The sequence below is a fragment of the Lissotriton vulgaris genome, chromosome 5 (assembly GCF_964263255.1).
Source record: "Lissotriton vulgaris chromosome 5, aLisVul1.2, whole genome shotgun sequence".
Classification (NCBI taxonomy): Eukaryota; Metazoa; Chordata; class Amphibia; order Caudata; family Salamandridae; genus Lissotriton; species Lissotriton vulgaris.
The window spans coordinates 14,520,998-14,665,176 of record NC_141693.1 but is presented as its reverse complement, the minus strand read 5'-3'; the positions used below and the strand labels follow the sequence as shown (position 1 = coordinate 14,665,176).

General features: G+C 44.8%; 2 protein-coding genes across 2 annotated transcripts; both read left to right on the top strand.

Annotated features, from left to right (window-relative positions):
* The first annotated feature begins 3,842 nt into the window (after window positions 1-3,842).
* On the top strand, window positions 3,843-4,988 carry LOC147709999 (lamina-associated polypeptide 2, isoforms alpha/zeta-like). Its single transcript, XM_086919918.1, has one exon. The coding sequence runs from the start codon at window positions 3,843-3,845 to the stop codon at window positions 4,986-4,988; it is 1,146 nt and encodes a 381-aa protein (XP_086776044.1).
* A 31,368-nt stretch (window positions 4,989-36,356) lies between these two features.
* Window positions 36,357-103,510, top strand: LOC147709998 (uncharacterized). The gene is made up of 5 exons (XM_086919303.1): window positions 36,357-36,477; window positions 40,953-41,063; window positions 81,406-81,768; window positions 102,861-103,009; window positions 103,436-103,510. Exons 1-5 carry the CDS (start codon window positions 36,357-36,359, stop codon window positions 103,508-103,510), a joined length of 819 nt encoding a protein of 272 aa, XP_086775429.1.
* Window positions 103,511-144,179: the final 40,669 nt, after the last annotated feature.

Sequence of the window (144,179 nt, the reverse complement as noted above, 5' to 3'; positions counted from 1 at the left end):
CCATCTCCTTTCCACTGTAAAGTGACAGAAGTCTGGACGCACAAAGTACGAGATCGCTTCTCTGCTGCGACGCTTATCAGGTGTGACTTTATCTGAGATGGCTTGTCGAAGTGAGAAGTTCCCGAAATAGACTAGGAGCGCTCGTGGGTATTTCCCTGTTATTGCTGTGGTTTTTAATGTTAATGGAACTCTGTGGGCCCGCTGTACCTCATAGTTCCAATCAGTTGGACTTAAGTAGAGGCTCTGAGGGACGCAGGTGCCAGTGTCACCGTGGTGGCAGCCAGATTGGTTTGCTCCAGGCCACATGAACCTTGGAGTCAGTTACCAAGTTTCCAATGCTGATAATGAGACTAAGGTTCATCCAATAGCTTTAGTGATCTTGGAGTGGGGAGGAGTTACTGCCCAAAGAAGGTGGTGGTGTCTCCAGCCATACCAGTAGGGGGTCTGTTAGAGAACGATCTGGATACTTCTGCACGGGCAGAAGAAGAAAAGAGGGCTGATGCGGAAATGCTGGGTCTCCCTGAGTGAGTGTGCGTGAGACAACTGGGGCAGAGGCTGCACAGCAGGGGAGGCAAGAGGACTTGGAGCCTGAAACTATGGCCCAGGAGTCTAAAGAGCAAGAGCTGCTCAGAGGTCACAGGGTCAGGCGCCCTTGCGAGCCCCGTGGGGGAAACAACCTTTACAACGCAACTTTTACAACGCACTACCATTACAACAAAACGTTTACAACGCACTACCATTACAACGCATGCATTTACAACGCAAATATTACAACGCATGACACAACAACGCACACCACTACAACGCATGTCATTACAACTCAGTCATTACAACGCATACCATTACAACGCATAACATTACCATCCAACACTTACCCGACTGTTGCACCCCCTGGAGTTAGAATAGTAAATATCCAATACTTACTAAACATGCAATGTAATGTTGTGCGTTGTAATTGTATGCATTGTAAAGGTATTATGCGTTGTAATGGAATGCGTTGTAAATGTAGGTTTTAAAATGTTGTTGTAATGGCATGCGTTGTAATGGAATGCGTTGTAATGGATGTTGCGTTGTAAAAAATGTGTTGCAAAGGTATGCGTTGTAAAAGTGTGCGTTGTAATGTCATACATTCCTGGTGGGGTTTCTAGCCATGCCCCAGCAGGTAAATGCACACTGTTGTTTTGTCAACTGCTTTACATACAAAACCCTGCATATACAAGTGCAGATACACACCGCACCACACCGCACACCACACAAACACACACTGCACACCAGTTTATCTGACCACCCCTTGCTTCTCTCGCCCCTTCCTCGTCTACTCTTCTTTTCGAACTAACACTACACATCTTTACATGTACTCTACTTTATAATTAGTACTTTAAATACTGACTTAATTCTTACTTAATTACTAATTTCCTAGTTTACCAAACCGCCAAACCGCCATGCAGTATATTACTTTACAACATATTTCTAATTTGTTTCAGTGTTTAAGCGTTTAGACTAATTGTCTATTTCATTCTTTTTTTCCCACAACACTACTTTGCAAACTTTAACTAAAGGAAGTCCAATCATACTCTAAAATGTGTTGTGTGCCCAAACTAAGAGATATTTTTTTTATCCTATCTACCTGTAAGGCTTAGCTTTAACATACACCCTCTCTAGAAGCCAAGCCTATCGGCATTGCCAGTGACTGCTTATTTTAAAGGGGGACCCTCACCAAATCAACTGAAGCAGGGGACGATTCCATGACGTCATTTCCTGGCTCAGGCGGGCAGAGCACCCTAGCGCCTTCAGTGCCTTTCTGACCGCACTTCCGGTCCAAGACCACTGACAGGCAGGGCTCACAGCGCGAGGACTCCGTGCCTGGTCGAGGTGCGAAGGCTGAAGATGCAATGTCTGTGGGTGCTGGCTGCGCTCAGCCTGTTGCCAGGTGGGTCTCTAACTACTTATGGAGGAGGTTTGTGGGGGTTGACCCCACTCCCTCCTTCTTGTTTCTTCTTTCAATTCTCAGTTTGTTGTGTGTTCTTTCCTTCGTATACAATCTTGCCTCTTTATTGGTGCCTTGTACTGGTGTCTTGATGTGGTTACTACTGAGTCATTCTAGACTAGAACACGCATAGGACTGTGGTGTACTTTTATTGACACATTTATATAATGCTCATAACCCTGTGAATACAAAGAGAAACTCAGAAACCATACATTTTTCAAGAGTTGCGGCGAGCCTCCTCATTAAAACCAGCCTTCCGTGTTCCTTCGAAAGTTGTTTCGCGGTCGTCGCACGCCTGGACCTGTGGTGCGCTGCTGTCTGCCTTGTGCAGCCGCCCTGCCTGCTCCATGCGCGGGGTGAGGGCCAAGCCTTCTCTCAAGACGGTCGCCGCGGACTATGTCGAGTATGTAAATGCCAGTTCTGTGATTGGTTGTTGATTGTCTGTTGTAGTGTCCTGAGCAGTCGTGTGAATGCCCCAGAATCAACGGGGTCCTGTGTGCACGCTGCACGTGTCCAACTTTCTTTGTTTTTAACGTTTGTGTCTCTGCTGTGCCTAATTCGTCACGTTTTGAAATAAATGTGTCTAGCACCGTTTCAGGTTTATGTAGAGGTGTGTAATGATCTTGAAATAACTTTCTAAAAATCTGAAATGTTTTTTTGAATGAGGAGAGTCACATTACCTCCTCGTCAGCCCTCCCGTCCCAGTCCTAACTACATGAGCATAGCTCCTCCCACCAGAAACTCCCAAGCAACTTGAAACCCATCCCTTCCCTCCAGGCCACACCCATACCCTGAGGCATATAACCCTGTGACCTGCCAATCAACAACCTGTTTGTTTTTTCTGCGGAATCACTTCCGAGCAGTCTTCGTCGAGGGGGGCACTGGAATTGGCCTCCTATCTGGTAAGTGTGGAACGGGATGCTAAGCGCCCGTTTTTAACCCCTATTGTGCCTGTTTTTCTTTTACCTTGGAGGCATTTGCTTTGAGTCCCTGCTGTAGCGGGACCGTGGGGTGGGGGTCCGGACTGCCTGCTGTGGGGTGGTGACTCCCTGCTGCAGCCTCCCCTCTTCCGGGTTCGTTCCCTGCTGTAGCCGGTACACCCGGGGAGGGAGGGGGGGTGTGTGGCTGGCTTTTTCAGCGCGCCGAGGGCGTGCCGGATTGGCTTCTCTGTCTGTACATACTCTCGGGGCTCGTTTCTTCGAGCCCGTGTTTTTCCCCTTTTTCTTTATGCTTCCTACAATCCTTGGTGGAGTCTGGGGTTGCGGGGAGGGGGGGGGGACTGCCTTTGTTTGGTCCGTGGGGGCCCGATATTTAGGTTCAGTCCGACTTTGATGATTGTTTCCTGGGTTAGTGTTCTCTTCCCCGCGTTTCTGTTGTTGGAGCTCCCTCTACTGGCGGTCCAATTTTGCTTTATTGCCGTTTTTTACTGGAGGGATTTGCATGGGGCTTGATTTCGTGTCTTGGCCTCTTGCTGCTCTGCTGTGGAGGGGCCCTAGGGTGTTTTTCCCTGTCCTTGGCCTGTTTCTGTTGTCTGTGAGGGTCATGTGGGGTTTGGTGGCTCTGCTCTCCTGCAGTTCTGCTGGGGCGTTGGGGTGTTCTTACTTCTGGGTTCACTGGTTCCTGGGACGGGGTCTTCTGGGTTTCTTCGTGTCCTTACAGTTGGGCCCTGTTCAGTCTTTTCCATTTGTAGTTTGGTAGTCTTCTCTGATAGGGCGGTTTGAAGGCCGGCCTTCGGTCCTGTGTAGGGATTGGCTCCAGGTCTAGGTGGCTTTCCCTGGTTGGCCCTTGGGGATTTTTTGCTTTGATTGGTCTGGGTATATCTTGGGGTCTGGATTTCTGTTCTCCTGTTTACAACATGGAGGGTAGAGGTGCAGACGTGCGTGAGCTCGGCTGTGAGGATGGGGAGGTGGTCGCTGGTTCTTCCACTGCTCCTTCCATGGCGAATATTCAAAAAATGATTGAGGCTGCTGTGGCGGCGGCCTTTGTGGCTCATGATCCCAAGGGGCCTAAGAGACAGAAATTGGATGCCTCGGCTGAGGTAGATCCGGACGTTGACTCTGATGAGGAAGTGAAGGGTCGTTTTGTCCAAGGGGCTGACCTTCGCTGTGTTATGCAGCATGTTCGAGACAATCTGGGATTCCCTGATCCAGTGGAGGGTGGAGAGTCTGAAGACTTCTTCGCCAATTACCTGAAGAAAGATCCGGAAAGCCTCCCCATTCATACGTCTGTGAGGAAGGTGCTGGAGGGGGAGTGGAAGGATGTTGACAGGCATGCCTTTCCCCGGTTTCTGGCTAAGAGGTATCCCTTGCAGGGCTTCGCGGAGGAGTTTCCGGCTGTGGTGAAAGTGGATTCTCTGCTGGCTGGTATGGCGTCTCAAAGCCTGGTGGTGTCTGAAGATGCGGTGCCTTCTGATCCTGGGGACAAGCGTGTCGAGGGGGCCTTGAAGCGGTCCTTTGCAGCCTCCAATCTGGCTGTTCGGTCTGCTGCTTACACCAGCTATCTTGTTCAGTCGCTTCTTAAGGACTGTCAGGGTATTTCTGCGCAGCTCATGCAGGAAGAGGATCCCTCTGAGTCTTTGTCCATGTTGGAACAGCAGTTGCGTTTCATGGCTGACTTGTCCTTCGACTCCCTTAGTGCTGCGGCGGCGGCTGCTGGGGCCTCGGTTGCTGCTAGGAGGCAGTTGTGGCTTAAGTCTTGGAAGGCGGAAGCTGCTCAGAAGGCGGCCGTGATGAAGATTCCCTTCACGGGCTCTAAGCTGTTTCGGGAGCCGTTGGAAGCTTTGATTAAAAAGACAGCTGAGGACAAAAAATTGTTGGCTCCGGTCCGCTCTTCTCAGAAAGGGAAGTTTGCGGGTTATAAGCGGGCTTTTGGGCAGGCGTTTCAATCTAAGATGGCTGCTCAGCCCTTTCGTGGTAGGGGACGTGGCCGGGGTGTCCCTTCCTTCCACAAGTCCCGGGGTCAACAAGGTGCTTCCTCTTCTGCAGGTCCCTCCAAGTCGTGACTATGTGATGGATTCCTTGGAGGTGCCGGTTGGGGGTCGCCTCACCTCTTTTTTACCTGTCTGGGAGGGGTTCGTTCGGGATCTGTGGGTTCTACAGGTGGTACGGCTGGGCTACAGAATAGAATTTGGGACTCCTCCGGTGGATGTGTTCAAAGCTACCCCTGTTCCCAGGTCTCTGGCAAGATGTCGGGCTCTATTGGACGGAGTTCGGGACTTGGTGTCAAAGGGTGCTGTGGTGAGGGTGCCTGTGAGTCAACAGGGTCGGGGGGTTTACTCAATCCTGTTTTTGATCCAAAAGCCAAATGGGGACTTCCGTCCGGTCCTGGATCTGAAGGCGGTGAACTTGTGTATCCCTCATCGGTCCTTCAAAATGGTGACTCTGCAGTTGATTCTTCCCTTCCTGTCGGTGGGAGATTTCCTGGCTTCTCTCGATCTACGGGACGCCTATTTTCATGTGCCAGTGCACGCAGATTCCCAGGGGTTCCTGCGTTTCTGTGTAGGGGTGGTTCACTACCAGTTTCAGGTATTGCCCTTTGGCCTGTCTGCCTCTCCGAGGGTGTTTACTAAAGTGTTGGCGCCCTTGGTGGGTTTGTTGCATGCTAAGGGTATACAGGTTTTCCCTTACTTGGACGATTGGCTGATTTCTTCCTCTTCTTTCCTTCAGGCTCAGTCACATTCCCGGGAGGTTTGCAGTCTCCTTCAACGGTTCGGGTGGATTCTGAACTTGGAAAAATCCCATCTTCACCCAGCTCAGGAACTGTTGTTCATTGGGGGGGTGTTCAACACCAGGTTGGGGAAGGTCTTCCTGTCGGAGCCCCGCAGACTGACTCTTGTGCACGAACTGAAGAAGGTGTTGGGGGCTCGGTCTTCCACGGCTCGCCAGTGGTTGCGTGTTCAGGGGCTGATGTCAGCAACTGTGATGATTGTTCCTTGGGCCCGCTTACACTTATACCCCCTTGTGAATCATCTTCTGGAGCATTGGGATCCGGCCTCTCTGAATTACGAGCTGTTGGTTCCGGGGAGTGTGTCCATCGCCCGGGAGTTGTCCTGGTGGCTGGTGGATCGGAACCTCTTACAGGGCTCGCCCTTTGTGTCCCAAGTGAGGTTGGTCCTGACGACCGACGCCAGCGAACTGGGTTGGGGTGCGGTCTTGGGTCAGGAGTCTGTGCAGGGTCTTTGTTCTGTGCCGGAGGCGGAGATGTCCTCAAATTGGCGGGAATTGAAGGCAGTTCATTTGGCGTTGTCTCATTTTCTGCCTTGGGTCCTCCAGAGGGATGTGATGGTGCGGTCGGACAACACGGTGGTGGTGTGTTATGTCAACCGCCAGGGGAGCGCGAGGGTGGCTTCCCTCAATTTGTTGGCTCAGAGGATAGGCCTGTGGGCGGAGTCTCACTTGTTGTCTCTGAGGGCTTTACATCTGCCTGGGATTTTGAACTCGGAGGCGGATCGCCTGAGCAGGGTGTTTCCCTCCCTGTCGGACATGTGCCTGTCTCAGGAAGTCTTTCGTTGCCTGATGGCCCGGTTCGGGGTCCCGGTGGTGGACCTGTTTGCGGCCCCGGGGAATGCCTTGAGGGAGACGTTTTGTTCTCTGGTTCGCTCTGCCGAGGTTTGGAGGGTGGATGCCCTGTCCTTCCGGTGGGAGGGGGGCCTGATGTATGCCTTTCCCTCTATTGCCCTGCTGCCGCGTGTTCTGCTGAAGGTCAAATTGGATCGGGCTTCGGTGATCCTGGTGGCTCCGGATTGGTCCAGGCGGCCTTGGTTCCCTCTGTTGTTGAAGTTGGCAGTGGGGCCTTGCTGGAGGTTGCCGGTGGTCCCTTGTCCCTTGTCATTTCCCCCTCTGTCTCTGGAGTGTCTGGTCCGCCTGAGACTGGCGGGTTGGCTGTTGAGATGATGAACCTTGTGGCGTTGGGGTGTTCTCCTTCTGCGGCGGAATTTATTCAGAGGTCCAGGCGCCCTTCGACTCTCAAATCCTATGCCCGGCATTGGGTTTCTTTTCAGTCTTGGTGTACGGCGCGTGGGTGGTCTGCATTGGAGGTGGATCCGGTACTGGTCTTGGACTTTTTGAAGGATGGCTTTGACTTGGGTCTGGCTGTGTCCTCCCTGAGGGCTCAGTGGGCTGCTGTTCGGGCCTTTCGGGGTTCGGTCTGTGACCCGGTGGTTCCCCTGGTGTCCCGTTTGTTGCGGAGTTGCTTCCTTCAGAAGCCTGTCATTCGGTCCTTTGCTCCTAGTTGGGATCTGCCTCTGGTTTTGGGGGCTTTGCAGGGGGCTCCCTTTGAGCCTCTACTGAAGGTGTCTTTGAGGTTTCTGACGATCAAGGTGCTGTTCCTGGTGGCTATTACGTCGGCTAGGCGGATTGGGGAGTTGGGCTCCTTGCTTCGTTCGGCCCCTTTTTTACGTTTCTTTCCTGATCGGGTGGTACTGCGGCCTGATCCTTCCTTTGTTCCCAAGGTCCCTTCCTCTTTTCACTGCTCTGCGGATCTGGTTTTGCCTGTTTTATGTCCTGATCCTCTTTCGGAGGTTGAGGTGCGGCTGCACTGTTTGGATGTTCGGAGGGCTCTTGAGATCTATTTGTTGCGTACTGGGCCGTTTCGTAAGGTGGAATCCCTTTTTGTGACCTTTGGCCTGGCTGGTCAGGGTCTTAAGCCTTCTGGGGCTACCCTCAGTCGTTGGCTACGATGGGCTGTGGGTGCTGCGTATGAGGCCTGTGGTGTGTTGGCTCCAGGGTCTGTTCAGGGAAGGTCGACTCGGGGGGTGGCGGCTTCCTGGGCTTGTTTTCAGGGGGCTTCCATGGCTGAAATCTGCAGGGCTGCTACCTGGAGTTCTCCGCACACCTTTATGTCCCATTATCGTTTGGTGGTTGGAGGGACTGATTCTGCTGGGTTTGGGGACGCTGTGTTGCGTTCTACTCCGGTGGTGTGACTTTCTGTGCTTTAATAAAGTCTGTTTTTTGCTACTGAGTGAAGCCGATTATTGCTTTGGTATCTGCTCATGTAGTTAGGACTGGGACGGGGAGGGCTGACGAGGAGGTAATGACCGGTTACTCACCGGTAATATTCATTACTCCGAGTCGTAGCCCTACCCGTCCCAGTCCAGGTTCCCATCCCTCCCTCCCTGTTTCGGCTTCTTGTGCTTGTTGGGTACAGGTTGTTGATTGGCAGGTCACAGGGTTATATGCCTCAGGGTATGGGTGTGGCCTGGAGGGAAGGGATGGGTTTCAAGTTGCTTGGGAGTTTCTGGTGGGAGGAGCTATGCTCATGTAGTTAGGACTGGGACGGGGAGGGCTACGACTCGGAGTAATGAATATTACCGGTGAGTAACCGGTCATTAACCACGGACCCGCTGTAACTCTTGACAGGTGTATGGTGTAGGGAAGGTTCTGTGTAGGGTTTCTGAGAGTGCGGGAAGGATGGCTGGGCTGGTAGCGGTGGATGTTGAGTGAAGAACAGTTATAGTACATAGGTGCTACAGGTCAGAGGAGACCCTAAGACCTCTGCAAGGAGAGACAAGGGCCCACTCAGTGAATAAAGCAAGAGCCCTGTGCACACGTTAAGTAGAGGATATGAACATGTCATAATAGTAGGCATTCAAAACATATAGAAAAATAAAACAAGGTGGATGCATCCGAGTAATTTCTTTTAAATGAAATATAATTAGCCTTCCTTTCAGGAAGGGGGATATCAAAGAACACGACCAGCCGACACGTGTTTCGTCATGCGGGCACTGGACCCGTGACTCTTCAGGGCTGTTGAAAGTCACTAGTTCTGGGAGACCGGTCATGCCTCGTTTCACTCCAGCGAATGAAACGAGGGCAGCATTACCGGTCTCGATCGCTTGGCGCTACTGCCCAGTGTAGTGTCCTGTCAATCACTCAGACAGACACTACAGATGATATATAGGGTGGTGCTTTATTATTCATGTCTTGCTCCTTCAGGGTCCCTACTCTAACTGCCCTCATCCTGTCCTGACTCCTCCTCTTCCCCTCAGCCCACCTAGCTCCGCCCCCTCAGCTACTAGAATGTCAACTATATTACATCTCCCCCTTTCTTAACAAAATGAGCTTAATGTCTTCAGTGTTCGCAACTCTTCAATCCACCACACGGGTCGGCGGACAGCCTGTTCTTCAAGCCTCAGTAGTGTCGAATCAGTGGTGAGCTTGGGTTTTGTCAATCTTTCCGTTGTCTTAATCAGGGCATTATTGACCACGTTGCGTGTGAACTGTTTACTCTCACACTCCGCAGTCATCATGTTTCCTTCCTGTGGTGTAACTGCTGTTGGTTCAGATGCGCGGTCTCTTTCATTAGTGGATAATGTTCTGGTCCTCTTCTGAGCACCCGCATCTACTTTTACTTCCTTTTGTCTTGTCCGGTCGAGGGCAACACTGTCCTCCAATTCAGGGTCATGTATACCAGACAGTACGGTACTATCTGACAAGACTGTCTTGGTTTGGTTCGATAATTCATTCGCGGCCTCAGGTTGTCTGGCGAACTCGTGGGCTATCTGTGCATAGGCAGGTCTCTCTCTCATCCGATGATGATCTCTCTCTACTGAAACGTCCAGTTTTCCTTGCGGAGTGACTGGCTGGTCCCTTCCCATCCGGTGACTAAGGTATGCTGTCTCAGTTTTCCTTCTGTAGGTCCTTTGAGTCAGCCTCTCGGACCCCTTCAGGGGTGACGGTGTCTGATCTATGTCCGGATATACTTGTGACTGACATGACAGGTTGTCTTGTGGCGTGACTGAGTATTCAGAGACCTTAGTGTGTGACATGTTGCTTTTGATGGGAAGGATGTCCTTTGGTTCCATGGTGCGTTCGGGTGGTTGACGCCATGGCTGTTGTCGGGACCATGACTCGGTCGACTCACGGGATTGAACAGACGTGCTCTCTGGGTCAGAGAAGTCTCTTGTCGACTTCCAGGATCGGACAGACGCGCTCTCTGAACCAGAGGAGTTCCTGGCCATAGACGTGCTTTCTGGGTCAGAGAAGTCTTTGGTCGGCTTCCAGGATCGGACGGACGCGCTCTCTGAATCAGAGGAGTTCCTGGCCATACTTCTTTTAAAGCGTTCCTTTGAGAGTGTATCGAGTAATGGATGTCTGAAATGAGTAGGCCGTGACACGTTGTTCTTTGACTCAGGGTTATCTTTAAGACGCTTCTCCGGGCGCCTTCGTCGACTTGTCTTTGGCATTGTTTCTTTTGAGAAGTTGTTCAACAACCACGTGCTTGTTCTTTGTGTTTGATCTTGAGGTTTTCCATCTTTGCCCTTCTCACATGTCAACGACTTCTTCTCAGTTTCTTCATTGCCCCAGGTGCCATTGATGTGTTGGTCTTTTCCTGTTCGTTGTTGGGGAGGGTCCGTTTGTCTTATGCGACCTATTTCTTCTTCCCACTTATTTGGTGCTCGGACACCCATGGTATGGGTGTGATGTGTTCTCCTGCTGGATGTTCCTTCAGACTCATCTTCACAACTTGGTGAAGAATGTTCCTGCGCCGACTTCCAGTTTTGACCATTGTGATTTCTTCTTCTATAGTTTGTCTTCCTTACTCTCTTGTTGTGCAGGTTGCCTTCTTGTCCAGGAGTGCGATCTGTCCCACTTGACGCTCCCTCCTCGTCAGACTTTGAATGACACCTTGAGGGTGAAGAACTCCTTGAGGTTGTCCTTTGACTGATTGGTCTACCTTCCCTCTCTCTCCTTTTTGTTTTGTGCCTTACTCTCTTGTTGTGCAGGTTGCCTTCTTGTCCAGGAGTGCGATCTGTCCCACTTGACGCTCCCTCCTCGTCAGACTTTGAATGACACCTTGAGAGTGTAGAACTCCTTGAGGTTGTCCTTTGACTGATTGACTCGGAGTGCTCCTTGTCACTTTGTCTCTCCCGTTGTCTTTTCACTGGTCTGCCTTCCCTCTCTCTCCTTTTTGTTTTGTGTATTTTCCGAGTTTCATCCGTCCCGGCATCTTGATATTTTGCCTCCAGAGGCAAGTCCTTTGATCTGTCTCTTGCCTTGACGTGTATTCCAACTTCAGCCTTCCTAATGATTTCTTCTAATGACCAATTTCCTCGCAGGATCTTGAGCTTTGTGTCGGGGTTTGCGCAGCCTTCAATTATCCGGAGTCGAACTGCGTCCTCATTCGTAAAGGTGTTAAAATGGCAGCCTTGTACCAGATTTTGCAACCGAATGATGAAAGTTGGCAATGGTTCGCCTGGTTCCTGCCGAGCTGTGTTGAAAGCGATGCGATCATGATCCACTTCCGCTTGTGCGGAGAGGCGGGCACATAGCTTCTCTTGGAGTCTTTCATAGATTTCTGTGTCTTCTTTGGAAAATGTTTTGATTGGGCATCGGCCCTCAGGACCCACCAAATGGAGGAGCAGCATTAGACATTTCCTCTCTCTTTGTTCACCATTGGCGTCCAGGAAGCCACCCAATGTTGCCAGCCATTGATTCCGTTTGAGACACAGATTCCAGGTATCCGTCTGCACCCCTGGGGGTGGTACTTCAATGCAGGGATTGAACCGTTGTGCTACTTCTTCCCCCGCCATAAGAGGAGGATTCTGATAGATTATATTTGCAGGGCACGGGCTGTTCAATCGTCTTCTTAGCTGATCCTCTTTAGTCGAAACCTTCGGTCTGGTCATGTGCTGGGACGTTGATAATCTTTGCAATCATCACAGTATGTGCCAGTGAATCACTTAGATTTCGTGCGTTCCGAAGTGTCCACCACCCAGCTGGACACAAGGTTCCTTATCTTTCAAGTCGCAAGCTAGTGGCAGGTGATTACCAACTCTTCCGCGGTGATGCTGGGCACATTTGACATCTTTGTTCGTTCGGGCGTTCTCTGTGTACTGGCGCAAATCCTCCAGTCACTTCAGTGAGTGTTGTGCTTGTTTCTGGGACTGTCTTTCGCAGTCTTACCCTCTTCTGAACCTCGTGCGGTTTTGTCCAGCAGCTCCTCTCTTTTACGCTCTTCGGTGTGTGTTCACCATCACCTTTACCCGTTGCTTGCATTTGCTTGTGTTTTGTTTTCTTATTATACTCCTTGCATTTGTTCGCGATTATTGATGTCCACTCGTCGTTTTTACCTGGCTCTTGCATGCGTCTGTGCTCGTTTCTTTTCCTCACTTGAGTTGGCCAATGTTTGTTGCATCACCTTTGTAGGTGCTCGTGCTGGTTTGCTGTTTCTCGCGAATGTTTGTTTATTCGCTTTTCCAGTGCTTGTTTGTTTCTTTTCGCCACGGCTTGTTGGTTTCTACTCGCCACTGCTGTTTGGTTTCTACTCGCCAGTGCTTGTTTGTTGGCTCTTGACAGGGCTTGTTTCTTTCTATTAGCCAGTGCTTGTTTGTTCTTCGCCAATGCTTGTTTGGCCTCCACCAATGCTTGTTTGGTCTTCGCCAATGCTTGTTTGGTCTTCGCCAATGCTTGTTTGGTCTTCGCCAGTGCTTGTTTGGTCTTCGCCAATGCTTGTTTGGTCTTCGCCAATGCTTGTTTCTATTATGTTCGCCAATGCTTGTTGTTAAACTCAACTCGCCTGACCTCAAAATGGCCGCCTACAGTTTTCACAGGGAAGGTGTCTCAGAAGTTGCCTGACTCAAAGATGGCCGCCGTGGTTATCTGCCGGTACTACTTTCTCTCTCTTCATTCAACCCCGTTTCTTCACACAGGACTCACCGGCAGCTGTGTTCAGGAGCAGCACCCTCCAGATTCGGCTCCCTCTGGTTGCTGCTACAGTCAGGTGAGGTTGGGGTGGGCTCCCGCCTTACTTTGCAGGGTCCATCGGCGGTGGCGTGTCAAAACCCACGCATCCGGAGTGAGGTTTTCCGACGTCGGAGCTCACTGGGGCTGCAATTTCACAGCGCTCAGCAGCACTTGGCAGGAGACCTTCTTGGGGGCAGTAAACCTTCGTGGGGGCAATGTCCTTCACCCTGAGGCACTTTCCTTCCACTTTTGGGGCTTGGCAGAGTCGGAGTGGGCTCCCGACTTCTGTTTCGTTGGGGCATGCCAAATCACACGCATCGGGTGTGAGGTTTTTTTCCGATCACGGGCATTCGAGCCCCGGTTTTCAGGCGCTCAGTCGCGCTCCTCAGCCGGTCCTTCAGGGACAGATTATCCCCCCACTGGGCACTTTTTCCAGTTCTCTGCAGCACGGCAGGGTCGGGGTTGGGCTCCCGATCCCTCGCTCAGTCCGTTTCAGCCCTCACCTCACTCGGGCACTTTCAGTTTCTTTTGGCGCGAACAGCGCTCGGTTCAAAATTTGCTCCGACACCCTGGCAGCAATTACCTCAGCTGCACCAGGGGAACTCCACACAATTTACTGATCGTGGAGCACACATTTCGATCGCTGATCTTCTGACGGCGATCATGCTGGGGCTCACGTGTCGCTTCAGCAACCTCTTCAACGCCACGCCCAGGGACCAGACAATGTTCCTTTCTGGGTTTCAGGATAGCAGGCTGCTGATCCCATCCTCGTCGCCAGTTGTAGTGTCCTGTCAATCACTCAGACAGACACTACAGATGATATATAGGGTGGTGCTTTATTATTCATGTCTTGCTCCTTCAGGGTCCCTACTCTAACTGCCCTCATCCCGTCCTGACTCCTCCTCTTCCCCTCAGCCCACCTAGCTCCGCCCCCTCAGCTACTAGAATGTCAACTATATTACACCCAGATAGCTGCGAAGACGGCGGTACCCGCCCGTCTCTTTTAAACTTTACACCTTGAGTTTGGCTTCAACCAGATACTTTCCCTTCACCCGTTCACGCCGGGTCGGATCGATCACCGGCCACGCGAACCCCGAACTAGTGACTTTTTCTTTGATATCCCCCTCCCTGAAAGGAAGGCTAATTATATTTCATTTGAAAGAAATTACTCGGATGTGTCCACCTTGTTTTATTTTTCTATATGTTTTGAATGACTAACATTATGACATGTTCATATACTCTACTTAACGTGTGCACAGGGCTCTTGCTTTAAATGTAGGGTGTAGGGTTGGTCTCTTAATATTAACAGTTGTGTGTGGAGCCCGACCTCAGTCCCGTAACAGGATCCCTCCCCGTTGTGGCCCCATAAAGAGCCCGTGGCTGCATGCGCAGCGTGCTGCACCGTGTGGGGTGTGCTGTTTGAACCTTGGTTGTCTTTGATAGGATCTCATGTGGGAGGTGTTTCCATGTCGTGTGTGAAGATCACCGAAGTGCAGTTATGATGTTATGAGCTGTGGCGCTCAGCAGTGTGCAGGATGAAAGCGTGTGAGGGATAGGCGCATAGTTCATGGTTTTCAGTGGGCTCACAGCCTTTCCCTGTTCTGCGGGTCCCTTTGTGGTATTATAATCACGGTCCACGCACCGGGCTGTCCATTCCGAGAGTGGGCTTCTGAGCAGGAGGGTGGAGGGAGAGATGGGGAGATCTGCTCAGGGCGGCCTTAGGCATGTGCAAGCTGTGCACCTGCACAGGGCCACCAAACCCCAGGGGCCACCACGCCAATATATATACTTAATATAATAATCCTCTGAGGATGGATACATATTTGTGTGGCGGCCCCTGGCAGGGATTTGGCGGCTTCCGGCTCTGTTCCACTTCCAAACACCCTGACCACCCCCTCTTCACTGGCCTCCGTGCTCCGGCGCACCCGGACCCCCTCTTCCAGGGCCCCCTACCTACGCTCCCTGCCCAGGGCCGCCATGAGCCTAGAGCCGCCCCTGATCTGCTGGACAGACTTTGATACAACCATCCATCAGACGACTGTCTAGAGATGTCCAGGGGCTTGTTGGGACCTGCCCTACTGGAGTAAATTAGGACCCCCGCTGGCAGCGTGTGTGGCCCATCCCTTCATTTAGTCCGCTTGGTGATGGGTGGTTGGTTGCTGTGGACCGGCACAGTGCGGGGTGGAGGTGCGACTTGCAGTGGTTCTGTCTTACGAGTCGCGGTTCTGTTTTCCTCGCACAAGTAAAATGAAGCAGCAAAAGAAAAATAAGAAAGCAAACTAATCCGGCTGTGAAGCCAACCACATTTGAATGGCTTTCCTAAACTTGAGGAGGTCAGACATCGGCCTCAAATCCATCGAGGGGAATCTTGGAACTGGAGCAGGAGGCGGATGGAGTTTTGTTTACAAGTCACATGGATTTGAGCAGCATAAGGGAATTATTCTGCAACCTGTGTAAACTGCAGTTGGCTGCACGACTGCTGAATGTTAAAGCATTAGCATTAGTGAGTAACGAGAGGATGATGTATGAATTTATATAACTAAAAAATTTCCAGACTAGAAACAGGTTAGGCCTTCATAACTTACCTGCACTTAGAAGGGTGTGCCTGTCGGGCTGTTCCCAGTATAATGAGAGGATGCGGCTATCTATGAAATAGCAGCGTGATCACCTCTCTTCTAAACTGGTAATGCTCCTGAATGCTTCAAGCCTTGGTTGATAGAGACTTCCTGAGCCTGGTGGCTTGTACTGAGGAGGTGAACGACCAACATATTGTCGAAAAAATATCATGAAAGAAGAATATTGTGTCAAAAAATTGTCACCTCAAAAATAACGAGAGATAGAATATAGAAGGTAAAAATATATATTTTTAGGCATATAATATAATTAAAAGAAATGTTGCATAATATATCATTTACTTCAATATAGTTGTATTAAATATTGTTTAAAAAAAAGTAAGTTAATATATTATTTCAAGGTGTTAGTATAATAAGAAGAACTTTTATTTGTTTAGTATAGGGTGTAATTTTCATTGTGTAGTTACAAATGCTGTACATTTAGTTAGGAAGTTTTAATTTAGTAGCAAGTTTTTGGGTTTTTGGTGAATTAAGGTGGGAGGTAACTTAAAATCAACCTAATTAATTGTTTATGTTAATTAAATAATTAATAGGAACATGAATATAGAATGTTTTTAACTGGTTAACATTTATTTTAGTATAATTTATAGGGCCTCATTTATGAAAAGTGATGCATCTTTGTGTGAAAACAGCGATGCGTCACTTTTCATTGCGCCCTCCTTGCGACACCAATGATGCGTCATATTTAATGTATGACGCATAATGTCGGAAGGAGTTCCAGATACGTCAGTATTTCAGACGTATCTGTAAGCGCAAAAGTGATGCATTGCTGGAGTGTGTCACAAAAGTGACGCAACTCCCGCAATGCGTTCTTTCACATGGGGCAAGCCCCATGTGAAAGGGCCTGCGTCAGTCTTACGCCTGCTGTGAGGCCGGCGCAAGATTTTGACGCAACAGCGTCCTAAAGGAGACACAGTGAAATCTCATAGATTTCACTGCGTCACTTCTACGAGGCTTACTTGTGTCAGAACACCCCCCTTGCATACATTATACCTGGCGCAGGTATAATGTGGCGCAGGGGTTTACAAAGTGACGCATCTACCTAGCGTCACTTTGTAAATATGGCGCAACAAGGCGCATTTTTTACGCAACTGGTGCATCACAAAAAGTGACGTACCGGCGGCGTAAAAGTGACGCAAGGGCTCATAAATGAGGCCCATAATGTTTGTGTAATTAAAACTGTTAAAAATGTAATGAGTTATTTTTAATTTAGTAGAGGGTTGATACGTTTGGAGGGCATTAGGATGGGAAGATATTTAACACATGAATTATTGTTTGATATTTTGAAAATTGTTTTATTGTAAATTATATTTCTAATAGGTAATTACCAATGTAACTTAGTTAATTTTTATTTTATTTTAACAATTTTACTATAGTTTGCAATTTTCATGTAAAATAATGTTTAAAACGTAATTACTATATTTACATTTATTAGTGAGTTGTTGGATGAGAAGTTAGTTCATGTTTATGTTAAATAAAATATTATTTGTACATTTCTTGATAGGCAGAATAGCACTTTACAATGATACAGCAACCCATTTTACAAATGCCCCAATTAAATAACCAACACTGTGCTATTCAGGCATCTGATCCAAATTTACAGTCTCATAACTGTGCAATATATGTACGGGTTTAGCTCCCTCATGCCTGGAGATAAAAATAGCTGATTAATGTTGTCAGTGTTAATTGCTGTATCATTGTTAACTGCTATTGTGCCTGATTGTGCACAGTTACAAAATGGCTGCAATGTTTTCATGCAAAAAAGACCCAGCAAACTGCTATAGAGTCTGTTTTCACGATTCACTTGCCATGTTTTTTAAGCACTTTGGGTGAATGCAGTCAGCGACCCGTGAGCAAGGAGATACGCTCTCCAAAACGCATCAGGGTTTGTAAGTCCCTTTAAATAAAGACTTGCTGGCAGCATAAGAGTGGGACTACAACTTGTTTCTTTAATAGTCCCCTGGACCGGGTTGGTTATAAAGTGATCAGAGCACGTTATATGTATCTACACATCTATATATATGTGTTCGTCAATTTACATTTTTAGTTATTCAGAATTTTATTTTATGTTTTTAATTCACAAACATTTTGTTTTATTTAAAATTTCCATTAAATGTTTTTCAAATTGTTCAGTTATTATACATGATATATATATGTAAACTCAACATTTTTGTTGATGATATTCTTGTGTCACAATCATTTTGTTCCTGCTATTTTGTCATACAAGCACCTCCAAAGCAGTTCCTACTACGGAATTCCTATAGTAAAGAGGTATAATGATCCCTGGTGCAAACCTGAAGCTCAGTGTCTTGTTTTATTTGCCTGGAGGCTCTTTGGACGATGCAAAATGCCTAGGAAATTGCAGCCTCAGCTACAATCATTCAGTGGAATGCTTCCAAGATTGCTTCATGCGTTCCCTGGGATGAAGGCAGAGAAGGAGACTTGGGGCAGGGTTGTGGATGAGTTGAATTTTGCTCATAATGAAACTGGGGATGCCGAGGTATAGGATGGTGGCATAATCTAGTTTGGAGATTACTAGTGTAAGGACAGATTCTCTCTTTTGCTGATATCCAATCAATCACAATTTTTAAAGCATGGCTAATCACACACTAGATTATCCAGGCGCTAGCAGGTCAGAGGCACATTTGAACAGCTAGATCTTGAGGGCCCTTCTGAATTCCAAAAGTGAGGTGCTGGTCCGGAGGTGCCTGGGGAGGCTGTTCTTGGTCTTTTTCGTGATGTTGGAGATGGAGTGACCTCCACTTCTGCACAGGTAGATGCAGGGAGTATGGGCGAGTGAAAGGGAGGTGGAACATAGTCTTCTCAATGGTTGGAGGAAATTCAGGCAGTGGTTAATGTAGTTGGGTCCTTGATTGTGTAGCGCCTTGTGTGCATGGGTCACCAGCTTGAATTGGCTCCTCTTCTGTACGGGAAGCTAGTGGAGTTGTCTGAGGAGCGGTGTCATGTGGGTTCGTTGGAGAAGGTAGAGGGTGAGTCTCACTGTGGCATTCTGTATGGTCTGGAGCCTCTGTAGGAGGTGTGGTGATTCCTATGGTGGGCATGTGGCTGTAGTCCAGTCTGCTAGTGATTAGGGCCTCTTTCACTGTCAAATGGCTATTCAGGGGCAGCCACATGAATATCTTATGTAGCATGTGTAGAAAGGAATCAGGCGGAGGAGACAGCTTTGATCTCCGATTTCATGGTGTGCTGGTTTTCACATTTGATTAAGAGGTTTCTGGCATAGTCGGAGGGAGTGGGTGTGGGTCCTATGTATGATGGCCAAGAGTCGTTCCATGTGTTGCTGTTGTTGCTGAACATCAGTACTTCCATCTTGTCTGTGTTCAGTTGCAATCAGTTATTCTTCATTAAGTCGGTGACGCTTATCCTGCATCTGTGAAAGTTGGCTCTTGTAGCCATGGGGTCGTCGGTGAGTGAGAGGATGAGTTTTGTGTTATCTGCGTTAAGACCATGGGATCTGATGATGATGGCCAGTGGGATCATGTATGCGTTGAGGAGTGTAGGGCTGAGGGAAGAGCCCGGGGGGACACTGCAGGTAATATCCTTGAGTTTGGAGATGAAAGGAGAGAAGTGGATCATCTGGGTTATTCCGGTGAAGATGGAGGTGATCCATCTGTGCCCATCCTTTTGAATGCTGATGTGGTGGAGTCTTTCGATTAGTGTGCAGTGGGATACAGTGTTGAGGCTGCCGAGAGGTCGGGGAGGATCAAAGCTGCTTTTTCTCCTTGGCCGAGGTTGGTTCGGATGTTGTCGGTGGGTGTGATCAAGGTGTTTTGGTGCTGTGATTTCTGCGATAGCCGGATTGGGAGCGTTGAGTAGCTGGTTCAGTTCCAGGTGTGTCGTGAGTTTCACATAGTCCCACATATCGAGCAGCCCACTTTTGACACATTTCTAACATTAAAAAATTTCAGCACAATTAACATATTAGGCAATAAAAAATACTAATTAATCAATAATAATTTGTTAATTAATTATTACTTACATAACTTCTCACCCCCCCATAACCACAACAACCCACTCCTAAAATATAACGTAAAAAATATATTACCTAAACAATTTACACTTTTATTTTCAATAAAAAAAAGAATAATTCATTGTTAATCAATTATCACTTAATTAACTTCCCACCTATTCCCTTACAAGCCCAAAAACCCGCACCTAAAGTATAACTTAAAAAATAATAACTACACAATATACATAATTAATCATCAATTATATAATTAATAATAATCGATAATTACTTATAAAAAAATATTCAATTCCCACCCTGTACCCCTAAAACCAACCACCCGCACCTAAACATAACTTTAAAAAATAACAATAAATGCCCAATTCACATAATTATATAACAATTCATTAATATTCAATCAACAATTAATAAGTAAGGATGTATTATTTTATTAACTTCCCACCCTATACCCCTACAAACTCAACAACCTGCACCTAAAACAGAACTTAAAAATTATTAGTTACACAATTTAACCAATTAAATAGCAAATACATAATTGGTAATAATTTAAAAATAAATATGTATTAACTATACTTAATTCACTTTCTACCCGGTCCACCTACAAACCTCACAAACTGCTGCAACATTATACGTTATTATTTTACAATTACATTATAATATAAATAACTTTAAATTTCAAACTATATTAAAAAAAATCAACAAAAATTATACAAACAATATACAACATATACCATAAAATATTTAAAACACAAAGAGATTTAAAAAACAATCTTTCTTACTGTAAAAAAATCTATATTTTTGTCAACGATATTTTTGCACATGATATTTCTGTATCACAATATTAAAAACTCGATATTTGTGTATCTCAACATTTTTAACTCTGTATTTTGTACAAATACCAAGCCGTATCAAATGGAGAGAGCCCTAAGGGTTGATGCACAAGAGTTTTTAGCAGTTGCAAACGGAAAATTGGGCCATTTGTGACTGCTAAAAAGGGTTTTACTATCTACAAACCCTATTTTGCGAGTCCGTAACCAATTATCAACTCGCAAATAGGGTTTACGAGTAGTTATTAGGAAACAGTGTGGCAAGGGCGTCCTTTCCTAACAGCAAAACAATCACATTTACCACCTACTTCAAGTACGTGGTAAGCCAGTCGCAAACAGAAAGGGGTCCCCAGGGGGGCCCCTTCTCCTTTGTGACTGGCAGTGAAAACGTTTTTTATAAGCAGGCAGTGGTGCCACAGACTACTGCCTACTCCTAAAAAATGAAACAGTAACTTTTCATTTTTCTTTTTTTAAATGCATCCCATTTTCCTTTAAGGAAAACGTGCTGTATTAAAAAGAAACCTGCTTTATTCAAAAAGAAGTCACAGAAATGTTGGGCTGCTGAACCCATTCCCAATGGGGCGCAAATTGCGACCTGCCTCATGAATATTGATAAGGTGGGTCATTTGCAACGCCATTGGGAATCATTAGATGTGTATAAGATACATTAGTACATTCCGTTTTGCAACTCGCAAATTGCCTGTCACAAAACATTGCAAATTGTGGCCTGCAAAATAGAATGGTCATACATCTGGTCCCTGGAGCAGTAAGTTAACACCAGGGTTGTGTCACATTATGTGAGCACCGGGAGCGCTAAGTTAAATCATGTGGCCATTTCACATAGAGTGAGCACAGAGAGCACTGAGTTAACACATATCACATAAAGCGAGCATAGAGAGTGCTGAGTTAACACATATCATATAAAGCGAGCATAGAGAGTGCTGAGTTAACACATATCACATAAAGCGAGCATAGAGAGCACCGAGTTAACACATATCACATAAAGCGAGCATAGAGAGTGCTGAGTTAACACATATCACATAAAGCGAGCATAGAGAGTGCTGAGGTAACACATATCACATAAAGCGAGCATAGAGAGTGCTGAGTTAACACATATCACATAAAGCAAGCATAGAGAGTGCTGAGTTAACACATATCACATAAAGCGAGCATAGAGAGTGCTGAGTTAACACATATCATATAAAGCGAGCATAGAGAGTGCTGAGTTAACACATATCACATAAAGCGAGCATAGAGAGCACCGAGTTAACACATATCACATAAAGCGAGCATAGAGAGTGCTGAGGTAACACATATCATATAAAGCGAGCATAGAGAGTGCTGAGTTAACACATATCATATAAAGCGAGCATAGAGAGTGCTGAGTTAACACATATCACATAAAGCGAGCATAGACAGTGCTGAGTTAACACATATCACATAAAGCGAGCATAGAGAGTGCTGAGTTAACACATATCACATAAAGCGAGCATAGAGAGTGCTGAGTACCAGGAGCACTTAGTTAAGACACGGGGCATCCAGAGTTCTAAGCTAAGAAAACGTCTTGGATTGACTGGTGCTTAGTTAGTTGAAGAGATGGTGCAGCACGAATTTACCTCCTTATAGAGCAGTACATGGCTGCTTGTCAAGGTAACAACAAAGGCATGCGTTGCTTTTGGCTGAAATTGTAGAAGCTTTTGTTGATGTATCTTGCAAAACAACAGAACATGACACACCTACATGCATAAACTAAGATAATAATAAAAACATAACAGGGCATATCATTACAAAATACTGAAAACACAATGTAACACACTAAACAACACAGCAGCATCCATTGCAATAATGCAACACAACATACTGCTGCAGAAAAAAACAACACAACATACCACCACCACAACAAAACAACACACAACAAATGTGGAGAAACATTCTAATCACACGTTGCTACCTCCAGAACTTTCTCACATTATGGTTGTAAAATCTGTTAAGAGCAAGCATTGCCTCAACTTACCACCAAGAATATGAAACAGCACTAGTGGAAAATATGTTTGTGATCTGTCCCACAATGTTGTATACGGTTAGGTGGAATGTTGAAACGTGAACTAGTAAAGTGGTCCCCCATATCTTGAAGCATGGCAGTGGTCTAGTAAGTAAACTATGAAGTGATTTAGGGTCGTCTTCAAAGTTTTAACCTCAATTCACTGAGTCCCCTTCATCTTTGGCAAAATGAGGTTCTTGAATTAGTTTCTGTGTGTGTACAAATGCATCCCCTGTATACACAGAGTACAACAGACACACACAGTTCCGAGGTGTAATATAGGGTTACTGAGCCTGAATGTCTAACCCAGCAAACAATTTACTAAGGCACTGATTACAAGTATAAGTGGTATTTATTGCACATGATAAAATGACACTTTAATTAAACAAGTTTGTAGTAATCCTTAAAATGTTCTCTTCTGATGTATTTTGTTTGAAAGTTTCCTACAGATGACATTGTGGCTCCTGATTAGATGGAAATAATGGCATTAAGAGAAGTAACACATACACACTTCTAATGGGAAGATTATTATACACTGTGCTAAGATATAATGTATTTTATTGCAGTGTGTACAGAAAAACTCATTTGTGGTTGGCAGTAAAAAATGATGCAACTACTCACAAATCACTTCAAAATACGGCTTTCCTACATATTTAAAAAGTAAATGAAACACAAAATCTCCACAGTTTGTAGTGTTGATTGTTTTGTGTATGGGCTGCAGGTTCTCTGTTTATTCTGACCCTTACACTCTAAGCATAGTCCCCGCAGGGTTGTGCAGCTGCTTGTAAGACCAGGACTGGATGAAGCTGTGACACTAAAAAGGACAGCACCTTTGTCACAAGTGCTTCATCAGTGTTGCTTCCTAAGGTGGGGTGTGATGTGGTTCCTTCTAGGGAGGTCGAAGATGAGTCTTGGCACTGTGTTTTGTATTGTCTGAAGTATCTTCAGGAGGCGTGCAGTGATTGCTGTGTAAAGAGTGTTTCGTTAGTCCAGTCTGCTGGTGACTAGTGACTGTGTGACGGTCCTTCTGGTGTTGACTGGGAACCAACTGAAGCTTGCGGAGGGTGTGGAAACAGGCGTATGAGACTGCGTTGACCAGCTTTGTCATCAATAGCTTGCTGTTCAGGATGATGCAGAGTTTGCTGGAGTGGTCTGTTGGGCTAGGGTGGGCTGAGTTGTTGTTCCAGGGTAAGATATTGTTCCTGTAGATGAGGACTTCCGTCTTGTCCATGCTGAGTATGAGATAGTTGTCTTTCATCCATTCAGCGACTTTCAACATGCAAAGGTGGAAGTTGGCTCTGATGAGGGTGGGCTGTTTGGTCAGCGAGATGATAAGTTGGGTGTTGTTGGTGTAGAAGATGAAGTTGAGTCCTTGTGATCTGACACTGTGTGCCAGGGGAGTCACGTTGGTGTTAAAGAGGGTGTGGCTGAGAGACGATCCTTGGAGAACTCCGCAAATAATGTTCTTTTTTTAAGCTTCAATGTGAATGGTGGGAGATGGATCCTCTGGGTTCTTCAGGAGCAGAACCAATAAATAAATAAAGTGATTTGTAAAGCGCAACTACTCACCCATAAGGGTCTCAAGGCACAGAATGGGGGAGATCCTCGTCCGTCGAAGGCATTGTGGTTTAGTCGAAGAGCCAGGTCTTTAGGGCCTTCCTGAATTGCTTGCTTGACGTGAAGAGGCAGGCTGTTCCAGGTCTTTGCTTTGTGGTACGAGAAGGATCTTTCTCCTGCTGTGATCTTGTGGTTATGTGGGGTGGTAGCCAGGGCCAGTCGGGCAGAGCAGATGTCTCTGGTGGGTGCGTGGAATGTGAGACGGTTGTTGAGGTACCCAGGTTCCGCACCATGTAGGGCTTTTTAGGTATGCTTGAAGGTGATTCTTTTGTTGACTGGGACCCAATGGAGGTCTCTCAGGTGGCTGGTGATGTGGCTGTAGCAGGGGATGTTGAGGATGAGTCTGGTGGAGGCGGTCTGAATGTTCTTCAGTTTCTTTAGGAGTTTCTGGGTGATGCCGACATGGAGTGCATTGCTGTAGTCAATTCTGCTACTGACAAGTGTGTGGGTGACTATCTTGCTGGACTCGGTGGGGATCCACATGAATATCTTTTGGAGCAGGCACAGTGCATGGAAGCAGGATGATGAGAAGGCGTTGATCTGGCGGTCGATGGTGGGCGAGTCATCCATGATGATCTTAATGTTCCTTGCGTGGTCTGTGGGTGAGTTCCAAGTGCTGTGGTCAAACAGGAGTCATCCCAGGCGGAAGGGGTGAAGCCAATGATGAGGACTTTGGTCTTGTCTGAATTGAGCTTGAGGCTCCTGTTCTTTATCCAGGTGGTGACAGCTTTCATCCTGTCATGATAGCTGTTTTTTGCGACTATGGGTTGGTTGGCGAGGGAGAGAATCAGCTTGGTGTCGTCAGCGTAGGAGACGATGTTGAGTCCGTTGTTCTTGATGACAGCTGCAAGCATGCCCATGTAGATGATGAATAGAGTGGGGTCAGGGAGGAGCCAAGAGGTACTCTGCACCTGATCTCTATGTGTTCCGCCGGTGAGGAAGAAGCAGATCCATTTCAGGGCTTTGTCATGGATGCCGGCATCGTGGAGTCTGGTGCATAGGGTGCGTTGAGAGACGATATCGAAGGCGGCCAAGTGGTCCAGGAGGATGAGAGCTGTAGTTTTGCCTTGGTCAAGAAGGGAATGGACGCCAGCTGTGGTGGCGAGAAGGGTGGTCTTGGTGCTGTTGTTGCTTTGGAATCTCTTGCAAAGAATATTTCCCTTTCGCCCCTTGTCCATTCGGAAAACCTTGATCCAGCCACCAGTACTAATTCGATTAGACTACTGCAATGCGTTGCTGATCTCTGCCACTGAAGCATCTTTTGAACAAATTGCAAGTGGTCCAAAACACTGCTGCCCGACTGGTCTTCAATGCTCCTGCTCTTACCCCTTGCCTCCCCCTCTTGCAGAGACTGCATTGGCTGCTAGTGCGGAAACAAATCCACTTTAAGATCTGCTGCATTGTGCATAAAGCTCTAAATGGCAAAGGCCCCAGTTGTCTGGCAGAGAAATTAAAAAAATATCAGCCTCTTAGGACACTACCCTTGTTGTATTTCTATCTAGGACCCTAATTCGATATTCCCGATTCATGCCCTTATGTGGTTATAACAAATAATATCCTTAGAAAGGCATAGGAATCATATACATATTTAGTAATAGCCGATGCAGTCCAAAACACGGCAAGGCTACTCCCATAGACTCCTAGAAAGCAAACGCGTTCTTTAAACAAACCAAGCCTCCAGCAGCCCGGGAATTCCCCCTGCTTTTGTTTTGATTTGCACAAGAACTCGTGGAGTCCAGAAAGAACTGTTAGTTCTTAGTGACGTCTTATGTCCAACCTTACGTCGAACCCGGCACCTTTCAGGTATAAATATACCAACGTTGCCTTAAGCAAACACACGGTGGTGGGGAGCAGAGCGCCGTTCTACTTGCCCGGGAGCCCAGCTGTTGCTAGAGCCAAAGAAAAACGCCCCTCCCTTTGACGCACTGTGAGAGACGCTGTCTTTTTCTCCAGCCGAGGAAATCCAGCTCCTGTGTTCCCAAGTCACCCTTGCGGGTTGCTGGGAGATCGAGTCCTGAGAAGAGAGATCCAAGACCTCCTTCATTCTATAACCAAGATACGGAGCTGATTAAAACCTTAGAGAGAATTCTTGATTCCGATTCTTGGCAAAAACCTAACTTAACTTAAAACTGCAACTTACTTACTCCTTCCCACGTATTAGGCTTAGGTCAGGTACACCGGGGTAGGCGTATCTTAGAATCACCAGTTGAGTTCGTTAGTCAATGTTTTTATGTCTGTATATATTTTATCCATTTTAAAGTATCATATGGCGAAGAAACCATATCAATGCTTTTACAGTATTATTTCATAATACTACTTTTACTGTACGCACTTTACTTTATAATAAGTATTGCAATTGTGGCAATTCATTTCTCTTGCATGAGAAAGAAGACTGCTCAACACCTTTTATTGAAAACGCCCGTCTCTCTATTTCTCTGCACTCTGGTGAAATTAAGCATGCACGATTGACTGAGTGAAATAGCTGTCTATTGTTTTCACACGACTCTAGAGATACACTCTTTATTCTGAGGGAGCAAAGTTGTCATGTTTATGCGGTTGTCAGAAACTAATCCCTTCTTGTCTAAATCAGGACGGTTAACCCTTTCCTGAACATTCGAGAAAGTTTCTAGGGACCTCTGAGCTAGCTGGCAAAACTAATTAAGTCTAACATAGTCAGTAGAGACCTAGATGACCTCAGTCCTACGTCTACAATGCTGTTTATGTTATTACAATGTGCAGAGCCTATTGGGAATATAGGAACTACACTACACCCTCAGGGACCTAATCCCTACTTCTGGTCCCATGCTGCAAAAAACATAGACTAGGCGGAAATACCTTCTTCCACTTAGCCCCTACCTTCTAGAACCAACTTCCTATACATTTGTGGGAATGCTCTGATCAACTGCAGTTCCGTAGGTTTATGAAGACTACATTGTTTTAACCCTTACCCCTGTTGTTGACCGACTGAGATGTTTGCAAGCACGGAGATACCCCTTGGGGGGTGATTAGGCGCTATATTATTCTCAAATTTCTCTTAAATCCCTGCCAGCCTTTCTGTGGACCCATCAGAACCAACACATCTCCCCAGCTGTGCAGCACAAACCCAAGAAGAACCGATGCATCTCCTTAGCGGTGAGGGTTCTCCAGATGCAAAGGATCCACATCGGTCCTACAGCCATATATAAAAAACTGCTGCCCGTCTGTAGCTTTTTTGACACAGGCCCTATCATTTCTCGTCTATGGCATCCTTGACAACAACACAATCAATCAATCAATCAATCAAGGCATTTATATAGCGCACTACTCACCCAGAGGGTCTCAAGGCGCTAGGGGAGGGGGGTCCGCTACTGCTCGAACAGCCAGGTCTTGAGTTGTTTCCTGAAGGCAAGGTGGTCCTGGGTCTGGCGGAGGTGGGTCGGGAGGGAGTTCCATGTCTTGGCGGCGAGGTAGGAGAAGGACCGTCCCCCTGTGGTGGCTCTTCGGATGCGGGGGACGGGGGCGAGGGCGTGGCCGGTCGATCGAAGCTGGCGTTTGGGAGCGTAGAAGTTGAGGCGGCTGTTGAGGTATCCTGGCCCTTGGTTGTGTAGGGCTTTGTGTGCGTGGGTGAGGAGATGGAAGGTGATTCTATTGTTGACCGGGAGCCAGTGCAGGTCTCTCAGGTGTCCGGAGATGTGGCTGCGACATGGGATGTCCAGGATGAGTCGTGCTGAGGCGTTCTGGATCCGCTGGAGTCTCTTCTGGAGTTTGGCAGTGGTTCCGGCATAGAGGGAGTTGCCGTAGTCCAGCCGGCTGGTGACGAGGGCCTGGGTGACCGTCTTCCTGGTCTTGGTGGGGATCCACCGGAAGATCTTACGTAGCATGCGCAGGATGTTGAAGCACGACGAGGAGATGGCGTTGACTTGTCTGGTCATGGAGAGGGAGGAGTCCAGGATGAAACACAGGTTCCTGCATTGCAGCCTCACTGCTCCTCGGAACCTTGGTGCTGGACTATGCATTACAACAAGTCCTCGTCAACAAGATCTTTGACGATAAGGCATGACTTTGCCCCACAGCACATTGGAACTGATGCTTCACCTTGGCTGTACAACACATCCTCTGCATGGAACCTTGCACCGCTCTGCAACCAGGGCCTAGAGTACTTTGTTCAGCAGGCCTGACTGGGTGCCTTTACCCAGCCCGAGCTCCATCATGGTCTGCCTGAAATTGTAAGTTTGTCCTGGTCCGGCATGACCAGATATCCAGAGTTGGTGCGTTTGCTCTATTTTCACTCAAATCTTTAAAAAGTCATAACTCCAGTTCGACTAATTGGACTTTTGTTGTTTTGGTGTCAGTTAATTTATTAAAAAGTACTCAATTTTCTAAATTGGTTTATGATTTTTTTTCTGTTATATTTTTATTTTATTACTGTTTGTTTGCTTCATAAATACTTTACACATTGCCTCTAAGTTAAGCCTGACTGCTTTTTGTGCCAGGCTACCCATAGTTAATTAAGCACAGCATAATTTAGTGACTTTTTGTGGTTCATCCGCAAGAGATTGTGGCTGTTGCTTGACCAGGGCTCACTCCTCAGTCAACCAACAACCCAATGTCTCACACTCCTTTTGAAGGTAGGAAGGAAACACAGATAAATCGGTATTGAACCACACAAATGGGTCCCGCAAATCCCAGTACTGCATGTTATCCGCCATTCCAGTTGGGAAACTCTAGAATTGCTTATTCAGTGGTGGGGGAATTATATCTCCCGACCCATGTTGTTTTTTGTTACGGGCCAGAAGATTTAATGTCTATTTAGTCCGATGGACAAGTAGACAATAAAGTACATAAGTAATACAAGCCCAGAGTACCCACAGCCAACCAGAAAGGCTGGAAGAGAGTTAGAGACCCGTTAGAGGCCTCTGATTGGCTAGCAGCCCATGACTGGGCTTAAGCCTAGCCAGTGATTGGCTTGGGGGGTGAAACGTCAGTCTCACTAAGCTACTGTTAGTTTGTAGCCGGCCGCTGCGAGGCTTACATTTATATTAAAAATAAGCACTGCCATAATTACCGCCAAGAAGGTGTATCGTCTTGCAACCAACTCGCTCTAAACATTATTAGAAACTCACTGCCTGCTGTCACTGAAAGCGTCTAGTGAGGCGTCCTTGTGGCTGCAGGAAGGGCGGGCTCATATTGACATAATTGCTGCTGTTAGAGCAGTGCCATAGCCATGCTGACTGCACCTGTAAGCTGGTCGGCACAGAGCAGATTCAAACACCCCTTTCACGCCAGGCGTGCTACAACAATCTATAGTATTCATGTCCACACACGGTAGATGAAGTTAAAGATGTTTATTAGAAAATATGTAGATACGGTGGAACAGCCCCAACAGGAGCATCCAGCATGATGCCCAGGCCAATGACAACTGAAAGCCTCGGCCCACAGAATCCCAACATTCTCATGCGCATCACAGCTGCAGCATTCTACAGACTGGGCTAGTGGCGGAGAAAGCATGTATATAATATAAACAAGGTGCAGGGATACTACACAATGCTAACAGAACGAAGGCTGAGAGGCTGCCTTTGAGCAGGTCCGTGTGCAGTGCTTCTCCCGGTTTCATGGCGACGACGGCAGCAAATAGGAGCAGTGGAGGAGACCGGCAGTGTGTGTGTGCTACATCACTGCCTGTGAGTGCTGGGTAGGGAGACAAAATATCTAAATTTAAATATCGATATACAATAATATCGATGTTTTAATTTCGATGGTATAGAATATCGATGTTCAAAATATCGACAGACAGAATATCGTTTTTTTGGTATGTATGTTACAAATATCAAAATTTACTAATATCGAAATTATGTTTAGTGTTATGTATATTATTATGTTGTTTATATGTTTGTTAAATATGTTATTAAATGTATGTTTGAAAATTAGTAATTTAGTTTACATTTTGCGTTTTATTATCAGAGCGGGTTGTGGGTTTATAAGGCAAGAGGGTGGGAAGTAATTTAATAATAATTAATTAATTGATATATTTATTTAAATATTTGTAAATAATAATTAATTGGTAATTAATTATTATTAATTAGTTAATTGAATTAATTAGAGTTAATGTGCTAATATATAACAACATTGTTATTGTTAATTAATAATTAATTGGTAATTAATTAATATTAATTAGTTAATTACAAAAATTAGAGTTAATGTGCTAATATAAGTATTTTTTTGTTATTGTTAATTAATATTTAATTAGTAATAAATTAATAGTAATTATTTAATTAAATAATTAGAGTTGATGTACTAATATATTTAATTTTTTGTTATTGTTAATTAAGAATTAATTGGCAATTAATAATTATTAAGTGATTAAATGATATGAATTTTTTATGTGTAGTGGGTTGTGTGTTTATAGGGTAATAGGGTGTCATATAATTAAATGTTATTAATTAAAGAGATAGTATTTCTTTATTGGTATTTATTGTTAATTCATTGGTAATTAATATGTGTTAATTAGTTCAATTAAAATTACATCAATTTAATCATATCAATTGTTATTAATTGATTAATTGATATTTATATTAATTGTGTTTTTTTGTATGTGTTCTGTGTTGTGTGTTAAAGGGAGAGTAGTGTGTGAAGTAATTTTTACCCCCATGCTATCCTATGCTTTCCCTACTGTTGCACCCTCTGGAGTGGGAATAGTAATTTAAACCCCTACGCTATCCAACGCTTTCCCTACTGTTGCACCCTTTGGAGTGGGAATAGTAATTTAAACCCCTACGCTATCCAACGCTTTCCCTACTGTTGCACCCTTTGGAGTGGGAATAGTAATTTAAACTCCTACGCTATCCAACGCTTTCCCTACAGTTACACCCTCTGGAGTGGGAATAGTAATTAAAACCCCTATGCTATCCAACGCTTTCCCTACTGTTGCACCCTCTGGAGTGGGAATAGTAATTTTAACCATTACGCTATCCAACGCTTTCCCTACTCTTGCACCCTCTGGAGTGGGAATAGTAATTTTAACCCCTACGCTATCCAATGTTTTCCCTACTGTTGCACCCTCTGGAGTGGGAATAGTAATTTTTACCCCTACGCTATCCAACGCTTTCCCTACTGTTGCACCCTCTAGAGTGGGAATACTAATTTTAACCCCTAAGCTATCCAACGCTTTCCCTACTGTTGCACCCTCTGGAGTGGGAATAGAAATTTTAACCCCTACGCTATCCAACGTTTTCCCTACTGTTGCACCCTCCGGAGTGGGAATAGTAAATTTTACCCCTACGCTATCCAACGCTTTCCCTACTGTTGCACCCTCTGGAGTGGGAATAGTAATTTAAACCCCTACGCTATCCAACGCTTTCCCTACTGTTGCACCCTTTGGAGTGGGAATAGTAATTTAAACCCCTACGCTATCCGGCGCGTTCCCTACTGTTGCACCCTCTGGAGTGGGAATAGTAATTTTAACCCCTACGCTATCCAACGCTTTTCCTACTGTTGCAATATGTGGAGTAAGTCTATATATTAATTTATATGTAGACTTTTTTATTTATTTTAAATGTATATGTATAACTTATTATTGTTTAAATATGTTTTAATGTTTTTATTTAATATTTGTTAAATTATATGTCTTTTAAAATTATTTTTCCATTATTATTAATACATTTAAAAAACGATATTTTTAATTTCGATATTTTAGTACTACAATATTATTTTTCCGATATTTTTGTACTTACCTTTATAAAGATACAACTCCGATATTTTTGATTTCGATATTTTGTGTCGATATTTTTGTGTGTAGATATTTTGTCTGTCGTTATTTTGTCAGACATTCGAGTGCTGGTGTGCAGACTACAAGCATCAGCAGCCCGTGGCCAGCACCTCAGTGCAGTATCTCCTCAGCCATGGGATGGCCTGCCTGTGTGACATGTCATCAGTGCTTTGCAGAGCCGAACTTAAACTTAAGGTACACGATTATGAGACTTTTATGTTGAATATGGGCCGGGCGGGCAGGGGGTATCTCCCTCGAAGTATCTGCACTTGCCACTCCCCTGCCCCCACACTTTACTAAGAGGACTGCCACGCCACCCCCCTTCTCCACCCCTCTCCTCTGTAATGGATGAAACGAGAAGCTGTCAGTAGTGACCTGTCACCCCGTGACCTGAAGACCTGAAAAGCAGTTAAACTGACATCACGCACAGCAGGGGTGATTAGCAACACAGCGGCATGTCCGAGGCTAATTACTGCATAGCCCCCAAAGCCAGTGGTGGCAGAATGCGAAGCCCCCAAATGGACACCAACGCCTCGCCGATCGACTCCCGCACACACTTTAGTGGCTAAAACCAGCATAGGATTGAGGGGGCAGTGCTCTCTGATACGGGACTGTAGACGTTATACACAAATCATAAAAATTCAACACAATGCCAGACTCTATTGCTGCTTTGCAGCTGAAACCATCTGGTATGTAAATTGTTTCCTGGAACTGCACGGTGTGCTTCAAAGCGCTACACCAAAAACAAAGAATTCTGAAATACTGAAATGATATTGTTGTCAAGGGGTGAACATTACCCAGTGAGTCGACTCCACCACAGTGTTATCTCTACTATTTCCCACCAGAGGTCAAGGCCGTGCTGCCTGGAGGCCTCAGTCACTGCTCACTGTGTGGCTGTGTTGATATGTGTGCATGCATCGGTGATTCCTTTGGGTGTGTGTCTGCACAGATAAGGTCATGGTTTCACGGGAGCATCGACTTGCCACTGTGAGCATTCGCACTGCTCCTCCCTTGCTCACCTTGTAAGGTCTTAAGGGAGTGTAATGTACTGCCAGATATCATATTACTCGCTTGTGTGCTAAATTCCGAGGCAGAAATATGTATGTGGCCCGCAAGTCATGAGAGTGTTTGTAGATGTTCCAACTTATCTACACAAAAAGAACAGACTTCAGCAGCCAGTTGCTGTGATGTGAAAATATGGGTATTTGTGATAAATCAAATAAAGTTGATGTGAAAATATGGGTATTTGTGGCAATAATATTCTTTTACTTTCTGCTGCCTTTATAAGGATTCCCCTTCCCCAGTAGTCGAGGTCCTCAAGTAAACAGGCCAGTTTGGTGTGCGTGGCCTGTTCATCTGGTACAAGTGCTGAAGGCTCAATCAATGGAAATGTTGTGCCGCCGTGGAGGTGCAGGGGTGTTGCTATTCTTGTTCTGAGCCACATCCTCTGACTTTTTCTAAGACGAAATTCCTAGTAAGCAAGAGGGTTTCCAGCTGGGTGGATTCATTTGAAGAAAGGGCAGGTAGAAGCACTCCCATACCCGAAAAAAGCCAGACCCCTCAGATGAAGGAGCTCCCAGCTAGCCTTGCTTTAAATGACCCGCAGAATCCAGGGAGGGGAAGGCCTAGAGGAGTTATGGTAACGTGGGGATCAATAAAACGTGATCTTGCGTCAGGTTATCTCACTGAGCAGAAGTCGTTATCATGGATACAAAGATTTAACTTCTGCAACAACTGTGTTCACTTCTTGCCTGTCAAGATCCTTAGAATTATGCACCAGCATTCCTGCGTCTCCCACCTATAGATCGATTAGTCAATCAGAAGGCTGGCCACAGACCTCAGTGTAGGGTGTCCTGCCCAACCAACATCAGTAGAAGTCACACCTTTCACACTTTTGCTGTAGACAACTGAAGAGAGGGTTTTAGAGAATAGGAAGACCAGGCGCTCTGCATATGTGCGTTTCATGTGTCAGACTAAACTAGTGGGTATGGTGCTAACCAGGGAGGCGAGACGCTTACAACCCCTCAATGTGTGTAGGGAAAACCCCACAGCAATACAGTCTGGCTAAATCCTGAACACACATACAAGGTAAAACAAGTAAATTCAAGTGTTGACGTAAGCAATATGTACAGAATTCTTGAGTGTGGTGAAAGTTCTTTATTGTGCTGAAAAACTCAACCAGCCGACACGTGTTTCGTCAGGGAAAAGTGGTCCCTTGACTCTTCAGGGTTGTAGGGAGTTGCATAAAAACGGTAACGTCCCAAGGCAGGCGATCATTCCAACCCGGCAGGGCAGACTGTAAAGCAAAGTAGGAATGTCAAAGTACTACACTTGGAGCGTCTGTCATAATCTAGGTGATGCCTCGTATGCAGAAAACTGGTGATAATACCAACCCGGCAATCCTGATGCATAATCCAGGGGCCTCATTTATGAGGCTGTGCGTCACTTTTACGCCGCCGGTGCGTCACTTTTTTTGACGCACCAGTGGCATAAAAAATGCGCCTTGTTGCGCCATATTTAGAAAGTGACGCATCTAGGTAGATGCATCACTTTGTAAACCCCTGCGCCACATTATAACTGCGCCAGGTATAATGTATGCAAGGGGGGCGTATTGACGCAAGGAAGGGTCGTAGAAGTGACGCAGTGAAATCTATGAGATTTCACTGCGTCACTTTTAGGACGCCGTTGCGTCAAAATCTTGCGGCTGCCTCACAGCAGGCGTAAGACTGACGCAGGCCCTTTCATATGGGGCTTGCCCCATGTGAAAGGACGCATTGCTGGAGTTGCGTCACTTTTGTGACACATTCCAGCAATGCGTCACTTTTGCACTTACAGATACGTCAGAAATACTGACGTAACTGTAACTCCTTGCGACATGATGCGTCATACATTAAATATGACGCATCAAAAATGTCGCAAGGAGTGGGCACTGAGAAGTGACGCATCGCTGCTTTCACGCAGCGATGCGTCATTTCTCATAAATGATGCCCCTGGTGTTTTGCGAGTAGAATGAGGTGATCTTAGTTTTCAAAATCAACAAAATATAGGTGCTGCAGGTAGGGGAACCGTCGAGTTTAAGTCCACACTCCTCCGATGATACCGGTGCCACATGGACGCACTTTTATTCCTTCATAACAAGTACTTTGGCAGCACACACCGGTGTTATACCTTGACTACACCGTCATTATGATACAGGGTCCAACAGTTTGAACATAGTACTCCTAATACTGATAATCAGTTTGGAATGGGTATTACCGAGATCAATACCTCTAGCATGGAAGGCCTGGTGTGCTCTGATCGAGTTGTACACCCGAACCATTAGCGGGTCCCGGGTCCAAACAGGGACTGTGCCTGCACACGCAATCGGTTGGCAAGAAGTCGCCCACACCTATCTCCCCCCACATAGAAGGCATGTTTCAGGCAAAGGGTTGAGTAATTAGCCCAGTCAACACCCAGCCCTGCTAGCTGCGCTCTAGCTGCCTTAAGCTGTTTCCAGACTCCAGGCGCCCCTGTCCGCTGGTGGATGCGTTCTAGTTCAGTTACTTCCCTGAACGAGCACTTCCTTTTCTCTCTCCTGTCCTAATTGTCTGCTGCCGCTATTCCCAGGAATTCCCCTTTAACCACCGCTTTCAGTGCCTCCCAAAGGGTCGTTTTGGAGATGAAGGGGGAATCATTGATGTCTAGATAGTTACTTATGCATTGTTGGATTTGCTGTACCACTGAGGGGCATTGCAACATGGTCTCCCGCATGTGCCAGAACCGCCGGGAGGGCCGGCTTTGATGCAAGGATAGAGAAATCCACACCGCTGAATGATGTGATAGTGGGCTGGGAAGGATTTCAACATATTGTGTCTGTTGAGTCAAGGTATCAGAGGTGAGCACATAATCAATTCTGGCATATGTCTTGTGGGGTTGGGAGTAGAAGGTGTATTCCCTGGGTGGCGCAGCCACCAAATGTCTGTGAGCCCAACCTCTGCAAAAAAGTTGTCTCCTGTCCCCAGAAAGAGCACCGGTCTGCCCCCACCACTGCCCCAACCGGTCCATCGAGCCATCTCCCCCTATGAGCACAGTTCTGACAGGGAGGCCTGTGAACTCATGTACTATGTCTCAGATGAATGCCTCTTGGATACTGTTGGGAACATATACAGTCGCTACTGTGAGAGTGCGTGTGCCCAGGGTGAAGGTATGTGCCAGAAACCTGCCTCTGATCTCGGCTTGTTTGCAACCAATAAGACCCGGGTACCAAGCTGAGACCAGGATCGCCCCCTCCTCGGTTTTGGAGGAATGAGAAGAGAACAATTGAAAGGGAAAGGCCCTGGACCTCAGCCTCTGCGAGAAGGTGTATTTCTTGGAGCAGGCAGATGTGGGTTTCAGAGTTTTTGAGGAAGGACAAGACTGCTCGCGGTTTGGTGGGGTTGTTGAGCCCCTTAACATTAAGGGACAGGATATTAATATCAGTCGACATAAGATGAAACTCTGGAGTAAGCTACTAACAGTTGCCCCTGGACCTGTTGAGGCGGGCATGAGGGACCAATTGCAGAGACCATCAACCCATATTTGCTAGGAGGAGAAGGAATGTACCCCGAAACCCATAACAAAGAAGTCACAATAGAAAACAAACATGGCTCGTGAGGTCCACAAATGTCCCTGGCGAGTAACCCTGTGGAGAGACGTGAGATGAGAGAAGGAGCTCCCGCCGCCCCAACCCCGCACAGTGCCTAGCCAGCCAGATCAAGATAGATCCCAGAGAATTAGAACAAGCGTTACCCAGGTCGGTGTGGGTCAGTCTGCAGCGTTCGAGTCATCTGAAAAAGATTGCAGCACAGCCATGCGCTCCATGGCGATAATCCTCGGGCCGGACAGCTATGAGATCAGGATGAAACTCAGTAAGATAATGGAGGACATCCCCGTTACCAATGCGTTTCAGTCTGCGGCGTTCAAATCTTCTGACAAGGATTGTAAGACGGCTGAGCGTTCCTTAGCTATGGTCTCTGAGTCCGGGCAAAACCCCCGAGGGGAGTTCCCAACACTTTGCCACTGCTTGGGATCAGCTCTGTGCCCCATGGGGGAAGCCCGTTCTGGGGTAGCGCGGTCGTCTTCCGGGAGATGTAGGAGCGATGAGGCTTCCCTGAAAGAGCGGACCTGGCGGAGCCTGACCTCCCATTTAAAAATAAGTCTAAAAGGGTGGCCCTAGGAATAAGAAATGTCCTTTGAGCGTAAAAATGCTGTGACAGGGCAGAACGCCCGCCGTTTCTGCAAAGTGGATGAGGCTTGGTCCTGAAAGAGAAGGGGTCTGCAAGAGCGGAAATGAATAGGGTGTTAGGCCCTTGCCTCTTGCAGGATGCGCTCTTTAAGCTTAAAGTCATGGACACGTTAGGATATCGGGAGGGGGGGCCAGTCGCTGGTATTCTGAGCCCCACGTGGTGTGTCCGAGTCAATCGGATCTCTTGATCTGGAGGGCCGCCCAGAATATGGCTAAACAAGTCCACGAGGAAGGTCTCAATGTCCTGTTCTTCCGTCCCCTGAGGCACCGCCCGGATCCTGATATTGTTGCGACTGGAGCGGATCTCCAGATTATGTGCATGAGCTTGGAGATCCAGTTGCTGGTTCCGGAGTCTCAGGACCGCCTGCTGAAGCTGGGACACTTCTAAATCTTGGGCGGTCGTTTGGTTCTCCAACTCCTCGACCCTCTCCCCCACCGAGTCCATATCTCTGCGCATCTCACGGATCTCTGTAGTCAGGTCCTTTTCATGGCATAGAATTCTCTTGTGAGATCCGTGAAGAGAGATTCAAGGATACTGCGTGTGACTTGCCCCTCCGGGTCATCCGAGCTGCGTCTTGCCATTGCGTCGCTCTGTGCTGGCATAGCTTCAGAACCCCCAGCTCCAGGCTTGTGTGGAAGATCCTTGACAGATCTGTCTTCCCTAGATTAGATTAGTGGGGTGCACAGTCCCGGTCCCACAGGGCATCACCTCCCAGCATCTCCGAATGGGTGCCTCAGCAGGAATGACTACTAACCTCAAGTTCCCCTTGATGTGGCCGCAGGTGGGGGTGTGCTGGATCATGCATGCAGCATGCGGCTCTTCCAGCCCCACACCGTCTTCCAAGGCACAAGGGCCTCGCTTGACTTTGCCCCGCTTAACAGGGCACTGATGGTAGAACCTCCACTTGGGGAGGAACAACAGCTGGAGAGTCGGGCGCAGGGCTGGTAATCCGCAGCCCCCACCGGGGAGCCCCTAGGTCCAGGCGCAATGCAAGCAGTGTGCTCGTCTCACCTCAGTGTTGGGGGCTCAGCTACATTGATGCTCCCCGGGGCCGATCGCTGCTGCTGAGCGGCTCACCTGTTCAAACTGACAGCGCTGCTCTGCTGCCGAACTCAGGCCTGTGTCGCCCTTCTGCCACCACAGCCGAGAGTGCACACCACCGCCCTAGGATCTTGCTGATAGCGGGGCACTGGGTCCACTCAACCCCGTCTCAGAAGTCAGCACTCAGGGGTAGGACTCCGACAAGCGTCCCACGAAGGTACGGCCGCTCTCATGCTCCTCACTGCGCGGCCACGAGGCAGGCCGCAGATCGAGCCCGGCACGGCGCGGAGCAAATCTCGGAGTCTGGGTGCCGAGAGCGTGCCGTTTTCAGGACAGCAGCTCCGCAGCGGGTCCCGGGTCCAAAGGGGGACTGTGCCTGCGAGTGGGGATCAGCTATACTTCGCTATGCAGGTAGGGCCCGGGCCAAGGGGTCGGGGCGGCGGTTGGCACGTCCTACACTTGCGCCATCTTGGCCATGCCCCGACAAGTAGATTTTACAGGACATGTAAATCTCAGTGGCATTTTCTCCCTTGGCCAAGTAGATTATTTTTAAAATTCCACACCCCTGTAATAATAATCTTTATTCAGCAGTAATCCCAGCCATAAATGAGACAAGGATAAAAACAATAAAAAAAATCATTTAAAACAACTTGTCACAATGCGTGCAAAATCACAAAAGTCCCTATATCCATCAGTCGCTTCTAGAATTTCTTGATCTTAGTGCTGCTCTTAGGAAATTCATAACAACAAAAAGCGTGCAAACATTACGCAGGAGTTGCAAAAATCAATAGATATACTCAGACATTCCTAAATCTCAATTCTTTTAAAAAAGGTTTTCGAAACAATCGCCAATAATAGGTGAAATGTTTACATAAAAAACAAAATGTAGGGTATCCTGTGGCAACCTATTGTCTCAGCAGCAGAGATCTCTATCTCCTACATGTAAAACAAAGCCAGCAAGGGATGGTGAAGCAGACTTAGTCTAAAACGGGTGATGAAAAATCTGTCATAGGCACTAGTTGGAATAGACATAAATCTCCATGCCCTGTACAGATTTAACTAAGACATGCCTTCTTACCATAGGTTTATAAGCTCCTTACCCTCACAAAATGCAGTAGCATTTTTAAAAAACAATTTATTAACCAATTTTCTGTCCTGAGACTTCACTGTATCATGTCTCAGAAAAATGTCGGCTCATCCTAGGACTGTTAGGGTCTCGTTGACATACCTTAACCATGGGATTTTAAATGCTTGGCCAAGTGAGAGGCAGTCCAAGATTAGTTACCGGTTAACAGCTGCTTCCTCACTAGACCAAATCTTCATCCAACACAACAGAGGCTTACCAGCCACCAGGTTAGTTATGTAGTTGATCCCTGATTCTTCGTGTATGGGATATAAAGGGGTACCCTAAATATCAGTCTTAAATATTTATCTTGTGCAGTCTGTAGATTGTTGACTGCCATGTACCCCCTAAACCTCACTACCATACAAGACCTTGGAGATACAGAAAGACTGGTATAATTTTGAAATCACCCCCGGTGACCATGTTCCTAATTGGTGGGTGTAATTTGCAATGACTCCTATTGAATTTTTCATGCCCAATAGCTTTCCCTCTTGCATGTATTGCCAATTTAATTTGGCATCAAATAAGATTCTAAGGTGTGAGAAAGCCGGGACCTCGACTAAGCTGTGCGTTCCTGCCTTGTAGGTCTTAGTTCTGGTCACCCAATTACCTCATTCCATGACATGCGATGTTTTAAATTAGGAGACAGGTCCAGCCCAGTCACAAAAGAAAAAAAAAACATCTGTTAAGTCCAGCAGGCCCATAGATGGACACACTATCAGAACTGCATCGTCAGCATACAACAGGACAGGCACTGGTCTCCTGTCTACTTTGGGAGTGTCAGCCTTTACTGATATTGGGGTGGATTCTAAACCGTTAGTATATAACGTGAATAAAAAAGGGGCAAGAATACACTTTTGACAAACCCCTCTAGGTAATTTAAAAGAATCAGTAAGACCCCTTTCTTGTGTGTGTCTAACTGCAACAGGAGTATGAGCATTAATACATTTATAATCGCCGGCTCGACCCCTAGGTCATCGAGTAAAATCCACAATTTATTCCATTCACCCAGTCAAATGCTGAGGTAAGGTCCATAAAACCCAAGCAGAGGGATCCAGATTTGGCGATCGTATATTTAGAGATTAAAAGATAGAGATGTAGGCGCTAATCTCTTGCTGACTTGTCTGTGAGAGGAATTTAAGCGAGCTATTGCCCAGAGTCACAGGATGCTGAGCTGAGCTGAGCTGCTGCCGGCAATCGAGCTGTGAACCCGGGGCTGTGGAGTCAGCCGCTTCGCGTGGTGCACCGCACCCTCTTACTATGTGTGTACGAATGAACCAACATCACGGAGGCTGCAATGTTGCCCTAAGTCTCACATGAAGGGCGACAAAAAGGAGAAATCAAATGGTTTCCATCTGATCATCTCTGTAAACAATTAAAAGTAGGGAAACATCACTCTTCAATTTAACATCAAAGGACCATGGGACAGCTGCCAGGCAATGGTGGATTGTCCTTCTTATATATAGGGCAGCGAATCGAACCCCTCCATGATTCGGGAATAACAGGGATACTGTATACGAACACTGTGGGGAGCATCGTGTTCAGTGTGCGCGCCTCTAGAATACCGAAATAGGATATTGGAGGACACTGATATCATAGGCAAGATATTGGGGGACAAATTATCCAAAGGTAGGTATGTATAGATTTTCTATGCCTCACTTCACAGCTAGGTACATTGAAGCTTTATATAGCAAGGTAGGTAGCTGCAGAGTTAAGAAAAATGAATCTACAGTTCCCTGTGTGCACTTACCTGTTGATATTTTGTGCCTCAAATGTTTGTTCACGATGTTAGTGTGCCACAATCTTCTAGTTCAGTGCTTCCTAGGGCTGTGGAAGCGTGGGAGGAAAATGTTAGCTGACAGAAACCTTATTTACTGGTCAGACATCTGGTCGTTTGTGCAAGAGCTGAACATGCAGAGCACCCACTGCCCTCTCATCCAGAAACTGTTGAGCACTCTGAACCACAGCTGTATGACTAAGTTGGTGATGCTTTGTCTCGTTTAAGATGCACGCGCTCTTGAGGTTGGTCACCGAAGCCCAGGCAAGCAACACCCCATTGCCGCAAAGCGTCAGCGTTGGATGCCCAAATTGCCGAATATGAATCCAGAGCCGGTTGGTAAGTATGGATCACGGGTGAGGACCTTCAGGTTCTGGTATGGGAGTGTGTGAAGTAGGAGTCATTGGTTATCAGAGGAGCTAGATGCAGCATTCAAGGGCTTGGTGACTTTTGAAAACAGGAAACAGAACCTTGGTTAACCATCAGACCAGTAGCACTGACATTCAGAGGCAAACCAGGGCTAACAACACGCTGCCAGTGAGGTTTGTAGTAAAACAGATGATGTGGACTAGAAAACCTGCTGCAAAAGTATTCCAAAGGATAAATGATGAAGTTTCTGCAGTCAGGTTTTATAAAGCATGTTGGGAGTATGGCTCTAAATATGCACAACCCTAGCAAGCAGGACGTAGCACTTGCTCTGCATGATTGAGATGGCACTGGCCTACAGAAAGATGGATGACAGTAGAGTCAAACAATTTAAAGATTGCAGAGGGCTGATAAAATGGGTGCCAATAATCCAAAATGGAGCCCTTTGGTAAACTTACATATTAACACTTTGAGCCCATGGTTGACGTTGTTATTCACATATAGACTAGGAGAAGGAAGAATTTGTGGGGACAGTATCATGTTATGGTATGTGTATTGATAAAGCGTACCATCATGCATGAGGGTATCCTTGCACTGGGCAGGTGTGTGTGCTTAGCCCTGCCTACGGTAGGTTGGTTGATTGCAAAGCCAATGCTTCATCTTTTTGCAGAATTCAAGAAGAAAGGAGGAGGGGGTGATGTGGAACGGTAGGCCATTCCATACCTGTGAAGCAGTATAAAAACACGCCCGTCCATCTGTGTATATGTCAGAAATATATGAGTAGGAGTCCTGCTGAGCAGAGCTATCTATTTAGTTGATGTAGGAGATGCGACTATTCAGGTGGGTGAGGTGTAGTGACTTGAATGTGTATGTGAGGCATTTGAACTGAATGTGTTTCTGGAGCTCCCTGAGGTGTGGTATGATGTGAGTTCTGTGTGAGAAGTTGAGGATGAATCTGGCTGTGGCACTCTCGATGGATTGTAGCAGGCTAGTGTGCTTGGGAGCCATGTGAAGATCTTCCTCAGCATCTTCAGGGTGTGGAATCAGGCTGCAGTGATGGCGGTCACCTGTGGGGTCCTGTACAGTTTGCTATTGATGATTATTCCCAGGTTCCTTGCGTGGGTGCTGAATGTGGGTGTCAGTCCCAGTTTGGCCTGCCCCCACTTGGAGTCCAATGTTGAGGTGTTCTTACCAAAGACTACTACTTCCGTCTTTTCAGTATTGAGCTTGAAGCAGTTGTCTTTTATCCAGTTAGCGACTTTGGACATGGAGGCAGTGGATTTGTTTCTTGTACTGAGGGTCTTATCCAAGAAGGAGAGTACAGCTTGCGTGTCATCGGCATAGGAGAGGATGTTGATGTTGTGTGTGAAGATGACGTTGACCAGAGGGATCAAATGCATTAAAGAAGAAGAAAGTGTGGCTGAGTGATGAACCTAGTGGCATTCCACAGATGAGTTTGCAGACTTCTGAGGAGTAAGGTGCCAGGCTGACAACTTCTCTCTATCCCTTATGACTGAGCAGATCCTGCAGAGAGCAGCTCCCTGGATGCCAATCTCCTGCAGGCCCCTGATGAGGATGGCTTGTGAGACCATGTAAAATGCTGCATATAGGTCCAGGAGGATGAGGGCTGTCATGTGTCCTCAGTTAAGGATCAAGCAGATGTTGTCTGTGGTGACAATGAGTGCTGTTTGTGTACTGCAGTTAGGCCTGAATCCAGACTGCATAGCATCAAGTAACTGATGATAGCTAAGGTAGTCAGTGAGGCATCCGTCTTTCATCTTCCAATAGGTACAATATTCTTGAATAATGGAGAAAGGAGTTTTTGAAAAAATATTGATATATATCATTGCATCTCTTATGATTCTGGTTTAGCTTAGTTCATTCCCTCAAATGGGTTTTCAAAATAAACTCTCAGAGCAGGTTCACTATCGCATATTTCATCATAGAGTCCATCATCCAGTCTGGCAATGCAACTGGATGGGCTCACCTTGAGTGAGGGAGCTCTTGAAATGGGCCTTATGTAAAAAGGTATTACAATCACTGAGTCAGATGTCCCATACTAAGCCTTTATTGGCTAATGGTGGGTTACCCTAGTAAGATTAACAATGTATTAACAAATATGAGTTGACACTTGGGAGATAATTTGTGCTCTAGTATCAAGCTCTTGGGTCGGTAGGTAAAGAGAACAAATACATTTTATAATGTTCACATAACATATTGTGAGTGCTCCTTCAAGCTCTTCATGCCATTGAAACATTTGGATATTGCAAACTATACCCAGTAATAAAATCAAAACAAACCACACTTGGTGCAGTGCGCAAGGTACCACAAAAGACAATACCGTAGAAAACAACTGCCATAAAAAGCAGATAGGTCTAGTTTGCTGAAGAGTTTCACCCATGGATGGACTTAATTACAAGGACAAGCCTTCCTCCTGGACACTCTAGAGAAGAAATATTCACTTAGTGCACTCTTATGAAGACAGCCTCATTTGTGAGAGTCATTAGGGAAGCAGCAGAGACTCTTATGAAAGAGGCGGGTGAACAAAAGGGATCTAACCCAAACTTTACTTGTTAACTTACTTCATCAAAGAAAGCAGCTGGATTCAACTACCCCGGTCTGCGCCCATGAATGCTGGTGGGTGAGAGAAGAGATGTTGAATTTAAAGACCACTTGGAGTAGCTCACTCATAGTTTTTTGTACCACCCTAACTCTTGATACATAGCAGTGGAAGACCCAGACATATATCTATACACACATAAAACATTTAAAAATGAAGTAATGAAATCATTAAAAAATATTTACAAAAAATATCATACAAATATATTATAGACATATACACAAATAACACAAAATTAAAAAAATTAAAAATGAATATTAAGTGTATTTAAATCATAATAAAAACATTAAACAATGTAAAAAATAGACATACTATTTCCACACCAGTGTGTGCAAAAATAGGGAAGGCGTTGGACTACGAAGCAGTTACTATTCCCACTCATTCTGTGCAACAGTAAGAAAAGTGTGGAACTTAATTAACTTCACACTTTATACCCTTATAAACACAACACACACCTAAAACATAACATAAATAAATAATAATTGCACAATTTACATAACTAATTAGCAATTAAATACAAAAAGACTAAATTACTAATAATTAATTATTAGTCAATTAACTTCACACCCGATACTCCTGAAAAAGTAGCAACAGACACACAAAAACCCCACTAAAAATACATAATAATTACACAATTTCAATTAGTATCATTTAACAAATTAATATTACATTATTAATTTTTCAATTACTCAATTAACCTCCTTCCGTAAATCCCTACAAACAAAACAACCCACACCTAAATTATTAATTAAAAAATATAGCACAATCTACATAATTAATCATGAATGAATTATTAATATTTATACCAATTAACTTCCCACCCTATACCCCGCAATCAAAACAACCCACACCTAAAATAGTTCTTAAAAATATAATTACATAATTTACATAATTAATTGTCATTGAAATAATGAAGTTCAATTAAATCATAATTATAAATTAACTATACTTAATTAACTTCCCAACCTTTACCCCTGCAAATCTCACAACCTGCTATGACACTATAAATTACTCTTAACAATCACATTTAAAATTATAAATCCTATATTATATTTAAAAATAATAACAATTATAATGTGCACAATATAGAACGTATACACTTAAAATATGAATTAAACACATAAGAATAACTATGAAAAGATATTGCTTACACCAAAATGTTATTGCAAGTGATATTAAAAAAAGCCATATTCGTGTAAACAATATTACTCAAAATTCTTAATTTATGTCAACAATATTTTTGCATCACAATATGAATGTGGCTAAATTAGAAAAGGAGCAGGTCCTGGCCAAATTAGAAAAAGAGCAATGTCTGGCTGAAAAGAGACTAGCCATGGAAGCAAAAAAGATGGCTCAAGAGATTAGCCTCAGAGAGTTGGCCCTTAGAGCCCTACACATAGGGTCCTACAACAGTAATGGTGGCAGCCCCCCCTGCAGTCCTTAACAGTGAGAGTAGAGGTTGAACCCCAAAGCATATGATATAGCATTACCAGGTGGGAGATGACATTGAATGATGGTTGGTGGTCTATGAAGGGGCTTTAAAGGTACACAGGTTCCCCAAAAAGGACAGGGGAGGTAGTTTATGGAGGTATGTGCCACAGGTGCGAGGGAAACCCTACTTACACTGGACGTGGGGGACTAGACTATCTACACTGCCATGAAGACTGTGATGATCAATAAGTTTGGACTGACCCAGGAGAAATTCTGCTAGAGGTTTAGAGCCAGCCTCAAACTGACCACACAAAACTAGGTAGACTTCTGAGAATGCCCGGGTAAGGCACTGATGGGTCGGGTGTTGGGCGGTAAGGTCAATGATTATGAGGAATTGTACATCTTATTCTTGGGGGAGCACATCCTCAAGACTGTGTCACTGACCTGTGCTAACACCGGGTAGACAGGAAGAAGGTTGATTGCAGGAAGTTTGCTGAGGAAGTCGACCTCTGGGCCAGCACCAGAGTGTCCAAAAAGATAACTGGGGGGACACCCCAAAGGGGGACCAGGGTCCCCACCAAAAGTAGCAGCGGATGACAAAAAGAAGGAGCCTTCGGTCATCCCTCAAAAACATTCCCCCGGAAAAGGGTCTGGTCCAAATCCCCAATCCGGTCCCCCGCAGGAAACTTACCCGCTGCCAAAGATCCCTAAGTGCCAAGAGTGTTACATGTACGGATACTACAAAGGAGATCCCAAGTGTCAAATGTGACTACCCCTGCTCCAGAGAGGGCTAGCATAGTAATGAGGTAGGAGGTGGTCCCAGTTAATGGGGGGCAGTTTAGTGGCATTACCCTAGAGTGCCTGGGTGACAGTGTGATGGTTGCCAGGTTCAAGTGCCTGATAATTCAGCATAGTATAGGCAAAGGGTCACAATCAATGGGCAGGGGGTAGAGGCTCTTTGAGATACAGGGCCCAGCATGACTATGGTAAGGAGTCAGCTGGTCTTCCCAGAGATGGTAATTACCCAAGCCACCCACAAGGTGGTGGTGTCTGACAACAGAGATGCTTTTTTTGCGGTGGCTCAGGTGTCAGTTGTACAGGGCGTTTCGGGCCTGTTAAAGGTTGCCATGAGTCCTGCCATGCCAGTGGCTTGTCTCTTGGGTAATGACCGGGAGCACACTATCTGAAAGGAACTGGAGCTTCAGGCTCATTTGGAGATGTTGGGTTTTACCCGAACAGATCTGTGGTTCCACACAGTCCATGGCTACCCAAGAATAGAGTTAGAAGGGGCTGAAGTTTTGAACAATGGCCTAGCCCTCTTCTATGAAGGGTTGGGGACCAGTATGGGGGAAACCCGCCTTAGACTGTACCTCTGGTGAGTTGAATATGAAAGTGGTCGAGGCAACTCCAGAGCCCAATGAAGAGGACATTACTCCTCCTGATGCTCTGCCCAAGCTTGCCAGTTGGCAATTGGAGTAGACCTCACCAGGGGGGAGTTCTGTAGCACAAAGAGAGAGTGCCCCACACTTGAGGGCCTGAAGCAGCAAGGTGAGGCCCACACAGCCAGTGATTAATCCAGGATCCATCACCTTTACTGGAAGGACAACGCTCTGTACAGTGAGTCTAAGGCTCCTGGCCAGGTGACCTGTAGGGCCCTGGTGGTCCCCCAGTGTTATCAGGCCTTCCTATTGGAATTGACCCATGACACGACTTGGTCCTCACTTTTATTGACCCAGACTCAAGGTGGCCTTAGATACATTCTGCAAGACCTGTATGACCTGCCAGTTCAGTGGCATGGCAGGACAGAAACTTAAAGCTCCCCTTAACTCCTTGCTTGTCATTGACACCCCCTGTAAGAGGGTGGGCATCGACATAGTAGGGCCAGTGGATCCTCAGACGTCCGCATGGCACAGGTTCATCCTGGTTCTGGTGGATCATGGCACTTGGTACCCAGAGGCGATCCCTCTGAGGACCACGACTACACCGGCAGTGGCAAAGGCCCTGATGGGGATTTTTACCCAAGTGACATTCCCCAAGGAGGTGCTGTCTGACAGGGGCACAAACATCATGTCTGTATACATGCAAGCTATATGAAAGGAGTGTGCAGTGGCATATAAGTTCCCCACTCCCCACCATCTCCAAATTAATGGACTTGGTGAAAATTTAACAAGATCCTGAAAGGCTTGATCAAAGGCCCTGAGAAAAAAGTGGGATGACCTTTTACCATGCCTGTTGTTTGCCTACTGGGAGGACCCTGAGACGGGAGTGGGTTTTAGCCCCTTCAAAGTTCTATTCAGGCACTCTGTCAGGGGACCTCTGAGTTTGGTCAAGGAGGGCTGAGAGCTGTCTCCCAAGAGAACTCCAAGGGATGTAGTAAGCTAGATGCTGGCCTTGCGGAGCCAAATGGCCAGGATGCAGAAGCAAGCCTCCCACAACTTAGAAGTCAGCCAGGATGTCATGAAGGGGTGTTACAACAGGAATGCCACTCCTATGGAGTTGACACCTGGAAAGAAAGTGATGGTAGTGGAGGTACTAGAGCCAGGGGCCCACCAGGACCAATGGACTGGGCCCTAGCAGGTAATTGAAAGGAAGGGGGAGACCACCTACCTGGAGGATCTCAAGACTCAAAGGCAGACTCTCCTGGTACTGAACATCTAACGCCTCAAACCACACTTTGAGAAGTCTAAGGTCACCATGCTAATGGTGATGGATGGGGAGGTGGAAGAGGAGAGTGAACCTCTCCCTGACCTCCTGGACTCTAAGTAGATGGATGGGTCGGTGGACGGAGTAATCCTGTCCAACACCCTAACTCCTGACAAGCAGAGACTCTGTCATCAAGTGTTGGGGCAGATTCCCTCTCTGTTCTATCTTATCGCAGGGCTACCCACCTGTGCACCTATGATTTGGACACAGGAGACACCCTCCCTGTCAAGAGCAAATCTTACAGGTTATCAGATAAGGTGAGGTCCATCATCAAGCAGATGTGTCTAAGATGCTAGAATTAGAGTTCATAGAGCCCCCTAGCAGCCCCTGGTCCAGTCTGGGCATACTGGTGTGAAAAGATAGACCCTTCCATATTAGATAATATGAGACCCATTCCTCTCCTTTCATTTAGGGCAAAAATACTGGAGAAGCATGTCAATAACTGCCTGACTAGCTTCATAGAATCCATTGAGCTGCTAGAACTTACTTAATTGGGGTTTAGAGCAACATTCTTCTCTGAATCGGCCCTTCTCTTATTGGAAGAAATATTGAAAAGGGATGCCGACAAGGTTCAGTCCTCGGCTCTGATATTACTTGACCTGAGTGCAGCCTTTGGCACAGTATCACACGATATATTAAACCACAGGCTTCAGGAGGCCAGAATTAGAGGCAAAGCCCTAACATGGTTTATCTCTTTCTTACAGGACAGATCCTTTCAAGTTAAACTTAAATCCCTTGTGTTGGTTCAGTTCTACTCTACCAAAGGGGTCCTTCAGGGCTCTATTCTGAGCTCAACCCTATATAATATATACATGAAACCCCTGGCTGACATCCTGGCTCAAGTGGTGTCAAATACAGGCAACACCCAACTAATAGTTAATCACGGCCGATAGGTTTAAGGTCTGCTTATCTGAGGTTGCAGTTTGGATGACCGACAATTGTGAGGAAATATAAATTTTATGGTCAAGAAATGTTCCCTAACGTGTACCCCACCGTCTCCATGTACTAGCTTGAAGTGCATGTAACTTCCCTCCTGTGCCAGCTATGACGACGCAAATACATTTGCGTCCAACGTTAACCTGTCCTCTTTCAGATCCGCCATGAACGGGTTGAATATTCCGTTTCTAAATATGCCATGCCAACGTCTTTTTGTGGCATACTTTACACGTTTTCCAGCCCAGGCGAAGTAGGCCCTGAATTCTGCCATCGAGCCTTTTCCTGCCTTCTGACTCTGAATGCCTCAGCCTGGTCTGCCTCTGTACCCGTGACCTCTGCCTTACTCCCTACGCGGCTCACGGCGCTTAGCTCGGCCTACTGCCTGCCAAGACTGTATTCAACCTTCGAATTATCTGCTCCGCTCCTCGAAAATACATTCCTGTCTCGTAGTTCAGGTAAACATCCTTCCAGCTGCAGAGCAAAGGGCCCGGCCTTACTGTCTCCGTGCAAGTAATTCATAGCTCCTGTTGCCATGGTAGGCCCATGCCCCCTCGCATCTCATGCAGACACGTAGACGCTTATACACGCACTCACAACCAGTATAGAATAGCCTCCGTCCGAGAGACCTTTTCCCTTCCAGATAATACAGTTCCTTAAACATGAGATATTAGATACGATTTGGGATTAGGTTGATCTGACATCCCAGACTTATGTCTCCACTTGTAGGGCTAAATGTCAAGTCCCCTTCACCCTCCAGTTACACGTCAATCACACGTCATGCTGCTGCGCGCGCATCTCTGCCATGTATTTCTGCTGACACTGCAGGATTCTCTTATGGATCCACCCACTTGTGACATCATGTTAAATGACGTTTCTAGTACACGCCTTCATGCACGCCTATTGTAACGCCTTTTCTGTTACGTATGAACATTTTTATCTCTCTTCTCAGCTGTTACGCCTTCTGCATATGCTTACTGTAATGCATTGACTATATATATGAATAACTGTCAATAAAGTATTGTCTGTCAGTCCCTTCCCGAACCTATGTGGTGACGGAATGGTGTGCCACCTTGGCTCGAGCCAAATACCCAATTCCTTTTTAAGGAATAAAACCCTTTTTGAGAAACCTCAAATATCACGGATTTTGCCTCTTAATTTTCTGAGTTATTCTTATTGAACTTTACCGCATAAATTAAGCATGGGTAATTAGAATTTACCACATAATTGGCGCCCGAATAGGGACCCTCCCCCATCTCACGCGCCGGAGGTGCGTTGCAGGCCTGGCCCCCTGCCACAGCCGGACGGACAACTACGCGTACCCGCAGGATTTCCTGTATCTCCCTCAGGCCAACGGAGGTGACTGAGGCTGCGATCAACACCCAGACGAGGCGGTGAGGAGTGCGGAGGATCCCGACCAGAGCCTAGCTGAGAGAGCAAGATCCGAGGTATACGGAGGCCCACCAGGTTCCGAAGTTCCGAAGTATCTGCGTCACGAGTCGAGTCCGAATCCAGTCCGGTCCAGTCCAGTCCAGAGTTTCCGAGGCCTTCTGTTTCCGTGCTTCCCGGTGAGTACCGTTGCTGGGGACGCATCTAGACGTGCGCATTAGTCTGTGCCGGTCAAGACGGGTTTGGGTACACAGACCTGGTCTGCACTGTTTAGCGGTGTATCTGTACTGTTTAGCAGTATATCCTGTCTGCACTGTTTACGGTGTATCTGTACTGTTTAGCAGTACATATAGTATCACGCAGTTAGTAGGTTTTATTCGTTTTGAAATGTTTTAATGTGTTATCTAAATGTCGTGGTATGAGTGATTGTTCGATCTTCATTATTGTGATTATTGTGTTCATTGTGTTCTATCTGAGTAAGAACCAAGTAGCCAGATTTTAAGATGCCGTTATTCTCCAAATTAAGACAAATAAAAACTAGAAAAGGGATATTAGAAGAAGCTGTTCCCATCCCACCTAGGGACACTCCAGGGTATTTTATGTACCACAAGCACGGCCTAGATGCCGTTTTATATCTCGATTTATGGGTGGATTACACTAAAGATCTAGCAGAGAACCAGAGATGGCCCGCTGCTGGGACATGGGATGCAGATTGCATCATGAGAGTAGAAGAAGCATTATGGAAAAAGAAAGCCAGACAGTCACAGAAAGATGCCATTGAACTATGGCGTAAAGAATCGCATAGGCGTACAGAAAAAGCACACAGAAAAGAAGAGAAAAGTAGAGAGGAGTCTGAAAAGGCCCGAGAAAACGTATTAGTTGAGGAAGGTATCCGAGTAAAAATAGAACAAGTAGATAGACAACGAAACACCCTTATGAATGGTATGTATCCTCTTTTGGCTGAGGGTTTGCCTAAGGCCACCCCGGAAGTACCGAAAAATCTACCACCCCCATTGCTCCCGACTAAAATGCATCAGAAAACAGCAAAGGACATTTTCCTTTCTTCCTATCTAGACGATGTAGCCCCCGAATATGTTAATACCGCACCGCCACGCACACCTCCTCCTGGCGGCCAAGATGGTCAGCCCCCACCTCTGCGACAAGCTACTCCTCCTCCCGTTCCTCCTGGTCTTCCAGCCATTCTTCCACCTCTTCCTGGACCTAATCCCCCTGCTTTACACCCAACGAATCCCTTCGGAGCCGGCGCCTCAGGAGGCGCGTCCGGAGGAGCGACAGGTTTTCAAACCCCGCCACCCACACATCGGTGGACTTATAGAGACCTAGCACAACAACGTACACCTCGAACAGCCGATATTACAATATATGGAGATCGTCTTGCAGACTGTAGATATGATCCAGTACCTGGTAAAAAGAATGACGAAAGAATGTTGCTTGCATCAGTACGATTGCGACGAGTCACAAACTTTTTATTAACACTACCTGGAATGGTAGATCACCTAGATAAAATATACCAGTTTGTCCAAACAGGGGTAGGGCCTGAAAGTATTAAGGAGGCATTGGCCTACCAGAAAGTGGATACTCAAGGCAAGATATTACGGTTTCTTATAAACTGTCTAATAAGAGAAGTGGATAGGCCGGGTATGAACCCGGATGACGTAAAAGCACTCCATAGGTGGGGTCAGAATATAGCAGATGGGAATCATGATAAACAGGCCTGTATAGATAATATGTACCGAAGAATCAGAAATGCAATAACCAAGATGCATGAAAGAAGCCAGCCACCACCAGAAATAGATTCAGACAAACTTGAATCCTCAGAGGAGGAGAACGAACAAGAAGAGACAGCAGAACAAACACAGTTACCAGTTAGAGAAATGATAGCTTATGTAGGTAAAGGAAGACCTTATAATAATTCAATGCGTCCAGTACGTCCAGAAAGTAAAAGAATTTTTCAGGAAGCTATGTGTAACCCGAGAACTCCTGAACACTTATTCCAAGCCACTGACAACAAGCTTCGAGAACGAATGGGGTACCATGTACTCGATTCTATGGACGAACAAGAATTAGCCAGGTCAGCAGTGCAATGGGCTGACAATTCCGAGAAATATGGTGATGATGCGTTAGCACACACGTTTTTGAACATGACACCGAGTGAACAGCGTTTAGCTGGTACATACATGATACAACACCTACTCCTATTGTATAGAAGCCAACATTCCGATCCAGGTCCCCTGCCCGATATATTAGCAGAACTGCTCATGAATAAATGGAGAGGTCTAGGTACCGATCTAATTAAAGTGATTCTAGAACATCGACACAGATATAGTGCCTTCTTGTGTCCACAGACCGATTCAGCACATGCCATGGAAAGAAAAATGTATTACATAGACAGACAGAATCCGTTGCGAGAAGTGCACCCAGTTCAGAATGCAGACAACACGCTTAGACGCGTGTTTGTGTACACACCCATAACAAAAATAGAATTATTGGAAATGAAAAAATTAGTACCTAGCCATGACAAAGATCCCGCAGGTTTTCACCGTGAAATAAAAGACATGTTACTAATGGGCGATTACACCTATCCAGACCTTATGAAAATATTGAAAGTATTACTGCCTCCTGGTATTTACGAGAAACTCAAAGAAAAAGAATGGGAGGTGGGAGATGCAAAGATTGATTGGGCTGCATTAGAAAATGAAGAAAATACTCTAGTTGCAGGCCTAGGGCTAGGAGACAAAGTTAAGGCGTTACCAGGATTGTTAGTACAAGTATTGCCACGTTTATTAAGTACGAAAAAGGAAGATTGGGGTGCAATCTCAGCCTGCAAACAGAAAACCGATGAAGACACTAGTGATTTCTATACCCGATTTGAGAAATGTTTTGGTATCAATAGCGGCCTGAAAGCAAGTAGCGAGTCATATCCACATCTTTTTGTAACGAAATTAGTCGAGAATTCCCTGCCCCAGGTTAAGAACAGAGTACTGAAAGTCGAAAGCACTTGGCAAGCTAATACTCCTTCACAAATGTTACAAATGTTACAGTACCATCAGAATAGAATTAGAGAAGAACAAGAACACGAACAAAGACGTATGAAAGACACAAAAATGAAAATGTTAGTTGCCCAGTCAGTTCCTGCTGACGGTCATAAAAAGGGTGCGACCCAGCCCAGTAATTCGACGGCTCCTGTTAAGGGAGTATGTAACTATTGTAAACAGCCAGGTCATTATATAAACGATTGTGCAGTTCTGAAACACAATATCTCCACGGGTAAGACCAAGGAGAGACCGCGTCCACCTAGACAAGATCAGGCCCAACAACAAGTACCCCAGAATATACAACATATTCCGCCTATGCCAGCTTCATCACAGACCGTAGCAGTACCCCAGCAACAGCCTATTACCGCAACACAAAACACGACACAACAGATGTACCAGTATGCACAAAATGATTACCCCGATTACCAGCGATACACATGAAACAGCCTAGAGAGGGAGTTTGGCTTGCCTCTTATTGAGGTTCCTGTAGATCAAGAGGGTCCTTATGTACACAGTCAAGTATTAGGGAAAGATAGAAAGTTTCTCATTGATACAGGGGCAACCAGAACCACGATAAGCCACAATGAGGTTCCAGGGGCACCCCTCTCAGGCTCACAGAATGTGTCCCTTGGATTTTCAGGAAAACCCATTATTAATGAAGTATCACAACCCCTTCCTCTTGCAGTTGGTCCTTTGACACGGACTACAGATTTATTGCTTACGAAATCATGCCCAGAAAACTTGCTAGGTATAAAGACATTGAAAGCTCTAGGAGCTATTATATGCTGTTCTCCGGAAGGAGTACGATTATTCTTGCGAGATTTTAAAGGCCACTATGTATTGAGAGACATGAATCACCGGTTACAGAATGTCCCTGCACATTTGTGGGCACAAAGCCCCACTGATGTAGGTTGTATGCACATTACACCATATCGAGTCACACTCAAAGCAGGAGTGGTATTACCACGGATTCGACAATACGAGTTACCCCCAGATGCTGTAGTGGCTTTACTGAGAATCATTGACGAGCTCATTGCACAAGGAGTGGTTGTGGAGACCGACTCCAATGTATGTAATTCTCCTATCATTCCAGTTCTTAAACGTACTGATCCAAATGCACCACCTGTTTATCGATTAGTTATTGATCTGCGCGAATTGAATAAATGCATTATACCACAGTACCCCGTGGTCCCAGATATCTCTTCATTACTGACAGCCATTGATTCAGAAGCGACGTTCTTTACTGTAATTGACCTCAAGAACGCCTTCTTTAGCGTCCCAATCGATCCGGAAAGCCAATACTTGTTCGGATTCAGTTTAAATGGACGAAGTTTCAAATTTGCACGCGCACCTCAAGGATTCACAGAAAGCCCCAGCATCTATAGCCAAGCATTGAAAAGACAACTCGACAGTATCCACATGCCAGTTAACACTGCCCTACTTCAGTATGTCGATGATCTGTTGATCACCGCTCGAAGTGAACCCGAATGTGAAAAAGCATCACTGACAGTTTTAAATTTCCTGGCTGACAAGGGGCACAAGGTATCCCCTTCGAAGCTGCAATTCTGTGTTCAGCAAGTTGTGTACCTGGGTCACTTGCTGTCCAAAGTGGGGAGACAGCTCACTCCTGACCGCATTCAGTTAATTGTAAACATGTCACCACCTAAGACACAGAAGGAGGTGCGGGCTTTCATAGGCCTCACTTCGTACTGCAGACAATGGATTCCCCAATATGCATTTCTAGCAAAACCACTCATTCAGTTGACAACTCAGGAGGCAGCGACATCGACTGTCCTCCCTTGGACTCAGGAACATACACAAGCTTTTGAAGACTTAAAGAAAGCCTTATGTCAAGCACCTGTTTTAGCAACACCATGTTACAGTAAACCTTTTACACTTTTTGTCACAGAACGTGAAGGTACTGCTTTGTCAGTACTTACTCAGGAACAAGCAGGTTCACACAAACCGTGTGCTTACTTTTCTAGCACATTAGATCCAGTAGCCCAGGCCCTCCCTGCGTGCTTGAAATCAGTTGCAGCGACAGCTTTAGCAATCAGACAGAGCGATTCCATAGTGTTAGGACATCAATTGACAGTACAAGTTCCACATTCCGTGGAAGTCCTTTTAAATCGAACACAGACCCTACACCTGACCATAGCAAGACTGACAGGTTATGAATTGACATTGTTTCAACCACACATAGAAATCAAACGCTGTAGCACATTAAATCCTGCCACGCTTTTGCCATTAAATGGAGTAGATCCATTGGCACATGATTGTATTGAAGTCATTACTATTTCAACAAAACCCAGACAAGACTTGACAGATGTTCCATTATCAGATCCAGACCTGACATTTTATGTGGACGGTTCATGTATGCGAACAAGTACAGGAGAATTAGTGGCAGCCTACGCAGTCACGACAGACACCGAAGGTATTGAAACCAATTGTATCGACACCCTGTCAGCCCAAGCAGCAGAGCTCATCGCTCTGACACAAGCATGTATTCAAGCCAAGAATAAGAAAGTTAACATATACACTGATTCACGTTACGCATTCGGAGTCGTTCACGACTTTGGAGTCCTCTGGCGAGAGAGAGGTTACTTAACTTCTCACGGTGCCAACATTCAACACGGTCCCCTCATTCAAGCTCTGTTAGACGCAATACATCTGCCTACTGCAATCTCTATCATGAAATGTAAGGCACATACAAAAGTCACCGATACGATCTCCCAGGGTAACGATCTGGCAGACCGAACAGCTAAGCAAACTCATGTAACTGACTTGACAAAGACAGTAGTACCGACACCGACACACTGTATGACAGTCAGGGATCCCGCACATGATGTAATTGACATACAGACACATGCCACACCAGACGAAATCAAGAAGTGGACTGAACTAGGAGGGATCCAAACAGATCAGGGATGGATGACGAAGGGAAAATCGACATGGTTTCTCCCCGACTCTATGGTTCAAGTCATCATTAACACAATACATAGTCCAGCGCACCTAGGAGAAAAAGCCATGCTAGACAGTATTCAACACATATGGTCCAATAAAAACTTACGAGCAGCAGCCAAACAAAAAGTGCGTACTTGCATGATTTGTTGTCAGTTTAATCCAGGTAAAAGCATCCCCGTAGAGCAAGGTGGATTTCAGCCTCCCGATCACCCTTTTGAAGTCCTCCAGATGGATTATATCCAGATGGAACGTTGCCGAGGTTTCAAATATGTCCTCGTAGTCGTATGTGCACTTTCCCGATGGACAGAAGCATATCCAGTCCCAGATTACACTGCTCCGACCACTGCCAAGCAGCTGGTTCGCGAATTCTTCCCACGGTATGGTTTGCCCCGTATCGTGTACTCAGATAATGGTCAGCCATTCTCATCCGAGCTTGTGAAACATATTACACTCCTGTTAGGCTATCAGTGGAAATTCCACTGTGTCCGGCATCCCGAGGCAGCAGGTCTCGTGGAGCGCCATAATCAGACTCTAAAAATCCGACTTTCAAAAATCTGTAGAGAGAAAGGCGTTGACTGGATAGTCGCTTTGCCAGTTGCCCTTTTCTATATGAGGATGGTGGCGCATTCTCGAACCGGGCTATCCCCGTATGAAGTGGTCTTTGGTAGGCCACCGAATATGTGGGGGACGCCTATACCTCGCAAAATCACAGATGTTGACTGTATTATGCTGACAGATTACCTTGCCTCCTTGATGTCTGCACTACAATCTTGTCGTTCACAGGTAGCTGCAGCTTTTCCTGACAACACCGAGGTGAAGCCCCACGAAGTGGTCCCTGGGGATTTTGTCTTCGTGCGCAACTTCGACCGGAGAAGTCCGTTGGAGCCCCGCTGGCAAACCCCGAAGTTGGTTCTTCTAACGACGAGGACAGCTATTAAGGTTGAGGGCAGGAAAGGGTGGCTGCATTCGAGCCACGTCAAGAAGTTTCACGGACTCCCTTCGGACTTGGACTATAAGCCCTGCCCTCCTACACAGACTGATTCAAAACTCCCTTTGGTTGAGAAAACCGCCTCCGAAGAATACAGACTAAAGTTACGATCTAGCAAGTCAGACAGTTTAATTGTTTAAGTCCTCCCCTAGGTGAATCGGTTAAATTAGTTTCTGACATGTACCCCCTAGATCGAGATAGAGAGAGAGATAGACAGAGACAACTCAAGAAACGTGCATATCGTAAATCACTTCGTAGTCACTGTATAGTGACGTTATTGATTATGTTTTTCCTAAGTCTTCTGATTATTGCTGCTAGTATCTTACTGCATATATACTACCCTATTTTCAAGCGTGCACAATCTGCTTATAACGTCACTGCTGAACATTCTTTTAGTGAATTACCTCCACATGAACTGTCTTACAGACTTGCGCTGCGCAACAACACATTCATTAGTATGTTACATCACTCCCATCAGACTAATAACGCTACCAATTGTTGGATATGTGGCCGACTCCCTCCCTACCAGAAATACAAGGGAGTTCTGCCCCTCTTTCCGTACCCGTTCACTCACAATGGCTCATGCGGCGCATGGTTTAGATTGATTAATTCCCTAGATTCTGATATTGCTGTATATGAAGGAGGCTGGGTTTGGGGAAACCTGAACTTAGTCCTGCTTAAAGTCTGCTACCCTAACAAGAAGGGATTTCCCATTAGGACAGGAACTGATCTAGAAAATGAAGTATATGGATTAGGTAATTATACCATTAACCTCATGATTCTAACTGTTGAATCTGAAGCTGCACCAGTCCTACCTGCTATGTCAGTATTACCAGTTACAGGTGAATTATGTGTTCGAAAGAATGGTTCAGTACATTTAGGTCATAGTAAATGCACTACTGTGGTCGAATTCAGTGATCAAGGCAAGTCTACATTCAGAGCTACACGTCATTCCTACTTCGTTTGCGGCCATACCGCATACATACGCTTACCTCCAGATTGGGATGGTACCTGTTACATTGCATTCCTTTTGCCACCTGTTTTCCTAGCCCCTCCTGATTATCACAGAAATACCAATCTAGTAAACAATAGACTCTGAAGGGATCTCCCGATTGTCGATTACACTGAAACGGCATGGGAGCAATACACAGACTTCAATAAAGGCTTCTTTCCCTACTTAGGTGCTGTCTTCAATAGTAAACTGATACGTAAATTAACTAGAACACTCGAAGCAGTAGTGAATGAGACTACTTCCGCTCTAGGCAACTTAACAGAGGAACAGTCTGCGATGCGGGTTGTTGTTCTTCAAAATCGTCTTGTTATTGACGTCATCTTGGCAGATAGAGGCGGAGCTTGTAAGGTCATCGGGTCAAGTTGCTGTGTTTTCATTCCAGAAAACGCGCCAACTGTATATAAAGCTATCACACGTCTTCATAAAATTGCAAGTTTGATACACCAGAATCCAGGCACCTGGACTTGGTCCGGTTGGTTCTGGACAACGTTGACCGCTTGGGGATGGAAGATCCTATCCTTCCTAGGCATTGCCCTTCTCATAGTATTCAGTTGCTGCCTGTGTCTACAATGTGGGCCGGCGATTTGCGGCCTGTGCGCCACATCATGCATTCTGCATTCAAATTCCCATTCAAAACGCGAAAAGAAGAAAGAAGAGCAAATGATGTTACGTGAACAGATTGATCGATTCATGAGGATCGATGTATCATGAAGGGTCCGTAGGGAACAAGGAGGGAATGAGGAAATATAAATTTTATGGTCAAGAAATGTTCCCTAACGTGTACCCCACCGTCTCCATGTACTAGCTCGAAGTGCATGTAACTTCCCTCCTGTTCCAGCTATGAAGACGCAAATACATTTGCGTCCAACGTTAACCTGTCCTCTTTCAGATCCGCCATGAACGGGTTGAATATTCCGTTTCTAAATATGCCATGCCAACGTCTTTTTGTGGCATACTTTACACGTTTTCCAGCCCAGGCGAAGTAGGCCCTGAATTCTGCCATCGAGCCTTTTCCTGCCTTCTGACTCTGAATGCCTCAGCCTGGTCTGCCTCTGTACCCGTGACCTCTGCCTTACTCCCTACGCGGCTCACGGCGCTTAGCTCGGCCTACTGCCTGCCAAGACTGTATTCAACCTTCGAATTATCTGCTCCGCTCCTCGAAAATACATTCCTGTCTCGTAGTTCAGGTAAACATCCTTCCAGCTGCAGAGCAAAGGGCCCGGCCTTACTGTCTCTGTGCAAGTAATTCATAGCTCCTGTTGCCATGGTAGGCCCATGCCCCCTCGCATCTCATGCAGACACGTAGACGCTTATACACGCACTCACAACCAGTATAGAATAGCCTCCGTCCGAGAGACCTTTTCCCTTCCAGATAATACAGTTCCTTAAACATGAGATATTAGATACGATTTGGGATTAGGTTGATCTGACATCCCAGACTTATGTCTCCACTTGTAGGGCTAAATGTCAAGTCCCCTTCACCCTCCAGTTACACGTCAATCACACGTCATGCTGCTGCGCGCGCATCTCTGCCATGTATTTCTGCTGACACTGCAGGATTCTCTTATGGATCCACCCACTTGTGACATCATGTTAAATGACTTTTCTAGTACACGCCTTCATGCACGCCTATTGTAACGCCTTTTCTGTTACGTATGAACTTTTTTATCTCTCTTCTCAGCTGTTACGCCTTCTGCATATGCTTACTGTAATGCATTGACTATATATATGAATAACTGTCAATAAAGTATTGTCTGTCAGTCCCTTCCCGAACCTATGTGGTGACGGAATGGTGTGCCACCTTGGCTCGAGCCAAATACCCAATTCCTTTTTAAGGAATAAAACCCTTTTTGAGAAACCTCAAATATCACGGATTTTGCCTCTTAATTTTCTGAGTTATTCTTATTGAACTTTACCGCATAAATTAAGCATGGGTAATTAGAATTTACCACAATTGCCTAAAGTTGAATGCCAACAAAATGGAGATCTTATTAGTCAGAAGAACAAAAACAGCAGGGACATGTTTTGGCACCCTTAAGATTCTAAGAAAAATCCCACCAGATTTCTGAAAACCATCTTTCATGCAATTATCACTTCACAGCTGGATTATGGAAATGTACTTCATCTACATGCCCCCAAAGGGATTCTCAGACTGTTGCAACAAGTTCAGAATGCAGCCGATTACGATGTCGTTCTGAAAGCATTCCGACTGACTCATTCTCAGAATGGTTTCCAACCGAATATTATTGTGAGAGTCTGACCGACCGATTACGATGTGTCTGAAGGCTTCCGAACACCGTTCGGTTGGACTCCCATTGACTTCAATGGGAGCCTGTGTTCCCACCGACAACACAGCCTCCCACTGAAAAAAAGGGTGGCTTTAAAATACCATGCACCCTGTGGCAGGCTCCCCTGGGTGCCAGGTTAGAAAGAGGGGTCCCATGGGTACCCCAATGGGCCCCAACCGGAGGCATCCTGAATAGTGGCTGGTCTGGGCTGACAACCTGCTGCTTTGTGGTACCCTGAAGAGTGTTCTCCAAGGGCTAATAGGCTTGTCCCCTGTTTTCTTGTAGAGGTCTAAGGGACATTAAAAGACCTCCTGTAATAGGCTCACTCCATCTACTGTGACACCTGGAGAGCAGTGCCGTCTTAAGTGTCCACATCGTCTGCTGAATCCAAACTGGTAGCGCTGCATGAGCATGGAACTAAGAATTGTGCTTGGAGACCAGATTGCCTTCGGCAGAGCCCCACAATTAGTACCCACATCTAAGGAGTGAGGCCCCTGCATTGTGGGGACCTCAACACTCATAAGAGTCTTGTTGGTGGTGATCGGATTTACCAGTTGCGGGATCCAGGATGGCCTGCTTTGTTAATGGTACCACATCTCTCTTGTGCGACATGCCAACTTGATGCTTATTTCACGAGGTGTCCGATTCACAGTTTGTGACCCTCGAAGGTGGGGGCATACCCGTAGTAGTGCCTTATTCTACCTCGTGTGCCCCTGTCTGTCCGACCGGAATTGCTTAGTGAGATCAGTGCGATCAGTATCAATGCACACCAGGCATTGTACCTCATTTCCAGGGAGGTACGCACTTTGCAACTCATCGTTATGTGTGACCTGTGTTCTCTGGTACGACCCTCATCAATGCGCACAGGATGGTATGCCTCATTTCCAGGGAGGTACAGAATTTGCAACTCTTCGTTGTGTGTGACCACAACTGTCTGGTGCAACTCAGAGCAAGGTGCACCATATGTTGTGCCTCATTTCCAGGTAGGTACTGAGAGTGTGACTCTTCATTGTAGGAGACCAGAATTGTCTCATGCGACTCGTATCATCACGCACAAGACATTGTGCACGAATTGCCTGGGTGGGACTCTGATTGACGTGTGCTTGAAGGGGTGCCTCTTTCCTCCGAGAGGCTCCCCTGCGTCTTTTCCCATTCATCGATTGTTCCTTTTGGGCCCTCCGTGCAGCAGACCAACTGCCCTCTCCTCACTTGGCCCTCGATGACATTGTGTTGCAGGTAGTATTTTCCGGATTGGCCCTGGGTAGTGAGAGTGATTGACTGGGCTGAAGGAACGGAGTTGAAAACGATGAAAAGAGGGTAGAGATACTGCTTGACCCTCCCAGTGCTTCGCAGAGCTGGGCTGGTGTCAGAAGGCACATTGTAAAACCCTTTTGAGTGACCGACTGTTGCCTGTTCGCCCACTTCCCATCCGCATACTGTGGGTGAACTTCCAGTGTGATGGCCAAACCCCATTTTATAACTGCCTTCTAATTAGTCGTGCTACCTATCTCCACCTTCTTCCCTAGGACCCTGACTAAGTGTGACTTTGGCCACAATTGTCCTAGGGTCCGGGGGAGGGCTGTTTATCCCCAACTCGTGGTTTTATGGTTGTCAGGGTGAGTTGGACGGTGGAGGAAGACTTGGGCCACAGGGTCTGTAGATGCTATCAATTGACCTGCTGGATATCATTATGTGGCTACGTGCATATATGTGTTATTGCATTCCATATGGACCTGCCTGATATTCATTGCTCTGCGTATCGGTGCTGAGCGTGTATGTGTGGGAGTGACTGTCTGCGGACCCTTTGTGATTTATTGCATTGTTTGGCGTGTTGCTTTACATGTTGATTGCTTGCCAAAAGAATACTACATTTGCAATTGGTTATGCCCTTGCGGCCTTGGTCCACGGTGCTTCTTAAAAGTGTTGTAGTTCTTTTATGTACATATTCTTTTTTTATATCATTGTGATCTGGGGTGCAACTTAGAATTGTGTGGTATTAAATTAAGTTAACTGCCAGGTTGGGTCTTGTTTCGGCAGCATTTTACACCGCGTAAGGGTGCTTGGGGGTAAAGTAAGCTGTTTCCCAAGTGCGCATACTACTGACGCCATTTGAAATCAATTGGGCCTAGTACTGATAGTTATATTGCCAAGAGTGATTTATGCACAGAAATACATGATGTTCATTTTGTGTTTATTAATATGTGTTGAATACAAACTTCATTACATCCAGAAGAGCAAGGTACGGTCAGGGCTCTAGGAATCTGCACCGTTCAATCTAATATAGCGGCAATTGAATTAAGGAGGGAGTGCAGTGAGCCCGGGGCGTGACCCTCCCACGCCCCCAACGATGGGGTAGAACCCCAAAACCATGAAAAACGAAAAGTGGCTCTGCACTCAAATGCTGTAACAGACTAATTATTAATGGAGATTTGTATCTAGCAATTAAAACTAAAACTTATTAGTAATTTGTAATATTAAATGTCAAAAACGTAATACAGCTATCTGTTCTGCGCTGCTTTTACTGAGAAAACTTGAATAAAAGAATACAGAATAACACTTTTTCAGTACCTTGACTGGCAATGTGATTTCTCTGGAGACACAATGTTCATGTTATTTGTAATAAGTTGTTAAAGATCTGGTGGTCTTATAGGCGACTTTATCCGCCTGGCATGACTCTGGACTGTACAAATGCTGTGCAAACATGTTCAGAGATCTGTCATGGATGATTTTTATAGATGTGAAACCTGACCATGAGCAAGGCCTCCTCCACTGTGTGATCGAAGTCCCAAAGTCATACCACAGGCTTACATCAACAGCATTAACGCTGGCCAGGCGGAGATTAGCTGTGAGATGCGTTACAGGACCCGCACAGAAACAACTGGGGCCCTTATTTAAGAGGCCTTGCTCTGCCGTTGCATTGCTTTTTTGCATAGACAATGCACCACACTGCCCCCTATTTACAGGCAGATGCATCACGTTGTAAAGCCCTGTGCTACATTATACCTGCATCAGGAATAATATATGCAGGGTGGGATAAGTGGCGCTGTGAAATCTATGAGATTTCACTACATCCCAATCCTCACGCCTGCTTCAAGCAGGTTAAGGACTGGTGCAGTGGCTTTTACATGGGAGTCGCCCCGTGTGTAATGACACATTGCTGGAGTTGCGTTAGTTTACCGACACACTCCAGGAGTGCGTCATTACTGCACCACCAGATACGCCAGATTATCTGCTGCATCTGTGGAATACTGGAGCGCAGTAGTGTAAAGATGGCGCTTCCTTGCTGATGTAAGCGTGGCGCAGAGTGTTGCATCGCTGATTTTCCCTGAGTGGCTTAAAGATTGGGGGCCTCATTTATGGCACTTTTGCGCCACTTGAAAGTCACTTTTTTGACGCTCCGTTGGCACAGTGTGCCACAGTATATTTACAAGGCCATGTAAAGCCACTTTACATGGGTTTCATGGCCTTGTAAATATATGCCCATTTCAAGCAGAACACAGCAGGAAAGGGGCGTTCAATGGGTGTTGCTGTGGGTGTTCCCACGCGACACCAATGGAATCCGAAGCATTCCCAGATTTACAATACATCGTAAACCTGGGAATACGTCAGAAGCTAACGCCACTCCAGGGGTGACATTAGGGAGCCACAACAAGGACAGATGTTTTCATTTATCCTAGTTTTTTCCTTTTTCTATGTGTGCTGCATCCTACAGTACACTTAGAAATAGGAAATCGCTTGAAATTATTGATTTTGTGCAGAAAAGTGACTCTTACTGCACGAATCAATCAGCCCTGCATCGCAGGCACCCTTGCACCATGCTGCAAGGATGCCTGTCTTGGCTTATGGAAGCCTATTGTGTGCCAGCGCAGGGGAAAGGGACAGTAATACACACCATCTCATCGATACGGTGCATTCCTACCCTTTTGTTTTGAGGCAGGGCAGTGCAGCACGATTCCTTGAGGCACTGCCCTTCGTCTAAACCTCTTAAATGAGGCCCTTGAGATTGTTATATTGATAATAGCAAACTGTGCAATAAATTGCAACCTATCACTTCGAGACCCAGGAAGCTCCAGGATCCTTTGCAGGGGTACTTGGCTATCAGAGAAGGATCGCCCTAAACAGAATAGACTATACCTAAAATCTTTAGCAAACTTGAACATCGAGTTATATAAAATGCTGCTTCCAGTCCCGCCTCTCTGTGGTGTGGTACCCACATGCTGAGAGAGGGACTCCGCCACAAAAGTAATAACCAATAGAAGACCATTGACAGAAAACCTTGCAAGATGGTGCCAGAGACACAAAACAACTACAAGCCTTTCTGAAGGACGAGCCGGCGATGGGCCAAAGGAGTTGGGGACAAGTTGAGTGATGCCAATATTGGGAAATGTGTTTGAGCAGCATCAAATTAAAGCTACACATGGAGACCTCAGACCCTCCTCATTGTACAGCACAGTGTCAGAAGGCCCCGGTTCACCCTTCATCCACTCTGATCACCCTGGGCAACGCAGGGTCTGAGTTCGGATTGGTGGTATGTACCATCCATCAGGGTGGCAGAGGACATTACACTTACCACCCCGATGGACTGAGGACTGCCATGTTTAGAGATCTCTACTGACCCACCCTTGAGCGCTGTACTTTCAGAGCAACTGCAGCCAAGTCAGTTCCCCTGAAGATTACACAAGTTTTGTGACGGAGCGCCCTGTCCACCAAACTCAAAGTCTTAAAAGTCTTTATTTGAAGTCTGAACAAAACCCCATGTCAGAGGCACTGAATATAAAGAACAAGGAAACACATGATGGCATAAACCCCTTGTTTCAGCGCTGAATGAGCCACAACAGTGAGAGGCAGAGACCCACCAATCAGTCATTTCTTTCACTTTGACTAGGGTAGGGGTTCACATTAGCAGGGAATAGCTAGTAAGTGTCTTTGCTACAGTTAATTACCTTAAGGTGCCAGGGTTATGGCGGGTGAACCATGAAAGTCAAAGAAGATGATTGTTGCTGGCGGGTGCAGTTCACCCACCTTAGGTGACTCAAGTTGCTGCTGTGGGGTGGTTGAGCCTCCTGGAAGGGGTGTGGTCTCTTCCTGACGCGCTGAAAAGCACCTGTGCAAACCTACGGCCTTGACGCCTGAAGCTTCTTCTGTGGGCTGGTTGAGTCAGCTGGACCCTCACCACACAAGGCGATTCCTTCCCCCAATGTGAAAAGCGCCAGGAGAGGTACTTGTAGTGTCTAATGTGAGGGGGATGTGGTCTCTTCCTAAAGTGCTAAAAATTGCCTGTGCAAACCTGCAGCGCGGGACGTGTGTGGGCCGCGCCCGCGCCTAGGATAGGCCAGTCCATCTCCCGTCAGTGCCAGGAAGAGGCAGGGCTGGGCCAACCTTCTAACATCCTTCACCAGAGGTACTGTCAGTTGCACTTTGTGCACGAAAACCTGCAAGGGTAGTTTTTATAGGTTAATTGACTTTAGGGATTTAGGCCAGAGCTTAATCAATGTATTCACTTTTGTGTATACCTCGCAAAACCTAGGTTGTAAGTGCTATTTGTATTCGGTTGTTAGCAAAACTGTTTTATTTACTGTGCTATATTGGATCACTGACAGAATATCGACAGTCAAAATATCGAGATGACAAAATATCGAGGTAAAAATATCGACCGCAAGAATATTGACTTCCTATCTTCAAACAGGTCAGTACAAAAATATTGACTCCAAAATATCGAGTGTAAAAAATATAGACTGCCAAAATATCGATTTTTTTAAATGTCTTAAAAGTAATTTAAAAATAATATAATATTAAATAAAATTAATTTCAACTTATTTAAAATACTTAAATAAAAACAAAATCAAGAAATAATTAATATAACTAAAAAAATTAATATTTTTAATACATATATATTTATATACATATTATTAACAAAACATATACAATATTTTTACCGTAGGATAGCGAGAGTGCAACAGGAGGGAAAACATTGGATAGCATAGGGGTAAAAATTACTATTCCAACTCCAGAGAGTGGAAAAGTAGGGAAAGCATTGGATAGCGTAGGGGTAAAAATTACTATTCCCACTCCAGCGAGTGCAACAGTAGGGAAAGCGTTGGATAGCGTAGGGGTAAAAATTACTATTCCCACTCCAGAGAGTGCAACAGTAGAGAAAGCGTTGGATAGCGTAGGGGTAAAAATTACTATTCCCACTCCAGAGAGTGCAACAGTAGGGAAAACATTGGATAGCGTAGGGGTAAAAATTACTATTCCCACTCCAGGGAGTGCAACAGTAGGGAAAGCGTTGGATAGCGTAGGGGTAAAAATTACTATTCCGACTCCAGAGAGTGCAACAGTCAAGAAAGCGTTGGATAGCGTAGGGATAACAATTACTATTCCCACTCCAGTGAGAGCAACAGTAGGGAAAGCTTTGGATAGCGTAGGGGTTAAAATTACTATTCCAACTCCAGAGAGTGCAACAGTAGGGAAAGCGTTGGATAGTGTAGGGGTAAAAATTACTATTCCCACTCCAGTGAGTGCAACAGTAGGGAAAGCGTTGGATAGCGTAGGGTAAAAAATACTATTCCTACTCCGAAAAGTGCAACAGTAGAGAAAGCGTTGGATAGCGTAGGGATAAAAATTACTATTCCCACTCCAGTGAGTGCAACAGTAGGGAAAGCTTTGGATAGTGTAGGGGTTAAAATTACTATTCCTACTCCAGAGAGTGCAACAGTAGGGAAAGCGTTGGATAGCGTAGGGGTAAAAATTACTATTGCCACTCCATGAGAGTGCAACAGTAGGGAAAACATTGGATAGCGCAGGGGTAAAAATTACTATTGCCACTCCATGAGAGTGCAACAGTAGGGAAAGCGTTGGATAGCGTAGGGGTTAAAAATACTATTCCTACTCCAGAGAGTGCAACAGTAGGGAAAGCGTTGGATAGCATAGGGGTTAAAATTACTATTCCTACTCCAGAGAGTGCAACAGAAGGGAAAGCGTTGGATAGCGTAGGGGTTAAAAATACTATTCCTACTCCAGAGAGTGCAACAGTAGGGAAAGCGTTGGATAGCGTAGGGGTTAAAAATTACTATTCCCACTCCAGTGAGTGCAACAGTAGGGAAAGCTTTGGATAGTGTAGGGGTTAAAATTACTATTCCTACTCCAGAGAGTGCAACAGTAGGGAAAGCGTTGGATAGCGTAGGGGTAAAAATTACTATTCCTACTCCAGAGAGTGCAACAGTAGGGAAAACATTGGATAGCGCAGGGGTAAAAATTACTATTGCCACTCCATGAGAGTGCAACAGTAGGGAAAGCGTTGGATAGCGTAGGGGTTAAAAATACTATTACAACTCCAGTGAGTGCAACAGTAGGGAAAGCTTTGGATAGCGTAGGCATAAAAATTACTATTCCCACTCCAGTGAGTGCAACAGTAGGGAAAGCGTTGGATAGCGTAGGGGTAAAAATTACTATTCCCACTCCGGTGAGTGCAACAGTAGGGAAAGCGCTGGATAGCGTAGGGGTAAAAATTACTATTACAACTCCAGAGAGTGCAACAGTAGGGAGAATGTTGGATAGCGTAGGGGTAAGAATTACTATTCCAACTCCAGTGAGTGCAATAGTATGGAAAGTGAATACTTCATATATAAATATAAATAACATAAATAGTAATACCAATTACAAATGAATTAAAATATTTTACAATTGTATAAAATATATTAAATAATCAATAAAAAATAAAAATTATTTAATAATAAAAATTACCTACTAATACTAATTATTTACCTATTAACAATAAATAATTTACTATTTAAAAATATTTTAAAAAATAAACTCAATACATTTTTTACAAAAATGTAATTAATTACAATTACATTACTTCCCAAGCTATTCCCCTATAAACACACAACCCGCTACAGAAAAAAATTACTACAATTAACATATTTATCAATTAATCAATTACATTTAATTACCAATTATATTTTTATTAATTACCAATTAATATTTAATTAACAATTAATTCTAAATAAATACCAATAAATTAAATAACATATTTAATTAATTATAATTAAATTACTCCCCCCCTATTCCCCTATAAGCCCACAACCCGCTACAGAAAATAAATTAATAAAATTAACATATTTATCAATTAATCAATTAAAATTAATTATCAATTATATTTTAATTCATTACCAATCTATAATTAATTAACAAATAATTCTAAATAAATACCAATAAATAAAATTACACATTTATTTAATTATAATTAAATTACTTCCCACCCTATTCCCCTATAAACCCACAACCCTCTACAGAAAATAAATTGCTAAAAATAAAATATCAATTATTCAATTAAAATTAATTACCAATTATATTTCAATTAATTACCAATTAATAATTATTTAACTATTAATTCTAATTAAATACCAATAAATAAAATAACATATTTAATTATTTATAATTAAATTACTTCCCACCCTATTCCCCTATGAACCCACAACCCGCTACCGAATTATATTACACAAAAATGAAACATTAATACTAACTTACCTTAAATTCGAAATTTTTGTTGTCTATATTCTGTCTAGTCGATATTATGTCCATTCTATATTTTTGATTCAATATTATTGCTATTCTATTCGATATAAAAATTTTCTAGTCAATATTTTTGTAGTCTATATTATATCTAGTCGATATTATGTCTATTCTATATTTTTTACTCGATATTAGGTCTAGTCGAAATTAAAAACTCGATATTTGGACTATTTACTGCTATATTCTCTGAATAGTGATCAGCTATTGTTCCAACACAAGAAAAATCATTAAGCTACCTTCTGTATGAAGTTATGGGTAAAAGAGAAGTGGGAAGGTTGGGAGTGGTTTAGGAAAGACAAAGAAATCTAAAAAAGACAATAAAACTGCAGCAGATAACTATGTTTGTAATTGGTCAGATTGATGACCTGCTGGTCAAGTGTATAGAATTACTAACCCCTGACCAAACACAGCCTCCGGCAGTCTTTACAAACCATTGCATTCTCTGGGTTCTCCAGATTAGACCAACAAATAAAAGCATCCCTAGTATGTTTATGAAATCCAAAGTCCAGCTCTAGACTGGACTGCCCAACGAGGATGTAAATAAACCCTTAGTTTCATTACTTTCTTCACCATCCAAGCCGCCCATGCCGATGTTCTTCTCTAAAGTAACCGTTTTTTACCATTGCTCGAACAAACAGATCAGTTGGTATTGCCTGCTTCTGCCAATTACTGTTCCCCAATGGCTGCAGAAGGCGTTCCTACCCCAAATAAAGTGATTGTATTCCATTGATCTGCTAGGAATTGAAGGCTGAAATGGCGGAGCTTAAAAATATTATTCAGCAGCTGACAACTATAATTAAGCACCCACAGTTGACCAAAAATTTTAATTTAATTACTTTTGTATCTGAAGAAGTGCTGTCATCAAAGGTAAACAAGGAGCCAGAGATGTAGTTAAGTAGATTTATTAGTTCATGTAAGATGGTACAGGGTGCCCCACCGGGAGCAGCATCCTGCTGCTCAGCCCCACTCAATCTAACTGATCACTTATTCAAAGAATGCACACACACCAAACATTCTATGACATCACACTCATGCAGGCTGAGCAGCCAGGACTAGGAAGCATAGGATATAACAATTACAACTAACCCTGGGCGGAGAACTCCGCTCCGCCAGGGGAGTTATGCGCACTCCGTGCTCTGTTGAGAACGCGGAGTTCAGACAAAACTCCGACTCCGTGGCTGAGAGAAGTTAGCCAACCCCTCCACCCTGCCTAAGTTAATTGTTTAAAAAAAGGCACTTACCTGCTGGGGTTTCTCCAGGCTGCCTCCTCCTCGCCATGGTCTCTCTCTCCTCCTCGCCGTCCTCGCTAATAGAAATGTACAACGTAGGGGTTTCCGTGGACGAGGACGGCGAGGATGAGGAGGAGAGAGACACCATGGAGAGGAGGAGGCAGCCTGGAGACGCCCCAGCAGGCAAGTGCCTTTTTTAAACATAATTAAATTATGGAGGTTGGTGGCGGGGAGCGAAGTGGAGGGGAGCAGGGTGGAGCAGAGTTCCACAAAGGTTTTTTCCAACTTCGTGAAACTCCGCGTAGCCCGGGCTTAATTACGACCACCCCACATGTTGCTATAGAGCCATCAGCTGGTATGCCTAAAGTTCAGCAATTTAAATCCATTCTGAACACTATTCATACCTGTGCTGTGATGGGCACTGGCCAAGGTGCAACAGGGAATGTGACTTGTTCCCTGTCCAGTTTTGCCCGTGTATCTAAACTTAACCCGAAGAACTTCGCAAAATACAATCCAACTAGAGAGCCTCCCCGTGTGCACAACTACCATTGGCGATGGGGGCATAAGACAGTGAAACCAAAACCATAGTACTCCTGTATATCGGAGGTATAATGCCTCTAAGAATAGAATTGCAATGTTTAATGTTTCAAAACTCTCCAATGGTAGGCATGAGTCTGAGGACTCTCTTATCAACAAGGTAACACATTGGATAAGGCATCTTAGGGGTTGTCGTTCAGTTATCCGTGAAGACATCCTCAATGCCCGGAGGAGTCCAACATTTAATTCACTTTACGATAAGATTGAGCTGACACTGAAAGATGGGAGATTAGGGCATAATTTGGTGGCCCTTGATGCTAGGCACAGCCCACATAAAACTTCAAGTATATGGTTTAAATATTCTAGGACTGGTACTGATTTGTTTTCTGTAGCCAAACTTAGTATGGGCAGGTTATCATCATCGACCAACGTTGATTGGCTTGGGGCATCCTCCAAACCTGTATCCCATTTAATTCATTTAACCTCGGAGGACTTTCCTTAACTGAGCAGGATTGGGTTTGATAGGGCTCCAATTTCTCAAACTCGATTTGGCAGTAAGGATGCTGCATCCATAATATGTAATTTTCCTGGAATGCTCAATCCAAATTCCAATCGTGTAGTTGGTTATGCTGTTTCATCTAGCGAGAATATCTCCCATTCAGAAGACATTCCTGGCCTTGAGCGCCTCTCCCATATAGGGCAAACCCCAGGTAGAACGTGTGAATCCATAATGTCTCTTTCACCGAAAAGGCTCGAGGATGTTGTAGCTACTATTCTTCAAAATATAAATAATTTTAAACTTGGGCAAAACAAAGTTGAATCTAATGGTGTGGCTAACATCAAGCCTAAGGTAAGGGCTTACACATCCAATGGTGTGATAGACCCAGATGCCAACTCTAGCCCGTCTATTATTTCCTGGAATCTGACAGGGATATATTCTAAACTTGCTGATCCAGGGTGGTTTACTTTAATTGGTCAAAATTATATTTGTATTTTCCAGGAGACTTGAGCTATGGACAGGGTATTTATAAATGGTTTATGCCACCTATAGTATTGGAGCACAGGCTCCAAGAAATTGAGGGAGGGCAAGTAAAGGCTTAGCAAGTTTTCTAAAACAAAACCTGTATTGCCTGTACCCATAAACAGCTGCTGATTCCATCCCTTGATTTAATGGGGATACAGATTGCTTTCTCTCTGGTGCTAGCCTTGACTATTTTCAATGCTCGGTCTGCCTCCTCAGGGACTAATTCACCAATACTGGCCTTGTTAGACGATCTGATTGGAAACCACTAGCTCCACAACAAAGTGATGGTGGCTGGGGATTTTAATACCACATTTGAACCATCCCATTTGCTCAATATTCTGACTTAAGGATGGAGACAAATGCTGGGGAACCCTAACTTACCACATAAAGTACAATGCCACCGTAACACAAATGTCGCTCTCTTACCTTAAGGGCCTGCAAGGGTAAGACTTACATGGCCTGGGTGTAGTTTGCGGAGGTTTGCTACGTGAAACTCCAGAAGTTACAAAAAAACGGCGAAGTTCCGTGAGTGGTGGAGTTTGGGACGGTATTCCTGATGTTCAGGTAGAAATTTGCATTCGCAAGAGGAGAAAAAACTTTGCTGCACATCGCGAAGCAACGTTTTCTGCACTCTGCGAGCTCAGCGGAGTGCAGAAAACTCCGCAAACTCCACGAACGGAGCGAAGTTCACCTCCCAGGCCCTACTTACATCTTGGTGGATGCTAGGATATGGCAACTGGTGAGCGATATGAGGATCCCTGCCTGGTCAGATAGTGACTATAATCCTTTGCTTTTAAAAATGGAAGGTACTCCCCTTAAAAGGGATTCCACCAGATGTCGCTCAACACATCTGGCCTAAGATCATGGAGAATGATAAACAAGTAAAGATTTTTGAACTATTCCATTATTTTACTAACATTGATAATGATATTCCATCTTCTGAGCTTATTCTAACAGCCCATTGAAGTTTTTTTGAGGCACCGAAAGACATATCTCTAACTAAATCTACTGGAAAGACATTTGTAGAGGGGAAGGAAAATGCCTGGTTTAACCATGAGGGCAAACAGGCAAAACATGAGCTGAGGCTGGCTACTCGAGAGGGCCATCGCTCAGCTGTGGTACAAGCATGAAATAGCCATAAATCAGCTCTTGCCAAAGCCAAGCAGGAATCGGCTGATACAAATTGGCAGGACTTGCTGGCCGCAACCAGATGCAATGATAATCACTCATTTTGGCATAGTATAGCCCATGGGAGCCTGGATGGCGTCACTGCACCAACATACTTTATCCAACCTGAGAAGTGGGAAGACCACTTTAATATGCTTTATGACAAAGGAGAAGCTACCTGTTTTGAGGATAGTACTTGTAATCCAATTTATTGTCATCCTACTGAGATAGCAAGTGGTGGAAACAATGAAGGGCCATTTTTTAGTTTGGGTGATACCCGTAAGGCAAAAGACAGGTTAAAGACAGCAGAAGCCCCCGGGACTGATTGCATACCTGGTGACCTATACAAGTCTGAGCTTCTTGTTTGGGCCCCATATTTTCAATCTCTTGTCCAATGCAATAGCTGACAGGGGAGAAATACCAGAACCCTGGAGATGGATGGAGATAATAACCATACAAATTACAGACCCATCAGTTTAATAGACAATTTGAAAAACAACTTTGCCAGGCAAGTTCTGGATAAACTGTTGTAATGGCTGAAGGAAAGTGAGATTTTGCCACCCTTCCAAGCCGGCTTTAGACTAAAACTAATACATGCGACCAGGTGTACTACTAAATTAACATAAATTATATGTATCCTTTGTAGATCTTAGAGCTGCTTTCGACCTTCACTCTGGAAAGCTTTAATTGGGATGGGAGCCGCTGTAAATTAGGTAAAACTACTTGTAAAGTTGTACCAGGGAAACTGTGCACAGGTTAGGTGGGGAAAACAGGGCGACTAACTACTAAAAGTTTAATTCGGCATGGGGTGCGCCAAAGGTGCGTACTCGCACCCACAATATTCTCCCTGTATGTAATCGGAATAGTTAATGACCTGAGGGAGTGTGCGAATGATTCTCCAATGCTCAATGGCAAGAAAACACCAATATTTCACTTTGCAGATGATTCCCTATTAATTCCCAGAACCCCCAGAACTTGATGGATACATTTTTGACCTTCTGTGTAGCTCACGGCCGGGAACTAAATGTGGAGAAAACCAAGTTCATGGTTTTTGGAAAGAGAAAGGACAGGCCAAGAGCCATGACACTTTGGACTATCTCTGGGTCAGGTTGACTGACACATTAGGCTGGGATCCATAACTAGATAAAAACCACCTGACCCTTTGCCATAAATCTATATCTAATAAATTTGTTTCCACAAACAGACCCCGACTCGGTCAATAACCCCTGCACTGGAGTTCTATCAGATAAAAGCTTAGAACGCAGCACTATATGGAGCGGAGAAATGGGGCTATGTAGATGTACATAAGCTGGTGGTATGCAAGAATGTATAAGTCGGATCCCTTGTACTTGTTCCAACTTGTACTCCATTGAGCCCATTTTAATTTGATCTTGGGATGGGGAGAATTGGGGACGTGACCGCAATAAAACCCTTGATGTATTGGCTGCATTTTTGGAACACACCAGAGTTAATAGAATAGTGTGATTCCCTAAGCGAAGTTCTAAATATGAGTCTCGCCAAACAGATCCCTTGGCTACTCCATGTTGCAACTTGGTGCAGATATCTGGGATTGTCTAATTTTTGGGACTGCCCCGAACGGATTAACAAATCCGACATAGCCACTGTAAAAATCAAGTATTGGGCTCAATACTGTCCTCATTTTTGGAGACCTATAATCTTCTTCATCAGACTCAGACAGGCTTCCGCCCACTAAAGGGTACAGAGACAGCCTTGCTCTCAGTAGTGGAAGAATCTAGAAAAATAGTAGACCCGGTGGCAGCACAGTGGTCCTGCTTCTTGACCTCAGCGCGGTGTTCGATACCGTAAATCACCGGATCCTAATCCATAGGCTTAGCAAATTAGGTATTACTGGAACTGCCCTGGCTTGACTCCACTCTTTCCTAGATAATAAATATTTCCAAGTTTTTGAAAATGAGATGACGTCCAAAAGAACTCCCCTTCGCTGTGGAGTGCCTCAGGGATCATCCTTGAGCCCTACTTTATTTAAAGTGTACACATGCACCCTCGCAGAGGCAGCTCTCGCCTTTGGAATGCATATAGTCACCTACCCAGGTCATATGCAACTGGAGATTGGGCTCAACAGATCGGAGAACTCCTCCCTCCGTCTGCGTTCATGCCTGGAAAAGATTGCGACTTGGATGAACGACTCTTTTCTCAAATTAAACGGGGAAAAGAGTGAAATTATGATTCTGGGTAATTGCGCTCCACTTGAACTGAAAGAAATATGGCCTGCCTCTTAGCCCCTACTCCCAAGACCCAGCTAAAGAGTCTAGGTGTTTGGATCGACCAAGACCTTACATTTAAAATCCAGGCACGAAAACGGCCGCTTCGTGCTATGGTGTCCTGTAAATGATTCGGAAAATCCTTCCTCTCCTGCCATTTCAGGCCACGAAAATGATGGTCCAAGCACTTGTCCTGTCCCGGCTGGACTATGTGAACGCGCTCTATTTAGGGGCCCCTGCTGCCACCCTTACGAAATTACAAACCATCCAGAATAGGGCCGCAAGACTTCTACTGGGCACTCCCAAACATCAGTCAGCCAAACCTGCTCTGAAATCTCTGCATTGGCTTCCAGTCCAAGAGAGAGTTAAGTTCAAATCCCAATGTATCGCCCATAAATCTCTTTCCAAAACGTATCCACCCATTCTTCACAATATTATTCAGCCCTATGAGCCCAACAGAAGTCTTCGATTCAAAACCCTGAACCTGGCCACTGTTCCCAGGATTAGGAAGGCAAGAAGTGGAGGTCGACAGTTCTCGCTTAATGTCGCCAAACTTTGGAACTCCCTTCCCCATCATCTGCGAGCAGAACCTAATCATCTCTCCTTTTGCAGATCTCTAAAAACACTATTGTTTCCTTAATCCGGCTCAACATCTTATTGTGGCTACTGTAAGAGCTGGGATACCTTCGGGTAGCCATGCACTAAATAAATGTTATTTAATTTAAATTACATGGCTGAACGCTATGCTTTTAGTACGACTGCCAGGCGATTAACCACTAAGTTGTTAAGTTTTAAGTCTTATCCTAAGTTTGAGCCCTTTCTTCATTCGATTACACCTTCATTGGCAAAAAGGCTCTATCTGAGATTTCACCTGGGCTGTTACCCCTAAGGTCTTTTAACATCTGGTCACCGAATCAGACGCAATCATCTGCCCAGCTTGTGGCCAGGCCACAAAAACTGTTGAGCACCATCTCTTTGTTGTACTGAATATCGCTTTCTTCGAAGAAAGTGGATTCGACCTGTTTGCCACAATATGGAAATTAGACACTAGGCATACACATTCCATTAGGCACTGAACATTTTAATTACACTAGAGGATGTTATGAATTGATTGCACATTTAAATTGTTTTTATGGAAGTTTTTAATGTCTTTTTATGTTTGAGAAATGGGAAAGAATACTTTTTATTGATTGTTATTTATTGATTGTTCATACGTTGATGGTTTCTATTAAACCGAATAAAGTTTATGAAACCGGCTGTGGATGGCTGTACAGGTACCAGATTGCCACCCAGTGGTACCACAGAGTACTTGAAGGTGGCAGAACCAGCATCGCCCTCATAAGTGTGTTGTGTCATCTGAAAGTGAAATTAATTGATGCAAGTACCAAAATATTTCATCTCAGCTGGGAGCAGAGCAAATGGATGGACACAGTGTGTCTCATTCATCACAAGGGTTTAGTGCATTTCAACAACATTCTGACCCGATCCAAGCTTTGCTCTTTATTACACTCTGTGTTTCTCCCGGTACCAAAGTTTCTGTAACTGCCAAAAATAGGGGCTGCTTGCAAATAGGTTAAATAGTGATATGAAGAAATGTGTGAATAGCAAGTTTATACAGAAAGTCTAACTTAGACCAAAAATCTAACTTTGCTACGTTTTGGTATTCGCAAAGGTTTGTTACTATTTGTACGTTTCAATCATCAATCAATCAATCAGGGTATTGTAAGCGCACTACTCACCTGTGAGGGTCCCAAGGCGCTGAGGGGTGGGGGGCAGATCTGTTTAGCCGAAGAGCCCGGTCTTGAGAGTCCTCCTGAAGGTGCTCAGGGAGGGGACGCGTCTGATGTTCACCGGAACTCATTCCAGGTCTTCGCTGCAATGTGAGAGAAGTATCTTCTGCCTGCCCTGGCTCTGTGGATGCACAGGGTTTCAGGAGGATCGGAGGTTTCTTTTTGGTACGTGGAAGTTTATTCTGTCTTTTAAGTGTTTGGGTCCGGTGTTGTGTAGGCATTTGTAGGCATGGGTGAAGATTTTGAAGGTGAATCTTTTCTCTACGGGGAGCCAGTGGAGGCTTCGTAGATGTTGGCTGATGTGTTCGTGCTGGGGATGCCCAGGACGAGTCTGATGGCGGTATTCTGTATTTTCTGGAGTTTGCAGAGTAGGGATTTGTTTATGCTTGCATATAGGTTGTTTATGCCTGGAGCTTTCCTGAAGACACTCAACGATGCCATTGCTTCCCATGTTCTCCGCTTCCCCAAGTTCTTACTCCTGGGCGATTTTAATATTCATCCAGATACACCAGAAGCACTGGATTCCAGGGCTCTGAGGGATCTATTTGACCTAACGCAGCTGACTCAGTGGATTAAGCTGCCGTCGCATACAGGGAACCATCTGATCGACCTGGTTTGCTCTAATTTTGATGTTTCTGTCATGGATCCAATAAGAGTTACATGGTCTGATCACTTCTTGATTAGGTTCTCGTGGGCATGGGGAAGCCTTTTTCTATCTCAACTTTGCCCCATGGCCCACCCTTCCGGAAAATCAACATTCCGGCGCTCTCTGAGGATCTGTTACATACGCACTCGGGGGGAGGGGGGTGGATTGCTTTGATGCCTGGATTAGTCAGGGGGTTGGCTCTTCTTCCAAACCCCCTGCTCATAGACATCAGTGATCCTCTCCTTCTAACCCCTGGTTTTTGGCGACTTTGAAGGAGTTGAAAAAGGGTTGTAAAAAATTGGAATGCTGTTGGCGTGTGGTGCATTGTCCTGCTGCTAAATCTGCACTTCTCTCAACCCAGAGACTATTATGCATCTATTAGGAAAGCTAAAAGCAATTTTTATGCAGATCGAATTGCAGGAGATCTTTTCTGTTGTTAGAAGCTTTTTGTCCCCCTGTGCTGAACAAAAGACTCTTCCGGTGTCTACCCAATGGAGTGAGGAGCTGTCCTCCTTTTTTATTAATAAAATACAAGCTATTCAGGACAGTCTAGGGACTCTCTCTGTGGAGCAGGGAACTCCCTCCTCTACATCCCCTCCTCTTCTCAATGCATCCAGCTCTTTATTCTCTCAGTTCCTGCCTGCAGAGGGGCCTGATATTCTAGCCATTCTTAAATCTCTCAAGTCAGGCTCCCCCACCGACCCTTGCCCAGCTAGAGTCTTAGCTGGGGTTGCCGAGATTGTATATCCAGAAGCAGCTGCTATTATCAATTTTTCTCTTCAGTCTGCTACTGTCCTGTGGCAATGGAAACAGGCCAAACTTCTTCCTCTCCTCAAAAAGCCTACCGTACATTCTCCTGCACCCACCAACTACCGCCCTATCTCTCTGTTGCTGGCCTCGGCTAAAGTTTGCGAAAAGGTTGTTTTCCGCCAGCTCAAGGCCTTCATCCAGCCCAATCTGGGTTTAGAACTTCCTACAGCACAGAGACGGCACTGGTGGAAATGGCAGAGGCGATTAGGGAGTGCCTGGACGGAGGTGGCAGAGCGGCCCTGATTTTGTTGGACCTCTCTGTCGCCTTCGATGTGGTGCCACACCAGCTCCTTCTCCCCCGGCTCTCATCCATTGGTATTGCCGGTCCCGCCTGGGATTGGATAAAATCCTTTTTGGATGAGCGCACTCAGCAGGTTGGGTGCCTCCCTTCTCATCTTCTGCTAGGAAGATATCTACCGGGGTCCCACAGGGCTCCACACTGAGTCCTCTGCTTTTTAATATCTATTTGACCCCCCTGATTTTCCTAGCAGAGGAGCTGGGAGCTAAAATGTTAGCATACACAGACGACACCCAGCTACTATTCACATGGAAGGGCTCAGACCTGGGCACTGACATCGCACAGAGGTGCCTCTCAGCTGTGCTTAATTGGCTTGCACAGGCCCAACTCAAGTGCAACGAGGAGAAGTCAGAGGTATTTTTGTATGGCCAGTTTCCTTCCTCTTTGAGAGAAGCCCTGTGGCCTTCGGATTTCCCCTGACCCATCTCTGAAGGTGGTCCAGCGAAGAACTTAGGGGTTTGGCTCGGAGAAGATCTCCGGTTTTCAGATCACATCAAAAACTTCACTGGTGTCTGCTTCGGCACCCTTAAGACCCTTAGAAGGTTCTTTCCTTTGCTACTGAGGCCGGCTAGGGAAATGGTTGCTTGGGCCCTTATCCTTTCCCGGTTAGATTATGCCAACGCTCTGTTCATCGGCATTCCCGGCTATCTGATGAATAAACTACAAATGATACAGAATGCGGTGGCTAGACTTTTATTTAATATATCTAAGAGATCTAGTGTGAGATTACACCTGCGCGATTTGCACTGGCTCCCTGAGGCTCAGTGGGTGTAGTTCAAAGCTCTCACCCTTGCCCATAGAGCCCTTCATGGCCTGGGGACTTCGTATATCAGGAAGCACTTTGCTTTCTATAATCCTAGCCGTTCTTTGCGATCTGCTTCTCTGCGCCGGATGGCTAGTCCCCGGTTTCGCCGAACTAGGCTGTGGGACCAATCTCTCTCGATGAAAGCATCTATTCTATGGAACAATCTTCCTGACGAGCTGCGGCACACCCAGGACTTCCGTATTTTTAAGAAACTGCTTAAAACTCACCTCTTCAAACAACTCAGTTAATTAATCTTTGCTCTCTCGGCCTAAAGTCTGCTCATGCGCCAGGACACTCTAGGGTATTAGTGCGGGCTACAAATCATTCATAACATATAACATTACCTATAGTGCGTTTCCATAGTCCAGTCTGCAGGTGATGTGTGCTTGGGTGACTGTCTTCCTTGACTCAGGGGGAATCCATTTGAAGGTCTTGCAGAGGATGCAGGGGGTGTTGAATCAACTGGAGGTGACGGAGTTGACCTGTCGGTTCATGGTGAGGGATGAGTCGAGTATGATGCCAAGGTTTCTGGCGTGGTCTGAGGAGGCCGGTGGGCTTCCAAGGGTAGTTGGCCACCAAGTGTTGTCCCATACTGAAGGGTTGGTTCTTCTGGGCGTTGAGCTTTAGGCAGTTGTTGGTCATCCAGACTGCAACTTCATGCATTGCTTTCTGGAAGTTGAGTCTGGTGGTGGTGGGGTCTTTGGTGAGGGAGAGGATGATCTGAGTGTCATCAGCGTAGGATACGATGTTGAGGACGTGTTGTCAGATGATGGCGGCGAGTGGGCCTTGTAGATGTTGAAGAGGGTTTGGCTTAGTGATGACCCCTGTGGGACTCCGCAGGTGAGTGTCGAGGGATTGGAGAGGAAGGGTGGCAGTCTTATTGTTTCGCTTTTTACGGCAAGGAATGATCTGATCCAGTCTAGGGCTATTCCTTGTATACCTGCGTTTACTTCTAGTAAATGTGCTAGTAGTAAAGTGACTTACTACAAAAAAAATAACTAATAGTAACTTACCTTTAAGAATACCGAAAAGTAGTAAAATTAAACTTTTGGTCTAAGTTAGATTTTTAATCTACACTTAGACTTCAGGTGTAAAGTTAGACTTTTGGTCTAACTTTACCTTTGTAAAATGGGCCCTCATTTGAGTCAAAAAGACTATTTAGGTTCTAAGTCTACTTTTACTACTTTTCAGTATTCACAAAGGTAAGTTACTGCAAGTAACATTACTACTATTAAACTTACTAATAGTAACTTACCTTTGTGAATACCAAAAAGTAGTAAAGTTAGATTTTGGTCTAAGTTAGGCTTTAGGTCTAAATGTAGACTTCAGGCCTAAAAGTAGGCTTCAGGTGTAAAGTTGTACTTCAGGTCTAAAGTTAGACTTCAGGTCTAAACTTAGACTTCAGGTCTAAAGTTAGACCTTTGGTCTAGCTATACCTTTGTGAAACGGGCCCTAATTTTAGGCCAAAAGTCTATTTTAGTTCTTAACTTAGAATTCAGGTCAAAAATTAGGCTTTTGCTCTAACTTTACCTTTGTGAATCGGGCCCGTAGTTGTAGATGAGGTTCATGAATGTTTGGTTCTTCCTATTTCATGTCTAAACAACTGTCATCTACAAGTGCCAGTCTTCAGGGTACAATTTAGTAATGTTGCCAACACCCCCCCACAACTAGTTGATGATATAAGACCTGGCCATCAGTGGCTTTCTTGCCCTAAATTGAATTTCCTAGGGTGACATTTTCCATTGCTTTCACAGCTGTCAACAAAACTCATAAAACATGTGTATGCTGATTTTTCATGCTTTTTGTAGGGGCTTTATTACAGGTTTCTCAGCCAAGCTACATAAACGTGACAGTCGGCGACACAGTGTTGTTAGAGTGCTCCTACTACAGAAGCGGAAATTCTATCAAGGCTAGCTACAAATGGTTTTTCACCAACACCACCACCTCCTCCTATTCTTTAAGAGAGATCGAGGTATCCAGCACTAGTCAACAGTTCAGCGGGAGGGTCTTCAATCCAGACAACATCATCGTCACCTCCCAGCAGGAAGCCAAAATAGAAATTCAAAACGTGCGACATGATGACACAGGAACATACGTCTGCGAGGTGGAGCTCTTCATGGTCACAAATGGTAAAGGACGTGGAAATGGGACACGACTGCAGGTGCTGGAGGGTAAGATGCCTTTGAGTTTATGGTACTTAAGTTGACAACCATTCATGATTTCTTCTTTGGACATTTCTGGAGCAAGCAATTCAGAACCTGCAATGATCCCAGCAGGTTATGTGCTGTAGTGCCCATGTCCCACTCCGTACTTATATGTGTACTGTCATGGGGATCTGTTCTTGAGTATTAACAGCTTGAGTTATTACCCTATGGTAAACCTTACCTTTCTCCACTGTGAAGGAACCCTTATCATTTGGTTTCAGGATCACACATCATCTGTGCCTGTCTAATAGTTATTGGCTTAGGGATCCTCAACCCTACACTCTCTAAGCCCAGTCAGCAGACCCTGCTGTAGTCCTTGCTTTTTCTAACCACCATTTACTTGCTGACTCCCAAAGCCCAAAATTCTAGTGCATGAGCACCAGCAAACCATCTAACGCACACAGTTGACGGGGTAGATTATCATGCATGAACACTTGGATAAAGATTCCAATCCATATGTAAGTATCCACCCTCCTAGCTGTAATTCACTAATCAGTCATCTTTTTAACTACGAAATTCAACCTTTTCCTCTTAGTTTCAACCCCAAATGTCAAAACTGATAACACAATAAATGCCCAAGACGGGCCATCTCAAATGCACCTCTTATCAATGAGGCATATGCTTTTTCAGAAAGTCAATCTACCATTTTCCTGCCAATCATGTCAATCCGTACATGTCACATGTGACTTCTCACACTTAACAAAGGTTTCAGTGGTAGGTCACTTGGAGGTAAATTTGTACAATGAAGGAGTACAAAACTCCACAGTTCTTCTGAGATGGGAGTCAACTCGTCGTCTGCACTTGACGTCAACTGCGTTCAAGCTGTGAATTAAGATCAATGATTTCATCTCCTCAGCCTTGTAAACACCATATTTTTATTCCTACAGAGTCAGCCACTAGAGTGCTGACCTGTGTTGTTGACTCCATGGTTGATTCTTTTGAAAACAAAATGCAGTGCAAATCCCGTCCAGCCTGAAGCGATTCCCTTCCTAACGACCCAAAAAACAATTCCCAAACAAGATATACATTTTTTTTTTTAAAAAGACACAATTAAACAAGTGGTACTTTTAAAAGGCTTCACTGTACAGTGCAATTATATTTTAAAAGCAGTGTTTTAAAAAAGAAAAAGTTGGCTGATCCACAACTGCCTCATTGTGCGGCCTCTTACTGCGAGGCAGTTGTGTATCCTCCATCTACTGATACCCATAATATTGATACATTTATTTAGTCTTGTGGTTTACATAAAATCTATCAACCAGTTAAGGATAAACTGATTTTTCCGATTTCTATACACAAGATTGAGTAAGCCATTAAATCCCTAAAGTCACTTACATTTCCTTGGTCCTGATGGTGTGCCTGCTGAGTTTGAGAAAGATTTTTCTCCCCACCTTGAACCTTATCTAGTCAAACAATTGACTTACTTTAGAATTTCAGGATCAACTTCGGGTCATTCACTGAAGCCTTCCTTGTCATTCTTCTTAAACCCAGCAAAGATCCCACCATTGTTTCAAACTGCCTGCATATATCTTTAATTAATCAGGACTGACTTTCATCAAATCCATGCATGAGAGGTAAGATATCTTACCTCTCTCTTTTGTGGATTTGATGAAAGTTATGTGAGGAGGGGACTGACAGTGCAGTCCTTGGATGCCCTCTCGCAAGTGAAATACTGAATTGGACCTGCTTAACTATATTGACTTATACACGTTTGCAAACAGCAAATCAAATAGCACAATACAGTAAATTTGAAATATAGCTTTAAATCAATAAACTCCCTCGACAACAATATTAAAGCCCTGTAAGTCCAACAGTGTAGTGCCAGACCGTAAAATAGCCCGGGTGTGTATGGAAACACACTGCAGTAGATCTACAGTTAAGATATTATACATATAGTTAAGATCAAGTTTCCATAGGAAAAGCACTTTTTGACTTGCCAATAACTTTGGCGTCATTTGGCCAATCTTCATGACAATTTCCAAATAAATTGTCAATGTAGATTCTGGATGCAGAGGGGTTTTAGAAAATGGGGCATAAAATAAGAGTGCGTTTGCAATGTTAATTCTTATAGGAACATTTACCCTGAACCGCTGAACGGACTTCCACAAAATTTGCCACAGAGGTAGTAGTTGGTTCAAGGAAGCGCCTTTTGCCTATTCGGTGTAAAACTGTTCAGTTATTTTTGAGAAATTTAAGCTGAAAATTATAGTGATATCTCTGGCCGCTGATATTTCGCAATGAATTACGAGTGAATGTGCTAACCGGACAGCTGATTGGCTGGACACAAACTGAACAGAAAGTTGCAGCCGCCATTTTATCTATCAGAAACTGTTCTCAGGGCTGAAAATTTGTGTGAAAGCCCACAACAGGGGTCAGAGTAGAGGTACTCTGACCCCATGTTTGAGAAGTGGGGGTGTTACTGACACAAGTTATGTGTCTAAAATTGAATTGTTTAATCGCGCGCAATATTCGCAACGATGCCGTGACTGCTATTGCAGCCCTTGTGTACCATTGTGAAGACATCGCGACTATCAATGTCATCACAAATTATTGGTGGGAATATAAAAAAAATCAGACAATCATTAATACACATTTCTATAGAGCTCTTGAGATTTTGATAATAATTTTATAAAGTTATTTATATAGTGTGTTATGTACAGTGATGGTTAGAATAATTAAGTATGTATATAGTAATATGTGTAGTGCAGTGTTCGGAATGCGTATGTGTACATATTATTTTTGGATGTGTTGGTGGCCATTGAATGTCTGCTTTTGTTTTCCGCTTTTGCAATGTGTCTGGGGAGATCGCAACGTCGTCATGAAGATTGTCAAAAAATAAAGAAAGAAACCATTTAAAAAAAATCTTGATCCCTTCACCCAGGTGCTCATCTATTCACTCATGCAGTGCCCATGCAGTCACCCATTTACTCAGGTACTACCTATGCACTCATCCAATCAGTCATGCACTACCCATGCACTCATCCAATCATTCAAGGCTACTCTTGCACACATCCATTCCCTCAGGAATTACACATGCACTCATCCATTCTCCCAGGCATAACCCATGCACACATCCAATCACCCAGGCACTACCATTGCACTCATCCGTTCACACAGGCACTACTCTTGCACTCATCCATTCACTCAGCCACTACCTGTGCACTATGCAATCACCTGGACACTAACCATGCATGTATCCAATCACTCAGGCACTACCCATGCACTCATGCATTCACTCAACCACTACCCATGCACTCATCCATTCACCCAGGCAGTAACCATGCACACACATCCAATCACCCAGGCATTACCCTTTCACTCATCCATTCACTCAAGCACTACCTATGCACTCATCCATGTACCCAGGTACTACCCATACACTCATCCATTCACCCAGGCACTACACATGCACTCATCATGACATGGCCAGTGACATCACTTATGACATTGTAAATGTCTCCAACAAGCTCTCAACAATCCCACTGTGTGGGACTTACTGGAGGTAACAGGAGGGGTTGTTTGCACTCAAGGACCCTCAACAGCCAATGGGACTACATCCCCCAACAAGAAGTGCACCGGGAGGCGTGATTGCAGATTGGTGGCCAAAGAGGGCGGGGCTTCCAACAACCTCTTAGCAAACCTGCTGTGTGGGACTCCCTTGAGCTAACACAAGGGGTTTCTGGCCCCCACGGACCATTAGCATCCCAAGGGATTAAGTCCCACAACATGTTGTGCTCCAAAACGCCCCTTTGCACAGTGTTTGAAAAAAGGGGTGGGCCTCTGGTGACTTCCCCCAGGCCTGCCTTTTTATATCTTTTTTTATTTTATATGGGGGCAGGCCGATTTTGGCCCCAAGGACCCCATGTCCCGGAGCCGGGCCTTTTTGTAATGGGATATGGGACTGGCGAGGTGGTAATTCTCAGGGTTGGTGGTCCGTGACAGACCCCTACATTAATTTATATCAGCCCCAGGGAGGTGGTGGCTGTAGGAGGTCTGTGGGGGGGGGGCATAAAGTGCCCCAGGAAGGTGTTGGTCTCGGGGGGTGCAGGTGGTCCCTTTGGACCCACCGGCATCTATATTTTGATAGTGCCCAGTGGAGGTGGCGGTCCCTGGGGCTGCAGGGGCCTCCTGCATTTATTTAAATGCTTGTCCCTGGCCCCAGGGCATGGGGAGTGCTAAAACAGCACCCATATGTTAATGCTTCTGGGACCTGGCCCACTCGTGTGCTAAAGATTTCAGAAGCACGGTAGCCTGTGCTGTTGTTTTAAAAAAAAACAGCAGGAGCCATGAATCAGGTGCAGCTCCCACCAATAACTGAAGAAAAAAAATTGTTTTTTTGCCCTGCAAGGTAATATACATTTATATATTACCTACTGACAGTTGATCATAGGTTGTTATGTTAAGGACCAAGTTTCCATCGATAAAGCATTTTTTGTTTTGCTAATAACAACATTCCTTTTTTTTTTGGCCACTATAGGTGTGGTAGGGTATACTCAGACATAAGTCCCTTTCTCTTTTTTTTTTTTTTTGTTTTTTTTTTTAAGTCTTTTTATTGAAAGATTTTACTATTACATACAGGGCACGGCAATGTTACTAAAAAAAATACATCACATTGAGAGAAAAAGCAGATAAAGCAACAACAAAAATAATAAAAGGAGCTACATCCAGTTAGGGCAAAAGAATAAAGTAATTTGGTCAAAAATGTTAGTCCAAGTTCTGCAACATAAAACTAATCAAGCAAAGTTACCCTTCTCTAATGTTTCCATAAAGTCAGTTATATCTCTCACAATATTACCAACATAACAATTAATACCTTATATGTAATCCTAAATCACCCGGATTTTACTCACATCTAGGTTTTATTCTATTGCACCCTCCTTCCACCGCGTAATAGGATCCCATATTAGCTTACCCAGCTTCCTTCCCCTTTTTCCTTTCCGTGCATAGATCTCTTTCTCCACATTGTATGTTGTTATTAGTTTGGCCAACCATTTGTGGAAGGTAGGTGGTATAGGGTCAATCCATGCCGAGGCTATGCATAATCTCATTACAGATAATGCTACGAATAAAAATTCCCTCCCGCTAAATAATTGTACGTCCTCCAGATTTACTCCTAATAATATAGTTCCGGGGGTTAACACAATTTCGGTTCCTAAAATATTGTTTATGAAGCATTCAATATCTTTTTTTAGTAAATCTAGATGAGGACACGTTGCAAATACATGTTTTAAATCAGCATTAGAACTTCCACACCTATAACACTTAATACCCACGGTGCCTCCCCATTGTGCTATTTTTGCAGGGGTATAATATAAATGATACAACGTTTTATAATGTTGCGCCTGCAAGGGTGCTGAGCATAACAAAGAGTATCCCTTTTCTAGAGAGATGCCAAAACTTTCCCCGCTTATATTAAGATTATCCTTCCATTTTTCGCTCCATTTTTCGTAATCATCCTGTTTTGATTTTATCAATTCAGCATAAAACCTCTTGATAGTGCAATCTTCCCCTCTTTGAACTACTTCCATAATTGGATTGCGCCTAAAACCCAAAACACCTCCCTTTTTGTTCAAAAGGAAGCTCCTAATTTGTAGGTATTTAAAGAATTGCCTGGTATCTAACTTAAATCTAGCTTGTAATTCTGAGAATTGAAAAATCCCCTGATCCCCCTTTAAATCCCCTATAGTTCTAATTCCCTTGTTTTCCCACTCAGTAAATGTGGGACCCGAAAAAATATCTTGTGGAAGATTTGGGTTATGTGAGAGTCTGGTATACGCATTATATTTCCCCAAACCTATTCTTTTAGAAAAACTTTTCCAAATTGTATATGCTGCTATGAGCGTCTTAAACTTTGTCCTCTTGTAATAGCTAGCCTCTGTAAATTTCAACAAAACATTCTTCACTTCCATTCCCAAAGTTAGTCCATAAATTGCCAATGTTCCAAATTTACTCCAACCTTCTGATTCTTCCCCTCCCAGCATGCCAATCATATTTTGGAGAGCAGCTGCCCAATTATAAAGTTTTAATTCTGGTACTCCCCAACCTCCCCTCTCTCTCGGGAGTGTCATAAATCTAAGGGCTCTTCTCGTTTTCCCCTTTGCCCAAATAAATCTATTAATTATGCACTCTAGTTTTTTAAATATTTTGACTTCAAATAACAAAGGTATTGCTCTAAATAAATATAAAAATTTTGGGAGAACCAGCATTTTTATTATATTTGTCCGCCCCACCATTGACATGTGCAAGTTGTCCCACCTGTCCAGGTCTTTCTCTACTTTCTTAATTAAAGGGATAATATTCTTTTCTACTAACGCGTCCAAATCTGCCAAGATAATAACCCCTAAGTATATGCCTTCCTGCGTCACTCGATTATCTATACAGGGAGTAAATGAGTTTTTTATTATCTGCGTTTTAGATGTATTTAATTTATACCCCGATATCTTTCCAAATTTCATCGCCTCAATTTCCAGATATTCTATGGATTCAGAGGGATTTGGAGTGATTACAGCGATATCATCTGCATAGGCTAAAATTTTACAATGCCCGATGAGTGTTGTTAGGGGTGTAATCATCCCAGATGCCTCTATTCTGCGGATTAATGGATCCATGTATATAGCGAACAATAGCGGTGAGCAAGGGCACCCCTGTCTAGTACCTCTTTTTATTCGAAATTGACCCGTGTTCCCACCATTCACACGTAGAGTTGCTACCGGATTTAAGTATAGAGTCTGTAAAGCTTTAATATATCCTTGTTTAATGCCTGTTCTTTCTAAAGCATACCAAAGATAGCCCCAGGAGACCCGATCAAATGCTTTTTCTGCATCAATAAACATTACTGCCATCGGGTCTCCTGTGACTGATGTAACATCAAATAGGGTTATTACTTTACGTATATGGTGAGTAGTCCCTCTCCCCGGTATAAAACCATGTTGACAGCTGCTGACTATTTTGTGGATTACTCTGGCAAGCCTTGATGCCAATGCCTTGGAGAACACTTTCAAATCCGCATTCAGTAAAGTGATGGGTCTGTAAGATCCTGGTTCTTCCGGATTTTTCCCTTTTTTTAATATTACTACCACCTCAGCACTCCCCCATGACTTGGGTGCTGATTTGCCCAACTGTGCCAGTTGCATAACCTTCATTATCTCTTCTCCCAACAAATCCCAAAACACTTTATAGAACTCTATAGGTATTTGGTCAGGGCCCGCTGCTTTACCTGAGGGAAGTTTCCATATTGCCTCCTTAATTTCTTCTGTCTGCAAGACCCCCTCTAGACCATCTGCGTCATCCTCCTCCACTATATCTATAGGGATCTCTTGAAGATACTCCTTCATATCCTCTTTATCTCTTCGAGTATCTCGCCCCTCTAGTTCATCGTCATACAACTTCTCATAAAAAGTCCTAAATACTTCCCTTATTTCATTCGACTCTGAGTGCACCCTACCCGATGTATCCCTGATTTCTCTAACTGTTCCCACCGCTTCTTGTTGCCTTGTCCGGGTAGCCAAGATTCTCCCTACTGACTCGCTCAATTTATAACACTTCTCTCTTTTAGTATTATAAATTTTCGCTGCTTTGCTAGCTATTTCGCTCTCTGCCTCGCCTTTTGCTTTCACTAGTTCTGTCAGAGCCTTATCCATATGACTCCCCGTCAAAACACAGTTTTCTAAATTCTCCTCTGCCTTTATTACCTTCTCAGATAGCTCTAAATTCCTCAGCTGCATTTGTTTCCTTTTATAAGAATTATAACTCTTTGTTTCCCCCCGTACCCCAGCTTTGAAAGTATCCCAGACCACACCCATTTCCGCTGTATCCTTATTGAACAAAAAAAAATCAATAATCCATTTATTCATATGTTCTATATATTTATCGTCTTTTAACAGCTCTCTTTCGAAGGTCCAATTTGTATATTGTCTAGTGCTTGTTTTTGTTGCCATTGCAAGTGCTAAGGGGTTATGATCACTAAGGATCCGTGGCAGCCTTTCAATCTTTGAATTCGATATAGTAGTACTTGAAACAAAAAAATAATCTAATCTTGCACATGTTCGGTGCGGGGCCGAATAATATGTAAAACCTTTGTTGTCCAATCTCTTTTTCCCCCATACATCCGAGAGAGCATTATTTAAAACTAAACTATGTAGTGCCTGATTGACTTTCTTTTTCCGACCTTTATATTTCCCAAAGGAACCCAATCCTAATCCATCTACTCCATTTATATTAAGGTCACCTCCCAGTATTATTTTCGGTGCCCATGTAGCCAACTCAACATCTAAGAATTGAAAAATCTCGGGGTCATCCTCTGTTGAGCCATAAACAGTTACAAGCGTTATCCACTCCCCATCTATAAAACATTCAACCATGGCCCATCTTCCCCATTTATCCTGTGCTTTCTTCCTAGTCAAGGTATTATTATTTCTAGCTAGGATAGCTACCCCTCTTTTTTTGACTCCTTGACTTGAGTGTACTAATAAATGAAATCCTAAATGACTAAGGAAGTGTGTTTGTGTTATCATAATATGTGTTTCTTGGATAAATACGAAATCCACATTCATTTGTTTCAAGGCTACCGAAATTTTTGCTCTTTTTTGAGGATCATTTAGACCACATACATTCCATGTTACAGACCTAACACCCATAATACAACTTATCATATGTCTTTTCCCACCTACAATCTCGTCTGCACTCTAGCCGTATAATTATCCAGCATGTTATCAATACTCCATTGTCATTATTTCTTATATTGCCTCCTTTAAATTTTCGCCGCCCTAGCTGTTCCCCCTTTCTTGCAAGTGCCCTTTTTAAGCTACGTCTCTCTCTTATATGTCCTGCCGTGCCCTGTTCCCCCCCTAGCTCCCACCCAGCTCCCTCTTCCCCCTCCCCCCCCCTTCCCTTACTGGCAAATAGGTCAATCCTGACCTATATGTGACAGCCGCACCCCCCCAGGGGAGTTTCCCCCCAGCCACTCCCCCTTGGTCCATCTCTTTGAAGCTTTATTCATGATATTAAAAAAGGCTCGATTATTTCTTTGTTATAGAAGCTACTTGTTTTAAGCTTTCAATGCGATCAGCTTGTATATTCCGTTCTCTATGTGTTCTCTCTTCTCGAAGAAAAGCCAGATACTCCTGCGCAACTATTTCAGAGAAAAATACTCTGAACTGACCGTTAAGACCTACTTTGAGGCGAGAAGGGAACAGCAGATAAACTTCACACCCTATATTCTGAAATGGTATTATAAGTTGCCGCATACGCCATCTTCTTTCCACTGTTGTGTGGCAAAAGTCTGGGCGAGCAAAAAAAGTTATGTCCTTATAAGTTCGTTTCTTCATGGGTTTAGCCTTCATAATTACTTCCTCTCTTAATAGATAATTTCCCACATACACAAGAATTGCTCTTGAGCCCACATTGCCCTTTTTCTGTGTGAGAGGAAATCGATGCGCTCGTTGCACCTCTTTATCCCAGTCCCATGTGTCCATCTCTGGAAAGGAGCCTTTCAGCAAATCCACAACAAAGGCTCTTATATCTCCTCCTTCTTTGCCTTTCTCCACTCCGAGCAATCTTATGTTGTTTCTCCTCTGCCGATTTTCAAAGTCTTCCAGTTTCCAAAGTATGTCAGACTCTGTTTTCTCATGCCCCTGTCTAGATTCTTGCAGCTTTACCATCTCATCTTCCATTTTGCCAGTCCTCTGTTCAACCTCCGTCAATCTACTGGTAACTTCAGCATACATTTCATGTACTTTGTGGAGAGATCTCTGTATTTTCTTATTAGCGCGCTTGGCTCTTTGACTCTCCAACCGGGCTTCCCCTTGTATCTGTTGAATATTGGAGAGTAAAAGGTCAAATTTATCTTTGTGCGGCTCTCCAAAGTTTTGATGTTGGTCCTTAATCTGGTCCTGTTGATACACCTCCTGCAGACTACCACCTCTGGTCCCATCTTGTAAACTATGCAATGTAGCTGTGCCTGTCTTGTCCCAATCCAGCTTTTTAGGTACTCCTTTTTGTAACATACTTCCTACCTTGCTATTTTGTATGCGGGACCTTCCCCTAGACTTATGAGTTTTAGTTTTGGTTTTCGGGTTTCTTTTTTCCACAGCACTGATCTGCTCCATCTCTAATCGTGGGGAGCAAGTCTCTGATTCTTGAGAATCACTCAATGAAAAATGCTCTGACTCTGCAGATGAGGTGGTAGTTAGACCCGTTTCGTCCTCCTCCTCTTCCTCCAAATCATTACCATCACTATCATCACTATCATCATTGCTGAGCGGCCCTGTAGGAGACAGTCGTCTTATGATATTTATATTTCTTTCCTGTTTTGTCCTACAAGAATCTGGTACTATGACAGAACCACTCGATTTGAGAGATTTCATTTTGTCCTTTTCCTTAGGAATAGCTCCCTTGTTTGGCTCTGCTACTCTTTTTGCACTTTTTGCTACAATTATTGTAGTTGGCTCTTTTTCTGTGCTCACAATAACGTCAGTGGCTGCACTTTGATGACCGTCTTGCACTGCTTCCTGCTCGGTTACAAGTTCCCTTGCACTTGTATGTGGGACTTCTGCTAGAACTCCTATTTGCACGGAAGGTGTTTCCCCCCCTCTGTAAAATCTTCCTGCATGTTTCGGTGCTCAGCATAACCTATGGTTACAGCTTGCCTTTCCCCTTGCAGAACACCTTGCTGCTCATCCACAAGTTCAGGCACTGTTAAAGCTGTTATAGCGAGATCGCTCCCTTTCGCTTTCTCATGTAAATTTTCATTCATACAGTCTATTCCTTCTTGAAAGTCCCCATTGACCAACACACTGGTTTCTGCATTGGGCATTTCCTGCATTAAACTGCAAAAGATCCACATCTTCGCGTTGTGCTACAGCCAATCCAGCCAATCCAGCATGAATGCTTTCTTCCACCTCTTCCACAGCTTCTTTCACGAGTTCACCCCCTCCTCCGTCTCCATGGCAGCTCTCCTCCTCCACGTCCTTGGCTCCGCCTCCAGTACTACCCCCGCCTACTAAAGAGCCTCCAGTCACACGCTCTGTAACCTCGACTGGAGCCGAACGTGTTGTGCATGGGCGTGTTGTGCTCGCTGTTGTCACCGCTCCTGCATCGGCTTCCAATGCCCCAGGTACATCAGCTGCCTCGGTGCTCCCGGATCCTGCGGTCGCCACCGCCGCCCAGCACCCCGCAGCCTCTGGTGCAATTTCCGCATTTATTGTTTCCCTCGGCAAGTCTGTCACCGCTGGCTTCAGTTCAGCGCCCTCCGTGACAGCAGATACGTTATCCGTTACCAACACTTTCTGCGGCAAGTCTGACACCGCTGATTCTAATTCAACACCCTTCGTGACCACGGGTACAGCGTCCGCTTCCATCTCTTTTCTCAGCAAGTCTTTCACCACTGGCGATGCTGGAGCTCCGCGTGGCTGGAAAGATTCGAAAATCAGGGGCTGGCACAGGATCGCCTCTCTCAGGGACTCAGCAGCTAAGTCCACGGCACCCACCGCAGGTAATTCCTTGTACCGCCCTTCTCTCCGCTTCTGGCTTGCTAATAAGCGCTCTTCCTCACGCTTTTTCGCTGCTTCTTTTCGAGTCTGTGCTCTCTGTCGTGCCTTAGCCCTTAAATTTGCTGCGGGAATATCGGGCTCACTCGATGATCCAATCACCTCTTCTTCACGCTCCTGAATGCCCTTTACAGTCTTCAGCACTTTTGGGGCCATGACCCGCTTCACAGCCTCCCAACTCTCCAAGAGAAGAATGATCCTCTTCTTAACTGTAGACACCGCCGTCTCCCAAACACCGCTCTCTCTGCTTCCTCTTATGCTGCGCCTCCGCCTCCGCAGGCAACCAAACAAGGGTAATCACCAGCCTATGGAGACCTTCCAAAATCTCTGTATCCAGTGTAGCAAAGAAACCGAAGATCAATCGTGATCAAGACTAGCAACCATTACATCGAGTAGTCAGCATAGGAGAGTGGCTTGAGTGCTGCTACCCCCTATGGACTGCCGGCGGCCATCTTGCCTCAGAACCTGCACCTAATAACAACATTCCAATTGACAAATCTTTATGAAATTTGCAAAAGTAGTACACCAATTACTTAAGCTGCTGTCTTGATCATTTCTAGTTGCTCCATCAAGCAGAGGCCAATAAAAGGGGGGGGGGGGTGTCCCAAAACAGGTTTTCCTTTTTCAATTCCCATACGGACAGTAGACATGACCACAGCGCTAACCACTGGACGGAATTGCACCAATTGTGGCAGGAAACTAGCTCTGTGTCCAATAGAGCCCTTTATGTAATTTGGTGTAAATACATTCAGTAGTTTTGGAGTTAATAAAGAAAAAATATATAGATGTCTGGGAAGAGCCTTGGCACAGATCTCATGATGACCAGAAAGTGGTGGCAGCCTGGTTGGGACTCGAGACTCAGCCTGAGTCCCAATCAATCAGTGACACTTGTAAAGCGCGCTACATACCCGTAGGGTCTCAAGGCGCTGGGGGGGGGGGGGGTGCCGCTACTGCTCGAACAGCCAGGTCTTCAGCTTCTTTCTGAAGGAGAGGTGGTCTTGGGTCAGGCGCAGGTCGGACGGGAGGGAGTTCCAGGTCTTGGCGGCCAGGTAGGAGAAGGACCTTCCTCCTGTAGTCGCTCTTCGGATGCAGGGGACGGCGGCGAGGGCGTGGTTGGCTGATCGGAGGTGGCGTCTGGGAGCGTAGAAGTTGACTCGGCTGTTGAGGTAGCTCGGGCCTTGGTCGTGCAGGGCTTTGTGTGCGTGGGTGAGGAGGCGGAAGGTGATTCTCTTGTTGACGGGGAGCCAGTGAAGGTCTCTCAGATGTCCGGAGATGTGGCTGGATCGTGGGATGTCGAGGATGAGTCTGGCTGAGGCGTTTTGGATCCGCTGGAGTCTCTTCTGGAGCTTGGCGGTGGTACCGGCGTAGAGGGCGTTACCGTAGTCCAGTCGGCTGGTGACGAGGGCCTGGGTGACGGTCTTCCTGGTCTCTGTGGGGATCCACCAGAAGATCTTCCGTAGCATGCGTAGGATGTTGAAGCACGCCGAGGAGACGGTGTTGACTTGCCTGGTCATGGAGAGGGAGGAGTCCAGGATGAAGCCCGGGTTTCGTGCATGGTCTGTCGGTTTGGGTGCGGTGCCCAGGGCGGGAGGCCACCAGGAGTCGTCCCAGGCGGAGGGTGAGGAGCCCAGGATGAGGACCTCCGTCTTGTCCGAGTTCAGTTTCAGGCGGCTGGTCGTCATCCACTCAGCTACCTCTTTCATCCCTTCGTGCAGGTTGGCTCTGGCGGCGGTGGGGTCGTTGGTCAGGGAGAGGATCAGCTGGGTGTCGTCGGCGTAGGAGATTATGCTGAGGTGGTGTTTGCGTACGATGGCCGCGAGGGGGCTCGTGTAGACGTTGAAGAGGGTGGGGCTCAGGGATGATCCTTGGGGGACGCCGCAGATGACTTCGGAGGCCTCTGACTTGTACGGTGGTAGGCGGACTCTCTGTGTTCTTCCGTCGAGGAAGGAGATGATCCATTCCAGCGCCTTGTCCTGGATTCCGATGTTGCTGAGGCGCCGTACTAGGGTGCGGTGGCAGACCGTGTCGAAAGCCGTGGAGAGGTCTAGGAGGATGAGGGCCGCTGTTTCTCCATTGTCCATCAGGGCTCGGATGTCATCGGTGGCGGCGATGAGGGCGGTCTCGGTGCTGTGTTTGGCTCGGAAGCCGGACTGTGAGGGGTCGAGGGATCCGTTCGTCTCGAGGAAGGCGGCCATCTGCTTGTTGACGGTCTTCTCGATGACTTTGGCTGGAAACGGGAGAAGCGAGATGGGGCGGTAATTCTTGAGGTCGGTGGGGTCCGCTGTTGGTTGAGTAGAGCGCTGAGTTCGGCGTGTTTCAAGCTCGCAGGGAAGATGGCGGTGTCGAATGAGGTGTTGATGATGTCTTGCAGGTGGGGTGCGATGACAGCGTCGGCCCTGTTGAAGACGTGGTGAGGGCAGGGGTCGGTCGGTGATCCGGAGTGGATGGAGTTCATCGTGCGGATGGTGTCTTCGGTGCTGATCGGGGTCCAGGCGTGGAGGGTGGTGGTGGGGGGGGGGTGGTTGGTCGGTCATGGTGTGCGTTGGTTGGTTGTTGAAACTGCTGTGTATGTCCGTGATCTTGTTGTGGAAGTATGAGGCGAGGGAGTTGCAGAGGTCTTGCGATGGGGTGATGTCGTTGTTTCCTGCGCTGGGGTTGGAAAGCTCTTTCACGATGTTGAAGAGTTCCTTGCAGTTGTGTGCGTTGTTGTCCAACCGGTCCTTGAATGCTGTTTTCTTGGCGGCGCGGATCAGCTGGTGGTGTTTCCGGGTGGCAAGTTTGTAGGAGGTCCTGTTGTCCGGTGTCGGTCCCAAGAATAAACACTGAAAAAAGAGAAGGAGGCAGGCTAGAAATGCCCTCCTACCTAGGCCTGGTGGGAGGGTCCTGGAGGGGCCACGCTTGGGAGCAAAACTTTTTTTTCACATTTTACAGCAAATTAAAAAAAGATCTAAAATCCACAATACATATTTTTTTAAACCAAGTGTGGGCTCCCGTGCTTGATTTCTATATGCCTCTCGGCTGAGATAGGCCCCGGGGGTACGTTTATGAATACATCTAGGGGAAGGGGCGCAAGACGCCCCCTCCCCAGGTCGATTTCGGACCCAGAGACCACACAACCTCAGTCCGCAGCCATAGAAATTAAGTGGAAGAGGGGCTACATGGCCCGGCTCCTGGAGTTACTAAAGGCCCTGGGGATCCCATCCGCAAGGGCCTGGCTCCTGCTATGTCCCAGGGCACCCACCGCTGGAACATAGTGGTTTTCCTGCCCACACTGCTGCAGGCAGGGAAAAATGTGTTCGCTCTCGCTCAGCAGGTGCAACTTGAAAGCTCCCGCCAATAGAGAGCAAACACTGGGAGCAGACTTTTCATCAATTTCTCTGCCCGCTCTCAAGAGGCAGGGACTCAGCTGGAAAATTTACTCCCACCCGCAGGGAGCAGCATTCTTAGCTGCTCTTGTCGGTGAGAGCAATGCCGGCTCCCGATGGAGCCGGGCAGCTGGGTGGGTCGACTGAGCCATTTGGGGTCGCCACACAGCCGCTAACAGTGGTTAAGTGGGGGCTCTGGGTGGGCTTCAGGGCACTCACCGGTTATTGTTTGAGCCCTGGGAGATGGGCTCCCCAAGGCCAAAATCAACCCCCTTCTCCCTTTAATAATTAGTTGGGCCCTGGGGGATGGGGACTTCAAGGCCAATATCAGAACGGGAAGGGTGGCAGCACAATACCACATGCGATGGCGTCCCCGGGGCCAAACTCAGCCTGGGGTGGAGGGCTGCATGCCTCCCTTCTTAATAATTGTTTAGGTCCTAGGGGATGGGGTCCCTGGGGCCAATATTGGCCTGAGGACGGCGGCTGAATGTCCCCTTCTTAATATGGCTGGGCCCCGGGAGAAGTGGACACAAGGGCCAGAAATCAGCCTGGGGAGGGGGGCTTTGTGCCCCCCTCCCCATTTAAAATATGATCGGGACCCAAGGTCCCTGGGGTTGAAATTGACCTGAGGAGGGGGGCTGCATGCTCCCCTCCCCCATACATTTAAAGATGGGCTTCGGGGGATAGGGTTTCTTGGCCCAATTACTACTTGGGCTATATACCCGCTCCCCTAAAAATATGTGGCAGGCCACAGGAAATGAGTTTCCGGGGCCAAAATCTGGCCCCCAGGCGTGGAGGTGCTCCCCCCCTCTCAGGCTTTGCCTGCGGCCAGGACTTTCGGCCAACCTTCTGTGGCCATGCACAGTGGCAGTTGGATTGACGTATGGTACTTACATATTACTTTACGTAAAAAAAACCTCAGAAATTCACTATAAAACCACAGGTTACAGGGATGCTATAGTTACATTAAGATTTTACACACACAAAATCATTACAATTCAGCATTTATAGTTAAAGTTATCTCATGGAACTATAACTCGTGCCCTAATGTAACTATAACTCATGTCTTTGATATGCACTGCAAATTACCCCTCATATTACATCACTCCTGATATCTTCTGTGGCATCATTCATAATATCAGTGCAACATCTGCAGTGATATTATTGATGAGAAAACATGGTGGGGGCGCAATATCTTAGGGCATGACTTAAAGTTTCTTGAGATAAGTATAACTATAAATTTTGAATTTCTATAGTTTTGTGCCTGTAAAATTTGAAATCAACTATAACATCCCTGTAACCTTTGGTTTTCTCAGTGAATATATACATATTCGCGTATATGTATATATACTGACAAAACCAAACGTTATAGTTAGGTATGATGATTACAGGTGGGCGGAATTTGGTGGAATTTAATTCCAGGCCATGTTCTGGAAAGAAAGCCAGAAAACAAATCCGATAGTTGCTAGGAAGCAACGGGCCTAGGGGTTGTTTGTTAACAGAGAGAAAAATCATGCCAGTGTCAAGTCAGCAGGCAGTGTACAAGGGATAAGAAAGAGTTAAAAAAGATGATATTGTAATGGGCATTAGGAAAACCAGACTTGATCTTTTTTATAATTTGCAATAAAATATCAGTTGAAATTTGTAATTCAGTTCAAATCAAATTCAGTTGAACATGAGAAGAAACCAGAAGGAGATTCAGAAATACTTGTCGTAGGATGACGTAGGAGCTGACATGCTAGAAATGGTGCAATGATCAGTCTGAACAGGAGCTGAAGATTCAGAGCAACTTGACACCCTTGCTGCATGGCCAGTGCATTTAGTAAATTGAAATGCATAAATTGCGTGAATCTTTCCATTAAAAGTAGAAACTTAAGATTGAGTACTGCTGTGGTTTGAAAAATATGTACGAATAAAAAAAAATTCAGGTGCATTATTACTCGACAAAATGTAATCTGAGTAATATTATAGTGTGCGTCTACGAGTTGTGCTCTGTAGATTCGAAGCCCTTCCTTACATTTGGCTCTATCTTCTGGTGTATCATTTTTATTTACAGGCGCAGTTCTTAGTGACTAGGTCATGTGTGTATGAAGGATTGAAATGTGTGAAGTCACTGTCACCACTGGAGCGAGTGGGTCAAGGGCAGGAAAAATCTATGCATTAAACATCTCACTGTTCTCCTGAACCTTGTCATGTAGAGCTCAGAGAAGGTTCTCCAAAAAATGGTAATCAACGTAAATTTTTAGATCATGACCTCTAACTAGACGAAATAACGGAAGCCATAATGCAAATGAAGTCAGACGGGCCCCGGGGTCAGATGGGTTGCCGATCAAATTCTATAAAACATATGCTCACATACTTTACCCAATCCTCAGGGAAGTCTTTTATACAGCACGGGAGGAAGGGTGTCTTACGGAGTCTATGCGGGAAGCCGTACTCACCTCTTTACTCAAACCAGGGAAATCCCCAATAATCTGTGATTCATACCAGCCCCTATCTTTACTAAACTGCGATATGAAAATGCTTGCAAAAGTTATTGCGACCAGACTGAACTTGCTTATGCAAAAACTAGTGCTGCCGAACCAAGCGGGATTAATACCAAATCGTGCCACGGCCCATAACCTCATAACTCTGGCCTCAGTACTGCAGGATATAGACCCCAAGTCCTCTGCAGCGGCGGTGTTTCTAGACGCTACTAAAGCGTTCAACTCCCTGATGGGTATACTGGGCCGTATGGGTATGCCCGTCTCTTTCCTCCAGTGGATACGACTACTATATCACCATCCAGTGTCATTGTACTTTTAAACGGTGCCAGATCCCCCTCCTTTCCCATCTCCAGGGGTACACGTCAAGGCTGCCCCTTATCCCCAATTCTATTTGCTTTAGCCATTGAACCTCTGGCCGCAAAGCTACGCCAGCACCACAATGACAAAGCTTTGATCTATCCGGCTAGGCAGCTACTCATCTCCCTCTATGCGGATGACATGACCTTATATATTCACAAACCCCAGGAGAATCTGAACCCCGTCCTCAGAGAGATCACCAATTTCGGGGCCATATCCGGTATTCAGATTAACTGGTCCAAGTCGTCAATCTTCACTCCGAGGCCATCCAACCGCACCAGCTAGACTACCCATTGGTTTGGGAAACGGAAGAGATCAAACATCTAGGCATATATATCACTAGGGACAGGGACGCCTTGATGAGAGCTAATTGTGGTACAACTATGGTTAGAATTACTGACACCATTACTAAGTGGTTACGTTGGCCCCTCTCAATGGCAGGGAGAATTTCATTGATCAAAATGGTACTACTGCCTAAACTACTGTACCTTTTTATTAATATACCGTACCATCCTGAAAGATTTTTTTTTTTTAAAACACTTAGAACACAACTCACAAGACTTATATGAAGGAAACAGCCGCGCCTTAGCCTGAACACTATGATGCTGCCCTATCGTCAGGGAGGATATGATGTACCCAACTTTGAACATTATTATTATTGCGCACAGGTCCACTTTGCGACATACTGGTTCCACCCGCCACCCTATATGCCTCACCTTGTGGTGGAGGATGGATACATGGCACCGACGCCCCAGTCGGCCTAGCTCTTCACGTCGGTGGGTGACTCCGAGCGTGATCCCTCCACGGTGGACTGTACGGTGATTGCGTGGCAGAGATTAGCCCATAAATTGGAATCCCCGATGCTGTACTCTCCCAACATGACCCTGACCCTGACCCGTAATCCATTACTCGCCGTCACAGGAGAAGTGATTTGCCGAAAGATGCTTGAGAACCTAAAATACTCCACTTGGGGTGATCTCTATATTCGGGGCAATTTCGCACCAAGGACCAGTTCTTCGGCCGGCACACGCCCACAGTAATAGACACATTCCTCTATACTCGACTTCGACAAAGTGTGAAGGTGGCAACCTCTGCCTTTCCTGAGGAACCGCCTACATTTGAACCCCTACGTGCATTCTTACAGAAAGAACCTCCCAGACGTGCAGTATCTCTTCTCTATGGGCATACACAGGCAGCAAGGCCTCCTCATGATATCAAGGCCAGGCAAGACTGGGACAGGGATCTAGGGATCTCACTGTTTGATGAGCAATGGGAACGCAGCTGCACACACACAGAAGCTGTCACCGGCAATAGCAGATTGCGTCTGATACATTTCAAGTTCCTTCATAGACTGTACCACACCCCTGCCTAATTGGTTACACAGATTTCATCTCAGGGAATGATGATAAGTGCACTAGATGTGGCGAGGAAGGTGCAGGCTTTCTCCATCTAGCATGGACTTGCCCCCAAGTCGCACTTTTTTGGGCATAAACATTTGAAGGCCTATCAACTATGCTGGGGACCAGGCCATCCCCTTGCCCACTGGTGGGCCTATTTGGCCTTTCCCAAGATATCAACACTCCTCACAAGAAATTCCTAGCTATGAGTCTGCTCTTGGTGAAACAACAGATTGCATGCCACTGGGGGAGAGGGAGGGCACCTAAATTTAAATGTTGGATGCAAATCATGACTACATGGCAGGAAAACCTAAGTTATTATGCAGAACTATTACCTATGAAATCCTGCCCGAAGGACATCTGGGGCCCACTGACCACTTATTTACTGGCACAGGAGAACACAACTGATGAGGGACAAGGAGAAATAGTGGCGGGAGTAGAAGGTGGTGGGGGGACTGGTGCAGACTCCCTCTAGACACTCATGTCGAGCTAGTCGAACTTGGCGCTGAAGCGAGAAGTGGTTGGATGAGATGTGGAGGCTGCTGGGAATGCGTTGAAGGAATTCCACAAGTAAACGGCCGGGAAGGGCTTTATAGGAGGGAGGCTGGTGATAGATGGCTTACATTGTAGGAATGTATGTCATCTAGTGACACCAGATATGGAGAACTGTCATGGCCTCTATTGTACGTGGTTATCCTCTCTTGCTATCCTACTGTTTCTGCTTTCAGAGAACAGATGAACATCAAAGACAATTTAAGGGGGGGGGGCGTTACTACCAAAATGTTGTAGCTACCAATATTGATATACAATGCAACTTTTGATCCGCCGGAATGTATATTGCACTGATGTATCGTACAATGTTTCAATAAAGGTTTTTGAAATAAAAAAAAGGTTCTCCAAAAAATGGCCCCCATTTAAGGTTAAAATGTTAACTTTTTTTTCTAGTTTTATATAGTGCAAACTTGACCCGAAGGTATCGGGTACCAGAGCGCTTTACATGAGCACCAGTTGCGTTACACAAGGACAAATTAATTTTTTGTATGCACACGTAGATGAAGTGGTTTGCCCAGAATCACAGGATGTTGAGCGTCATTGCAGAGACTCAAACTTGGTTCCCCCGATTAGATATCGACGGCCTTAGCCATTAGACTACATTCCCTCCCTTAACTAAGTTACGCTTAGTGCTACAAATCTGATGAGAAATGGAGATTTGTGGCCACCATTGTCATAAGTCAATGAGACTGGTCACATCGTATATAAAATCATCCCATGCCAGGTCTACCTCGTTGTAACATGACACTTGGCGATAGATCATTCAGCACAGACCCGACAAGAGCGTCCCTCAGTGGGGAGTGGTCACTGTCACTCCTCAGAGGGGTCAGTTTTCTTGCAGATGTGTGGACGTGGTGGCATTTTAGCAAAAGGGCCTGGATATAAACCATAAAGGTCAGTTGCGAGCATTCCATCCTATGGTATTTGGAATCGTTTTTGATAGTACAGTCAATGGGAAGATCTACTGGAGAGGTCCGGTATGTAGCCTGTGGTCTCCTCCAGCGGTTGTTTTTAAATCTACCAGTAAATATCCGTAGGGTTTTTCAGTGACATATTAAAACATTTCCAAGAGCTGCAAAATTCAGAACCTGCACTCGATATGAGGAAGTCAAAGATATAGATTGGCTGAATGCTTTATCCATTGCTTTCTACATCTTCTTCACATGGTTTGCTATCACCCATAGGCTGTGCAACATTATTCACGCACAGCTAAATGTAAAAGCAACGTATCATTTGCATTCCAATGTAATGAACACAAAAATATACAAATGTCTTGAGCCGAAGGATTTATTTATCCACTCACTGATATATATTATTTTTCAAAATAATTTTGAATTTCCTTAATTTCTTTTCTATTAGTTTTGAACTTGGAGCCATTGGAGAGAGACTACACTGTGCTCAATGCAGTGCAGATAGTCGTGGCCGCCTTGCTGCTCAGTTTTCTGCTGATGCTGCTCTGGACCGACAGAGCCCTACACATGAAAGTCCATCTGATGGAGGAATCAGAGGTAAAATCCCCAGTTTGGGGGTAGAACAGTGATGCGTTGATTAAATCTCCTACAAAACTAGATAGTCAACTTCTTCTTGGCCTCTCAGGTATGGTCCCAATGTCTTCTTACCCAGTACCAGCAACAACCTGTCTCCCACACAGAAGTAACAGATGCCTCAGCCAAACCTTTGCATCACTCAAGAACTAAATCAAATGCAAGAGGCAACTCAGATCTCCAAAAAAACAAATATTTGTGTTGATTGTGTTGGGGGCTTCAAGGCTTTTGGCGGGGCTTCCAGATGTATTTGCCATGTTTAAAGAAATCTTGGCATTTCCCTTAAATGAAGAATTAACTGTTGTCCGTTTTGGCTGCCAGATATAAAACACACACATTACTCACCTTAGGAACTATTTTACATCTAGCTTTTATCTTTGCTTCTTGCAGGCTCATGGTGATATCTTTACACCCTCCTCAAATATCCGTGTACTTTTTCCTTTTTATTTTAATTGCCTGAAATAACACCTGTGTAGAAAAAGAAAGGAGTTACTTTTTTTTTAAACTGAACAATAGTAGTGAAAGTTTTTATGTCTCAATCCCAATAGATAAAGAAAGTAAGGTGACAAAAAATGATGAATATGACCCTTACTCTTCGGTTAATGCCAAAGATAATTTATCTTTTAGTTTTCCCAAATTAATTGACTCTACGCAAGATCTATCAGCGAAATATATCCAAAGTTTATTTTGTACCAAAGGTATTCAATGGCACATGAGCAACTATAACGAGGAACACAGTGTCAGTTTTATAGGTTTCATAAAGTGCTGATAACAGGAATTGTTAGAAGTCTCACAAATGAATGATCAATTGTTATCAGTTTTTGTCACCTTACATTCTTCATCTATTGGGATTGAGACATAAAAACTTTCACTACTAGTCACTATTTTCTTTTTCTACACAGGTGTTATTTCAGACAATTAAAATAAAAAGGAAAAAGTACACAGCAACTATTATATTCTTTTTCGTGTTTTAATAGGAGTCAACCAATTTTTAAACTTACTTAGTCCTGAAAATGGTCTAGCGGACGACAGAGTGATAGACCGAAACGTCGACCACAACACTTATTTCCTGTTCAAATGATATTATAGGCAATTTTGATTTGTATAAATTAATTAGATTGGCTACTTTATATTTATTTGAGAAAAAGGTGCCCACAATTGCAACTGAGAAATGTGTGAAATGTATATACAACTATAATTTCCTGCTGCATTGTGTATATAATGATTGTGAACCCTTTTATGTTATCTTTTGAAATGAGATAAATTCAATTTTTTAACAAATACATCCGTGTCTTTGATATATTTTCATACTTTAAAGTGATTGAAAAATCAGTTTTTAGGGCTCGGCCTACATCCCACGAAGTGGGTGTGGCTTCCGAGTCCTTTAGAGAGGGACTTCGACAGGCTAACCTACGAATTCCAAAGAAACGCGTGAATTTTGTTTGTTATATATGGCAGCTGCATGGCAATTGGCCCTCGCATGGCTGTGTTTTTACAAGCCAGCACGCAATAGGCCATAGTCTGTAGAGTTTCTCCACTTCCTGCATATTCCGTGTGGAGACGCGCAGCAGAAGGGTATAATTCATCAATTACCAGCTGTCAGGGGCCGCGGTAATTGAAGCCAGATGTTGGGCGCGCATTCATCACTCTCCAGTTAATTGTTTTTCAGCTGTGTGTGCGCATGCTGGCTCCCTGGCAAAGCTTGTTTTGTTTAATTCATGCATTAATTGATGATTTTAAAGTTCATTAGAAGAAACCTTTCTGATAATTTGAAGCTGAACATGATTGTGAAAACCCGGTTGTGCTGCTTTTGGTCTGACTGTGACAGAGTGCACCAGTGGGGGCTCTCACTAATGGCTTCCCCCTGTAGTGTCCTGCCTGGTATATAGAGACACGGACACACAGTGTGATTTGGGAGCTTCTTTACTATCGTCCTTCCTCGTCCTGGTACATCGGCTAACTGCCATCCCTGGTACCTGGCTCCTCCCTTTCCACCGGCCCTCATCCTCCCTCGGACAGGTCCTAGTGCCCCCTTGTGTGTGTGCACCATTACATCTCCCCCCTCTGTAACAAAATAGAAAAAGCACAGCAATCTATCTACACCCCTTGCTTTCACGCCGCTGACGATCGCCTCTTAAATTTCTTCAATGAGGCAAGACGGTTTTCGCACAGTCCGTCTGGGGCGCGACTGTCTTGCTCGTGTTCATCAGTGATTTCCATCAATACCTGACTGCGGCTGGGTGGTGTCTCTGGTTCCCTTTTCTCAGCTCGTGGTTAAGTCAGTAGCTCTTTGACATTGGGGCTGCACTTCTTAAAGTGCGTCACATTCCTGGTGACTCATCTTCCGTCGATTTCCGCTGTAATCATAGTTCCTTTCCGTTGCACCACTTTAAGTGGAGTCTTGTGATATTTGCAGTCAGTCTTTCGGTGTTGCACTTGCCTCGCCAGCACCCAGTCTCCTTCCCGAATTTCAGCGTGAGAGGCATGTCGACGTTCATCCGCATAGTCCTTCATTTTTCTTACTTCAGCTTGTCTATGGCCGCGATTTCTTCATGGTCAGAGTCGGGATACTGTTCACTCGCTGGGATGCTTATCATTGATAGTCTAGTGCGCACTGATCGGCCTAGCATTTGCCCGTGGTGGAGTGGGGCGTGTTTCGGTAAGCTCGTAATACCTCGTTGAGTGCTGTCTGGATGCTCTTTCGAGTGAGCTCCGCCTGCTGAATAGCTTTCTTGACCGTGGCCATGAAACGTTCAATCATTCCGTTCGCCTGAGGCCATAGTGGCGTGATCTTCCGGTGTTTGAAGTTTAGGTGTTGAGCAAACTCGGCGAAGTCGTGGCTGTTGAATGGGGGCCCATTGTCAGATTTCACCACTTGAGGAATGCCCACGCAGCAAAGACTTCCTCTAGAATTGGTATGGCACTGGAGGCTTTTGTGGATGTGCATAGTTGTGCAATGGGGAATCTGGAATATTCATCCATGATGACCAGGACATATTGGCCCGACTTGAATGGCCCAAAGAAATCAATGGCAACGTGTTGCCAGACACCCTTTGGCAGTGGAGACATTTGCAGCGGTGCAGGGGGGTCTGGACGGCTCACTAGCTGTCATTGTGGGCAGTCCTTCAGTGTTGTTTCCACCATTAGATCCAGTGTTGGAAACCAGACTCTCTCTCTGAGTGCTCTTTTTGTGGCTACTATGCCCCGGTGTCCTTCATGTGCTAGATTTATGACCCCTTGTCTTAGTTGTCGAGGGATCACAATTTGAGTGTCTCTTAAGATAAGACCATTTGTCGCTATGGACAGTTCTTTGTGGACATGTTTGAATGCTGCCATCTCTTGGTCGTTTTGTCCATTTGTTTGTGAATGTCGCCAGCTGTTGGTTTGTATCCGGCGTTTCACTTATTGTAGGGTGACGTCGGACTGTGTTGCCTCACAGATGGCTTCCAGCGGAACTGCAGGGGGTCTAGCCTGATCAACCACGAAGTGGATGTATTCGTCCGCAATCGATTGTTCGGATTTGCTGGTCCTGGTGGGGTGTCTGGACATGTAGACAGCGGGGTTTGCAGCTTTCCCTCGTTTGCGTATGATGGTGTAGGTGTATTCTTGTAGCCTGAGGCCCCATCTCTCTATTCGTGGTGGCATTTTTGCTCGAGGGTTTCTGAAGATTGTGACTAGGGCTTGATGATCAGTGACCAGGGTGAAGTGCTTTCCAAAGATGAATATGTGGAAATGTTCACAAGCCAATACGACAGCTAAGCTTTCTTTTTCTGGCTTGGAGTATGCTCTCTCCGTGTCTGTTAGGCTCCTACTGGCATATGCTACAATGTGCCGTTGGTCTTCATCTCTGTCTTAATGTGCTTGGATGGCCCCTAGCCCTACTGGTGTTGGCATCCTCTGTTATTTCTGTCTTCTTTTTTGGATTGAAGTAAGCCATGTTTTTAGCTGACTCCACAGCTTCCTTGATCTCTCTGAACGCCCGTTCACATTGAGTGGACCATTGAAACGGCTGTCCTTGTTTGGTGAGCGTTCTCAGGGGGTGACTTAATGTGGCATAGTCTGGTATATATCTGGAGCAGTAGCTGGCCATGCCCAGGAACGAACGTACGTCACCGACGTCGTCTAGGCTCGGTGTGTCGTTTAGCGCTGCTACCTTTTCGGGGTCCGGTTTCATGCCATTTCCAGAGAAGACATGGCCAAAACATTTCAGCGTTGGCTTGTGAAATTCACACTTGTCCTGATTGAGTGTGAGGTTGGCTTCTGTCAGTGCGTGACAGACCCGCTCTAGCGCCTTGTCATGTTCTTGAGTGGTTGCTTCATAGACCAGGATGTCATCGCTAAAGTTCAGTAAACGGGGAATATGATGAATTGTTCTCCTGATAGCTTCTTGAAAGATTTCTGCTGCTGAGGACACCCCAAAATGGAGTCTTTTGTACCTGAACAGCCCTAGATGTGTTGAGAATGTCGTGATATAGTGGGACTGCTCATGCAACTCTAGATGGTGATATCCTTTGTTAACGTCCAATTTTGAAAATATTTTGGCTCCGTTGAGTGACGTGATCATTTCACTGATGTGAGGGCTTGGGTGCCTCTCCCTCTCTATCGCTGTGTTTGGTGCTCTCATGTCCACACATAGGCGGACTCGGTTTGTCTCTCCTTTCTTTGGAACCACTACAACCGGGGAGACCCATGGTGTTGGTCCATCAGTCCTCTCTATGATGTCAGCCTCGAGTAGGTCTTGGAGGTCCTCCTCCACAGCTTCCTGTAGATGAAATGGGATTTTTTGGTGGTGTTGTGCCACCGGTGTGATTTGCTCGTTGATGTGCAGTCTGATTTGGCAGTTGTTCATCTTCCCGAGACCTTGGAAGAGTTTGGGGAACTTCTGAATGATGTCTGGTTTGTCATCCACTTTATACAGTATGTCTATCTACTTGAGTCGTTCTGCGGTGGACAGGCTTAGTAGGCAGTCTGCCTCAGGTCCCTCGATGACGTGAATGTAAGCTTGTATCGTGCGATCTTGATATGATAGATCGTTCGTGAATTTCCCAAGACAGGGGAGTGGTTTCTTCGACATCCACGTATATACTTGCACATGGTCGTTGACCAATTTGGGGGGTGGCTTCATTCTGTGATACTCCGCCACAGGTAGGTAGTTTAGTGACGCCCCACTGTCCAGCACGAACTTGGTGTGATGAGACCCAACTCTGATGTCTAGCCGTGGATACTCTTTTAAACGATCAGGATCCACTACACAATATATATACTCGTCTCGGTTTTGTGAGATGGGTGATAGGGATCGTGAATCTTTAGATTACGATCGTCGAGATTGATATGTTCGGCAGGAGTGACAGCTGGATTGTGATGACCCTGTGGATGAGTCTCGTCTATCCTGTATTGCTCTGGCATGGTGACGACTGCTTGAGGGAAGATATTGCCGGGCATGTTCTCGTTGATCATTCTTGTGTGACGTCCCGCACATGCTTTCGAAATGGTTGTCTCTACCACACTTCCGACATTGTTGGCCTAGTGCTGGGCATGCGTCTGCATGTGGGCATCTGTAGCACTTCAGTTGTCTTTCTGATCTTTTCTTGGTGCGACTTGCGCTTCTGCATCGATGACTTGACTGGTGGTATTGTTTCTTGGATCTGGAGGAGCACGATTGAGGTGGGGACCATCCGTGCGCTTGTCGAGACTGCATCCTGAATGCCTGTTCACGTTTTTCGCTTCTCCCGGCTTCCATCTTCTTCGCATGCTCATCGGGTTGATCATCGACTCTTGTCATTTCTTCAATCTCCTCTAGCGGGTAACTTTTCTTGAGCAGTTTGCATCTCAAAGGCTCTGAAAGACAGCCTTCTATGATTCTCAATTGGAGGGCATCCTTGGTGGAGAATTTATCAAAGTCACAATATCTTGTTAAACGTCTCAGACGTGTAACGAATACACTCATTTGCTCACCTTTCTCTTGTGAGGCCAGGTTGAATGTATATCGCTCACAATTAACATTCCTTTTGTGCAGAAACTTGCGGTTGAGTGCTTCACAGACTTTGTCATATGAACCAGTGGACTCAGAAGGCAACTCTTTTATGATCTGTCCAATTTCTTTGCCTACAAGATTCTTGAGAGCAATTAATTGCCATCCAACATCAGTTACCTGAGACCCTTTCATGAAGTCAGTGAAATCTTCTAGCCATTCTTGCCACCGCAGGACCATACCCCTGCCAGATTCAAGAGTGAAGGGCTCTGGAGGGCGCAGGAACGAGACTCCCAACACACTCATGGGAGCGAGGTCAGCCATTGCGCGATCCCGTTATCTTAAAACGTGCTGACAAAATCCTTTCTGCTAAGTCTTTGATTGTATTTGCTATTCCTTGCACTTGTCAGTGCTTGTTTACTTGCTCCTGGCACTCGTCAGCAGTGTTCCCTCTAACCCGCGCGGCTGGGCGCCCGCGCAGCTTTAAGGCACCGAGCGCGCAGTGCCTCTTGTGAAGCGCGCACACGTTCTGGCTGCTGCCCGCTTTCAGAACGCGAGCGGCGAAAAACGGCAATTTACTGGTTGCCTGAGGCCTTACAAATGCCCTCAATCAGTCCGCAGCCTCCCTCTATTCAGAAAAGCCACGCATCAATTCCAAAAGCATTACGTGTGCTTTACACGTCATGCTTTTGGACTTGCTGCATTTCTTTTTTAAATAGAGCGCAGCTGGGTGCTGATTGCGGGCCGTTGTGAAAGTATTGCTGTTAAATGCAGCACTCTCATGTGCTGCAATTAACAGCAATATTTTCACAACGGCCCGCAATCAGCACCCAGCTGCGCTCCTTTAAGATAAGAAATGCAGCAAGTCCAAAAGCATGACGTGTAAAGCACACGTAATGCTTTTGGAATTGATGCGTGGCTTTTCTGAATAGAGGGAGGCTGCGGACTGATTGAGGGCATTTGTAAAGTAGGGGGGCACTTGAGGGCAGCAAGGCCCGGTTCACCGGCCTGGAGCATCGGGGAGACAGGGGCTGAGGACCCCCCCGTACCGCAGCTGTGTTGAGGAGATGCATGGAGCAGTAACGCTACAGCCCCCACACACATAAACACACCCTACGGCTGGACGGGCTCCAGCTGCAGCCCAAACCCCCTTCTGACCACCCACACCCTTCCAAACTCGGGGACACAGGAGCAGCCTCGTCACACCAACTGGAACACGCAGGAACAACCCCGCCCTACGGTGCCACCCGTCGTCACACCTGGGAACTGTTTGGATTGACACGCAAAACAAAGTGAAACAAGGCATGATGTGTAGGAATCTGCAGCCTGCCATCAGACGTCGGCGAGCATCCACTACAGTTACAACAAGCGTATAAATATGAAAGCCCACACATGAGACTTCGAGGAGTTTGCAGAGAAGGACAACCATTGCACAAGATCTAGGATGACTCCTGTCTAAATCTCCAAACAGGTCCAGCAATACATCGAACAACATGTGTACAGGACAGGTGATGCCAGGCCTTTCCTCGCACTTTGGAACGTGGCGCTTCAGCAACCATGAAGAAGTTAAAGAGACTTCTAGGCAGTACCAATTTACAAACCTAGCGTGCACAGACAGGAGTGCAACATTTTAATCTATGCTAGATGAACACTTCTGAGTTCCCATGCTACCATTTTGTTTGCTGGAGGCTTTTCTCCAAAACGGGATTGGGCATTGGGGAAGGCAAAATAACTCAGTTTTCTGCTGCAGCACACTAGCACCAAGCACGTTTTCACATCATGACCAGCCCAAAGCGGTCCCAGACTGATAGAGCAGTTGCAAGTGTTGCACAGGCTATTGGTGCAGATGTATCTTCCAAAGCCCGCTCCGATGATTTTTATGAGACGTTTCAGGTCACAGAATGGCACTTTTAGAGTCTTCAGCAATGTCTCCTGTTGGGCCGCCATGTAGTGAAAGTTCCCATCATATTTTGCCACCCCCGGTGTTCCTAAGAAGGGAGTTCGGGCCAGGATTGCTGACTGGCCACCTCGAAATAAGTAAATGCAAGCCGTAAGGCAGTCATTTGCAGAAATTTCTTTGTCATCCCCATGAAGGCTAAGAATCGTTCTGCCGTTAGACATGTTACCAAATTACATTGGCAGAGAAGCTGTCCTTTCAAATTGAATTACTATTGTCAGTTTCCCTTTATGTGAAACATTTTATTTGTACTGTATTGTTTTCTCTTGAAAAGTATTTCATCTCTTGGTATCAGAGTACTTAAGGAACATGTTTTATATTTATTTGTAAAAGACAGTATATCCCATTAACAAATTCTAGAGGCAAAGCTCATCGTAACCAAAGATAGCGGTATTTGTCATACTCCATTGAAAGAAGATGCAGCAGTTATTATCAAAAATGTAACAAAAGTAGTCCAGGGTGAAACTTTATTGAGGCCAGCCAAAATGTCTGAAGTTTTTTCATCCAACATTGTGCAACATTTACTAAAGTTTTCAAAATGTTATATTATTCAAGTTTAGGTAAGTTATGCATGCAGGGAGAAATCACTTGCGCTGTGCTCGCTGGTCTCTCATATAATTTTTTTATGCTAGTAAGCCCTCGAGTGAAAAAGTAATGAGAGATACTTAGGAGTATATTTATGAAGGGGTTTTGGGTCTTGTTTGCACCACTCAACATGGAGAAAAGAAATGCAGCAAGTTTTTATATAGTGCAAACTCAACCGAAAAAGTATTGCAGCGCTTTACATGATTTATTATTATATATATTTTTGTCTGCATGGGGAGATTAATTGATTTGCCCAGAATCACAGGATTTTAGGCTGACCTGAGACTAAAAACCCATCTCCAAAATCGACAGCTCAAGCATTAAGCCACAACCCCAACCACAAGAGCGGAAGCATTTTCATTAATATATACAACTTGATTCAAAAAACAACTATTGATAAAGCCAATTGTCTTGGCCAGGGCTCGAGACGGGGTACCACGCGGGTGATCGGCATCCCCCCACTTATTTTGCCGGGAGCTCGATAACTGGAGCAAATGGAGCCACACATTCACTCTTTGGCCTCTCTGGGGTGAGATCGGAGCCCATTCAGAATGCTGCTCACGCGCTGGCTTCTCTGATGCAATTGCATCCAAGGGGTGAGTGAGCGGAGGCAATGACAGAAGCAGCAAAATATCAGTAGGGTGGCACACTATATGATGCACTCATTTTTAGCTTAATTGCTTTGAAGCCACACCCTTAATTGCATTGGTTACGCCCCTTTGAAAGATCCCCGAGTATTTTCATCCCACTCAAAGCCCTGGTCTACAAGCGCGGTCAGGTTCTTGGCGCACATAGCCTTGGCTGCAGCGCACAGAGACCTTACTCTGCCGCACACAGAGGAAAATAATTAGAGGGAACATTGCTCGTCAGTGCTTGTTTACTGTGTTAGTTGCACTCGCCAGTGCTTGTTTTCTTCACTTCTTGCACTCGCCAGTGCTTGTTTACTATGTTCATTGCACTCGCCAGTGCTTGTTTACTATGTTCATTGCACTCACCAGTGCTTGTTTATTATGTTCCTGGCACTCGCCAGTGCTTGTTTACTGTGTTTGTTGCACTTGCCAGTGCTTGTTTATTCTTTAGCACTGTGCATTTATCAGTGCTTGATGATTTTCGGGCTCTCCGCCTGACTTCAAAATGGTCGCAGAAGATCCCTGACAGGGGATTGGACAGAACTGCCTGATTCCAAAATGGCCGCCGCGAGACTCTCGTGTACAGCGAGATTTGGCCTTTTGTTTACCGGAGACACGAATGCATCAATTTCCGCTCTCTCTCTCACTCACCGATCGTCAATTTCAGCTGGCACTCTCTTCAGCCGGAGCACCAGGTGAGACAGCTCTTTTCTTTCAGTACTTTTCTTTTGCTTGTTATTTAACCGTGGGGGGGCTCTCGGCGAGCAGGCAGGCAACAGGCTCCAGCCCCCCAGGACGTGCCAAATGCACACGAGGTGCGGCGGGGCGAGCTCCGGGCGGTCAAACACACCGCCGGATAGCTGGGGTGGGCTCCCAGCGCGCGAGGACGCTCGCGCCGTGACTCGGTTACTGGCCCACAGTTCTAGATGCCTCCCCACTTCCAGGGATATGCGCCTGAGTTAGCCGTCCTTCTCACACACGTACCGGTTCTTAACACCTTCGTCGCCAGATGTAGTGTCCTGCCTGGTATATAGAGACACGGACACACGGTGTCATTTGCGAGCTTCTTTATTATCGTCCTTCCTTGTCCTGGTACATCGGCTAACTGCCGTCCCTGGTCCCTGGCTCCTCCCTTTCCTCCCGCCCTCATCCTCCCTCGGACAGGTCCTAGTGCCCCTTGTGTGTGTGCACCATTACACCCCCCACATTCTGGAACTAGAAAGCCAGCAATAGAGGCTTTCGACATTTACCGAAGCAATGTATTATTATCAAGGTATCAATAGGAGAAGCAGGAGTGCAGCATTCCTGGCTCTGCCTTCTCTGGGAGCCCTATTTTGAGAGTTGCAAATATTGGGATTGTCATTACTACATCGCTCACAGCCGTCTACCAACCTGGGGATACACCAACATCATCTTAGAGGAAACCAACCACAAACCCTGGGTGCACATGAAGCACTGCATAACACTCAAGTGTGTGTTGTGTGTGTGTTGTGGTTTGGTGCTCCCAGTTCATAATCTTCAGGGCTGGAAAGGGTTGGACAACCCGGGTGATCGAAGAGGTGATTATTAGAGTACTGGAGTCTGCAGGATCCACGCCTGGTCTCTCCTGGGTGTTTTGGGCAGTGGGCCTCTGATCTGACTCTATGCTCTAGAGCTCATGGCTGTGATATGATCGACTTGTAGACTCCTGAATGCTTCTACTACTGAAGACCTTCATGGGAGGCTGAGCCACCAGATCTGACACACTGAATGATCCTGTCTGAGCGGAGTGCTTGGCCATTTCCGCTTTTGAGCCACTAGAGCCTCTCTGAGTGTACGCAGTGGCAAAATCGAAACCTGCGACACCACTAGAACCTCCAAATCAGAGACAAAGGCTTCAATGATCCTGATGAGATGAGATGAGATGAGATGAGATGACATTCTATGGCCTATTGAGGAGACCCGAGAAGAACATTCAGGGGCATATTAACAAGTGTTTTATCTCCACTTTTTTAGCTTTAAAAGCCAAAGAAGCTGAGATAAAAATATCGCTCTATCAACAACAGGGTGCTAACATGCAAAATCGAATGTTAGCACCCTTTTTCACTACGCTTCCCTTTGCATCTCTACTGAGATACAAAGTGGGCGTTCCAGTGCAAAATAATAGGAGAAATGTTGCTAACCCCCAAGCTTTATGCTAACCCTGTTAGAGACAAAAAAAGCAGCGCTAACCACGGTTAACGCTGCTTTTTTATGTCTGCTAATTTTCAGACTTAGCCATGTAATCCAATGGGAGGTGGATTACATGGCTAAGTCCTCCATGGGCTATCCACAAGGATATCCCTATCCTTGTAGTTTTATCGCTGCGTTACCAGCGATAACCTCCCAAAATGCCGCTATCCCTAGAATTTTTATCGCCTAGGCGGTTAGCTTTGTTAATAACGCGATAACCAGGCGATATTATCCAGCGATAGCGGGCGCTAAAAAAATGAACGCTAAGCACCCTTAGCTGAAATTTTCCCTGTTCATTGTTAATATGCCCCCAGTTCACACACTGATATCTTATACACAAACCCTTATATCCTAATTCTATGATTCCAATGTTGGTTGTTTTATTCATTAAATTGTTTTTCTTTTTCTAAAATGTTGTTTTGAGTTTTACGGATTAGTTGCTTAATTTTGATCTTAAGATCATTGTAACTGGGTGATTCGGGCTTTCCTCAATAACTCTCTCCCTGACAAGGCACAGGATCAGCACTGTGGGAGAAGTTCAGACCTCAGACCTCCATGGTATGAACCCAGAGCCGTACTAGGCCTGGGAGTAGGGTTAGCTCAAGTAGCACCTCATACGAGAGAGGACATTCATTGTGCCCCAAGCAAACCAGACAGTCTAACAGCTGGTGCGGAGCTGGGGGTAGGAAGTCCCCAGAAGGGGGTGCATGCCCCAATGTTCCTTATTTGGACATGGACTGTGGGGGTAAATTCGGGGTTCTGAGGACACTTTCTAGAAGAGTAAGCAATAGGATTGAGGTGCACTTGATAGTGACAAGGGGCTATCAATACTAACATGAGGAGACCCTGAGTTTGTCTCTGCGGTGGGGGCCCTGCTGCCTTAAAGAAGCCTCCTGTGTATTCTGGATATTCCTAAATTGATGCCTAAATCAACTATAAACTGAATGAGGTTATGAAATCTGTGTAGTTTTTCAGCCTCCCTCCGAGTCTGCTACAAGCAGATTCTCAGTCACAATATATGTGTGAAGATCTACTTGGAAGGGGCTGATGAAACATGAAAGGAGGTGAAATGAAGAAGTCCTACACAGCACAAGGGGGTGGCTCCAGTTGTGGTTTATGGAATCGTTTGCCCATGTCCAAAATTGTATGTGGGAAAAACTTCACAAGAGATTAGACAAAGGATAACACAGCATAAATGACGAATACGCAGGAATGTAGCAAATGCCCCATTGGTCAACTACTGGAGGTTGAATGAGCATACAGAGGCAGAATTTAAATGGACTGTGCTAGCCAAAATTGAGACAGACATAAGAGACGTAAGAATCATGTGTGATGCTAAAGTAGTTGTTTGTGTCCTCTTTTCAGATTATCTGTTGGTCCTGATGAGAACCGGACAAAAGGGTCCGGTTTGAAACGTGTCGACCTTACGTTGTTTTGGTTTGATCTACGTTAATAGTCAGCTTCATTTGTTCAAATGTTTGTGATAGAAATTATATAATTCAATTGTACAGTGGCAGATCAAATTAGTTATTTATGTTTCATGCTGCCTTTGTTCAGGGTTTGATTGTTTAATTGAATTACTGTGCTAATAGATTCACGTAGGTCCCATCACAATTTTAAACCTTTCCTTTGCACGACCAAGTGTATGTTGTGTTTGTCTCTGTGAGTTTATGTGAAGAGAATTTAGTTGTGAAATAGGGAGTGATTGTGAAAGAGGGCGTGTGTATTTAGTTGTTGAGCACCTTGATTTGTTCACTTACGTTGTTTTTTATGTTTATCGCACATATTTATAAATATTTTTGTATGTTCTTGTGTTGAAAAATTGAAAAATAAAAGTCAATGTTGATGGATTAATTCAACCACACGACTAAAAATTGAAGTTTCTAGTCTGTTGATAAAAGTATCCAGTTTATTAGGTCTCAGTGCTGGCACTTGTTTTGGTTGTTTAGTATATTAGACTCTGCCTCACTGAAGAGAGTCAAAGCCCTTGGTTGTTTGGTAATGGCTTATAATTCAAGGATCAGGATTGGCCATTATAGACTGTTTTCGTCTTATGTACGTGGATTGGCCATAAAAACCTACGCTACCTCACGAGCTTGAAGATTGGCCACATAAGACTAAATAATCAAATCGTCTTCTAGTCCATCTTCTATGACTCAGCTGTGATTCGCCACTTTTCTTCCAATCCTTCTCGGAGATTTGAAAGGCGTCTCAAGCAATCCTGATGATGATTCATTAAACCTCAGTGCGTTACTCAACAACGCACACGTTTCCTTGTTTGTGTTTAGAAACGATCCTTTCGTCATCGGTGCGTTTTCACTGCAACGCACATGTTTAATGGATTTTCTTCATTACAGCGCATTCCTACAGCAATGCGCACGCTTTGAGAAGAGAATTCATTACGGTAAACACAATTTATAGCGCATTGTTTCAGCGATGCGCACGCTTTGAAATTCACTTGTCATATCTTTGCAGCGCGTTATTTCATTTACCATAACTTTTCAGTTTTACTTCAGCGATGCGCACGCTTTGGTGATAATTTTAAGAGCATCATTTCAGCGATGAGCACGCTTTGAAATCCTTTGGTGATAATTTACAGTGCGTCATTTCAGCGACGCACACGCTTTTCTTCTTCTTTTATTTATTTATTTATTTATTTTATTTACTGTTTACCATGGCTAACTTACATTTACAGCATATCACTCAGCCTCCTCATTTTTTGAGTAAACCTGGAAGTCCTGAAATAGTTTGGAAAGAGTGGTTCGCTTTATTTGAAAATCACCTTTTTGATATTGATGCTATGGATTTTTCCTCTGAACGCAAATTTGCAATTATTTTTGGTTGCCTGGGTCAAGCAGCTCAACGTATTTTTAAAAGTATTCCTCCAATTCCTCCTCCTGCTCAAAGTGGTGACCACAATTGGAATGTATATCTTGAAGCTGTAGCCCGTTTAAAAAAACAATTTGCTGAAGAGCCAAATATTATGTTAGAAAGACATAATTTTTATGCAAGGAAACATAGAGATGGCGAAAAAGTCGACGAATACATTTCTGCACTTAGGGTTTTAGCAACAACATGTGAGTTTGGTCCTCTTTGCGATAATTATATCAGGGACCAGTTTGTTTTTAACTGTTCTTCACGGAAGATTAAAGAAAGAATTCTCTGTTGCAAAAATCCTTCACTAAATGAAGTGATTGAACTTTCTTTAAGTATTGAACTTTCTGCAATTACTAGTAAAGTCATGGCTGATGCGTCAAAAAGTGGTATTAATTTAATTAATTCTTCTGAACCTTGTTTAGACAGTACTGTATGTTCTGTAAATTTTAAAAACTAAAATGTAAAATTTGTGCAAAAAAAACAATCTATTTTTTGTTACAGATGTGGGTCAAAGAACCATTTGGGCAATTTTCAAGGATGTCCCGCGAATAACAAACGTTGTGTCATTTGCAAAAAGATGGGCCATTTTCAAGGGGTTTGTAGGAATTTAAAGAAAACTCCTTCTGTTAACTATGTTGAGTCTGACATTCTTGATGATTGTACTAATTCTTTTAGTAATATTGTGGTCACTTTAGATGATAATGGCCAAGTCAATGATATAAAAGGTCCTTTATGCTCTGCTATAATTGACAATATTCCTTTGCAGGTCATGGCGGACTCTGGTTCTCCCTTTACTATTCTAAGAGATTCTACTTTCTATGATTTATGGAAAAGAAAAGTTGAATTATTAAGTTCTGATATAAACCCTAAAGCCTTTGGTGAAAAAGACATCAACATGATTGGATATTTTGAGGGTTTAGTACAATGTTTAGGAAGAGAAACTATTACCAAAATGTATGTTGCTGAAAAGGGCAAAAATATAATTGGCTGGAAGGATCTTGCCCGCATGGGATTATATTTGGTTCCTGGTGACGATAATCCAGTTAAGGTTGGGGATTTACCTGTGTCAATGGTAGAATGCATGTCTGTTGAACAATCTTTTGATACAAAACTGATAATGGAAGATTTCAAACCTGTGTTCAGTGACAAAGTGGGCAGCATTGAAGGTATTGAACATAGAATAAGAATGATTCATGGGGCTCAGCCTGTAGCTCATAAAGTCAGATCTGTCCCTTTGAGTGTTCGCGCAGAATTAGATAGGTCTTTGAAAGATCTGTGTGATCAAGAGATTATTCAACCAGTTGATTCTTCACAGTGGGTGGCTCCGATTGTGGTCGCTCGCAAAAAGACTGGCGAGATTAGGCTCTGTGCGGATTTGCGCGGCTTAAACAAGAATATTATTGTTGATTGCCACCCTCTGCCAAAGATTCATGAGCTTCTCGCTAATCTTGGTGGGGCTAGGTGTTTTTCTCTGATTGAGTCTCAGGAGTTAACCACTTTCATTACCCCGTTTGGCGCGTTTAAATTTTTACGCCTCCCTTTTGGTCTAGCTTCGGCTGGAAGTGTCTTCCAGAAGCTTATGGACTCTCTTTTCTGTGAGGTGCCTGGGGTGCAGGCTTACCTTGATGACATTTTGATTTATGCTAAATCTTTGGAGGAGCATAATACAATTTTAAGGCGTGTCCTCACCATTTTGATGTCTAAAAAAATTACTGTCCGCGGTGACAAGTGCAAGTTTGCTGTTAAGGAGCTCGATTATTTGGGGCATACTGTATCTCGGGAAGGGATTAAACAGAAATTCTCTGTAGTCAGAGCCATAGAAGACGCCAAACCTCCATCTGACAAAGACTCTCTTAGGTCTTTTTTCGGTTTGGCCGAGTATTATGCTAGATTCGTTCCTGCTTATTCTGAATTGGTTGAACCTCTACCTGGCTTGTTGAAGAAAGGCTGCAGTTTTGTCTGGTCTTCTGAATTAGACAAAGTTTTTAATGATGTAGAAAAATTGATTGTGTCTGCTAAAGCTCTTCACGCTTTTAGGGATGATTGTCTTTCTACCATAACGGTGGATGCAAGTATCACTGGTATGGGCGCTGTATTAACTCAGAAAGTTGGAGGAAATGAACAGACAGTGGCTTTTACTTCGCGTTCACTTAAGTCATTTGAGACCAGATATAGCACAGTTGAAAGGAAAGCATCAGCTTGTGTGTGGGCAGTCCAGAAATTTAGAACACATATTTGGGGTCGAAAATTTGAGCTTGTTACCGACCATAAACCTCTTGTCTATATTTTTGAAAGGGTCAATTCTTCTTGTATGTCAGCTAGATTGATGAGGTTGGTTAGTAAGTTGCAGGAATTCCATTTTGAGATTAAACACATTAGTGGTGGTAAAAACTTTAGGGCTGACTGTCTTTCAAGGCTTTCCATGATTAAGGATGATGATGAGGACATATCTCCTGAGGATATCGAATGTGTCACCATGGTGGATGCTGTTGGTGAATTAACCCCTGTTTTATCTGAGGATGATTGGAAATATACAGGCGATAGTGATTCAGTACTTCAGAAGGTTATTCATTACTCGACCCATAATTGGCCGGAGCCTAGGTGTTTGGAGGGGGAGTTACGTAGATTTTCACAGGTTGCTGATGAACTTTCAGTTGAGAACAATATTGTTCGCAGAGGAGACAAATTTGTTCCCCTTTTCAAGCTACGGTCTCCAATTATAGGTGAAGCTCACAAAGGTCATTTAGGGATTACTAAAACCATTATGAGAATTAAGGAGCACTACTGGTGGCCCTCTTTGGATGTACAGGTCAAGAGATTAATTGATTCTTGTCCTGAATGCCTGGTTTCTGATAAACATTGGCACACAATGAAAGTCCCTTTATCTCTAACTGAATTTTCACATGCAGCATGGGAAAAAGTTGGTATTGTTTTTTCGGGTCCTTATTCTACTCTTGACCAGGAGTGTAAGTATGTCATCCTATTGGTTGATTATCATTCAAAGTAGATGTACCACGAATTTGTTAAATCACCTGATTCCGACTCTACTATTTCATTTTTAAAAAGAATTTTTGATGTAGAGGGAGCTCCTAGGGTACTTGTCAGCGATAATGGCACGCATTTTGTTTCTGATAAGATGAGGAAGTTTCTTGGTGATCTGGATATTAAACAGCTTAAAGTTGCTTTATATTCCCCATATTCTAATGGTTTGGTGGAGAGAGGAAATAAGGTGATTAAGGAGGGCATTCAGACGGCGTGGCTTGTGGACTTAATGTAATTAATTTCATTAGGGAAAAAGTTTGGCATTACAACACTTCTCCGCACTGCACTACAGGAGTTTCTCCTTTTATGTTGTTGAGGAATAGAGGTTCACATTCTAATTTGTTTCCTTCCTGGCTTTAGAAATTATCCGGAGATAAAGGTATTGATCTGGGCGCTATCCGGAAAAAAGTAGATGCCAAACAAATGCTTATGAAAAAGAATTTTGATTCTAAATCTAATGTTACCCCTGTGGATATTTCTATGGATGACTGGGTTTTGATCAAAAAGCCTGTTAAAGGTAAAAAAGGGGAGTCAACATTTTTTCATCCTTTAAGGGTTCTCAAGGTCAGTAAGGGTGCTGCTTTTATTGATGGTAAAGGTTGGTGGAACAAACGCCACCTTGTAAAAGTTTCTCATCAACAAGCAAGCATCATTAAAAACATTAGGAGGGAACTTGTTGAGGACCTGGATTGGTGTCATTGGTTGAATAATCCTATTAATGTAAACGGATGTGTTAATACTCATGTTCAATCTTCCAATGGTTGTGTTAATCCCTCTGATGTCAATCCAAACAATGTCCCTTCTTCACAGGTAACTTCTTCTTATGGAAGAATCATTAGAGCACCTGGGAAGTTCAACAATTTTGTAAGGTATTGAAATTTGACGATGTCTCTGATATTTATTTGTTTTTCTTTTTCTCTTGTTTCTTTTCATTTGTATAAGGGGGAAGGTGGTATAATGGTTGCTTTAAATAACGTGTGCTCATCGCGCGGTGTGTCGTGCGATGTGCACGTATCCATCTTGTTATGTTTTGATTATGCGGCCACGCGTGATGTGGTCGCATGCTGTGTTATTGTTCAATAATGCACCCTCGTGCGATGTGCCCGTTTGGTGGTTACTCCTAACGTGTGTCCAGTCACCGTTGGGGTTTGCCGCTGAAGGAAGCATCGCGCATCGGGTGGAGTTTGTCTTCTTATTGGTAAATAAAACCAATTGCATCTTTACTCCTTCTCCAGTGGATTTATTCAACATAACAAACTTTCAAGCTGTGCGCGCTCTTCCCCGCATGCGCCATTCCTGCATCTTGCGTTGCTAGGGTGCAGCGTCTCAAGGACGTTTTCCTCATTGCCAGGGAGCTCCATGTTGACCTCCACAGCGCGGGTCATCGCGCAACGCCGCTCAGCGTAAAACGTCATAATGCGATGTCAAGCAGCCATTTTGTAGCTTCGTTCTCTGTGTGTACTTTCATTCCCATGGTTACAGGAACACAATGCAATGGAGGACATTTAAACGAACATAGGAAGATATCTGTCCTGTGTGCCCCAAGCAGATAAACAAGTGAAACACACAAATTATGCTGCAGAAGAATTGTGTTGGCTAGGAGATCTCAATAAGCTGGTCAGTTTCCTGAGACAGTGCACGCCGGAGGATCCCAAGATCGACGTTTCGTTTTATCGGAATGTGCTGCACTCCGATGTGCTAGTTACTGCCAGTCACTCAAACTGATGCCGCCATTCTGAAGGTGAAGGAAGGTAAAGGTAAACCAGCGCATGCTTAATAAAATATAACACAGATGTTCCCCAATTCTGGCAGCCAGCACTAGCTTCAGCAATAGAAATTTTTCCTGTGTGGGCTGAACACGTTTTGGATACAAAACTTTTGTGCTTAACTGCTGCAGCAAAGATGCACACATCAAAAAGGTCTAACTTGTGTTGCCATCACCAACAGTGTCACTTCAAAGTCAATAATTGTGCATGAATGCAAACGTGTGCAAATAAGTTATATGAAACCAAACACGCCACTGTTAAATGAGTGAACACAATTGTTTCGAATTTCAAGACCCCACTTGTGGTATTGGGTTCTCCAGGCCTACATATTCAATAAAACCCGCTACACCATGAAAAGATGTTGGCACGGAAACTGAAAATGCAAAAGACAAGTTTATTAAGACCCCATGGGGTGGTGGTACATTCCTACAGCACCCTTCGGTAATGCAAGAAGTATCACACCGAACATCGGTGCGAGACCTCTTTTCTACAGTTTTACAGTAATAAAAATGTAGGCGGAACACATTTACAGAGTTTTAGGTACATATATGGTCATTTTTGGAACACAGCCAACTCATGGGAGGAGTTACAACACCACTGGTCAGTTTGGAGGGACATTCCTAAGTGATGACTATCCAACGGTCCTAAAGAGCTAAACTGCGCATGTGCGGGCTTGACCAGTACTAAAAATAGCCTGTTACTGGGCAAACTCGAGTGGTCAGTGGTACAGAGAAAGGTCAAACGGGCATGCTAGCCTGGAGGCGACGCATTCATATGAAATGGCCGCCGGCACATTCAAAATGGCTTCTGACAACCATAGTCAAGATACGGGGAATTTGTGTAGCAAAGCTGTAACGCTAACCCGATCACCGTCAAATTACGACAGACGACCCTTTTAGCGTTCAGCTGAAGCTACCTCATAATGGACGTAGTCAGGGTATTCATCCTCAATATCAATGGACATTATTTTCGCTACTTCTCTATGAATCATTTGTTCATTATTTACAATAGCTCGTTTGGACGGGATACAGGCAGAGAGGCACATAGAACACAACATAGGGCCGCATTGAATACAGAGACACAGAAAGAATAATATCCCAATTATTACACATAGGATTGTCAGCAACTTCCAACCCCACGTACTAAGTAATGTCCAAAACCACCCCGAAAGTGTCCAAGTACCATTATCAGGATGTATTTCAGCAGCTATCTTATGTAACTTAGATATTGCATCATATACAGAAGGTGAATTATCTGGCACGTATACACAACAACTACTTCCGATAATGCGGCATGCACCTCCACGATCGGCTAATATAACATCCAAAACCATACGATTTTGGAGCGTTACAATTCTGGTAATCTGAAGTTCCTCTGTTAAGTTTCCTAAGGCAAAGACTGTCTCATTAGCAACAGCTTCTACAACACGTGTCAGTCGTCTTATTTTCCGACTATTTAAAGCAGCCCCAACGAATGAAAAGAGACCTAAATTGAAGTCAACATACTGTTGCAGAGAAGTGTCTGTTTGATCGATCTCGTCAAGAACTAATGTTCTTTTCACTCTATTCAATATAAAATCGTGGTACAACACATAATCATTATGATACATAGGCGGGGCAATAAACACAGGGGGTAATACAAAGGATATATAACATGTTCCTAACCATCCTATAGGGAGACGATGATAACCTTTATTCCCACAAATAAAGTACATGTTTCGTGAGGCCACAAATGTAATGCCATTTGGAGTGTCAAAGGTGAGAGTGGTATTACATTCACTTCTTCCTACTGGGATTGTACCTTTATTACGAACACATAAATCAGCTTTTGTATCGATAACAGTAATCACGTGCAAATTAGACATATTTACACTTCTTTGATTGCTATAAATTTGTGGCACGGATACGTTATCAGGCCTGTATTCTTCCCATTCGAACTTAGTTCCTTCAGCTTGTGGATAGCCATCTCGATCGTTAAAACAAACTTTGTTGAGTCGGAAAAGTAGTCCCCCTTTCGTTGGCCATCGCAAAGTAAACAAAAGTGTATACCAAGCATTACAAGAACCATTATGGGAAAACGGGAGTGGAATAAGTGGTGTGCCTCCTTTCTTCTGATGTCCAGGCAACATCCCACATACCCAGCAGTTCGAAGTGTTTGTCATGTTATGTGTATGATGCAGAATCTGGATGAAGCTGTTATTCAAATAAGTCTGTCTGTGTCGTTCTTCATGGTAAGGTAGAGTAAAATGAAAATGTTCAGACGGAACTGGGGTAGTTGGCAATAAATGTTCTCTTGCCGGCACCAGAAGTTCTACCACCCAAGCTATCACAGCTATCACCACAATTGTTACAACAAATAATACTGCACCAAGAATTCTCTTATTTCGCATTGTAGAAGATGCCATAGTTCAAAAGTTCAAAGTGTCTCAAAAAACAACTAAAAAATAAAAATATGAGTGCTGAGCTCTGAGGTAGCCGTTGGTTTCTTCTCCGAGATTCAAGACGGGTGTCGCTACACTTGGCAGAACAGATCCCCCCCTTGATATTCCCGGCTTCCGTTTCACAAACCTGGAGCGGTAACTCAACCAGTCTCGTACAAAACAACTGCTTTTCGTGGTCGTAGATTGTATCTCTCTCTTCCAGAGACAGGGTGGTCCGGGAAGGCTCCCTCCGATTCAGTAGACGCAACAGCTGGGCTCTTCTCCTCGTCCAAGATGTCTCGATAATCAGACAGCACAGTTGGGCTCACCAGGTCCGGAGAGACTCGACGGCAGTGAGTGGAATGAACCCACCGCTTCCTGTTGGTAACTCGCACCGCCGTACGAGTCGCTAGTAGCACTTGCTCGGGGCCACGCCACCTCGGCTCCAAGCTGCTGGTTCTCTCGAAGGACCTGACCATCACATGGTCGACAAGACGAAGATTGTGAGCCTCTCCAATGGAATTGTCGGGGAGCGCTTCTCGAACCTGTTGATGAATGGAAAGTAAATCATTTGTTAATCGTGCCAAATAATCGTTCATCATTATACAAGGCACATCATGTAACAATCGAGGCTTAGGAACTCCCCATATATTCATAGGCCTTCCAAACACCACTTCATAAGGTGTGAGGTCAGTTTGGGAATGGGGCACTGATCTAATGGATAGCAATGCCAATGGCAGAGCATCTGGCCATTTCAAAGACGTGGATGCCACGATCTTTGCTAGCTTTAATTTCAGAGTAGCATTATACCTCTCCACAAGACCTGCTGACTGCGGATGAAATACAGCATGAAACTTTTGCTGAATTCCCAATCCCTTCATTACATATTCCACAATTTTCCCAACAAAATGAGGACCGTTATCACTCCACAAAAATTTACAAACACCGTAGCGGAGGAAGTACTCCTTGAGCAAAACCTTAGCTGTTGTCAGCGCTGTATTATCCTTCGTGGGGAAGGCCTCAATCCACTTACTGAAAGCACACACCACCACTAAGACATACTTAAGGTTATTACAACGCTCAAGCTGAATGTAATCCATTTGTAGTACCTCAAATGGTGCAGTAGGTGGAACAAACCCTCCTTTCGGGGTATACGTGCCTTTTGGAGGATTGTGCTGCAAGCATATCAGACAGGTCTGCACTAGTCTTTTGGCCGTATTGGCAATCTCAGGATGCTCCCAAACTCGCGTTAGCAATCGAGTAATTGCAAGAGCTCCAACATGTGCCAATCCATGTGTCATTTGAACCATTGCTTGCAAGTAAGCTGCAGGCAATTTCCATATTTCCATATCTTTGCTTCTCCAACAACCCTCATCATCCAGCACTCCCTCTGCTGCCCAAGTTGCAAGTTCTGCTTCAGACGCTGATTTCTGAATATCTAGTATCTCCTCTTTAGCATCGTGCCATCGTTCAGCCTGCGATTTCACTACATACATTGGTGAAGCATTTCGTAACATAGCAGTTTCCCTCGCTATACTATCTGCAAAAGCGTTTCCTTGTCCCACTTTGTCAGTCACTTTCTTATGTGCACTGCATTTGATTATCGCCACTTTCTTCGGACAAAGTAACCCATTCAAAAGATCACGCACTAGTTCTCCGTGCATGATGTGCACTCCGTGCGAAGTCAAAAACCCTTGTTCTCTCCATAGTAGGCCAAAATCATGCGCTACTCCAAAGGCGTACCGGCTATCAGTGTAGATGTTCACACACAAGCCAGCACTCAATTCATATGCTCTTGTTAAGGATATAAGTTCCGCTGCTTGGGCCGATTTCTGTGGTATTCGTGCTGCTTCTACCACTGTCTTAAGTGTCGTGATCGCATAGGCTGCGGAAGTTGTACCATCTGGCAGCCTCAAACACGATCCATCAACCCACAGTTCCCCATCCACATCTGGAAGTGGTGTATCCTGTAGGTCAACACGACCCTTTGTTTGTTCTTCAGTCAGGAAAACGCAATCATGGTGCTCTTCCTCCTGGCCCTCAGCAACTGGATACGGCAATAAAGTGGCAGGGTTCAGAGTAGCACATCGCTTTAGTATGATATGCGGCGCCAACAGTGTGAGCTCATTTCCTGTTAAACGTGCGCTCGTAAGATACTGGGTCTTTGTTTGGTTTAGCAGAGCATCTACCGCATGGGGAACTAACACCAGCAATTTGTGTGACAAAACTATTCCCTCACTCTGACGTATGGCCACTGCTGTTGCTGCAACTGCTCTAAAACATCCAGGTAATCCTCGTGCTACAGGGTCAAGTATTGCGGAAAAATACGCACAGGGCCTCTGCTTATCTCTGTGAGTCTGCACCAAAACTGACAATGCACACCCATCTTTCTCATGTACGTACAACGTGAAAATCTTTGTGTAGTCTGGTGTAACTAACACTGTTGCAGAGCAAAGAGCTTGTCTCAATTGTTCAAAAGCATTCTGGCATTCATCTGTCCATTCAAGGGGCATTGGTGTAGTTTTGGACAATAACGCTAACAGAGGTTTTATAATGTGTGAAAACCCCATTATCCACTGCCTACAAAAAGACATTAAGCCTATAAAAGCGCGCACATATCTCTGAGTGCGGGGAACTGGTGTATCTAAAATCGCTTGAATTCGATCAGATGTTAATGCACGCCCCTCCTTAGACAAAAGATGACCGAGGTAGGTCACCTTTGGTCTACAATATTCTAGTTTCTTTCTAGATACTTTATGGTTATTCTGAGCAAGAAAGGAGAGCAAAGCAAGAGTACTCTCCTCACACTGTGCATGTGTATCCGCAGCAAGTAGAATATCATCAACATACTGGATAAGGGCCACTCCAGTCTGCAAATCAAAAGAATCGAGCTGTCTTTTTAAGGCCTGGCTATAGATGCTAGGACTTTCTGTATAGCCTTGAGGAACTTGACAAAATCTATACAATTTATTATTCAATGTAAAGCCAAATAGATATCTGCTATCAGGATGGATAGGGATGGAAAAGAAGGCATTTTTTAGGTCAACCACGGTAAACGTGGTAGCAGTGGGCGGAATCAAGGTAAGTAAGGTGGTGATGTCAGACACCACCGGGTACTGGGGCACTACAATCTTGTTAATTTCCCTCAAATCAATAATAAATCGATAGACTTTGTCATCGGTATCTTTCTTTAAGATCGGAAGAATCGGGCTGTTACAGACATTGTAGGGAACTTCCTCCACTACTCCTGCAATAATCAAATCATGCACAATGTGAGTTAAGGCAATTTCACCTTCCCTGGATATTTTGTATTGTGGCACACGTGGCAAAGACGCACCCTCCTTAACAGTTATTCGAATAGGGGGAATAAGCATCTGTCCCACATCCGTGTCCGAAGTAGCCCATAACGTTTGTGGGAGAGAGGCTAACGCTTCAATTTCTTGCATTGTACACAGTCTCTCTACATCTGGGTAATTATCGTTCAAGATAACCCGCACTCCTTCAGGGGCACAGCGTATTGTTGCTCGGAAGTATTTAAGCAAATCTATACCCATAATATTGTCTGGAGTATTTGGTGACAATAAGAACGGGCACGGACCAAAGAATCTGTCAATGTAAAATGTAAGGGGTTGTGACAATGGGCTAAGAGAGGGTGTTCCATCGAACCCTATAGATGTAATCGTTTCGCCAGACAGGGGAGCCCTTGGAACCAAGTTTTTAGACAGAGCACCACGAGTAGCTCCTGTATCCACCAGGAACTGATCAGTAGAACCCAAAACGCCCGCTGATACATATGGACCTCTTTGATCTACTGGTATTTCAACCGATTCCACACCCCATCCTACGCACTCCTATGCATGAACATAATCCTGAGACTCCACATTCTCACCCACAGATATCTGGTACTGATTGCGTCGGTCAAAAGTGTTACGATCATCTTGACCACGACCCCTCGCTTCAAACCTGCCACGATCACCTGCTCCATCCCTCACTCCTGAATAACTATTCCGTGTCCTTCCACCTCCTCGACCACGCTGATTACGTTGTTCACGAAGCACCGGACAATCTGAAGCCCAATGTCCAAACTCTTTACAGTATGCACAATGATCCTCAGCAATGTCGGTACGACCAGAAGACGCACCATACGCTCCACGCCTACCTCTATCGTTCCCTCTCGGCTGTGTAGCACAAACCTGAGCCAACATCACTTTCGTCTTTAGTTCCTTCGCCTTCTTATCAGTACTTTATTTGGCCTCTAATTCCTGTCGCTCATAATACTGAGCCATAGTCAATAAGGACGCAGGGGTCGCCGTGGTCCAGGAACTTTCAATAGTCTTTAAACGCTTTGCAATCTCCGGCAGGAGATTAGCCACGTACTTGTCGACAAACAAATGCCTACCCATATCATCTGTTAATAATTGCCCACTGTAATCATGAAATGCTTCCTCAAAACGAGAGAAAAAATCCGACACCGACTCATCCGCCTTCTGTTTGCAAGAGGCTAACATAGTCCAATCAATCTTTTTAGGGGGTACGAGCGTTTTCAATTTATTTATGATAGCAGTTGGAAGATCTAATATTAATTGACACGGCTTACACGCAGGCTCCCAGTCTAAATCAGCTTGAGCTAAAGCTTTCCAATCCGCTCCCAAGGTCGCTTGGTCATCGAACTTACGAATCGCTCTCCACATATCAGGGGGCAATATTAACCCAAAGAAAAGATCAATATCAACTAACGTCATAACACACGAAGAAATAGCCCCTTCAACTCCTTCATAGAAAGCTGCTGGATTTTTACGCGGATCAGGTAAATCATTTTTCAGTGCCATAACATCTGCTCTATTCCAAGGTGTATAAACCCAATTATATACGAAAAAACCCTTGGCATCCCCAGACAATTTATCGTCACTTGTACCTTGCCCTTTAGGAGGGACATACAAAGGTGCGGCTTCACGCATAGGCATAACATGAACTGCAGGACTCTTATCTGTTCCAAAGATAGAACACTCTTTGGATGTCTCAGTCGATCCCGGCGCAGACACATCTGATGCTTTTCTTTTGTCCCGTAATCTTGACGCCTCATCCCGTAGCTGGACCAATCGTCGGAAAAATTCATCCGCATCTGCAATAACAAATAAACCTTTACGCATATTCTCACGATTAACTGATATGTCCTTAGGCTCTAAATCAGTTGAATTTTTCCTAAACCGGTCTACAACTTCATCTCCAAAGTGACTCAAGAAATACAACCGTTCTCGTTCGGACCACTTACTCATTTCATCATTAATCTCTGTCATAGTTATTTTGCTCAAATTTAATTTACGGGCAAAACTGCGCAATTCCGCAGTCTCACTAGCAGTTAACCTGACACGACTACCTCCTTGACCATCTCCGTCCGATTCCTCATCTGGGGCCGTAGGCAGAGCATATGGAGGCGGGCACCGATCTAATAATGAAAAATCATCAACTTCATTAGTAAGGACAGGATAAAGAGGACGCCAAATAGGGAATTGACCATTCATTTGCAAATTGCGTTCCCGTGTCTCCCTGTCTTTCTTTTCCTGCAACTCTTTCTCCTCCAGCTGTAAAGCCTTATCCCGAGCAGCCTTTCGCTGTTCTTTGTCCGCCAAGGCTATTTCACGCTTCATTCGTTCACGCACTGCTTTCTCCCACATTCGTACACAATCACATTCATACACAATCAAACATATCTTGTCTAGACCTACGCTGAAACAAACATTGCTCCACATACTGAACCTTTCGTAAATCAAATGACCTATGTAGTGGCCATTGCAACTCAAGATCCCGTTTTGTATACTTATTCCATAATTTACTATATAGAATAGGGGGAAGGCCAAATTTGATGTACATTTCCCGATTAGGAGTCCCCTCTGGGGGAGCCGGCTGAGATTCATTTAATCGATAATTGGTACAATTTCCAAAACAGCACATTCCTCGGAGTGTGCTTAAAACAGGCATGTCAAAATATCACAGAAACCCGATATCACAAAAATGGCACTTAATATTCTCTACACAAATGTGCCGTTCAAACAGAAACAAGTTTACAGAAATCTCTCTACATGCCTGCCTATGTGAAGTGCACTGCACATATAGTTCAAATCATAGAATCAAATGTTAGCTAACTCAAAACATATTCAAAGAGCCACAGTAAGCGTCCGTAGACTATCTTACCAATCACAAGCTTACCAAATTCTCAGATATCCAGATTCCAACTGCCAAGGTCTTTAATCGAATCAGCCAAGCCGGCACTGTACGACAACTCGAACAAGCAGAATCTCAGTCGAGGACCGGCGCCACCTGGAAGGTCAGATCAGAAGGAAAGGAAGAAAACACCGTGGGTGCCAAGACTCGGGTCACTCAGTGGCAGTTGAAATCAATCTACCCAAGTGAAAACATGATAATAACGGGAGATTTTAATCTGAACCTAATTGGTGGACAGGAGGGACCCCTCCCCATTAATATCGAACCACGGCAGGGCAATCAATGCAGACAAAGTGCATTGGGCAGGAAATGTGCTTCAGAACTAGAAGCTCTACATCTGTACACTTTAAATGGGAGAGGCCATTTGGACAGACCAGCCGCTCTAACGAGGGTCTCCAAGAACTCGGGCTCCACCTTAGATTATACCCTGGCTGACCCCGACTTATTCCACCAAATTAGTGACTTCCAGATTCAGGAACGCGGAGAAAGCGACCATTTCCCACAGACCCTCATCCTGACCATCCAACCTACAAAATCGGAGAAGGCAGCACCCTTGTCCTTGAACACAAAGAATCTTTAACCTAAAACGGCTAAACTGGAACGAAGGAAACCTCTCTACTCTAATGGAGTCATGCCACGTATTGTACCAACCAGCTGAAACATCAAGAGACATAGTTAAAACTTGGGAAAATTTCGTAATGGAGATCAATAAGAAACATCAATTCAACAATAGAGGACCCAAACCCATAAGGAAAAGAGGCGGGGAATGGTACACACCGAAACTACGCCAATTAAAACGGCAAATAAATGCATTCCTTAGGGCCGAACGTAAAAAAGCCTCTCAGTTATCACAAACCACGCTGAACAAAATTGAATCTCTAAAAAAAGAACTAAAAAGAGAGATCAATCTGGCCAAGCGATTGCATAGGAAAAAACTAGCATGCTCCATACTCCACGCAAGCAAATTGAATAACTCAAAAGATTTTTGGACAAAAATAAACTTTATGCTAAACGGCAAACATCGCCAGTTTAACTCAGACATGACGGACCAGCTTTGGAGCAGTCACATTGACTTATTATACAATTCCACTGACAATAACAACGAGCGTCCAGAGGAGCTTACCCGGCTTAGCCCGAGCTCAAAGCTGGCTCCAAAAAGCAGTGGGAACTCACCAATATCTAAGAACACAGGAGACATGGAATTGTTCTCTTTAAAGCAGGTCTCGAACACTATAAAATCACTGAGAACAGATGGAGCACCTGGACCAAACGGGCTTCCCAATGCCTTATTCAGGAAAGATCCAACATTTTGGGCCAGCCAACTAACACCCTTATTTGGTCACAGTCTAAAAACAGGGAATATTCCCGAATCATGGAGAGGCAGTATTCTTCATCCAATCCACAAATCCGGGTCCCGCTCAGACCCTAACAATTATAGGCTAATAGCCTTAATAGACCTGGAGGCCAAGATCTATGCCTCCAATCTGCTGGTAGAACTGGATTCTTGGGTGAGCAGTACAGGGATAATTCCCCGGACACAAACAGGCTTTCGGCCAGGACTGGGCACCTTGACCAACTTATCCGCCTTAACCCTCCTTGTTAACAAAGCAATTCACAATTCTACCCCGCTGTACACTTGCTTCTTGAACCTAAAAGCAGCTTTTGACAAAGTGCCCAGATCCATTCTTTATGCCAAAATGAAAGCTTGGGGCGTGCCGCCAAAGTTGCTGGGAGCAATCATCGAGCTTTATTCAGACACTTGGGTCCAAGTTAAAAAAGGAGATGGTCGACGCCTGACAAAGAAATTCCACACAACCAATGGCTTAAAACAAGGCTGTGTACTGACCCCTAGCCTCTTTAATATCTACACCGCGGATCTAGAAAGCAACCTACGTACCACTCAGGGTGATCCTCCAAAATTGGCTAATTCCCCTATAATATCTCTTCAATATGCAGACGAGATAGTGCTCCTGTCAAAAACCCCCATCGGCTTACAACGCTTGATCTCCAAACTGTCGCAGTACCTCGCGAACGCACAGCTGACTATAAACCTAAAAAAAAAAAACACTGTATGCTTCTGCGGCTCTAGAAAGAAAAAACAAAATTTTGTCTGGAAGATAAATTCTACTTCTTTAACCCAGGTAGACAAATATAAATACCTAGGAATCTTATTGGACCATCGACAAAAGTTTAAACAGCACCTGGTACAGGGGAAATCCAAAGCCAAGCAGCTTCAATTTGCTTTTAAAACTTTTCAAAAGCAACTAAACGGACATTCCACCGGCCACATTCTTAAGATTGTAGCCACTAAATTTCTGCCATCACTAACATACGGCTCAGAATTACTGGCAACCCGGGACTCCACAGCGTTAAACCTCGCCCAATCCAGGCTGTTTAAAAACCTTTTCCTAATTCCGCGCCATATCTCTCAAGCTCAAATTCGCTTGGAGTTTGGTCTCACCAACCAGCTCCCGGCAAGACAAGGAGCACTCGCCAAATATTATTGGCGCATGAGGGATGCAGCAGACGAATCCCTGGCCCACCTTTGCTGGTCAGAAGTTGAAAAACAAGCCGGTCTACCAAACTCAACATATAAGACCTTGAGGCAAGCTCTTGAGGCACTAAAACTGGAAGAATCCTGGCTTTTGCCCATGACTTACTCCGCTTTCAAGCTGATAACCAAGAAAGCAGTCAAACAAGCATCATTAATCATGGAGAAAGCAGCAGTGGCCGGCAAAAACCATGCCTGGATCGTTTTGCCATCATATACCAACTTAAAACCTCAGGAATACTTGAAAGAATGCTTCAGGGATCATCACAAAAGGAAACTTAGTCTCTTAAGGCTGGGCTGCTTCTCTTCCAAAGAGCTTACTCCTAAATGGCTACGGTCGTGGGCAACTCCCGAGTGCCGTCTTTGTGGCAACGGTGCGGAATCTTTGCTGCACCTTATATGCATATGCCCGGCACTTCAGAATCTTAGAAAAATGCTTCTTCGACCACTTCTAAGAGAAGCTCAGGTGAGAACTTGCAGAGCGGCGGTGATAAGATGCCTAAGTGGATCTTGGATAGAACTTTCATGCAAAACCATAACATTTTTGAACTTCGCCGCCATAGAGCTGGAAAACAGGGCGGCAACCAAAAAGGTCTCTGGACAATAGGCCAGGCCTCGGCCGGCTACGGACTCTTCTCTCCCTTTTCTTCCTTTCCAAACGGATGTCTTTTTGCACTAGGAGTTAAAAATAACGTGCCCCCCGTTTGAACTACTGTTATTTTCCCACACCTCTACTTCTCTCCCTTTATCATGAGTTAAAAACATTGTGTTCCCCGATAAATTTGCATATTTTATGATACCAGTTTTTAACAACATTTAAAGCCGAATTTGTGTTTTTTTTTTTATGATGTATATGCTGTTTGCATGGTGGTAAGCCCACCCTTTTATGATTTTTTAAATCAAATAAAGTATCATTACTTAGACTCAGTGGCAGCGTACGCGTCCATGGCGAGTTTCCAATCCTTCGTCACGACCTCTCCTTCGGGCATCCGAGTCGCCGATGAGTCCCTTCGTGGTCGCCAATTTGTGGTATTGGGTTCTCCAGGCCTACATATTCCATAAAACCCGCTACACCATGAAAAGATGTTGGCACGGAAACTGAAAATGCAAAAGACAAGTTTATTAAGACCCCATGGGGTGGTGGTACATTCCTACAGCACCCTTCAGTAATGCAAGAAGTATCACACCGAACATCGGTGCGAGACCTCTTTTATACAGTTTTACAGTAATAAAAATGTAGGCGGAACACATATACAGAGTTTTAGGTACATATATGGTCATTTTTGGAACACAGCCAACTCATGGGAGGAGTACAACACCACTGGTCAGTTTGGAGGGACATTCCTAAGTGATGACTATCCAACGGTCCTAAAGAGCTAAACTGCGCATGTGCGGGCTTGACCAGTACTAAAAATAGCCTCTTACTGGGCAAACTCAAGTGGTCAGTGGTACAGAGAAAGGACAAACGGGCATGCTAGCCATGAGGTGACGCATTCATATGAAATGGCCGCCGGCACCTTCAAAATGGCTTCTGACAACCATAGTCAAGATAAGGGGAATTTGTGTAGCAAAGCTGTAACGCTAACCCGATCACCGTCAAATTACGACACACTTGTCATCTTACAGTCAGGCATTAAAAATGAAGACAAATAAATGAAAATAGTGAATAATGCACTTTGTTGGCACAGCGCCAGTTACAATTTGTGCATGGATACCGCACAATGTAAGGCCTTTAAAGCAAAGAAGGAAGCAGGATTGCAGCATTTCTAAATGGAAATGATGAACTAGCCTACCATTTGGAGCAATTGGAAACTGCACTGGTGCTATAATACTGGACATGTCTTACCTTAAATCAGGGCTCTAATGTGTGCGTCCATTGGACTAGTACTAGAGTCTGAGACATAACATGGTAGTTGACAGCCCAGAACCGGGACATCAACCCAAGATCAGGTAAGGGGATCCAGAACTGTGATAGAGGTCCCATAACTAGAAGCAGGTCAAAGAACCCTGAACCTTGACGGACTACCAGAAGGGGACAAAGGTCGTCTCACAATAAGGAGTAGACAAGCCTCTCAGATTCAGTACTGGGAGAGAACAACGGTAGTCCCAGGACCGGAAGGGGACAAAGGGCCCAGAACCAGAAGGGGACAAAGGTCTCACAACCATTACCGGGAGAGGACAAAGGAGGTCCCAGAACCAGAAGGGGACAAAGGCCCCAGAACCAGAAGGGACAAAGGTCTCAGAACCAGTACCGGGAGAAGACAAAGGAGGTCCCAGGATGGAAAGGGGACAAAGGCCCCAGAACCAGAAGAGGACAAGAGTTCCAAAACACAACACAGTTTTGTGACAGAGCGGTTCCCAGAACCAGGACAAAGTTCCAGTACTACAACAGAAAATCGTGACACGGAGGTTCCCAGAACCGGGAACCGGGCTTTATAGCCCACAGTACTGAGACAGATAGTCCACAGATTTGTGATAGAGCGGTTCCCAGAAGAGCCAGGACACACCTTCCAGTACCACAACAGAAAATAGTCCACAGAAAACTAAAAGAAGAAAAATAAAAGAAACATAGAGGCCCGAACCACAGAAAGAGGCCCATAACCTGAGAAAGAGCACCAGAACCAAGACACCTGGTCCAGAACTTCAACCTAGACTGTTAGAGAACTGGCTCCAACTTTCTCTTCAGGAATATCCTTCCAGAACTTTTTGAGCGTGGAGGAACCCATTGAACTGAACATCTTCAAGTATGAATGGGAAGCCACGTCGGACAAGGACTGTTTGGAGAAAATACACTGCCTCTTCCTGTTTTTGCTGTTCAACGATGGATTACAGAGAGTAGACTGTGTCTTCCTCTTTTGTCAATCGAAGGGGAGTAGGTGGTCATGATAATTCTGTTCCTTTCTTCACCCTTGACCCGAAACGAAATGCTTCTTTGCCTTCACCATTTGAAGGTCCATGAGGTCGCTGACCTTCTACTAGTTTTGATGTTAATTGTTGTTGTCGCCAATGCTTTATGCTTTTGTTTTATGTTTCGTGTGTTTATTTTATTTTCCATTTAAAGGAGGAACATGTGTTGTAAACTTATGCTCCTCGCAACATGTCCACCTTTGGTCATTAGACCTTTCTCTAAGTTCTCACTTCTTAAGCCTCTCAGAATACCTGTGTACATTCTACTTTGTACTTGAATGTTCCACACTTGTCAGTTGATGGTCTGGTCAGCTGGCGAGGTGAGGTGCTCTGCTGTGTCTTAATAAATCTATCTTGTAACTTACTAAGAAGTGTCCTGCGGCTTACCTCAACAACTTCCAACAGAATACTAAGGTCGGTCTGTCTCTAAATGAAGCGAGGGAGCGGAGGATTTGGAAGGCGGGGTACTCAGCTTTAGTCTTTCTGCCAAACGCTAAGTCAGGTCCTAACTCCACAGGCACCATAAATGAATACCCTGAAACTTGGAGCGGCCAAATCTTTCTTCATATTCTTTATAAAGTACGAAATTGTAAAGTTAATGCATCTGCCGCTACACTTCCACAGTCTAACAATGGGCAACAGTTTTTGCTATGAAAATAGATTAGTTTCCCTTTTATTACTTCTGCTCATTTATCTTTTTAGCTTGACTATTAAAGATCTTTAACCTCAAGAATACATCATACATCCCTGACAGTAATGTAAGAAAATGAAGTTTTTGTACAAAATGTAAGTAGTACTCAAACTACATATTCTCTAAAACTTTGTAGAAAGGCTTGGACTTAATCCAATGAAAACCTTGATAAGCACATTCAACCATTCATCCAGTCTGTGCACTAGACTCAGCTTTATTATGTAATGCTACCCCAAGACATTGGTTGAACCTGACAGTCTTATAATATCTTTACACAATAATAATGTGCCCCTTTCTTCTATAGTCCAAAGGTACCATATCAGAGAATGTTCCTAGTTTGTAGTCAAGTCAAATGTCCACCTTGCACAGCCTGTTCTTCATCAGACGCAACTCTAAAACGATTGGTAGACTTTGTATCACCTTCTGAGTTCAAACCAGTCAATGCAGGGTCCATCCTTTCCCACACATGATGCCCACTTGCAAAGCTGAGAATCTGTTATTTTGGAAGGGAGAGTCAGAATCGACATGTAAACTATCACTGTACCTTTATTTGTAAACTAACATTTTGTTCTGTTTCCCAGACAACAACCACTCACGATGCAATTACATTGAAGCGAACATGTTTTCTTATCAAATCTCCACGTCTTTGTGAAGTCTTTTCATCGGCAGTTCATTCCTTGAGGTTCACAAGGACTACAGCTGTGGAGTTTGTATTGCATAGAGGGTCACTCTTTTGTACACATAAACACGAATACTCTTCTCAGACACCAACTTTACTTTAATTCATTTTTTTAGGTCCAGCCTGTAACAGCGCGCATGTGCTGTTCTGGCAAAGACTTCATGTAGGGGCTTCTGAAAGCTGACCACACCCTTGTGCGTGTGCTTTTGTTTTCATCGGCTGCAATTGGCTTTTGCGTGCGTCTTTTTAAAAAAGCAGCACGCTAAAGAATGAGGATGGATTCAACCTAGATCTGTGACTGGGGGTGTGTGTCTGAAAAGTTTCAGTGCTCCGTCCATCATCATCTTGTGTTTGCTTTGTCCACCCTTCGTGGGCAGCTGACCCCACCACTGCATATAGTACCAACCTCCCTGGATAGCCGTCCCCTTATGTGGCCTTTCCAATATTTTTAAGGACGCAAGTATCATGGAGAACCTTGTCTCTTGCCGCCAGACAATCAGTGCTCAGTTCTGTGGTATTGAGGTCTACAAAAAAACACTCATTCAATTCCCATTTCTCAAACTACTGACTGGATCAACATCAATCTAAGCAAAAGCTCCAACCTGAGTAAAGTTCTAGTTTTATGCCAAGTTGGTGGATTCCCGTTTAGTTTTCTTTTTCGCAGTTGAGAGCAAAGATTCCTAAAGGCTCTTTTTTAAATCCCCTCCTCGACCACCAACCTCCCCCTTGGACAGATCTGCACAAAACAGGCCATGCTCAACACAATCAGATGAATTGTTTACTTTTTTAAAAGGTTTTACACAGGTTCATCCCATAGCACCATTACTTATCATTAAAGCATAAAAGTTGCAATCACAGACTGTGTAATTTTATATACCTATCAAGAGTTACACATTAAAGAGATTTTTCTGAAGCTGACACCTGACCCCCAGAATGTTGCATATTCATAACTGATGTGCATTCCCTTCCATACTAATGTTTTTTTCTTTTACCCCTAGTTAACCAACGCGGAGGATGGATGTCAAGTTGACAGCGAAGGTGAACAACATGGTTTACATGAACTTTTCCAGTGTCCAGTTGTCAACAGGAAGGTGAATCTGACAAAGTTAAAGAAGTCTGAAGTTTAATTCAAGTTCGCAGCAGTCTTACAAAATGGAAGAAACCAAGACTAATGTTACCTTTAAATCACTAGAGGACTGTGGGACAGGCCAGTGGCCCTCTGGGAAGTGTAGTCCAGGGGAACTACACACTTGGATCCATTTTGTATCAAACTTGTTATTCTGTTTTACTCATGTTGGTTCTTTCGTTTGAAAATGTCGTCAGTTTCGTATAAAGGGAGTCTATGCATCCTGCTTATGTCAGCACAATACTTCCTGTCTCCTGACTCCTTTGCTGTGACAGAAGAGGAGTCTGTTCAGGGCTACGAGACCTTAGGAGATTGGTTTCTCCCTCTCCACCCCACCGCCCAACAACCACACATTATATATAACTGATTCTTTTACTGACTGTTTTGAACACACATTTGTGCTTCATAAAAATAGCCATAGAATTTGAACTGGCCCAAAATAAGCATGTAATATAAGAATACATAATACTCATAAATTTATCAAAAATACAACAGCTAAAGTGAATTTGTGATTATAAAATCAAATAAAAAACTGGCCATTTATTATAAAACAGGAGGTGGGAAGAGAAAGGGATATCAATTCAAAATATAATATGTGCCTTGAGTAGTGAGCTACTTTTGATAAGATGAGTGGCAGTTGTGTATGGCCATTTATAAAAAACGGTGGAATAACAAGTTATTTTTGAAAGTTTCATAAAATGAAAATTCTGACTGTTAGACCTCCAAACCTTGGGTTATGAGGTGAGCGTTACTGTGTAATACTTCTGTCTTAGAAGCCGGTGTTTTCCCGTACTTTGTGGGGTCTGGTCTTACAGTAAAGACTTCCTTAAATCAAAGCAAAATTACAGGGAGATCTTTAAAGGCCCCTTTGGGTATGAACATGGCCAGGACCACGCTGAAGATGAAGAATCTCCGTGGAGTGTGAGGGCCAGCCTGCATCTAGGGGGGAGGAGTAAGTAAAAACACATCATCTGGAGACACCAGTCCTACCTTTGGACACATCCCTCTCTCTGGAGTGTGAGGACCAGCCGGCACTGAGGGGTTAGTCTAGGAGGAGTAAGTAATGCCTTCAAAGTCCAGTCAGTGTTGGACTGGTATTCACTGGCAGTTAAATAACAGCACAAGGGCTACGAAGAACAATAAGAAAGTATCAATATTTTCTGAGACTGGATAATTTTATAGATCCTTTGTGCTGGAACCTGTGTTTTCTATAACACTGAGCCTATGTTTGATGTTATCCTATAAGGATGAGCTTGAGTTGACTCGACGATCTTTGGATCTGTCAGGTTTTCGTCTGCGTGATACGACTTTTACTTTAATGGGGTTCTAGCTATTGCATGGAGTAGAAAAGTGATCACTTGTGTTAAATTAATTTTCTGGTCCAACGTTAAGGACCAAGATGAACACCTCTGTGGGCTGAATTATCAGCAATAAATTCTCAACACCAAACATAGAAGGTTTCCCACAAAAACACTTAGTCCAGCAAAACTCACCAGCCAAACAAATGCCCTTCCCAGTGAAGCTACTTGTAAAGTTTCATGATCCAATGCTTGTTGGTAACAGACACTGCAATCCAGCCAGGGCTCAGCCAAGTCTCTCAAGTTCTAGAAAGTTGTGTCTTCAAGCAGCTCAAGAATAATAAAAGCAGTCACCTCATATCTTTGTGGAAACCAGCAACAACACAGCAGGAGGGGATTGTAAAGGTTTTCTAAGGTAGGAGGAGAGTACTCTAAACAAAGAAATGGGCTAAAGACAACCCCAACCACCAGGTAACTCACTCTTCTGGCCGCAGGACCTAAGAAGGATTATGAAGCAGCATTCGGTTGGCTTTGTGTCATGCTTCCTGGTAATTTGACTCACACTGTGGTTAGGCATTCGATTTAGAAGTTGAGGCCACTGCGGCTTTTCATTTGAGGACATATTTATCAATGTGTTGCACCACGTAAGGCGGGTGCAAGTGCGGCACAACACTAAAGTAAGATTTATCACGCCACGCAAGGTCACCTTGTGTGGCCCTACGTGGCTTGATAACTCTGGAGAAACCCCGTGCAAATCGCTGTGTTGCGCTACTCTGCCCCGGGGAGGCATTCCATGGGTGAAGCATCGGTGTTTCCACGCATCCACCCATTGGTTTTGGCGCATTTCCACATTGACTAACACAGTAACGCCGGGAATGCATCAAAGTGCCGCGCCTCACATGGGGAGGTGAAATGAGGAGAAATCTCTTTATTTCATCTTGGTGTTTCCTCTTTCTAAGTGTGCAGAATTTTGCAGCACACTTAGAAAGAGGAAAATGTCTCAGCATTGTTTTTGTGCAGGATGGTGCCCCTTCCTGCACAAAACCAATGCTGCCTCCAACGCAGACACCCTTGCATCACAGCGCGAGAGAGCCTGAGTGGGCGCTAGGCAGCAAAAAGGGCACCAGGGCAAATTGCAAAGAGCTGCGCTGCATGAAAGTTTGATAAATATGTCGCTAAAAGTTTTTATTTTGCTCTTAACCTGTTATATTTTGAGCTCTTTCTTCACATTTGTTTCAGTTTGCAGATATGCTTTCATAACTTTTTCCCCACAATGCAAATCCAGACCAAATAAGCATACTTTTCCCCACATGTTGGCGGCTGTAAATGTAAATAGAGTTTTTGGTTTACTTTAAAGGGTCTCACCAAATAACTGCCCCTCTTTTACGGGTGCCCGAGCCAGAAAAGACCCCAAAAGACAACTTTAATTGACCTTTCCAGAATGCTTTCTTTTTAAATGGCGGTAACTGCTAGATATAGGCCCAGAGTTGGTTTACACCCGTGGGAGACTACCAATATTCTAAAAACAAAGCATCCCAGGGAGTCCAGGATAGTATGGCTAGCGCAGATCCAAATATGTTCTCTTATCCAGAATACCTTGTAAACGTCAAACTTTGGGTAAAATAAAAATATTTCCTCACATTTCTTTGAGTTCTGGAATGTGAAGCGAATGGCAAAAGTCCAACAACCAGGCATTCCTTATACAATGTATTAAAATACAAATTACAGAACACAACCACTTATATGTCTTTTATCTGATTTTGTAGTCAGTATGATTGTAATAAAGCCAAATTGACACAATATAGATAAAAAGTTATTTGTAAACAAGTAGTAGTAGCAGTTTAACACAAGCTAGAAAGTCCTAGGGAGTCTTGGTGCAGTTGACTCAAAGGAACAATCGAAGAAGCAGACAGCCGACACGTGTTTCGTCGTTTGATACGACTTTTTCAAGATTGTTGAAAGAACATGTAATTTTTTCACTTTCTATAATAAACGTCCAAAGTTAAAGGCTACAAATTTTGATCTACCAGATCTGAATAGTACAGTGAAAAACCTGTTAAGACCAGCTAAACATAGAGCACACTGAGTAAGTGTATATCGCTAAAAGACTCTGGGAAGACTGTTACGGAGGCGCTGACTTTTCTTTTTACCGCTACCGTTGTCTTCTAAATTTTACCAGGCATTCCTAAACTTTTCATTTCTGGGTGGGCCTAAAGCCTGGTACATGAAAGGCTTAGAAACGTACAGGGGGAACATCAAGAATTTACCTTGAGATGTACATATGTCATTTAATTTATATCTGCCTTTCATACCCCCGTCCATACATTTATTCATGTTTTCTCAATGCATATTCTTTAATACATGATTTTGCTTATCAGTTTACTGCATTTAACCATGTTATTATGATGCTTAGTTTATAGGTTGATGGTACATCAATGGTCCATGTTCCACATTTATTTACACGTTATATTAAAAATAAATGCTGAAGTTTCACTCAAAAGTGCAAGAGAATTCTCATGTTTTCAGTCACGTCTGACATCAGAGATTACGACGCTCTTCAGTTCTTATAATAATATTTATGAATGGTATATAAGTGCAACCAAGAGTTTCTAGGGAAGGGTCAGCCTACAGCCATTCTTAGATTTTGCATTTGCTAGGATGAGTGAGGGAGGAACACCAGCCATCATGTTGCCTGTTCTCCTTTATAATTTGTATGTTGCTGGCCAATGTTTTTATATCTGCAATAAAACTGTTTAGAAACTCTGCACAAGAACTGGGCATTAACATATAAATAAAGCCGTTTTAAATGCCAGTGTGGATTCTTGTATGTGTATTCTTCATGACAGGGTCTTCAAGCAACCCACTTGAATGCAATGTCCTTGCATTGTCTAACAGGAAGTGCTAATTGCCTAATATGTGTCATCTGCAGGTAAGTTGTGGGAAATTGGGTGCCGCAAACACATGCCAGGATCTCTGCTAGTCACAGCACTCCGGGCCTCTAGTTTTCAGAAATGCCAAATAAACCCAGGTGCAATGCTTCTGCCAGCCGCCATGGAATGATACAGGGTTTTTAGCTTACCTGCAGCCTTTGTCCCTGGTGGCCAAGTAAGTTTGTTGTCTGTTCCACTGGGGTGGAGATATTGGGGGTGAACCACTTTCTGCCTCTCCTGTGGCAGAAAGACTTCAGAAGGAGGTCTTCTCTCGAGGCCTGAGGAGAGGGTGGGCATGCCAGAGGGGTTCCTAGCCATGGGTGTGAATATGTGACGTCTACATTCTCTGGAAAGGTCTGGGTGGTATTCATATAATTTGGCTTTAGGGAAAAAAGAATGATTTTTTAATAGACAGTAATTAGTCTTGAGAGCAGTTTGCGATATCTATCAGAGAAGTTAATGATTATTCTAAAATGAAGTTTTATAATAAAAATTAGTTAAGAGATTAATTTTTGGAGTGAATTAAGCTTTTAATAGAGGAAATTAACCCTTGTATTGATCAAGCTAGGAGATAATGATTCCAATTGGATAGACCTATATTCGTCCCTTCAGCAGGCGAGGCACAGTCAATCTGATGACCACAACAAGAACAAAATAAAACCATAATAAAAAGGATGATTTAACTGCAAATCAGAAGATAGCTGTGGAGTTTACCACACTGGTCCAGATCTATATTTTAGGCTAAAGAGAGACATTTGTAAAAAGACAATGGGTCCAAATCACAAAGGTGAACTTAGACCAAAAGTATATGTTCCGATCTGAAGTCTAAGTTTAGACCTAAAGGTTAACTTTATTAGCATTAAAGTTAGACTTTTGGGGGCTTATTTAGAAGGACACTTTGCAGCCGGCACGTCACTTTATTGACGCGCCGGCGGAGATTTCTTTGCTCCCCATTTTCCAAGTGGCACATCTAGGCAGATGCCTCACTTTTTGTCGCGCAGCTTCAGTTTGTTCCCATGTCTGAATGGGCTGCGTTAATCATTTGCAAGATAGATGTTACCTTCTATCTTCTATCTTAAAACTGACGCTGCAGCATTTGCGAGTTTTACGGAAAGTGACACAGTATCGGCAAGTGTCACGTACGGCTTGCAATTCCTCAAAAACCCAGGTGTAAGAATGATGCATTGGCTTTGAAATGGGTTTCTGAACAGCTTAATTCACTTAATTAGTCATTACAACACAGCCTCTCAACTAGTCGTATGGCTACACATGC

Excerpts from the sequence above, each read along its gene's own strand:
- LOC147709999 (XM_086919918.1), top strand. The coding sequence starts at position 3,843 with ATGGAGGGTAGAGGTGCAGACGTGCGTGAGCTCGGCTGTGAGGATGGG.
- LOC147709998 (XM_086919303.1), top strand. The coding sequence starts at position 36,357 with ATGGCGATAATCCTCGGGCCGGACAGCTATGAGATCAGGATGAAACTC. Across the intron at positions 41,064-81,405 it reads TATGAATCCAGAGCCGGTTG|GGGCTTTATTACAGGTTTCT; the intron begins GTAAGTATGGAT and ends TGCTTTTTGTAG. Across the intron at positions 81,769-102,860 it reads ACGACTGCAGGTGCTGGAGG|TTTTGAACTTGGAGCCATTG; the intron begins GTAAGATGCCTT and ends CTTTTCTATTAG.